The sequence below is a fragment of the Haliotis asinina genome, chromosome 7, assembly GCF_037392515.1.
Source record: "Haliotis asinina isolate JCU_RB_2024 chromosome 7, JCU_Hal_asi_v2, whole genome shotgun sequence".
NCBI lineage: Eukaryota > Metazoa > Mollusca > Gastropoda > Lepetellida > Haliotidae > Haliotis > Haliotis asinina.
This window is the reverse complement of record NC_090286.1, coordinates 5,502,864-5,647,042: the sequence shown is the minus strand read 5'-3', so window position 1 is coordinate 5,647,042 and position 144,179 is coordinate 5,502,864. Positions and strand designations below refer to the sequence as shown.

General features: G+C 40.4%; 5 protein-coding genes across 6 annotated transcripts; 2 read left to right on the top strand and 3 right to left on the bottom strand.

Moving 5' to 3' along the window:
- Nucleotides 1-1,646: 1,646 nt before the first annotated feature.
- Nucleotides 1,647-26,600, bottom strand: LOC137291343 (inositol hexakisphosphate kinase 1-like). Its single transcript, XM_067822650.1, has 6 exons — nt 26,542-26,600; nt 8,218-8,465; nt 6,549-6,726; nt 4,636-4,829; nt 4,091-4,266; nt 1,647-3,269 (listed from the first exon to the last, which is right to left on the bottom strand). Exons 2-6 carry the CDS (start codon nt 8,408-8,410, stop codon nt 2,784-2,786), a joined length of 1,227 nt encoding a protein of 408 aa, XP_067678751.1. The 5' UTR covers nt 8,411-8,465; nt 26,542-26,600; the 3' UTR covers nt 1,647-2,783.
- Nucleotides 26,601-56,328: 29,728 nt separating this feature from the next.
- Nucleotides 56,329-65,593, bottom strand: LOC137291344 (minor histocompatibility antigen H13-like). 2 transcript variants are annotated; one of them, XM_067822652.1, is made up of 11 exons: nt 65,362-65,593; nt 64,466-64,564; nt 64,060-64,142; nt 63,400-63,488; nt 62,943-63,028; nt 62,487-62,612; nt 61,923-61,980; nt 61,052-61,172; nt 60,709-60,811; nt 59,784-59,869; nt 56,329-58,969 (listed from the first exon to the last, which is right to left on the bottom strand). In XM_067822652.1, exons 1-11 carry the CDS (start codon nt 65,548-65,550, stop codon nt 58,885-58,887), a joined length of 1,125 nt encoding a protein of 374 aa, XP_067678753.1. In that variant the 5' UTR covers nt 65,551-65,593; the 3' UTR covers nt 56,329-58,884. The 2 variants fall into 2 exon arrangements, with proteins under 2 accessions (XP_067678753.1, XP_067678752.1); XM_067822651.1 differs by having other exon boundaries at nt 64,466-64,576; nt 65,362-65,566.
- A 173-nt stretch (nt 65,594-65,766) lies between these two features.
- Nucleotides 65,767-114,734, top strand: LOC137291339 (uncharacterized). Its single transcript, XM_067822646.1, has 32 exons — nt 65,767-66,155; nt 66,770-66,860; nt 67,439-67,606; nt 69,298-69,410; nt 69,843-69,986; nt 71,355-71,558; nt 72,092-72,209; nt 73,416-73,552; nt 75,404-76,198; nt 91,186-91,231; nt 91,420-91,475; nt 92,130-92,259; nt 92,737-92,845; nt 93,513-93,621; nt 94,264-94,437; nt 94,810-94,938; nt 95,798-95,961; nt 96,543-96,708; nt 97,544-97,613; nt 98,318-98,521; nt 100,457-100,572; nt 101,301-101,378; nt 102,171-102,239; nt 108,133-108,255; nt 108,565-108,706; nt 111,151-111,264; nt 112,327-112,409; nt 112,808-112,875; nt 113,100-113,163; nt 113,520-113,619; nt 114,053-114,111; nt 114,290-114,734. Exons 1-32 carry the CDS (start codon nt 65,814-65,816, stop codon nt 114,317-114,319), a joined length of 4,515 nt encoding a protein of 1,504 aa, XP_067678747.1. The 5' UTR covers nt 65,767-65,813; the 3' UTR covers nt 114,320-114,734.
- A 919-nt stretch (nt 114,735-115,653) lies between these two features.
- Nucleotides 115,654-130,827, bottom strand: LOC137291340 (microcephalin-like). Its single transcript, XM_067822647.1, has 13 exons — nt 130,718-130,827; nt 129,954-130,101; nt 127,053-127,257; nt 126,015-126,108; nt 125,332-125,505; nt 124,392-124,509; nt 123,805-123,870; nt 122,121-123,201; nt 120,541-120,703; nt 119,798-119,875; nt 119,276-119,416; nt 118,873-118,960; nt 115,654-117,287 (listed from the first exon to the last, which is right to left on the bottom strand). The coding sequence occupies exons 1-13, from the start codon at nt 130,724-130,726 to the stop codon at nt 117,202-117,204; spliced, it is 2,451 nt and encodes an 816-aa protein (XP_067678748.1). The 5' UTR covers nt 130,727-130,827; the 3' UTR covers nt 115,654-117,201.
- A 3,711-nt stretch (nt 130,828-134,538) lies between these two features.
- LOC137290475 (forkhead box protein E3-like) lies at nt 134,539-138,198 on the top strand. Its single transcript, XM_067821429.1, has 3 exons — nt 134,539-135,219; nt 135,881-136,206; nt 136,966-138,198. The coding sequence occupies exons 1-3, from the start codon at nt 134,763-134,765 to the stop codon at nt 137,611-137,613; spliced, it is 1,431 nt and encodes a 476-aa protein (XP_067677530.1). The 5' UTR covers nt 134,539-134,762; the 3' UTR covers nt 137,614-138,198.
- Nucleotides 138,199-144,179: the final 5,981 nt, after the last annotated feature.

Genomic DNA, 144,179 nt, shown 5'->3' with positions numbered 1-144,179 from the left:
AATAAATACAGATATAACTGACTGGAAATTCAGGGATGGTGCCGTTATGCTGGGTTTCTGATGCAGTTTTCACAACAAACAACCAATTCCTTCACAGTTAGTTAACACTGACATATCTCTCAGCGTCAGATGAAATAATCATTTACACACAACCTAATAACCCAATACCACAATTCAGCAGGATAAGGATCCGACCATTTGATATTCTGGGATGGTTTTAAACAAAATATGTCTTACACAGGCTTATGTTTTTGGGGAAAATTTAAATGTCATCTAGACATGACTATGTCCGGAAAGTATATGTTGTGAAATAATTGTTTTCATTCAGGAAACAAAAAAATTGCCTGAAATATATACAATGTTTCCTACAAATATTGCAGGCAGTGTTCAGAATATTGAATGGTTGGTCCCAGACTTGTTACATATGATTTATGATGTACTAGATCCCTCAGACTTTATTGCTATACTTGATTTACAAACACTATCTCTATAACCTATCTTCTATTCAAGCTAAAAATCACAATACATGAAACAACATACAACAATGTGTTTGATAACAATAACAAATTCTCACTAAGTAAACAAGCCCGAGGAACCTTTGTCGCTATTTCCTAAATGCAACTATTGGAGTGTATGTCTCATTTTTGTCACATCAATATTTCGAGCTCCATGTCATTTCCAGTGTATCTGAAACCCTCTGTAAAGCTGAGAAAGGTTTGTGAACTTTTTAACAGGTCAATGGACAGAATGTGCAAAAAGCATGCAGATTAGCAGCATGACCAGTACGCATACATACATGTAAGTCTACATTCAATTTTGGACATCAGAAAGGGAGATAATTCAGGATCGCATAAAGGGTAATAATTCTTGAAATAAAAAGGGAGATAACTCAAAAAAGATTCAAGCTATTAAAGGTAAAAAATTGAGGACATGATAAATTGGGGTTAATTCTCAATAAGGGAGAATATCAATAGGAAGAGATATCAACAGGGGAGATAACTAACAGCATTATGATTCAGTAGCATACATTTCGTTATTCTTGAAATGCCCGAGCTAAATTCCTTTTTACTTCTGACGTGGATACATCATAATACTATACAATTTTAACATCTTTCAACTTCCAATCAGATGTAATAAAATTTATTCCTCAAAATAACCTCTGTCAACGTTTGCAAAGTCCCATATCATGACATAATATCATGCATATAACGCACGTAACATGGTGATGACTGTGGTATGGTCATTATGGCATTGTAACAGGCATATACTAGTAACTGTGACATCTGACATGCCGTGGGGTCTATAGGAAAGGCTATCACTGAAGTTGTTCTCCCAAACAGATCTTGAGGCAAAGCATGGCATTAAAACAAAGTCTGACTTGACATGCACACAGTTGTGTGTACTCTCTCGCACTGTTCACTGGACTGCTAAATGTGTGTAATATACTACCAGTGATAATACCATGTTTGTGGTCAAATCACAGCAGACAACTGCAACATGCTGATTGGCCTCTACATTCCAACACAGTGACAATTTCTGTGACACGTCACGTGACACTTTCTCTGACAGAACAGGGAAATCACCTGTAAAACCTGGAATACACTGCACTGTCCAAAACTGGTAATATTAATACTAGGATGAGTGAGTGACTGAGTGACAGAGTTTTATTTTACACCACATTTAGTTGTATAACATCAATATCATGACAGGGACACCAGAAATCACACATTGTATCCAAGTTGGGAACTGAACTCAGGCATTCAGCTAACACTTAAACCACTATGCTATTCCACTGCCCCCTAATAGTATGAGGTTCCAGAGGCGGACATGAGAATAAGAAATATGTGACATAAATGTGTGAAATACATCACATATTGCCAAGCAACCAAACATACTAAAATACTCTATTCCCTGACAGGATGTCTACAGTAAGAAATACATCAGTCATCCACTTCATGAAGTAAAAGTCAACAATAGTTACAACCTTGATATCAGAATTTCTTATTGACATAAATGAGATATGAATTTTAAATGACAATGATCAGAACTGTTTTCTTTACGCTATTACTCGCTATACCAGACAGTGTGGTCAGTGTGTCCAATATTGACAGGCTACACAGTACTTAACTAAACCCTCAACTTCAAATTCAGACACAAAACATTAATGCATGCAAACCATGTCAATGCTGATCAACAATAAATATGAGATGGCATTTTGAATACTCCAATATTCACTACATTTTATTTTGTCACGTCAAAACCTGACCATTCAAATATAATGTAACTAAAGCCTGAATTAAAACTTTGGATGCTAAAACTAAAGTGTATAACCATGTCAATGCTGAAAAACATATACTACTCAAAAAATGTTAAGGACACTGTTATTGTTTCATGTCTGAGTAGTATACATGAAAAATGTCTTTGTTAAACCAAAATTTAAGACTAAAGCCTCAACGTAAAACTTGGAGCCATATGAACAAAAGTTGGTATCTAGGTGGAACATGTCTGAAAATGAGTGATCGTGCAACACTTATGGAATGTGATTCAACCACGACGGCTGTCTGTCTTCAACACATCGATGATGACACATTGGAAGGGGAGGGACATGTCTCCTCCTAGGCAGCTAAAATAAGGCAACATGCTTCCATCCTCCAGGATGAAGTATTATGACACAGTTCATTATGAACACATAGCACAAGTTCCTGACCAGGAATTATTTGTACACATCACAGACGTCAACAGAGCGTCAATGAGGGGATGGCATGAAACTGAATGTTATAAGGCTAGGACGAGTCTTCATTACCATACTCCTCTTGGATGTCTTTCAAGAACCGAATCAGATTCTTCAGGCCAAACAAATAGCCTGAATCAGGGCCTTTGTGCACCACTTCGTCATCCCAGAATCCTTTGCGAGTTGCGTGTGCAAAATCAATCATTTTGATTTCAATGACTGGATGGTTGCTTTCATGCCAGGTTGGGGAGTCACCATTGGCATTCTCCTCGGAGGAATCCTGTGATATTGTCTCCTCGTCCTCTTCTCCTCCATACATGATGAGGAGAGAGCTAGAGTAGAATCGGAATGTCTGCTGTTTCAGTAGCTGCGAGTACAGTTTTTCTAGCCGCTGGACGATGGGCTCGATGACACAGGTTCGCAATGTGTGTCCATTATGAAGGAACTGATATAATGTGTCCTTGAATGTGTCCACCATCAGTGTGCGACCAAAAAACTTGTCACGGGTAACATAGATGCCTGTTGTCTGCTGGTACACCTGCAGGTACAAGGTAAATGGACTCAACACACTGTTGTTATTATTGTTATTATCATTATTACAATCTATTTATAGAGCCTGGAGTTTCAGCTTGGCTGTTCCCAAGCGCTTTGTTTTTCCCTCGATCACTGGACGTCAATCTCAGGAGCACACTGTATTATGAATCTTAACATTGTTGCAAGTGCTTGGAAGATCAAGTTAATGTGGCTTTCCTATCCTTAGAAGTGTTTCCAGGAAGGTTTACATCATATTGACCAAAAGTAAGTGAGTGAGTGAGTGAGTTTAGTTTTATGCCACACTCAGCAATATTCAAGCAATATGGCAGAGGTCTGTAATTAATCAAGCCTGGACCAGACAATCCAGTGATCAACAGCATGAGCATCTGGGTAGGGACAGAGAAACTACTAAACAGGAAGTAAATGAATCAAATATGGCGCTTTGGTATCGCTTTGAAACCAATCACAAGACAGAAACATAATTGAGTCTGTCAGGGATCCAACCAATGATCATGGGTTTTGTCACGCCCAAGGGACACAACTCTGCATAGTAAATTCCAGCAACTTCTGCAATTGGGCCACCTCACAAAACATGATCACAGTAATCCATTGCTTAAAAGAACAATTAGTGATAGGGTAATAACATTTCAAACCTACAAAAGCTCTCCTATCTATTCAGCCCAAAAGGGTGAAATAGCTGTATTTTGGGGATTTATGCAAGCTTTTGGGGATTTATTCAAGCTTCAATACAAGCTGAACATGCTGCTTACTGAGCATGGGTCTACTATGCTAGAGCACAATGGTGCAAGAGTTATTTCCCCTGACCTGCATTCCGCACATTCGTAGTCCAAGTGACACGGATGTAGTTGCTGCACATTTTTTGACCTGAGTTTCCCTCTTTTCTGCCGTGGCATCATCCCCATGCTGCCGTGGACCCATTTTCAGATCCAAGATACAAGGGTACTTGAAATGTGCTGCTACATTTTCCAACAGGATAAATTCTTATCAAGTTAAGAAAATTCTAAAATGACTTCAGTGTATACTGGATAGTGACTGGTTAATCAGTCATCCAGAGGTACATAATCACATTATAAACCTCTGATTTTCCAACAAAGTATTTATTTTAAATCGTAATAATGCAAATATGATAGAATGGAGGTAAACATATTGTGTTTTTTCATCAAATTTAGTGTTCCCATAATTACGTTAAATACCTTTGTTTATCTCTTGAAAATTAATTTAATAATTAGTTGAACTTAATACTATCAATGGTCTGTATTTCAAGAAGAAACACAGACAGAGACTGTAATTACATCAAATCAAACTGGTTCATGACTTTACATCAGTATCAATATTGTCACGAAGGATACTGGAGTGGTCCGGTCCATGTCGGTCCTGCCTCATGCGAGCCAGCTGCTCCTTGTGGCACTTCAGGCTCCAGGGATTCAGAGCTGCTTTATTGTTGCGAGCCTTGCTGCCACTGCCCACGTCAGGTGTGACGTACGTCTTATCTGTCTTGGTGCTGACTTCTATACTCCCACTTCGCAGCAGTTTCATGCTACTCCTGCAACAGTTGATCAACTCAGCTACATTACAAGGAACAGAGCCTGAAAAAATCTAAACTGTTGGCCTGACTCTGAACACTGATCCAGTGCTATAACGAAGGAAAACAGGTGATGCATGTCTTAAAAATGTATTCTTGGGTGAAGCCTGAGACTATCAGATTCTGCCATGGGAGGCAACTACACAGCAGAAGCACTTTCAACATCAAAAATCACAAATGCTAAGACAAGAAAATTGAGTTTCCCTTACCCTGACTTGCTTGCTCAACCTCAGATAAATTTAGTGAACTCTTTTGATGCAATATCATCATAACAATATTTCCAGATCCAAGTGAAAGAGTTATGCAAATTAACTAGTCAAGTTTGTTACGGAATAATTCGTGTAAACTAGTTAAAATACTTTGATTGTGGCCAGTAAAAGTAAGCGTTCATGGACCACACAAACCAGGCATATTGCAAGTTGCGATCCCCACCATCAGGCGAGATGACAAGCCAGGTCACAGGTCTGCCATCCAATACACAGCTGTCAGTGTAACCAACCAATCCTTAGTCACCTACAACAAGCAGCGGGTACAAAGAAAGAGCCCCACATGTAACAGGGCAATGTCCTGTTTCTTTATTTTTTAAACCCTTGACAATATTCCAGTACTACAGATGCCAACTGTAAATAATCAAGCCTGGGACAGACATCCAGTACTACAGATGCCAACTGTAAATAATCAAGCCTGGGACAGACATTCCAGTACTACAGATGCCAACTGTAAATAATCAAGCCTGGGACAGACATTCCAGTACTACAGATGCCAACTGTAAATAATCGAGCCTGGGACAGACATCCAGTAATTTATATTGAGAGCAACAATTCACACTGTTGGGGTACTCTGACAAGCAGACCACATGGTGTGAAGAGCCAAATCCAGGGAGTTTTCCTCTTATGACCAGTACCATTTGCAGGGAACAATTTCAAGAACACCCACTGGTGCTTGCCAACCTGAGCGAAGGGACCTAAGTTGTCTGCAATTGTGCATTGCAATGGGTGAAGCGTACAGCCTGTTTTAGCAGTTACAAGCGGAATTAATTTGGACTAGCCTACATCTGCTCTACCTATTACAAACCAAATGGGATTGCTCATCTTGTAAATGCATTCTCTGCTCAGGTCCAACATATCCTTGTTTGCCAGTACATATATTGTATTCTACCATGGACTTTTACCTTATCTCATTTGGTTCAACAAATTACTGGCGCCATCAGTGGCCTTGTAGTCTAAGTTGCCACTATTCACTGTGCACTGGATTAACAAAAAAAAATTAGGGTTTAAACCTAGTTCCCCCATATCTGTCCCTTGGTTTGTCTGCACCATAGCCGTTTTCACCAAAGACTCCATTACACTGGGTTTTACTCAAACATCAAGCAGGATTTTACTGCATAACTTTCACAATTGCTTCTCCCTCACTCTTTATTCAATTTTCGGTGTTATGAGTAGAAGTAAGCAAGTCGGTTTTTCTGGACAACAACACATCACTGCATGTGATGTAGTCGCACATGTTTTTCCACACTGATCACAAACAGACAGAAAAATCAGGAACCTGGTACTGATCCCACCATCACCCATTCCTGACAAGTCAAAGGGGCATAACTCTGCATAGCTTATTGCACTGCCTAAGAAAAATGTGACAACCAGCATGATAGAACCGGAAGACAGATGAAGGGAGATAACTCACTTAGATTGTTCCAGTCGGTTGGAGAGGGGTATTGACACGGCAGCTCCTGAGGACTCTGAGTCACTTTCACTGGATGTTGGAGAACATGAGTTGCAGTGATTTTGGTTCTTCGGTAATGGGTAACCAATCAGCTTGATGTATCCATCGCTGTCCTCGTGGATCTTCACCTCAATCATACCTGCAGCAAACACGATTAGGTCCCGGTTGTCAACGCGGTGGGTAGACAGATATATGATTACCATTCAGGAATCAGACAGATAGGTGGGTAGATTGGTGGTGCCTGGGTGGATGGATGGAGAGAAGGATGAATGCGATGGAGAAGTGGGTAGATGTTTGGTGCCTGGGTAGGTTGATTGAAAGAAGGATGGACGAAGACAGGATGAATCAGTGGGTAGAAATATGGATGGTAGGTAGATGGATGGTTGATGGATGGAACGTGGATAGTTGGTTGATGGAATGTGGAAAGTGGATGAACAGATGGAATGTAGATGATGGGCAAATGGATGGTTGATGGAATGTGGATGTCTGGTTGATAGAATGTGGATGGGCAGTTGATGGATAGAATGTTAATGGATGGTGGGTGGGTGGATGGATGGAATGTTAATGGATGGTGGGTGGATGGGTGGGTGGATGGATGGAATGTTAATGGATGGTGGGTGGATGAATGGAATGTTAATGGGTGGTGGGTGGATGGAATGTTAGTAGATGGATGGTGGAATGATAGAATGGAATAGAAATGGATAGTTCATTAACAAAAGAGACCTGGAATCTGCTCTGCAATACAATCCCTGCAGATATTAACACTATTGATTACAGAACCGCAAACCAACAGCATTCCTGACAATGGTATTAATCACGTTAATAGCACCATTAATGAAATCCAATAAGCGCTATTCATAGGGAGTGGCTTTCTTCATGAAGAAGGTAATTAACTACAAAGCAACACCCAAGCAGGAGTATTCTGGGCAACTTGCCTCAGTCTTCTGAACATGTGCAAGACACAGCAGCAAGTTGTCAATATGTAAGCATTCTAATACTCTACTGATGAAACGTCTTTCACCAAAACGTAAAAAGTTTCCATTTCTGACATCCGACACGTCAGAGTACCTTGACGATGAATACAAAATAACTGACTAATGTCAATAAAACAATACAACAATTTATATGCAAAAAGAAATACCTAGGTGTTGCTCGAGATAGTAAGAGCCAAAGCTGGCAGGGACCATGTACGTAAAATAAGGTTCTTCTCTCCATTTTACCCATACTTAACCTTCAATTGTTTTACACACCCAGATATTGGGAGTGAACTGATTTCAAAATCTTATTTTTCAACATACATCAACACAGAAGGATTTTACATCATGCAATATAAATATGTTTAGACTAAAGCAGTGACTGAGCGAGTGATTAGGGTTCAACACTGCCAACAGTATTCCATTTATAACATGGCATGAGAACATATGCAGGAGGACACGCATCCTGGACGTTAAACATTTTGGGAAACTCATAAGCATGGGCAAGGTGCTCGCACACATACAAACTGGGAGTTGAACCCATGACTGTTGGTTTCTAATGAGCCCAAGGGACAGAACTCTTGAGAGCAAATTACAAGAACCATGTGACAACCCTCTGCCTATCACACTTCCACCTGCTGTAAGTCCCTACTCACCTCTATACTGGGGTGTAAACTCCTTCAGCTCCTCAGGGAGTGTTTCATAGAACAATTGTTCCCGCGGAATGAGAGGCTTGCATAGTGTGTCCTCATTGTACCGTAACATAGAGTGATGGCCGCCGACCTGATGGTCAAACGGCTCTAGCTGTACCGGCCTCATCGTGTTGCTCTCCATCAAGTGTTCTGGCATACTGGCCCGCACACTGCCACATTAACACAACTGCTGGGAGCGCTCCTCACTGTACCTGAAACAAACATCCACATAGTTAAACCTTTGCATATTTACAGTCTCTTCTTAACAGGGTGCTACATCTTCAGAATACTGGATACCTACCACCACATTGTTTAGTGTCACGTTACCCTAACCCCAACGCTACCCTACACCTTACCTAACCAACACATTACTCTAACCTTAACCGAAACCTTACTTTAACAAAGCCTACACCGTACACTAACCTTTACCGTAAACCTACACTTTACTCTAAATTAAGCATGACCATAATGCAAAAACCCAAACCCAAACCCAAACCCAAACCTAAACCCTACACCTAAACCTACACCTAACCATAACCCAAAGTAAACTTGCTTGCTTTCAAAGATGGCCGAAAGTATCCAGTATTCTGCAGTATTAGCAACAAGGCCAGCAAACCATTCATTTCTGTGTCTAAATCAAGCGTGCATGTGAAGGAATACCTACTGAAAGTCCCGAGATTCCAATCCAATTGCAGCAGGTCAAAAATCACAGCATAACCCCCTCCCAACTATTTGAACACTGCATGTCAAAAGAACATTTCATCCGATTCTAAGATATCAACACATACACAGCATGAATATGGTACTGGCTGGCCACAAGTCACAACCAAGGTGAATCTGTGTGAAACCGATCTGTGCCAGACCAGCATCACACCCTTGGGTTGTTGAAGCTCTGAGGCACAAGGAATACAAATTACAAAAATTATCACCTAATCATGCTTACAGACACTGGAATGTTTGGGATCAATGTCATGTGGTCATACTGAGCATGACCTGCTATCAGGTCCTCTCAGGTTATCAGAGTGAGTGAGTGAGTTTAGTTTACGCCGCACTCAGCAATATTACAGCTATATGGCGGCGGTCTGTAAATAATCGAGTCTGGACCAGACAATCCAGTGATCAACAACATGAGCATCGATCTGCGCAATTGGGAACCGATGACATGTGTCAACCAAGTCAGCGAGTCTGACCACCCGATCCCGTTAGTCGCCTCTTACGACAAGCTGAGTCGCCTTTTATGGCAAGCATGGGTTGCTGAAGGCCTATTTTACCCCGGGACCTTCACGGGTAAGGTTATCAGAGAGATGAACTGTATCAGAATACACAAGAAGAAGTAACAGACAAGTCAGACATTACATGCCAACAATGGCCAGGTTTCATCTGATACAGCAAGTTCAGAAGAAACAGTCTTCATGGTAACAGGTACATGTCCATGGCAACAGGTACATGTTCATGGCAACAGGTACATGTCCTGTCCACACTCTGATACTCAGTCAGTATTCCTACTTCATACATGAACAAGATGCAGAGAAACTTTCCCGAAATTGTTTGTGTTTGTCTTTTCTTTTTTCATTAAAATAAGAAGACAGGGGTATTTTGGAAAACTGAAAACATTTGACAAGTTCCTGAGGAAACCTTACCAGTCATTAATGTGATACCTAAAAATATTTTATTCATATTCATCGTAAATGTTAATTTACACTTTCAGTTGCAGGTGTAGGAATTTCCTTATATGAAAGAGGAATCACATGAACCTGAAACTGCAGGGTAATCTCTCGTAGTATCACTCTACTAATTGAGGACATATGATATAGAGATAATACATTTTCAGACAGTAAATAAGCACAAAAATGCTTCTAGAAAACGTAGCAAACATCTTTTGAAAACAAAGTCATAGGTTCCTTGAGTGTCCAAGGGAAGAAACTCTTCATAACCAGCTACACAGCTAAAAGTCTTAATGTAGCAGCGACAGACACCAGAAATGGGCTTCCATTGGTCTTTCCATTGCTGAATAATGTGGAAGAAATAAGGATAGTTGTTTGCTTGGAACAGAAGCCACCATAACAGATCATTGAGGCATACTGACTACAGCAAAATAGGAATGGTTAGGTTGAAGGGCACGCTCCAACAGTTAGCTAACCATGCTATTGACTGAAACATCCATTGTGTGTGTGTGTGAGTGTGAGTGATGGGGAGGCTGCCTCTGTGTGTGTGTACAGGGTGGGTGAGAGAAGGGTATTGATAATCCTCATGCACAATTTACACAGGTGTGATCTCCCACTGATAAAACACTGCACAAGATTACAGCTTTCTAAACAGTTTCCACTATAGTTGGAGACATATTTCAAACACAAGCTAATAAACGTCACCACTTCAAGTTTATTATGTTTATCCCATGTATACAAGGTCGATGCACAAGTAAGTATATAATGCTTTCCATTTCAATACTCATGTTTACATCCTGCTACTGTTAGCTCCAGCAAACCAATCTGCACTACTTACTCTTGTAACTTCCCAGTCTGTTCTACTGTGAGTGTGACACAGCAAGTTATTTCTCCTGCTGGCTCTACTAAGTGCAGCAAAGGAAAAACAACAAAATCACATCCCGATACATACAAAATCAAAGATGGCTCCCAGGCACAATACTGAAATTTCAATTACGTTGCTTAGAACATGTTTACACCTCCTTTGTATATTCATCAAGTTTATTGTCACAACATGCACATGTGTTTGAGGGGTTTGTTGTTTAACATGCACATTCCATTTTGTGCAGTAAATGGGAAAAAATCAAATTCTCAAACTGAATTAACTTCCATAAAGATGCCTTAAACATTATATATCCAGCTAAAAGCAACAGACATCCACAAATGTTTCAGAAGAGAAGTAAAAATATATAATCATGATAATTCTGGAATATGGTCTTTTAGGCCTGTCTAGCTAAAACTGTCAGAGATATAATGAGTTTAGTTTTACCCCTCACACAGCAATATTCCAGCTATATGGTGGTGGTCTGTAAATAATCAAGTCTGGACAAGACAATCTAATGGTCAACAGCATGTGCATTGATCTGTGCAACTGGGAACTGAAGACATCTGTCAACCATGTAAGCAAGTCTGGCCATCTGATCCCATTAGTCACCTCTTACAACAAGCATAGTCGCCTTTTTTGGCAAGCATGGGTTGCTGAAGAACTTTTCTACCATGGATCTTCATGGGTCATCAGAGCTATAAATATCTGAGATAGGACAGGCGTGATATGATACTGACAGGTAAACCAACAGCAAACATCCAGCTTGTCACATATGTTGACATCTACCAATCAACAGCTGGTCTCAAATCAGGACAAAACCTATTATTGTTGGCCAGGAACAACTCTAACAAGCCAGAAACACAACAATGAAAAAAATTATTTTTTTCACCTGTGCATGACAATCGTTTTCATGTTTTGCCTTGTATGTTTGATCATTGTGATGGCTTGAGTTTGATTTATTAATTTCTTGCCACACTGATCATAATGATCATGGCAACTGTATCCAAAGCAGGGTAAAAAAACTGTCTGGTGCACACTGAGATAAGGAAACAGCAGTATCCTCGCTGTGACTTGTTCAGATCACAAGGCAAAATGTTATAATATATAATCTGTAAATGTCTCCATCACTACACAATATAGGGCCTTCTTCTATTCTGGTGTGTTTCCTATTCTCGCAGTAAACACATTTTCTGCCGAGATCCCCGATTCGTGATACTTCATTGACCGGGAACTAGGAAGTGTCCCAAGTCTTTGAATTATCATAATTTTGCAATGTAACGAATATTCGTGAGGTTTTACCCACATGGAAAAATCGTAACTTTTCCCAGCCCTTTCCGACAGGATTCTTCTTCCATACACTTCATGACGTTACTTCCTCGTTATACCGCGAGAATGGGAGATGCCTCAAAAAGTCAATGGCGGACGAGCATGTGCTTCATCGAGCTCAAGAACAATAATACACCTGATGGATCAAGTAGTTGATAGATGCAGATGTTAGAGGGGGAATCTCTTTGTTTAAAAACAAGACGCATACATAGAGAGGAACTGTTTGTATTATTTTTTCAGGTGATATCCGTAAGTAATATACCCAACACTAGGAACATGTTCTCTATTAGATCATGATGATGGAAAAATATATATTACATGATTTTTCACACAGTTTAAGTAAACTTAGTATCAGTACTTTTTGTTACACTCCTCAACTGAGTCTAACAAAACCTAGTAGGAGGTCTCACTTGTTTTCGTATCAGTCATTAACATTTTCTGTAACTTAAACCACAAAACTGTGCACAGGATTTAATGATTATTCAGGTTGTTACAATAGGGCTGCAACAATTCAGCTTGATTCATCGAAAATCGAATTTGAAGCCTCAGTTTAGATTTTTCATAACCATTATCACTGTTTTGATTCAACGTGTAAATACCTATTTAAAATATTTCCACACAGCCAGAACATTTTTATTCCAACTCCAGCAGTTTTGAACGCTGAAATAGGGTGAATCATGATTGGTTGACGTTAGACTAATTATAAAATGAAAATCATTGTTAGTAGACATCACAAACTTGACAATAGATATCACAATAAAAAACTAACAGTTAAAAGAAATCTGATGTTTTTACTTGTATGAAGAATCATATTAAAAATTATCAAATTGAGGGTCCAATATCAAAAAACAACTTGAACCGAATCAAATCTGGGTGAACTATAGAAGCCTTAGTCTATGAATTAACTGATCTTTCCACGCCAAGCCTAAAGCCTAAATAAAGTGTTGGGTGTTTCTTTAGTTTTAACTCTGAAGTGAGAAGTTCACTTCTATACACTGCGCAGGAGTTGTAGCCCCTCAAACCACAGGATGGCATAATAATTATTACTGCAATGAGGACTGACACTTTTACAAAACAGGCCTTTAAATGGTGTATTATGGACAGATACTAAAAAGTATTTACCTCCATATGTTCCGCAGCCAATTTTGGTCCGAAACTAGCTGTAAATGTCTTTTTAAGTTCACAAAGGAAATGTTCCATTTTCCATTTTATGAAATAACTAATAACTAGTTTTACTGCTGTATTTACCTAACAGCGGAAACAATGAGGGGTAATAGTTTTCGATACTCATACTCGATATTCATAAAACTGTACTGACTGCTTTTTCATAAAATACCTTCATATTTACAACAGTTTGTCCAAAACATTTCTGCCAAACCAATGCTAAATAAATACCTGCGTCTAAGAGGTGGTCCATCTGCTGAATACTTGAGAGATATATTTCAGAAACAGAAAACACCTCCCATGGAGAGATGGTGTGAGCCCGCCAGGAGCCAGGAAACATTTTTGAGAACTGCCACTGCCACACAGATAATCTTACTATAAATGTACATATGTCAAAAAGACAGGATATTTCATCCTCCAAATATACATCTGATGCTATCGAACTTGTGTTGTTAAATTGACTTCGTATTGTTGATACATGAATACATAAAGCTACGATGTAATTTCATTGAAAGGAGATCATGATGAAGACACCAACATCAGCTTCTATCATTATCTCAAACTGGCTTCAGATCAAGATAAACTTTGTACTTAGTTCACACGTGGTTATCTGTCTGATCAGTATGTTGGGTTTACTACGCTGGTGAAAGCCCACAATCACAGCTGTGAAACCACTACCATTATTCAGGAGTGATATATGGATTGATATCTACTAGCAGTGGCAATTGGACAGTCTCAATATGCCAGCTCAGCAAATCAAAGTCAAAATCAAACACTATTCCTTTTCACTGGGGTTCAATTATCCCATCCCTCAACACCTAGGACAAGTCCGTTTTCATTTCAGGCAATCAATAATTGTATCTTACTTGTGTGGGGGCTACTAGATAATTTCCACTTATGGTTTCAAACTGCAAATAAACTCGAATTAAATTTCATATCTGACTTAAATTATAGCTATTAAATTTAAAATGATAATAAAGTATAGTTATCTTTTTTAGCTATTTATCACTTCTCAATAAACAGTCCACTAAACATTAACATCAAATACCATGTTGACTTATTCTATCATAATTAAATCATGATCATGTCATAATATCAGGCTAAGAGGAAAATTAGTCAGGACAAGTTACATTCTTTATGTCAGTTGCCCTGTAACAAGTGGCATTTAAGAAAAAATTGAACCCCTGTTTTACAATGAAGAAATATTACCCCTCATTCCAATACTTGACTGTATAGCAGTAATGGCTTCACAAGCTATGGATACAAACACATGTCAACTGTGAACTTGAAAACAATGACTTGAAACACTATCCCATGTATTTTAAATGATGTAATCAGTTGTCTTTCAGCTACAGTTGGTGCAATGATGGTACTTACTACTGATTCTAGCACATCTACATATCCCCCATGTTCCTATCAGCATCAGACTGCATGTGACACAGAGGCACTGCACTTGCTGTTTCATCCCAAACACTGTATTCACAGATGATGATGGTGAAGATTCACAGATGAGACACTGATGATAGACACATGTACACAGATGATACAGACACCACATCGACATGCTACAGACATGCTACAGACATGAGGCAGAGTTGACATACATACATGATATATAACCCTCTTGAAGATTTGAGTAAGAATTGGTCTTCAGCCATGTCAGCCTCTATCTACAATAAACAGCATGGTGAATGAATGAGTGAGGGTATTCAGTTCTATTCCGCATATACGTATAAGAACAGTCCAGCAAATCCCTGCAAGGGACAATAGGTATATATATGTACATCATACATTGTACCCATCTGTAGAGTCAAAACTGGGTCTTCGGCATGACAACATGACACTGCTATCCTACCACGACACAATACAACAACGTTCTATATACATCTGTATACAGTCATCATATCATCTCTAGGCTGACCCTGAATCATGAGTCACGACACGAGAACAAGACCACAATCACTCTAATGGTTCACCTGATCCTCCAATACGTCAACTGTATTCACCTAACATCTGATACTCTGTACTTCGCACAAAATATAGACATTGAACAGTTTCCACTCAATGGCATCAACCATGAATGAACAGTGTCCTTGTACAATGTACAGCAGACACCTGATGTGCATGATGTAGATATGGTAAGTACACATACATGCAAGTGCAATTCTCAAAAAGAACCTCTGCGATACACCGGTAGTTTTACTGTTCTTTGTCAACGGGCTTTTAATATCTAATTTTACTGTTCTACAATACACTAATTAATTGTTCTCTTCATGATATGGTTGAAATATTGCCGAAATGACAATAAATATTAACTCACTCAGTTACTCAAAGAGAAGATCTGTTCTCCAAACAAACACCCTTGTTTGTACTCAACTCAGACGTATCAGTTGCTTGACATCTGTGACAAGCACACTACACCACGGACACAGCAACACATTAATGTTACAATGCTACATATTGACATCAATAATAAAGTATAAACAGTAGCTCACAACGCGGGATATTCTGACAGTGACAGTCATCATTGTGTTCTGATTTTTCATTGTTGGTATGCCTGTCATTGATTTAACACCATACTTACAGCTGCCTGTAGTTTAGATACGGTAAAGAACATTCTGGATCATACAATCAAGTGATTAATATATAAACAAGCAGCAATGGTACAATGACATACAATAAGAATATCAACATGCCTCACAAGATCCAAATTGTTGCCTCTTACTGCATGAAAAGGTTACCATGGTTACCCAGAAACCTCACTGGATGACAAGCTACTCACTCAGCCAGAGCTCTTTTCCATCCAAGAATCACTGAGGGTGGACAAGTATAGGTTACCATGGTTAATGGGAACTTATTCTACCCAAGAACCCTCACAGAGAGATAAGCTACTCACTCAGGTAGAGATCCAAGTTCTTGATCTACATCACAATAGCATTATATAGTGACTTGTCGGTCAACTCAGGTCATTGTTACTTCTTTAGTTGCTCTTATTTATATTATGACATTTACAACCTTGGCCATGTCGGTCGTCACATCAACTGTCGACGTCAATGGCATTGTCTGCTTACCTGTCTATTGTTTTCTATTGTTGTCTCTTTATAAAGATTATCACCTGAGTGTTTTGGGATGGTTAATATCCTGCATTAGGAATAAACATTGTATTTAGCAAGCCTCGCTAAATGCAATGTTTATTCCTAATACAGGATATTAACCATCCAGAAACACACTCATAAGATAACCTATATTTATTCTATATGCGATGTGGTCTGCAATGATGATATTGTCACTGATCGAAATGTCTGCAGTGAACCAAGTGTCTGAAATGATCAAACAGTCCGCAATTCCAAACTGTCTGCAGTGATTAAAGGGTCTGCAATGATTAAATAGTTTGCAATGCCCAAATTGTCCACCATGATCAAACAGTCTGCAATGAACAAATAGTCTGCAATAATCTGATGGTCCAAAACAATTTCCTGATCTCCAAATGATACAGCCGTCTGCTATGATCAAATAATCTACAACTTGTTACAAACCCAACAATACAATTAATCCAAGAAACACTTACAGCATCATAATCATGTGTGCTCAGAATAATTTAGGTTTCCCTAATGAAGTTACATGGACGCTCAGAGTGTCACACGAAAAAGAGATGTAAGACATGTCTTGCACACATGCTACACAGCTGCTGCCTGTACACAGGACCTGTATGTTGTACTTTATATGTGGGATATAGATCTCCCTAGTCGTCACACTAAATACATTCTGTAAATCGATAGGCAGCAGAATAACTCCAGATGAAGCTAAATAGTCAGTGATCGCATTGCATTACTCTAGAGGCAGTTCCAATTGAAGAAGACCTGTTCAGGTGTGAAGTGGTATAGACTAGTCTGTTATTCCTGTGATCCTTTAGCATCGACAACAGTCATGCACGTGACTTCTCATTACCTACACTATGTGTCTGTGGAATAATAGACACTATTAGCCAAGTTAAACACAGTTACAAGACTTCGGATACGGACAAATGGCAGGAGTCACAGGTGGTTACATACAAATAGAAACATAAATTGTAAAGCACATTTTCCTCAACATGCTCAGTGACAGAGTTCATCCTCAATCAATTTGTTAACATACCAAGTGTCTAACTGTCTAACACTGGGCCAATCATATTGCAACATTATCATGTGTACTAGAGTGTGTCATTACAGGCCTAGTCATATTTATGGCGCTACCTTAAAGTTTTATACATCTTAATCAGATGTTGATTATCAGATTATATTGCATATGACAAACAAAATTAACATCTATGTCATTGAGACCTTATGATCAGCAGAATGGATATCACTCTTAAGTAGAGGAGACCTTATGAGCAACAGATGGGAAATTCCCTGTAGTTATGGAGACCTTTATAATGATCAACAGGAAAGTCACCTGTAGTCATGCAAAACTTTATAATTAACAAAAGGGAAAACCATGTGTATTTACGGAGACCTTGGGATCAACAGACAGGAAAACCACCTGTTGTCATGCAGACCTCATGATTTGCAAGTGGGAAATCCACCTGTAGTCATGGAGACCCTATGATCCACAGATGAGAAAACCACCTGCAGTCATGGAGACCTCATGATCAACAAGTGGGAAAACCACCTGTAGTCATGGAGACCTTATGAATATATATGATAAACAGATAATAAAACTTTCTGCTGTCATGGAGACCCTGGGATCATAAGTGTGAAAACCACCTGTAGTGGAGACCTTATGATCAACAGATGGGAAAACCTCCTGTAGTCATGGAGACACTATAATCAACAGAAAGAACACCTGGCTACTGTTTTGCTGGATTTGATTTTAAAATTACCATAATGACTGATATCACTGCCTCACCTGTAAATATCAGACCTTACAATAAGCAGCAGATTCATCTTACCCAAGTCAACAGCTCTGGGGCGGCCAAACCAAGCATCAACTGAAATCAATACCGCAGCCCAACAAACACCCACCTGTAGTTGTGAAGACCTTATGATCAAGTGAATAGCCAATGTGGCCCGTGTCAACAACACCATGCTAGGCTGACCATCAACTGAGATCAATACCGCAGCCCACCAGCCCATACAACACCATGACTTGTAACGTCCACTGTTTGAGATGGGCTATAGAATATGTTGTATTGCCTGTAGTGAATAGTTGTCTTTAATGGTTGTTTTGGTGTCAGTAATTTATTCAGACGTAGATTACACCAGAGACACCTAAGTATGTTCATACGTCAGTGAGTGCATCTAAATAGAGTAGTATTTACTCATCCATGTATTGGAGCAGATAAGGGCTTACACCAAACAAATTGCACTTTAAGTAAGACTTCCTGCACCCACCCTCATGCCCTCCCTCACCTCCACCCTCACCAACCCCAAATGTAGGACATGACGCTGACCTTATTCATGAAACTCTAAAGCAAGAACATGTGTGAGGTGAAATGACTGGACCACATATTGAAGATTATCACACATACAACTATCTTGCAGCTGGTGTGTGCAGTAGGGGCGACTATTGACGGGGAAACAACTAACGCGATAGCAACAGCACATTGTAGAGTACTACCAACCAGTACTACCATGGCAATAGTTTTTTTCTCCTTGAAATATCTCATTTGAAGTCATTTCCCAACTGAATGTATAATTTACATGAAACCAAAACAAGCTGTTTCAGTCTCTTAGAGCATGTCCTTTAGTGATGTGGATGAGGCTCCATATAAGTACTCTTATTATTATTATTAAAAATAATTGAAACCTAGGTCAAGTAAACGATTAAACCATCAACTCAATGAAGCTGCAAATCTGCACCTAAACAATACAAAAATACAACAGAAATAAATAAACAAGAAAATAACAGGTAACACGGGGACAACACTATGTCAAAGTCAAATGAACATGGTAATTACTGTATTTTGTGCTGCGTATTTATCAGTGGAAGTCAGTTACTAAGCTGTCAATAGTCACACACAATATCGCAGCATCAATAGTGGTTCTTTCTCCCATCCATAAATTGTTACTGGAGACTCAACAATTGCAATCCATCGACAGTTTGATGCATTATTACAGCCATAGCGTGTAACTGCTTGTACTGACACAGATTTAGGCCAGGTTTAGCGCTATTCCACTGAGACATCATGCAACTCTTAGATATGGATAACATACTCAGACACATACTGACCAATCCTTGATGTATCACTATAACAATAAGCATCAGGAAGGGTAACATCAAGTATCATCTTTTATCCTCTTTTGGTATGACATGGCCCTGAAATCAAACCATCACCATTCCCTTCTACTAAGTTCTAGACTATCTACTAAACCATGGAGGGGCTGCTTATGATTATGAGAACACAGTGACACTGACAGTGTGTGGTCTTACTCTTTGGGCCTGTTTGAAAAGTATTTCTGTTAATTACGGTGTGTCAGCTGGATGCGGGACAGGATGTTGGCATTGATCCCATTAGGGACAGATAATCTGGTCTTTTCTGGAGAGGTTGGGGGCTTGAATACCTGAATACTCAGAGTACAGGGCAGAAACATTACTTGAACTTAGGTTGTGTTATTTATCAACAATAGTTTGATCAATATGCTTGATGTCATAAACGTTTCTCATTAGACATTTCTTCTTTTCTCTCCTTCTTCCTCTACAAATTACGTTCTACACATGTCTGAAACATCATCCCATCTAACAATGATACACCATCAGCCAATGACCCTTTCCTCCAAACTCATATATTCCTTCAGATTGTCATCATCATCAACTCTACCACCAACATCATTTTTATGATGGAACTGACACCAACTGAAAGAAAAGTCAATTAATTTGCTGAATAAACCGATTCCTATCATAGTCAATTATTTCTTTCAGTTGCGAAAATACCGCAACAAATATGGTTATCACAATAAGTGAGCCTTAGTTTAGAAATAGATGCATGTTGTCACTGCGGAACCCACCAGACCAGTGTATCGTCTTCTTACACCCTTGACTACCCCATCTCTCGTGATCACCAACAAAATACATAATACATGTCCTCAGCTTCTCACAAACTAGCCTGACTAATGGTATATGACAAGACTGACTAACACCACACCAAAACATTCTGAACTTCATGAAAATCATTTGAACTTCACACTAAGGTACCAGAACATCTATTACATACACACGATGAACATCTTCAAACTACATTTAACAAAACACGCACCAAATAAAAATTCTTGTCAAACTGCATGTCGGAAATAAACAAAAACCTAAAAGCTTTAAAGAGGATGTCTTGAACATGTTCAAGATTGTGTCTGGAATGATGTTCCCTGACAGAACAAAACAAAAAAGTTAACATGAACATATATAAGTGCTTTACAAATCTTCTGCAACAACACATCTGTTTATCACGTTTATCATGTTTACCTTGTTTACAAAAGCTAAATATATTACACCCATTGCATACTGTACATAGGTCTCTTCCAGTTCTTGTTTCAAAAAGGATTCACTTGTTACATTTTACGTTAAGAAGTTATTTATCCCCATGAGACAGGAAGACAGGATGACAAGTACAATGGCAGCCATACATGTATTATAGGCCTTGGGTGAAATCTTTTAAAAACATTACTGGAGCATGCAAAACATAACTCCACATGACGCTTCTTTGACAAACAAAGCGTTGCTATGGGAAGGTACTCCATATAACTGCATTATTCGACAACATAATCAAACTGTTTAATGTTACTGACACCTGTCAACGCTACAGGCAACTTGCTTCACAAAGGGCGGGAAGCACGACACATCCAAGGTCATTGAATAAAGAGGACCTGTTTCATCAAGTGATCTTAGCGCTAAGATTGCAACTCACTTACTTTACCTAGGCTTGTCATTGCTACGATCATTTATCCAAACAAGGCTCTGGTTATTGAATGACCATACTGATTCATAACGATAATAAAAACTACAAAATTTTAGGTTCACGTGTCACACAACACAACCACTATCATCATCATCATCATCATCATCATCATCATCATCATCACCACCATCACACTCCATTTACATGTTTCCAAAAGCAAACCTATGCAACCAGTCCTACATATAAATACTATGAGAATCAGATGCAGAACACACCCATGGTCAAAAACTGAAGCTGGAATACTTCAACATTAGGCAGTAATAATTTGATAAGCAAGGTCAAAGTTTGCTCTCTGTTCACCAGAAGAACTTAGTGGAAGGGGTGTCAGATAACAGGTATCTTATCAGAGTAAACATCTGATTATAATGATACTGTTGACATTACAAACAACATTATTGTATGGTAGCATACTAACACTACATACATTATGAACTTAATAGCACTCGAGTTAATGAGTCACCTCATTATACAAGTGTAGTCACATGTTGCCAGAGATTCAGAGTTATATACTTGATGGAATATCTTATATATCGTATGAGTGACCCCCTCTCAGGTAGTCACTAGTACACGTTACATCCTCCACTGATATACATTGAGCAAAAGCATAATGAGCAAATTTAGGGATATTTTGTATGAAATCAAGACTTTAGCAGTCACTGTAAGAATAGCCCCAAACCATCTATGATCTGTAACTATTGTTGTTCAGTATATGACCTTTGTTATAAACATAATCACTCTCTCTCGTCTAAATATCCATTTTCTGCAAATTGTCCTTAATCTTAAAATACAGACAACGTTGTTTACTCAGTGCTCACATGATGAAACTGTAAATAGAGCAATGAAACAACATTACAAAGAATAAACTAAGCTGGTATTCTCCACAACATGTCAGAATTCATCCTATTTATGTGTGTGACACAATTATCAAACTGACACATAGAGGCCATGCTGATGTCCTACTGAGTGAGACGATAAACCCGAGATGCTACACATTCAACAAATTTCAAAATTCAACACAAACATCACCACAAATTCCTTTGGTAAAACAAAGGTACTCCAGGTATACACCATGCAGACAAGATTTGAAAGTCACCCATAAGATTACTCATTGTTATAGAGGATTATGATGATGATGATGGCGGTGATGATGATGATGATGATGGTCTCAAAAAGTGATGTTTATTATCAAGACCTTTATTTAGTAAACACCAGCTTTAGGCCTTTTGAAGACTAAGTAAATTCATCAGGGCCATCTCAAGCCCTGTGTACATCTAGTAAACAAACAAAACAATTTTAAGCATGATGAGGTCAAGGCTTCTCAGCAATTGCCATGTCAAGTGTACTCATGTGTCCTGGAGTGTGCACTTTCATAGTATTATGGTTGATTGGTTTGCTGTTCAACGCACTCACCAATATTCTAGCGGTATGGCAGCGGTCTGTAATTTAGTGTAAACATGGTAGTGAGTGAGTGAGTGAGTGAGTTTAGTTTTACGCCGCACTCAGCAATATTACAGCTATATGGCGGCGGTCTGTAAATAATCGAGTCTGGACCAGACAATCCAGTGATCAACAACATGAGCATCGATCTGCGCAATTGGGAACCGATGACATGTGTCAACCAAGTCAGCGAGCCTGACCACCCGATCCCGTTAGTCACCTCTTACGACAAGCTGAGTCGCCTTTTATGGCAAGGATGGGTTGCTGAAGGCCTATTCTACCCCGGGACCTTCACGGGTTGTAAACATGGTAAGGAATCGATTCTGCACCAGTCAATCCAGTGATCAAAAGCACTAGCATCAATCTATGCAGCTGGGATGCGAGGACGTGTCATCCAAGTCAGCAAGGCTGACCATCCGATCCCGTCAGTCACCTCATACCCCCCTCATCATGCTCATACGACAAGCATGATCATGATGAGTTACTGAGGTTGTAATTAAAACCCATTCTAACCTGGACTTTCATAGGTCTGTTAGTGTTAATATCATGACATGAATATATCTTCAGTCTATCTTGTTCTTTCGATCAAACTATTATAATTATTGTTGGCATATTTTTGAGGATTTGTTTTGAAATGAAGTCAAAAGCACACATACAACAAGCAGCTGTGTGAAAGGATGCTACAATGTTACATGGAAATTACCATCACAAGGAAACCTCTATGTCATTGTCTGAGTGCTTCGCGCATGAAGTAATTTCCAAATGAAATCAATTGAGTGTGACATGTCACCTTTAGTTCATGCATGATTCAATTCTGAAAAGCAACAATGTAATAGCTCTATCAGTCACAGTTTTTTGATATATCAATACAAAAAAGCAAGACAATATGTAAAATGCACTAAAAGGTTTGCAGTAGGTCTGTCTGTTTTGATTTCAGTGTGATCCCATTTGTTTACAAGCACCAAAACATTCTAGCCATGTGATAAGTTTACATCTGATGTGTGGTAACTGAAGCAGAAACGCCTCTTGAAGAATGAGGTGAGGGGAAACAAGTACACTCTGGGATCAAGAGCCATTGTTTGCCAGCAATGCTTCAGAACGGTTGACATACACTGTGATACAGGCTCTTTCATGCATCAGAGTAGGACATCGCATGTTCAGAAACACTTATCAACTGTAGATCACCAAGGGAACTCCATGGGCCTTGTTTGTTCAGCATGTCAAGGAATAACATCACAAAACATGCAAAAACATGCATCACGTCCAACAAAGAGCTTATCAGTCCTGCATGTTTAATATTCATGTTTTATATTGTTATTGCTACTCAGAGTCAGCTTTGTAACTATGGTCAGTCAAAAGGTTGTCATCAATCAAAACAGTCTGATTGACAAAGAAACACAGCAGATGTGGAGCATAAAATATAAACAGTTAGCTGGTTCGTGAAAACATCTGGCATGTCAAGACTGGAATCAAGCTGGACTGTCTCTCGTAAATGTGGGCTGAATTCCTGTTCTCCATTATGAGTCCACAGGACACCAAATCGGTATTTCTGATCTGAACAATATACAAAGAATGTAAAAGGAATTTTCGATTTGAACTATATCCACAATATACAAAAATGGAATCTCTCGTCTGAAGCAAAATTTCCTTCAGGATAATAAATTATAAAGTACTATCATATCATGTACACACATATAACACAACACAATCTGGTGATTATCGATACTACTTTGACAATTATGCCGTTAATTATGCAAAACATCAATACTAACGAGTAGTTCAGAGTGTTTGGTTTTGGCATTACATTGTTGCTTCTGGATGATCCCATATACAATCTTCTAGCAGCCTGTAAACAATCACGTCTGGACTAAACAAACCAGGAAGTGATATTCTACAAGATGTCCCAATGTCAGACAGCATTGACTTTAGGCAGAAGAGTTCCACCACATGTTCCACTTTGTGGTTACCATGGTTACTGGGGTACTTCTTAATCTGGTAAAAGTTATTGATGAGACATGACATGGAATTACATGTCACATCGTGGGATCAGTTTGTTTTACACTCCTATTCAAAACTGTTTACAAGTATGGAGAATCTCCAATCAAAGTTTATAGCCACCTGATATTTATCAGAAGTATCACAAATACAAAGTCTCACCCATTGGCTTCTTCACTATGTTACAGTGTGCAATAAGATGAACATATAGAAAACACTCCAAAACAAAGAATTTCAAATTGTTTCTAAAAAGTTAATTATCATATAAAACTGCAAATGTCTCAGCAATTGACAAACTGACCAAACTCATAGTCTTGTTAAATTCTGTTTATTGTTTTAAGAGCAGTTAATTATTCTACTGAGACTGAAGTTAAAGGACGTGTATGGGCTAGTAGGCTTCATATACACAGTCAGGTTCATCAATATCATTTGGCTGTTGTAGAGATTAGGAAACATTCATTTTCGTATTTTCTGTTAACACAGATTGCCAGTCAGACCATTTCAACACAAAACTCGTTGGACAAAGTTTATCAGGATGTATGCAAATTGGCATACATTTGGAGCTAAGGAATATACTGCAGTGTGAAAATGTGTTTTGGAAACCTGGAGCTAGCACAACACTATGTGCTATCAATACACTGACAGACACGCTATTCCTCAGCTGGTGCACCATATAAGCAGAAATCTATAGTAACAGTGTGTAGGTGCACTAGTATATGAACTAGGACTATGCACTGGATCATCAATACTATCAGACTAATACTATACTTAAATCATGGACTGATATCATCCTGAGGTCAATATTTGAGTCTTTTTGTCCCAAGTCTCAGTAAATCATACTAAATGTCACCACTGAAACACTTCTGAACTTATGCTATTATGATTACTGAATTCAAAACTAATTCATGTTACAACTTGTAGAGGTGACTTTTATTCCAATGATAAGCAAATACATAACAAATATTGAGGAAGAAGCTTTGTGGTTTGTGTTTCCGTACTAGATTGAATACAACACATGAAGATGAAAATAACTGTGAAGCCTTTCCAACTTGGCAGTAAAGGGCACTAAGTTCAGAATTCCGGGTAAATCCCTGTTCATGCAAACACATTTTGTAAAAGGAATTTTGACTGCCTACCATTGTCAGTGGTGAAGTTAACATTGAAAGGGAAACTGGACATTAAAAATAAAAGATCACTGGTACCTAGTTTATACTGTCAGTATTCTTTACATGGTAATGTTTGTTTGTTGTTTAATGCCACACCCTGCAATATTTCTATGTACATGACAGTAATATATAAATAACTGAGAGTGGACTTGGCAATCCACTGTTTGACAGTAACAGCAGGAATCAAAACAGTTGAGATACAATGACATGACAACAATGTGAGCAAGCAGGACAACCTGACAAGCAATTGTCCTGAAAACACCTATCCCAAATCTACCTGTGGGTCTTTAAAGGTACATGGATAATGCTTACTCTGTCTTTTACATTAAATGAAATTTGTAATTTTCTACATGGTCCGTAATATGACAAGGGTGCAATGTGTGTCCAATGTGTGAATCTGATTGAAATCAATTGAACAAGGCTAATTTACTGTTTATTCAAAATTGGAATTGTACCTAACTCTACCTGTTGTTACATACTATCCTTGGTAGCAACTTCGATATGAATATTAATGAATTTGCTTTTGATACAGGAAAACCTGCTACACAGGCTGGCTGGGAAATTGTTAGGCCTATATCAATATTCATAAATTCTGACATCGTGCCACATTCCTCATCGTGGACGACTGTTCCCACACCGGTCACATTATTGACACTACAAACGTGATGGAAAATTACGTTATCGTGTTAACATTTGACTACGACTTTTCAGCTAGACTGAAACTTAATCACGGAAAATATTCACCTGAAATGGAGACTCGTTTTTCTGTCCGTCCCTTCCAATATGGCCTCAGCTGATCGACTGTACCAAAGGGAAGTAACTCCGAATTCCCACGCACCTGACAGTTCAAACCGTAATAAAATCCCCAAACTATAAATAGGATTGACACTGCACTCCCTAACTCGCGAGAAGGCTCGAGAAGGGTATGTGCACTTTGGTACAAACGTGTGATTCGGGACGATGTTTATATATAAATTTTTTAACCTCAAGAAATACCGTATTGTGATTATAATAAATCCAACTTATGTCCTGGGTATTTAAACTTGACTTTTAAGCGAGTGGACACCGATAGGGAAATGTCAACGCAATAGTTTACAAAATGACGCAATTAGGTTGGATCTGTATGTTTAGTGAGAATATTACGAAATACTTGAAATACTTGTTTACATACTAATATCTTGTCTGTAATATGAAATTAATAGTTGTTGTTTTAGATTGTTTGTTTTTAGAACTAAATTGTAGAAATTATCCCCTCATGTGTTTTTGACCAGCATTACGATTTGCCAGCAGGCTGGTTGGGTTAGTTCTTCGAGGCACCGAAAGTCACTGGACTGAGTTGCGTTTGTTAGATACGTCAGATCAAACTTATGAGTTTGGGTTCGAATCTTGGTATGTTTCCAGTTTTGACAGGCCCATGCCTGTGTTCGTTGGTTCACCTGACAGGCAAACGCAGAAGGCCAGCGGTACTTCGGGTTGTCCTCCCATATTAAGCTGACCATGACGTGTCAAGACTCATGAAATGTTAGTTTAAGCTGCTTTAAATCCAAATTACTAAACAACTAACGTTTGAAAACAAACAATCTGAAGACGTGAATAACACGTGTTTTGGTTGACATCGATATGTGTAATAATAATCGATATTAGTGTATCAGGAATCAAACCCTGATCTGACACAATCGAACACACCAACAACTGTGCTACTGATTCTTCGGGTATTGATCTAAACGTTGCGTGCAGGGCATCGAAGATACCAACTCCTTATCAGGCAAGAACAAATTCGGGTTCTTCCCATAAACACGTCGAACAAGGAGGGAGATTTATGAGGAAAGATAAAGATATTGAGATAAAATCAATTCCCAAGGCCAAGTAAACAATGCCTTTTACAGACTGCAGTTTAGGTAGGACATATTGGAATTAATTCCTAATTAAACTCAACAATTACTGGTCCCCGAACCTGACCATGCGTCAAACTCGATCATGAAACATGGTTAGACAAGTTCGACCAATCAATTCGAGTTTTTCAGAACGATTTTTCTCGTCTCAATTATCAAAAGGCAAAACAAATTTCGATTTTAATGTCTTCAAGTGCAATATGTTATTCAGAATGTCCTATCTGTATGCACAAACAATCAATTTGTTAATTGATCCCCGCTTCTTTGAGTCACGCGCAGATTGATGGGAATCTTTGAACATAACTGAACATGGAAAATACTAATTACAGTAATCAAGTGTTATCGCTGAAATTACAGAGCTGGAATTCACGACTTTGTTCGTAGAAATATTGAAAGAGATTTCATAAAACGTCATCTTTGTAATTTATATTCATTTTTATATTATAATGTATTTATATAACGTCCAGTTCCAGTTCAGCAACTTTCAGGCCCTTTGTATTTTCCTCAGTCATAGGATGTCAATCTCAACTCCCTGTGGATCATACAACTCTTGCAGCAACTAGGTGCACCGAGTCAATGTGTCTTTCCCATCCTTATAAGGTATCCATAATCCCAGCGCTGTGTCCAGTGTCAGCTGCAAGTGACACCTACAATGGGTGATTGTACATATGTATGTGGCTATGATCTGGTCATCTAGTAACGGATTCGTCAGTTCCTTTGAGAGCTCAGGGTGTACTGTACACTACGTGTTGTAACATCACTGAAAGAGTCTGCGCACAAAGTTGCCTCCAAATTTTTTACACCCAGTCACAGGTGGGCACCTTAAGCTACCTGGATTACTCGCCTGGCGTTTCAGACAGCTCGTCTACCACGCACCCATTGTATAAGATAGAGGCGTACTTTGGGATGACACATGTCAGCTTCTGGTTTATGATTACTACCCTGTAATCTTGTATCAGTCTCGAATTCCATTTGATGGGTTTTTTACTGGTGGTTTTATGTTATATTATAGTTCAGTAATATATGGGCATAGCGTGGAGGATTTAATGCTCTAATCACCGATGACATGGGAGTCACCGACTGGTGCGTGAGAGCGTTTAGACATTACACATACTTACTGTGAAACATAGGATTTACATGTTAATATTTGAAAAACATAACACAGCTGTACATGTGTACAAAAACCTCTTAAGCACTGAATTAGCCAATAACGCACCAACGCAAATTGTGAGTCACTCTGTCACTAATTTACACATTCCTCAAGTGACAAGCACAAGAAAGCTCTCAGCTGATAAAGGTATGAAATTATGAAATGTTGTGTTAATCGATTAAAAAAACAAATTAGACATATTTTGCCATCTTTAGAATATCGGGATACCTGTCTTGAGCCAGTGGATCAACTACGTAAACAAATTAGGGCTAAAACCCATTCTATAATGGTTTAGATTCATAAACTCAGAAAAATGCGTTTACAAGCTCTTTACAATATGAAACTGAAAGGTCAGTAAAGTTGTGTAGTGAAGTAAGAACGATCTTATGTCTCAATGGTTTTAAAGTTATTTCGCAAGTTTTTCCTCCGATATTTACACCTATACACAGTATAATTTATCACATCATTGCTGTCAGAGTATAGGTGTAAGTAAGTATAGGAGGAAAAACTTACCTTTTTGGCCGAGTCGATTGGAAGTTCCAATATACTTTTTCCATATTGCATATCGTAGTGGATTTCTATAAAATGTTGAAACAGTAGCATTATGTAAACGTGATAAACAGTGAATCATAGAAAGGTTTCGTCAAAAGTTAGAATGCCATCTCATATGTTATTTGCGGGGACAGGTTACCTTAAAGGATCAGCCATGCATGAAGCAAAGGTAACAAAATGAGGATGACAATGAGGTTCCCTTACTTCTGATGTGGCCATACTTAGAGTCTGGGAAAGAATATTCCTCATTAAAATATTATTATTAAAACAGTCTAAACGTGTTAAGGCATTGTTTGAAAGAGAAAAATACCTATATCAAACTATTCAAAAATGTAGACCTTCGTCATCTTCATCCTCATTAACCCATGGACTATGAGGGCTCGCGGCTTGCGCAGATAAAGCATTCAGTGTCAGTATGTCGGTCAATGATAAGCACCAACGGTTACAATTTTACAGTCGGTTTTTGTGAAGGTTATGACTGAACATCCTTACCCTTGTCCGGAGATTCGTGAAGAACCCCAATTGTTCACGTCTGTGCATGATGAAGGGTGTCTGCTGCTTTTGTGTCTTCATGTTGAAGAGGGTCCTTTGCTCTTGCCGAAGACACGACACAGACAGGTCTGTGAGAAAGGTCCGATCGGGTTATTTACTGGACGGATTAAGACTGGACATCGGTTGTTGGGCCTCCAGACAAACAGAAGTCTGCATTTATATCATTGGAATTCGATAGTCTATACGGAGCAGTTCATACAAGTCCCGTTTTCCATTTCATAGGATCCAGTTGCGGGTTCAATGCTTTTCTGTCTGACATATAGTTAAGTCTGAAAGCTTTTGTAGAAATGGACCAAGCTTTGGAGTGCCACTGGAATTGTAAGTCATGATGAAAATAGCAGCCTAATTGGAAAGCCAAAGTCTTGAATTCTATCCACATCGATTAGGCTGAAATTCTGAACGTTGGCATCGGTAACTACAGAGGATCGTCAGCGAAGACAGAGACGGCGGCGGGATAGAGTCGGGGGATGAGGACAATGAGCCGGGCGAGCGAGGGGTGGGTGGGATGGGTTGAGGTGTTTGAGCCAGACAGGACATGAGAAATGAATAGTTCCTAGAATGCTCCCCAATCAAGAGATTGGACAAGAGTTTTAAGTCTAAAGAAGGGCACGCTGGAATGGCTGGGATTTGGACGCCACTTTAGGCACGCGTGGAGTATTTGTTCCAAGCTCTTTTTGTTGGTAACTTGTTGGCCTGCGTTATCTCGTCGATGGAACGCCCTGGCATGTTGATGGGTTAGTGTGAGTTGCCATCCATCATCCAATGCACAACGATTTACTACCGCACAGTTGTCAATAACCGTTTAACTGACCGAGACATTTGATTTAGTGCACAAGATGAAGATGCGGACAGGAAGAAAGGGTTAGAAAAGGGTTAGTGAGTGAGTCGGAGTTAAGGGTACTTTGAACGATACTTCAATGACATCAGAGTATTACATCAATGTGGGAGGCAGACCCGGAGTAATGCAGGTCGCAGATGTTTAAAGTTGGTGAAATGCACGAGCATCGGGTGGTCTGGGCAAACCCATACAGCTTTAACAAAATCATGCCAAACTAGGATTCAAACTTATGAGAAATTAATCATGAATATGCAAATTCACAGGCAGGTGTAAAACATTGGGATAGACACACACATGCTCAAAGACACACAAGTACCTATGTGTAGAAACACACGTACACACAGACATTTATGCACACATGCTTATGTGTACACACACGCACACAGACTGTCACACACAAAGGCACAGACATCAATCCGTGCGCGCGCGCACGCACGCACACACATACATACATACTAAACGCATAGAGTACATGTATTTAGGTTGATTGGGGATATGAATGGACGTTTCATCGTATCCTTATGCGTTATCTTGACATCACAAAACTCATCCTTCCTAAACATCCGCTACATTCGTCCTTGTCCTCAACAGCTGTTGAAACCCAGGATGCATCTAACGGTTAATCATGGACCGCCTGACCTCTATAGAGAAGCACGTACTACTTCATTGTCCACTCTATAGTCATCTACAACAAAACCTTTTAACAAAATCTATAGAAACGCATCCTAGTTTTAGTTCTTTAAGCGATAATGAAAAACTGTCTTTCATCCTCTCCTGCCCTGATATCATGTTTGTAACTGCCAGAACCTGCTCTATTTTACTCAAAGAGAGAAGAAATTTTATTTATAATAATTAGTCGTTTATGCTTGATGTAATGACGCATGTTATGCCTCTTTTCTATGTGTGTTTTGCTTTGTATATTGATATTTTAGTAAGTCTCTCATAACCCTTTTGGGTGGCTCGTATATTTTAATCCTGTTTTTTAACATTGTAAAATCTATTGTAATATATGAGGTGAGACTGGAATAAACTATCTGTCTGTCTATAACACTGGTCTCATTATCGCTGCACGCTACGCTGCATCCGTGTGATTATAGTCACATAAACACGGTAAACTTAGCAACATTCTGCGTCACAAAATGCATCCTAAATACTAGGACTGCTTGGTATTACAGGGATATTGCAATACGCTTTTTAAACGAAACGTATTACAATTTATTTATTTATTTATTTATTTATTTATTTATTTATTTATTTATTTATTTATTTATTTAAAACCTGTGTGTTGGGTAAGGAACATATATGAAGCTTTTGTGTTTATCGTTAAGCTTTAGATTAGAATCTACACACTTCCATTCTCAGCCAATGTTTTTCTTCGTTATTCAATGACAACACGACATAATGTAATGATATAAAATATAAGCTGTATTAAAAAAATAAAATAAAACAATAAAACACTGAATATGCAATTTAATGTTGGGGTTGTTGTGATCAGAAACACACACACACACACACACACACACACACACACGCACATAGTGTGAGTGCGTGCGTGCGTGTGTGTGTATTGTTTCGGGATTTATAATGTAGAAAAAAGGATTCACATGTACAAATAGTGTCACTCACTGTTCTCAACATGTCGCAATACGTATCGCAATACGGGTAACCGAATCGCAATATTTTGCAATGATCAAAAGCACACCCATCGTGACAGTCGTCGTGAAGCAGATATTGTCATTCTATTGTAGTTAATCCTCTGGGAATATTACATGTTCAGAATCTTTCGCAATTTGACTTTATCTCTAAAACTCTTCAAAAACCGTAAATCCTTGAAAATAAGTGCACGCCTTGAATAAATGCTGGTAATTGTTAGGGATGAAACCAAAATGTTCAAGGCCTCGCTTTATAAGTGCAATCATGGTGAACGTGACGTTAACCCTATCCCAATTTAATCCTCAAACCTCATCAGAGGTGCTGTGGTTAGAGCGTCCGCCCGGTGAACGGAAGGTCTCGGGTTCGATCCCCGGCGGCGGGGATCGCCAAAAGACGTTACTTGTTGGACCCTGCCCGAAATCTCAAATAGCAATTAATCAACGATAGAAACGAAAAATCATCGATGCATCGATAGTATGTGTGAACATCGATAGTTTAGTAACTGACTTCAACCGATAAATGCGCAGCGCAAAATACTGGATGTTGGGTGCAGACTTGCACAATCAGTGAGAACTCGGTTTCAATTTTCCTGTCAGTTATTCAAGGAAACTGAAACTACTCCAACCTGTTTTTATTTTATATACACTATAAATTCATTTGGGAAATGACTTCAAATGAGGCAATTCAAGAAGACGGGAAAATATTGCAATAGTTGCCGCAATAGATTATCGCTGTGCCAGTAGTATGTTGCAACAGGCTATCGCTGTCGCAATAGTTGTGTAGCCCTCAATAGTCACCTCTAGGATTTAGCCCTGTGTCAATATATGGAGTCAATCCGTATGTGTGGCCGCCACGCATGTCGATACACAGCATTCATGCACTGTACAGGATCATACCAACACAATAATACTTATAGTTAAACAATATACACCGTTTTAAGAAAGCAGGGCCAAGTCCGAGGTTCGGTGCCTGTGTAAGAATGTTCTGGACCTACTTGAAAAGACATCATAACAGGTCAATAGCTGTCAAAGTAGTAAGAATGACTCTCATATCTCTGAAGTCACGGGAGCAGATAACACCATTTCAATGTTCAATAGGCTTTTCCCTACAAGTATTGACAGCTGCCTTTGAAACTACCCGCCACAATCTACGACGGCAGTCAGGTAAAAGCTGTCACTTTGAATAATATATTGTCTTCTCCGCAACAGATAAAAGTCATGTGTGACTGAATCTCGTGTTCAGCACGTAGCATGTGCAATGGTTGGTACGCAGTTAAGTCCCCTTTATACAGGATGGCGACCGTTCTGCCTTAATCGACGCACAACGGTCGCCAAACCTATGTTTCTGTGTAACTGCTATGGTGTCCTTTGAACTTTCCTTTTACAACTTAAAGCTGTCACCTTTTTTGACATTTTAGTGGCGTTCTTTGAGCGTCCCAGGCATCCTCTCTAGATGCCTTCCCTCTGCCGCCCTTCTACGAGGGTTGGCTGAAAAGTTCTAAGCCTCACTGTCAAAAAAAGTTACAAAGTCCACGTTTGTAATTTATTTTTCTACATAGTCCCCTTCCAAGCTCACACACTTTTGCCAGTGATGCTGCAAGGCCCGAATCCCGGTCAGGAAGAAATCTTCTTCAGCTACCCTAAAAAAATCAGTCACAGCGGAAATGACGTCATCATTACTTGCAAAATGGCGACCGGCGAGTTCCTTTTTCATTTTGGGGAACAGGTGGAAGTCAGAAGGAGCCAAATCAGGTGAATAAGGAGAATGGTCAATGAGTTCAAAGCCACAATGGCGGATTGTTGGCATGGCCACCACCGATTTGTGAACAGGCGCATTGTCTTGGTGGAAGAGGACACCTTTAGCGATCATCCCTCGTCGTTTGGCTTTGATTGCTTCTCGCAACTGGTTCAGTAGATCAGCATAGTATCTGCCGTTGATAGTTTGACCTTTTTCAAGATAATCAATGAGCAGAATACCCCTGGAATCCCAAAAGACTGATGTCATCACCTTTCCAGCTGAAGGAACAGACTTGGCTTTCTTCGGAGCTGGTGAATCAGGATGCTTCCACTGTTTTGACTGTAGTTTTGTTTCTGGTTGAAAGTGATGTATCCAGGTCTCATCCATGGTTACAAATCGTGCCACAAAATCATCGGGATCTGCTTCAAAACGACGCAAATTGTCAAGGGACGTCTGGAACCTGACACGTTTCTGTTCTGCTGTCAAAAGCTTTGGCACCCATCTAGCAGAAACTTTAGTCATTCCTAATTCGTTGGTGATAATATGCTCAACCCTCTCATGAGAGATGCCCACTACACTAGCAATATGTAGAGTAGTCAATCGTCGATCATCCATCAACATATCGAGCACTCGCGTGATGTTTTCTGGAGTGGTTGTTGTTGAAGGCCTTCCTGAGCGTGGGTCATCATCAAGGCTTTGTCTGCCACGCTTAAATTCTGCAGCCCACTTCTTTACTGTGGAAAATGAAGGAGCATCATCCCCTAGAGTGGAGACCATGTCAGCATGTATCTGTGTTGGGGACATCCCTTTCTTTTGCAAGTACTTGATGACTGCCCTGTATTCAGTTTTGTCCATATCTGATGATTTCAGAGGGTAGGTTTACCAAAAGAACTGTAGTTGAGATAAAACTATTAATACGTTTGTAGTTCTTCTGTCTATGATTCACTAAATGATTGTCCTCATTGGTGGCAAACACCTGTCTCTACCTGGTGGGGAAAAACCACTCAGGCTGAGAACTTTTCAACCATCATGTATGCAAGTAAGGGCGTCCGTTCAGCATTGCCTCTGTCTTCTCGCCGACCGTTGTGCCTTCCTTGTGCATTACTTGGCGTTCGCTCTGCGTTCTCTGGCGACTTTCGGCAACCGGCATACTCTAGGTATAAACAAGTAAGTACCTGGCTACGACAGTTTTTCATTAGTTTCAAACGAGCAGTCTAAGTGATATCATCGCATAACGACTTCAGTGAGTGAGTGAGTGAGTTAATATTTAACGTCACATCGGCACTATTTCAGCCATATCGTGACGAGAACATTCAGCAATAAAAACGACTATTGTGTCCATTATAAAACCTGTCAACGAAGGACAGTAAAACAACTAGGATATCACAATTAGCATTAAAACTAGTGTGGAAAGGTAAAACTGATATCATTATATGGACAATACAGTATAAAAACAGGCTATAGATCGCCAACACATAACGACTTCAGCAATCATGAACAATAAACTGCGTTTGTAAATAGCTCGTTTGCAAAGCATTTTTCTTTTTAACCAGTCATTGCCATCATAAATAGAAGTAAAAATAGACGTAGAAGAAGAAGATCTTGAATTGTGTGTGTTCACCCATTTTTGATGCAACACAGACGGCTGCAATTCGGGGACAACAACCAACTAATGCAAGAGCTGAGTCTAGATGGTGAAGGGTTATTCTGCAATTAGCTGAGCATGGAGTCAGCCCTTTTTGCCGAACTCGTACGAGGCGTCCTTTTGACGCCCGTTGTACCTTCACTCTGCGACCTCGGCGATGGCTCTGCCTTCGCTCTGCGTCCTGCGATCAGTCAGCCATGACGCTGACCGCTCTGCGTTTGTTTTGAGCAGGTTCAATACAGTCGCCACTGTATGTGGTGTACGTAGAGTTCTTGGACCTGGTTCTGCCTTCTTTCTGTCTTCATGGCCCTGGCTCTGCGGCCCTGGCTCTGCCTTCTTTCTGCCTTCATGGCCCTGGTTCTGCCTTCTTTCTGCCTTCATGGCCCTGGCTCTGCCTTCTTTCTGTCTTCATGGCCCTGGCTCTGCCTTCTTTCTGTTTGTATGGCCCTGGCTCTGACTTCTTTCTGTCTTCATGGCCCTGGCTCTGCCTTTTTTCTGTCTTCATGGCCCTGGCTCTGCCTTCTTTCTACCTTCATGGCCCTGGCTCTGCCTTCTTTCTACCTTCATGGCCCTGGCCCTGCCTTCTTTCTGTCTTCATGGCCCTGGCTCTGACTTTTTTCTGTCTTCATGGCCCTGGCTCTGCCTTCTTTCTGTCTTCATGGCACTGGCTCTGACTTCTTTCTGCCTTCATGGCCCTGGCTCTGCCTTCTTTCTGCCTCCATGGCCCTGGCTCTGCCTTCTTTCTGTCTTCATGGCCCTGGCCCTGGCCCTGGCCCTGGCTCTGCCTTCTTTCTGCCTTCATGGCCCTGGCTCTGCCTTCTTTCTGCCTTCATGGCCCTGGCTCTGCCTTCTTTCTGTTTGCATGGCCCTGGCTCTGCCTTCTTTCTGTCTTCATGGCACTGGCTCTGACTTCTTTCTGCCTTCATGGCCCTGGCTCTGCCTTCTTTCTGCCTTCATGGCCCTGGCTCTGCCTTCTTTCTGTCTTCATGGCCCTGGCCCTGGCCCTGGCCCTGGCTCTGCCTTCCTTCTGCCTTCATGGCCCTGGCTCTGCCTTCTTTCTGCCTTCATGGCCCTGGCTCTGCCTTCTTTCTGTTTGCATGGCCCTGGCTCTGCCTTCTTTCTGTCTTCATGGCCCTGGCTCTGACTTTATTCTGTCTTCATGGCCCTGGCCCTGGCCTTGGCTCCGCCTTCTTTCTGCCTTCATGGCCCTGGCCTTGGCTCCGCCTTCTTTCTGCCTTCATGGCCCTGGCTCTGCCTTCTTTCTGTCTTTATGGCCCTGGCTCTGCGTTCGTCGTGCCTCCTTTTGAGCGTACAGGTGCGTTCTGAAATTTGGTAGAACGCAGAGGGAAGGCCGTCCTGTGTAAAAGGGGCTTTACTAGAGCAACGGCGGGGTCATTGACTTGTATTCCTTGCCACCTTGAGAATTTCCGTTTGGGGCTGACATTGATAGATAAAAGACGTCGATAGATACAGTCGTGATATGAGTCAGTTCGGTATAGCGAGGCGTTAACAGAATTCCAGTTAATACAACCAAGCGTAAGCTGAATTTGTTTAGTTTGTTGTTAAACACCGTAACCGTGAAGGTCCCCAATTACGCAGATCGATGCTCATGTTGTTGGTCACTGGATTGTCTGGTCCAGACTAGAATATTTACAGAACGCCGCCATATAGCTGGAATATAGCTGAGTGCGGCGTAAAACTAAACTCACTCACTCACATAAAAGCCGTACTGAGCGATATTCCAGCTGCACGGAGGCAGTCTGTAAATAATTCAATCTGGATCAGACAATCTAGTGTTCAACAGCATGAGCATCGATCTACGCAATTGAGATACGATTACATGTGTCAACCAAGTCAGCGACCCTAACCACCCGATCAACATTTCGACAATGTAAGTATGGTTTACTGAAGGCCAGTCTTTGTCCGAATCTTCATGGATTCTATGTTTGGAGGAATCTGCATTCTATCAATTTTACACTAAGTGGCTATATACAAATTGTTTTGAGATCTAAATGGCAAAGACAACAATCATACAATGTCTGTATGAGTTTAGTATGAGCAATTTGCTGCGATATTGAAATCAACAGTCTCTCTTTCGCGAGTGAATATGATCTTAGACCACTATTAGCAATATTTAATATCACAACTTGGGGATACAGACACGGGTCATCGTATTGTGTCCATATGGGATTCGAACCAGGTTTTCGGCGTGACGAGCGAGAACTGAAACCACTGGTCCACCCCACTGCCTCTGATTTACATAACAGCATCAGTCGACCACTTCATTAGTAACAACGCGAAATATTAGCAAATTTAATTTTAAACAATTACTAACCTTGATCAGCATCTTGAGGCGGTTTCTGTACAAAAAGTCTGCGCCTGTGCTGCTCTACTGGATATTTGCTTACATTCCGTTGCTTATAAACACCATCAAACCCATAAACAACAGCTGACGTAAGGATTGAGAGAGATGCAGGCACTATCACGTGCACGGTAACCTGCTGACACGGTGAGCTAGGCCTGTACAGTTGTAAATACCTTCGTTGGGGCAGACTCAATAACATTGAGACCTTCAATGAGGTCGTTGGCATATCTGGCTTGTAAAATAACTGAATTTTTTTATCGTAGTCATTGTTCAATCAGGAATGTCACATTCTTGTAACAACGTACTTAAAGGTATGTGACATTCCGTCCCTACTGCAACAGGGAAAATAAAAATAAAAACATATATACCATTAATGATAGAATAGATTAAAACTGTCAATGTTCCCCGAACTGATGTCAAGAAACAGAATCATAAGAGTACTGTCAAATTTCAGCGACTACTGAGGTAAAAAAATATATACAAAAATATATACGACTTATGATGAAAGCGTTTTAACTATCAGTGTTCACGTAAAAGGATATATTATATATAGCGGTTTATGAAACTACAAGAATACAGAGCTTCCTCGTTTGCATGAGATTTCTTTCAGGACTATTCGATCCGGGTGTACATAGATAAGCATGATCACAATTACAGGACATAGACTCGTGGGAACACCAAGCAGTAGTACATGTCACCAACAACGTTGTACCGCTGTAAGTGACAACTCATTGGAATGGATGGTCTTCTTTGTGTTTTGCGCTGATGATACGTCATCATTCACAGGATTGTCTGCTCCAGATTAGTATTTACAGACCACCGCAATATCGTTAGAATATTGCGAAGTGTGGCGTTAAACAACAATGTTACAATTATATATCGTAATCAGTGGTGAATATTTGATAAATGGTAACATCATTCATACGAAAACAGTAACGATTAATTAAAATAACACGAAGTGTATTCCTATATGAAATAGGACAAGTCCACTTTCACTGAATAACAGCTGAGCGTTTATTTAAGCGTATAAATAGTACACAATTCTATCCGCGTTTGTCGAAACGTAAACTGTTTTGCTGTCCTTAGTGCTATTGGATAGATAACACGAAGACGTATAGACAAAATACATTACTATATAGGTATTACTCACATCACCCGAATTAAAAAAAAAGTATAAATGGCAAACTACCTTGATCTAGACCGAGTGTTCGTACCTTCGACACAGCCCTTGTAATAACTCCGCTGCCAAACACAGCTGATGTTGAAATGAATATCAGATACCACGTGACCTGATTATTTATATGTCCGCCGCGTGCAAGTCGCTTACCGCAACACAGTAGTCGGGGTGTAACGCAAAACGCTAGTCGCATTAAGGGGCTCTGGTTTTTGACATGCGAAGGCACACTGACACAGTTTGGTAAATACAGGTTGTAGTGTAACTGTAATCACGCGGAATTTATTATCACTGATAAAGTTGTCATCATGACTGGCTATTGCTCAGTGAGTCAGATGTTCTTGTAGGTTTTTGTATGGTTACATTTTTTAAAATTAGAAACGTTAATTTGGGAAGATCGTTAGGTCAGTATAATCTAGGTTCATTCGGTGTACTGGAGTAGTATGATTGACAAAATGTTAGTCTGGAAATGATATCTTGAAGTTTCGGTGACTTGAGTCTATTTGCAGTTCAACGAATGATTGGTGGCAATAATGAATGAATTTTATGGAACCAATGGATGGTGTGGAAGCAGTTGATGGATAGGTGAAATCAGAGGGTGGATGTAGCGGGTGGATGGTGGTGGAAGCAGATGATGAATGGTGTGGAAGCAGATGATGAATGGTGTGGAGGTAGATGATGAATGGTGTGGAAGCAGATGATGAATGGTGTGGAAGCAGATGATGAATGGTGTGGAGGTAGATGATGAATGGTGTGGAAGCAGATGATGAATGGTGTGGAAGCAGATGATGAATGGTGTGGAGGTAGATGATGAATGGTGTTGAAGCAGATGATGAATGGTGTGGAGGTAGATGATGAATGGTGTGGAGGTAGATGATGAATGGTGTTGAAGCAGATGATGAATGGTGTGGAGGTAGATGATGAATGGTGTGGAGGTAGATGATGAATGGTGTGGAAGCAGATGATGAATGGTGTGGAGGTAGATGATGAATGGTGTTGAAGCAGATGATGAATGGTGTGGAGGTAGATGATGAATGGTGTGGAAGCAGATGATGAATGGTGTGGAGGCAGATGATGAATGGTGTGGAGGTAGATGATGAATGGTGTGGAGGTAGATGATGAATGGTGTGGAGGTAGATGATGAATGGTGTGGAAGCAGATGATGAATGGTGTGGAAGCAGATGATGAATGGTGTGGAGGTAGATGATGAATGGTGTGGAAGCAGTGGGTGGGATGTTGTGGAAACTGTGGGTGAATGATGGTGGAAGCAGCTGAAGAATGACACGGAAGCTGTTCGTACTATCAGCAAGAGAGTGTACTTGTCTGGGGCGGAAGGAAGGGCGTGGCAGCATGGGTTGAGTAACTAATGATCTGATGACTTCACATTATTGGTCATCCGGGTGTTCCGCGTACTTATCTTATCACGGAGATAGGTGCAGGCAGACAGAGAGGGCAGGGGGTGACGGTAGCAGGAGATGAGACAGTGAACTTGCACAAAGATGACCCTGTGTACATACAGAAAATGTGTTGAAAACACGTTAAAATATCCGCACTACCATATTTTAACAACGGAACACATTAAGTCGTGTTTTTGTTGAGTGTCATAACTTGTTCATAACATATGCTCTTCCGGAATCGGCGTAATTAGGAAAGGAAGCACGCAACAGACGATGCAGAGATTTGAGAATATATTTCCGGACATGAGAACCAAGCCGTGTGAAACGTGATACATTGCGTGTGACACACTGCCCTAATTACCTCGTAGCCAGCATCTTTAAGTGGGACTCGCGAACTGTTATTCTCAACATGATCTGAAAAGTCAGGGATAATATTTTTCACATTTTAGTCTCATTTCCAAATAATACTCCACGCCTTCCTGTTGATATACTATCGTTCAATTAAATAGGACTGTATGTAGACTAACGACTATAGTCTCAGACATGAATATATATTTACAGACAAAAATGCTCATAGTGAAAAAATACAATATGCTCATAGTAAAAAAATACAATATAATGAAGACTTTCTTCATTTTCATCTGTGGTAATCTACACTTGTCTCATTTAGACAGAGGTTTATTCAGTTTTCCAGACCATATTATACCTATATAGCCCAGCTGTCATATATTTTTACATTGCACAATATACATGCATATATTACTGTCTAATTTCAAAAATCATTTTCAGGACTATTGAAACGGAATTTATTAAATTTATATTTCTTGAATTTACCTGGTTTTTCATTTGTTGTTTATTTTTGTACACAGTTGAGATCACAGGGTGGTATCTGGTCCTAAGTATTAAACTGGCAATGTTTCCAAATGAGAAGAACATGAATCTCATCCTCGACATAGGCTTCAATACATAAATTGCCACATTTTCTAGACTTGCTAGGGCTTTCTTGGACATATTTGGCTACAGGGCCTGTACGACAGACTATAGACTGTGTGCCACTTAGCATGTTAACACAAATTCCAGTCATCTGGAGCTGGTAACAGTGACGTGGCTTGCGTGCTACTTACCTTTGTACTCAAAATGACGTACTACAAATTCCAGCCATCTGGCGGTGGCACTCATGGTTGTAACAGTAGTAAAAAGAGGCAGGTCACATTGTGTCAGGAAACGTGATAGCTACAATTAAGTATATAAAAATATATCCGCGTTCTACCGGAAGAACGAAGAAGCCGAGTGTGTCATCACCCATAGACACGGTGACGGTGGTATAGCATAGTGGTTACAGCGTTAGCTTCGCTCGTCACACCGACCCGAGTTCGATTCCCCACCGTGATGTTGCTACAATATTGTTAAGCGAGGCGTAAAACATTATTCGCAAACCCATTTGACGCCTGACGCGGTGGCTGTGAAGTAGCCTAGTGGTTAAAGAGTACACTTGTCACACCGGAGACGCGAGTTCGATTCTCCAACATGAAAAACAACCCGCTTTGGTATTGCTTGAATATTGCTAAACGCGGCGTAAAACATTACTCGCCCGCCCATTCACTCACATCGTTAAAATCTTCGTGTGCAAGTGTATCAAAGTGATTGTATATTTCTCAGTGACATATTTGCTTGGACTAACATACTAGCACGAGGTATATTAAATCTATGGTTGCACAGCAGATTTTAAGCTATTTTGCCTATTTTTATATACTGAAATAGTTTTACATGATAAATACATGATCACAGATAAATGTTCTTAATTCCTGTCATGATCGTATAAGGTTTCGAGATAAAGAGTCAGGATAAACAGCTTATTACATGAGCAAGTGTCTCATGCGACATTTACGAAACGAGTGTGAAATTTTGTATTGCCCGAACAAGAGTGAAGCTATATGCAGTATTTTGCACGAGTCTCCTATAAAGTCATATACGCTTACTCGAGTATAATAATTTCTTTGTTATTCATTTTATTCCTGTACATTTGTGCAGTACAACTCGTTAATTGTGACGGAACTCTTGATTGACGTCACATTATATTGTTTAATGGCACAGATGACGAAATACAGAGACAATGCTTGCTAGGCAAAAGTGTTATGTACGTACATGATACATACGACGCCGATTACGTTTCACCATATGGGTAGTAGAGGGTATTATATGAGTGCCCATGTCATACTGCGCCCATGTCATACTGCGCCCATGTCATACTGCGCCCATGTCATACTGTGCACGTGCCCATGTCATACTGTGTCCATGTCAAACTGTGCCCATGTCATACTGTGCCCATGTCATACTGTGCCCATGGCGATAGAGACACTCATGTAATACATGTATTTTATTTACTACCGAAGTCGTCAAATTGAGGAACATAAACACAAATGAACATAGACTGGCTAGCCGCCGTCGCCGCATGTACAAAGCAGAGTCATAGAAGAAACGTGACGTCACAGATAGAGGATACTAAACGACCTTCCGTGTAATACCACGTTATTAAATGAGTTAATGATACTAAATCTGTTTTGAGTTTAATAAAATGATATTTCATATATCATATATCATATGATATAAGCGAGTTTATATATCATATATCATATGATATAAGCGAGTTCTGTATTCTGCTTATTACTCTCCTGCATAAATAGATAGAAACTGCCAACAGTGTCATGACTATCAGCTTTCCGCGAATCAAGCAAGGTCTAATACCATTGTGACAGATGTATTAGAAGTGTGACGCCATACGTCTAGTGGTATTACGCTAGTGTAATATTGACGTAAAACATTACACTGCGAGAAATAACATTTATGACGTCACGTCACCATATCAAAGTTTGAGTTTGCTCTAGGGTATCGTATGAAAACTATGAACCCCGATATTTTCGCTCGCGTTGGTAATAAAGACTTATACTGATCTACAGCTCGAGAAATACAAATCCTGCCTCCACGAAACAGTGAAACTTAAAAAAACACCTATCTTGTATGTATTATATACTGTTGTCAGGTCAGGTGTACTCAGTATTGTCTTATTGCAAAACCTGGATTGTAAAGTGGGATTAAGCGTACTTGTTAACATGGAGAATGGAACTTTGTTAACATGTAATCGATTTCGTTAACACTGAAATCGTACTTGATAAAACAAAAATCGGTCAACATGGAGATCGGTCCTGTCAACATGAGATCGGACCTGTTAACATGAGATCGGACCTGTTAACATGGATATAGGGTCTGTCAACAAGAGATCGGGCCAGTTAAGGTGAAGATTGAACCGGTTGGTAAAGAGAGTACACCCAACTCACTTACTCACTCACTCACTCACTCACTCACTCACTCTCCCACTCACTCACTCACCAACTCAAATACCCACTAACTCACTAACTCAATAACTTACTCTCTCACTCACTCACTCACTCACTTACTCACTCACATACCCTCTCAAACTTCTGTGATCTGCATCAGGCCCTTTGATTCACTACTGCCTGGGTATGCACAGTGGTTTCTATCACGGGAGACTGGTGATCAAGCTCGATTATTTACATACGTCGTGATGTCTGGGACGCTGTTGACTTAGCCATCGTCAACACCAGCTTTGTCATCACCAGCTTTGTCAACACCAGCTTTGTCAATCACTTGGTTCGTCTGACGAGAAGAAATCTGTCCTAAGCACAAACCTAAGCGCGTCCTTTGCCCCGTAACTTTGACGCCCCCGGAATCTAATGTTTAGGATATTAACACCTTAGGGGCTTTCATTTAACAGAATGTTTTTAGGGTTCAGAAATGCCAGAGACTTTATTTAAACATGTTTATATTTGATTATAAGCTAAGTTTACGTATTATTTAGAATTTGTTAGCTCGTTTCGGGCGTTTGGTGTCAGGTTTATTGTATTCACGGCCTCCGGCCCATATGCATAGACTTACATACATATACATAAGTATAATTATACATAATACAATAAAAATTGTGAAATTAGTTGGACAACGTATCATTTCTCAAGACAACAGCGTGTTTTACAAATAGAGAAAGGTTACGGATAACAGTTTCATTTCTGGATGTGAGACTCGAGACGAAGGCTGTTGTTGGGTACCTTGATAGATAAGTACCTGAAGTGAGTGAGTGAGTTTAGTTTTACGTCGCACTTAGCAATATTCCAGCTATATGGCGACAGTACCTGAAATATATCATCTTCCTAGATCATCATATGGACATACAAATATAAAATGGATTTCATCATCAAAAGATGAAGTACATACTGGACAAGTTATCCTATTTCTTTCCACAGACAATCTCCTTATTAATAATTAAATGTAATAGACCTATTCGTAGTTGAACAACTGTGCGTCTAATATTCTTGATGTTAATACAGATAAATATATCTATTGGATAGGGCTCTTAAAGGACCTCTGTAGATCATACCTTGAACTATTTTCGAGAGTCGAATGCCATTCTTAATAGAACGTATTAGCTGACCGTTCTTGGAAACGTTTCGTTACCTACTACCTGACTTAATCATACAAATAGAAGATTTGTAATATGTGAAGCCCAAGATGTCTTGCCCATGTTATTGAGATGAACAAGCATATCATAAGCTATTTTAGGTATTTGTTGTTCGTGCATTTCCAAAATCTTAAGCCAATACCAAAACATCTGATTTGTGAATTTATGTAAACTGAATAACTCTCACATTTCCCCATAAAGCATACAATTTGGCTTTCCTTGTCCAATATTTAGCTAGGAAATGAAGTTCCTCAAGACACTCTTGGCGCTGGAACCCCCAAACTTCTGACACATAAACCATACTCGAAAGAATCAAACAGTTTGACAAATATGTTTTGAGTGAGGATACCTATACTCTGAGAAACAGACTTAACATTTATGAAAGCCTTCTTTGCATGTGATTGCAAATCAAGGACACTTTTTTTAAAGTTCATCGTGTGAGAAAACATAAGGCCAAGGTAAGTAAAGTGATTAGCGATAGTCAGTAACTTGCCATTGAGAAACCATATCTCTTTTGAAGCAACGGGGCCTCCTCTTCTGAAGATTACAATTTTTGTTTTCTCAGAATTAACAGAGAGTTTCCAATCGTTTGTGTAACGTTCTAAGATACCAAGATGGTTTTGTAAGCCAGTAGTATCGGACACCAAGATCACATCATCAGCAAGGAGTAGGATGAGAATTTCAAGCGTATCAGAAAACACTTGAATACCGTGTTTACCGGAGATAGTGATATCATAATAATTATAGTTTACTTATAAAGAAAGAAAACAACAACTGACTTAAAATACAACCCTGTCGCAACCCAGTGGGACACTCAAAGAAGTCGTTTACATCATCACCGTAACGTACACAAGATTTCAGGTTTGAATACATCAACGTTAAAATAATATACATTTTTACATGTAAACCAGATTTTCAGTAACAATACCACAATTTGGAACGATCTACAGAGTCAAAAGCGTTCTGGAAATCAACGAAAGCAACATATATTTGTGTTTACTTAGTGAAGGACATTTTTGGATGATAGCATATAATGTGAAAATATTATCTGCAGTTATTCTTTTCTAAAACCGGCTTGGCATTCTGGAACCGAGCTTCTCATATTTGACCAATTTGAAATTCTCTTTTTTAATATGGTTGTAAATATCTTGCCTAAAATACTCATTAAAGACATACCTTTATAGTTATCCGAGGTGTCTATAGTTCCTTTGTTATGTAATGGAACAATAATTCATCGAGACCAGTTATCTGAAAATACACCTCTGTCAAATATCGAATTGAAACATTTCCTCTGGAAGGGCATTAACTAGACCTGAGAACATATCATTTCAATCACAACGTTGTCAGGTCCTGCTGCCTTACCACTCTTTAGATGATTAATTTATTAGATGAATACTGTCATATTCCATATTAAGATTGAGCATCATCAAAAATAACGTTATTGTTCTGAAGAACAAAATCATTTGAGAGTACACTCTTAAAATGATTCAACCACGCAGGTTTAGAAATATTCGTTTTGAGATTAGTTCGATTTCTAAAGGAACTGATTTGTTTCCAAAATTTAGTGGGATTATGGGCACACCCACTAGGTCTTCGTAGATTTTGATTACGCGGCTTACCTTTATGTATTCTACAGGAAGTTATGTATCTATTTCTCATTTTGCAAAACTATTTTCTGTTACTCTCATTGCGTCTATATACCGAAAACTTCTCAATGCTTTGCGAGCAACTCGTCTAGCAGTCTTGCGATCTAATGTTTGCTGACTGCTTTCTTTGTTTGACTTAAATGTTTTCTTCATATATTCTGGAAATACAAAATCATCTAAAGGACCATTCAGATCAAAATCAAGTTTTGACAGATGTTCCTCACAAGAATTGATATTACTCTGTAAATTATCTAAATAAGTTTTACAAAAAGACTCCATCCAGATATATCTTTCTTTGGGATGGACATCTTGACAACCGGCACTCATATTTATCATAACTGGTAACTGGCGAGTCAGTTCCAACGGGAAATGATCAGAGTCCACCCTTTCACCAATATTTAACATATGTATAAGTGGGGGGAAATCAATACAAGACAAATGTTTTGGGCAACAACTTCTTCATTTATTTTTCACAACGTTTCTGGGCTAGTTCTTGCCCTTTCGCCATTGTCAAGAACTAGCTCAGAAACGTTGTGAGAAATGAATCAGAAATAAATTATGTATCTGTAAAATTTGTCTTGTATTATGGGTGATTAAATTAGAGATGAGATTAGGCAACGTGGAGATTGCACCTGATAACGATCTGGTGAGATTTCTTAATTCGGAGATTCAACCTCTCAATCTAGAGGAAACATGAAGACTGCGCCTAGTAACACGAGGTGAGGTTAGGTAGCATGAACCTCTTAACATCGAGGTAATGAATGCAGCTCTTAAATTAGAGGTGAGGTTAGGTAACATGGACATTGAACCTCTTAACATCGAGGTAATGAAAGCAGCTCTTAAATTAGAGGTGAGGTTAGGTAACATGGACATTGAACCACTTAAGAGGTTAGGTTATAGGTGAGATTCTTATAAATTTGAAAATTAAGCCTTTGATATGGACCTAGTTCCATGTATACTAGTAGGTAACACGGAGATTGCACCTGATAACGAGGTGAGGTTTCTTAACTCGGAGACTGAACCTCTCAACCTTGATGTAACATTGAGATTGCATCTAATAACAGAGAGGTAACTTGGTGATTGAACCTCTAAAGAGAAAGGTGAGATTGTGTAACATAGAGACTGCTGATAACAATGAGGTGAGATTAGGTAACTCGGAGACTGAACCTCTTACATTAGAGGTGTGATTTATTAACCCGGAGACTGTTTCTGTAAATACAGACTCGAGACGTGTTAACATGTAGTTTATACTTTGTTAAACGTGCAGTGAGACTTGTTAACACGGAGACAGTACGTGCTGATATTACGACCCTTATCTGTTAACAAGGAGATGGAAGTCGTCAACATGAAGAAGGCTAATTCAAACACTGACGCCACTGTTTACCAAATCAACTACGCGTTCCAACTACTCCACTCCGGTCAACAACATCGTCGACAAAGATAACACACGTGCGACATAGTGATAACGTATCTATCTCTGATCATAGCTGTTGCGCCTAGTAAATACAGCAAGTCAACAAACACGTCAGTCATCGATGGATACCCGTGGCACGAGTCTTGCTGATAACAGGACGAACTAATTACTCCGTTTGCCTGTCGTGTGTCTGACAGTGATTACTGACAACGTCAGCCGATCACACACGAGAGTGATTGACAAAACAGTTATCATGTAGTTATATCACAATGGCGGTATACTGGAATATACGATAAATGTTAAATGTTATATCGCAATGGCGGTATACTGGAATCGACAATAAAGGTTAAATGTTATATTACAATGGCGGTATACTGGAATATACGATAAATGTTAAATGTTATATCACAATGGCGGTATACTGGAATATACGATAAATGTTAAATGTTATATTACAATGGTGGTATACTGGAATATACGATAAATGTTAAATGTTATATCACAATGGCGGTATACTGGAATCGACGATAAAGGTTAAATGTTATATGACAATGGCGGTATACTGGAATCGACGAAAAAGGTTAACTGTTATATGACAATGGCGGTATACTGGAATATACGATAGAAGTTAAACGTTAAATCATAGGGGTGATGTACATTCATATATGGTATGTTCTATAATTAGACAGTTATATAACAGGTTTGGAATAGTAGTATGCACGATAGAGGTATTTCCTGGGGGTAGTGGATCGTTATGTACGATAGAAATAGTGTTACGTGGTGTAGTATACTGGTTCTAGATGGTTCTACGGGTACTTACATATTGAAGATGTATACATTTGTGTTCATTACGTCGTTCTAAAATAATTCATCACATACACTGAAACTACTCACTATTCTTACATGGCATCAAACTGAGTGTCTCATTTGTGAAACTATTCGCCAATTTTTTACATGACATCAAACTGAATGTCTCGTTTGTGAAACTATTCACCAGTTTTTACAGTACATCAAACTGAAAGCTTCATTTGTGAAACTATTCATAGATTCTTACATGACATCAAAGTGAATGTTTTATTTGTGAAACTATTCACCAGTTTTTACAGTACATCAAACTGAAAGCTTCGTTTGTGAAACTATTCATAGATTCTTACATGACATCAAAGTGAATGTTTTATTTGTGAAACTATTCACCAGTTCCTACATGACATGAAACCTAGTTAATGTCTCATTTATGAAACTATTCAGTAGTTCTAACATGACATCAAACCGAATTTCATGTATGCTAATGTATGATAGGTTCAATGCAGGCATGATCAAGGCCAATACAAGCAGCAAACGTTGCCTTACCTCATGTTGAATAGTTCCCTGGACACTAAAACAAATTAACCAAATGTATTATGGCGAAATTTCTTTAATTGCTATATGTAAGCACGTGATCTCTGACGTCATCCCATGTAACGTACACCAGCAAATTACTATTAGCACGTGCATCATTATAATGTATCAGGTTTAGGAATGTAAATAAGCTGATAGTGCATTGCACTAATCAATACGATCTCGCCTTATTCTCGGAAAACACGATAAATGAGAAGCTTGTTACATCAATCTGCGTCTGGGCTGAGGTTCACGGCCTACCAGCCCCTAACGTGTGTACGCGTCATTTAGCGAGAAGACTCGGATCGAGTGACCTGGATACTAAGAAATACGTTTATTCGAGGATTCAGAGAAGTAAATACAACAGGCCATAAAAGTAACACCCAGAGTTCATCTGAATTAATAATCAATTCCTGGTTTTAGGCGTGGTGCTTAATCATAGTAGCATTAATGGTATTCCAGATATCTTGGCAAGATTGTTAGTGCATGGATTGCGACATGCTGATGGCGATGGAAAACGCCCACTTCTAACGTACAAACGTCTCCAAAGCTGTATCCGATACTAATGGCAATGGAAATACATGTTTCTCGTAAATTAGAACTTTGCCCTCATGGTCGTGTTTAGAGAGCAACATCCCAAACACCACGGTACGCTGTAAGTGTGGCATGGCTGCTGACAAGGCGGACACACCATCGTCTTCCGCAAGTGGATTATGTAAGATGGTAACGTGACGTCATATGGGTGAAAAGACTGTAATTGCCATATGATCTAAGTATCAAAGGAGTCATGATAGTGGGTGGTGGTGGTGGGGGGGGGGGGGGGGTGTCATTTTGGTTCCCCAAGATCTGTATTTTAAGAATGTGACAAAACGTTTCGAAATTGGTAAGAAAGCTAACCAGCGGGAATGAGTACTAGAAAATATGTAACTGAGTTCGGTTTTGGAGACGTATCTTAATATATGAACATGACTATTCCCTTCCCCGTGTTCGTCCTTCGCAACTGACAAATTGCACATTTTTAGTGAGTGTATACTCCTCGGGAGTAGAATCCGTAATAACGTAAGTACGTAAATCTACGGTGCTTGTTGTCACCCTGTCTACAAGGAATGGGCGACTCTGAGCCCACTGTGTCTCTACGTTGAAGTGCATGTTATCGCAGTAGTATAGGGTTATAGAGTGTCCTGATCACAAACGCACGTGCAAGCACGCACTCATTTGAAACGCAACCTTAACCCTCTTTCATCTCGCCCCTTCTGTCGTTTTTAAAGTAGATGTTTGGGACAAGCACTAACATGAAGACATTTTTTTATTGATGAAGCAGTGCTCTGCCGTATCAGTTCGTGCTGGCGATATTCTCATAACCTGCCAGCTGCGCTATCTGCTTTTACAGGAACGGACCAGCGTTATCAATGTTCTCGATGCACGACAACTGGTCTTCACTATGATGAAATCCTCGGATTCGTCATTTGCGGATTTTGAAATTGTGTGCAAATGCTGATTGCTGATATGTATCTTTTTTCCGTTAAACGTCTCTTGAAGATGGAATCTGGCATCTGATACATTAGTTTCTGTTAGTCATCTTCGTCGAAAAGACTCTACAGGGCGACTTGACACCACGTGTTCAGAATGAATATTCAGTGGTGGTGTAATACTAACCGAAGTTTCGAATATTACCGCGTTGAAAGGTAGTATATGAAATTATACACATCTGTTGAGGAGAATAATGAGTGGGGACGTGTTAAATAAACAAAGTCCGTCACACGACCCATCAAAATTAGAGCTTGTGACCAAAACGGAAACACCAAAAAGATCACGACAACAAATTCATTGTGATTGATGTCATTAAAACATACATCCGATCTGTCCCACTCTTCAGTAAGAGCATTGTCTAGTTCGTGTAGCTTTGGGAGAACACGGTGTCGTAATAGGGCGATCTGTAGCTCTTCCACGGTTGTTGTTGGATTTCAGACATGTTGAAAACTGTAAACAGTACTAAAATGGTCGCACGGTATCGTTTGATTTCATCAGCATATGTCTTACGTGCACATCCAGAATCTCATCCTTATAGCGGACTTCTGTCATCATAGCCAGCCACTGGAGATGGAGCTATGTTCTTGCTCAACTGATCCCACCCAAAAATCATGAATGAGCTCCATTCATTGGTGTCATGTTCAGATTCATCGGAATCCTGACACTTTTCTCATGTACAAACCCGCCGAGTCTACTCTTGTCCAGGACAGAGAAGGCGTGGATTTTATTCGGAGGATTTCATTTTGTAGTATGACACGTACAGCAGCTGATGCTGAAATATTCTTCAATATTGGTGAGTCTCAAATATGCCTTTTCACTTATTTATGGGACAATCGGAGTGGCGAGATGCTTTTTTGTGTTTATAGCGAAGTGAAGTATGTGAACAGTAAACCTTTTCTCCAATGGAACTAGATAGTAAAGTAGTATTTAGGTGTGTTGTTACGTATATTGCAGAGTGAGGGCAATACACACGATGTAGAGCAAGGCGTTGTGGCTGACTCCAGCCAAATTATTCCGAAATCTTAAAATGAAAAAAAAATTACTTCCCAGGCGGGGATTTGAACCCCGGCCGTGGCGGTGAGAACGCTAAATCCTAACCACTAGACCACGTGGTACACTAATGGTGCTTCGGGACATAAGATTGACATGTCTGTTCGAAAATCAGGCTATCTGTGAAGCGCTAGATTACAGTGATATGACTTATCCCTCCGGGTACCCATTCACTGCTGGGTGAACAGAGGCACTTTATGATGAAGCACACTTGCCTAAATTGAAACAACACGTTCTTGGTTGTGAAGTCCAAGTAGAGTCAAGCTGCCAAATATGGCCACCCATCCAAGGACTGTCCGCGACCAATCCAGGTAGCTAATTATACTCACACAATCGACCTGGCCCACAACTGTCTTTTCACCGACACGTGTTATACAAGCATTCTCGAGTATTATTGATCGAAAGATGGTTTTTACATCCGTGGTCTCACCGCACAGCCCAGTAGTCAACCAACCGTGTTAACACACTGAACCCTCGACGAAGTGATCTCTCTGTTAAACACCACTCAATATCTGTTGACATAGGGAATATAGCTGAAAGACCCGGATGTAGTTTCTTTGTTGTAAATAATTTCTTCATTCTAACAGAGACACTGCAATAAAAATGCATTATGGTCCCTGAATTCAATTACCTGGGTTTTGTGACAGCAATAAAGATTCTTGAATGTGCACAGACGTCTGGAACCAGGTAATATAAGGTTCGAAGGGAACAGGTTTTATAGATGTAATCCTGAAAGGGAGCCTGGATCGGGGCGGGGGAGGATTCGAAATCACGCATTCTCTTTATGCTAATTCGGCGTATGTCGGCGTCAGTGCAGAGCGAGTTTGACACTAACAGAATTCCACAACTGTATGTGCGTGAAATCTCTCGCGTGAGTGGATCATAAAGCGCTCATAAAATATACATAGTGACGTCAAGGATTGCGACATGCTGTTTAGTTTTGATTATTCGTCGCTACTAAATAATAAGTTACTGTCTCCTCACAGGTTGTTCAACTGACAACGCACTGTAGATAAGGAACTACAAATAGGAATTTAATCACGATAAGGCTCTGGTGACAATAAGTCCCCACTATCCCATTTTGTCTTGAAAAACGGGTGACGAGTAATGAATGTTTACGACAGATGTACCCATGTGCGGAATCGAACCCGGGTTTTCAGCACGACGTGTCGCTTTAGTATTATCACTGGAGGGTGGGATCAATGTACTTACTCACCTGACGGTACTCGGGCACTCCACAGATAACTATCGTACGTTGTTTGTTAATCTGGTTGAGGAAGTTTCCATAAATAAAACACAAGTGCCACACATTCACACAGGTTTGGTAAAACTTTCAAACAAAAACAGCCATACAAACTGAAACTTTCCTGGTCATGAAATGTTTCCATATGAATAAATCATTAAACAAAGCAAATTTATTTCGGACACATATCTGAAACCCCGGAACTTGCATATTTCAGTTTCAGATTACATAATTATGTCTGTCCTCTGTTGGCCGTTTTCTACCCCCAAAAAATCATCTCACTATAAAACCGGCATGAATTCACGCATCACCAATTCATAGAAGTTAACGGATGACAAATTGGATAAATATTTATGGGCAACACTATATTAATGGAATAGCAGCATAAATACTAATTTCAACTGAGCGGAATGATGTATCATGTTGCCATTCACAAGACTGATTGGTCAGTCCAGTCTTGATTATTGACAGACCGCCTTCACATATTTCGAATGCTGCCGTTTTTTTCTTCGGGATGCTTGCTCGTATCAGTGTCTGAACCCCTTGCAGGGTCTGACTGGGCCATCCCGACGAGCCACGGTGAGTAGCCTCCCTTTGACCTGGGTGCATTTGGACCACATACCACAGGTTGGTTTTGGGTAACAGTATCAGATGATCTGGTCTGGGTTTGGTGCTGAGGTTTCGCAGTTCTTCCTACTCCGTCAGACCCGTGAAGGTCCCGGGGTAGAATAGGCCTTCAGCAACCCATGCTTGCCATAAAAGGCGACTATGCTTGTCGTAAGAGGCGACTAACGGGATCGAGTGGTCAGGCTCGCTGACTTGGTTGACACATGTCATCGGTTCCCAATTGCGCAGATCGATGTTCATGATGTTGATCACTGGATTGTCTGGTCCAGACTCGATTATTTACAGACCGCCGCCATATAGATGGAATATTGCTGAGTGCGGCGTAAAACTAAACTCACTCACTCCTACTCCGTCTCTTGTTCTTTAAACCGTCCCTGCGAGAGTCTTCAGTGAAGGCGAACACATGTTTTCTGTCACTATCCTGACAATTAGCCGACATGTGTTGGCTCCAGCGAGGATTCACCACCAACCAGGTTTTAACCATGTATTCGATGGGTCACTACTGCGCAAGTGTGTCACTCACAGTTTTGTTTGTAAAATCTCCCATGGGAGAGGATCATAAAGCGCTCATAAAATATCAACCACCATCCAGGTTTTCACATGGATCCGCCTGGGGACAGGCGGCCGACATCTTGCACCCCAGCCAACATCAAGCTTTTTTCTCTCTTAGCGTCGGAAGTTCTAGTGTTGTAGTAATCTCCCCTCCAGTCACTTCCAAATATTTTCATGACCACGTTAAAACATTTTCTTCAGATTAAAAATACAAATAGATTACACACTGACGATGTGTTCAGTAAGAGTACCAACAAGAGAGGCGATTTATATTATTGCCGTAAGGAATCGTTCATTACTAATTTTCGAGGGGTGATGATTGTACATGCTTTCGATTAAATCATCATTAGCACCCTCATCCCCTGAAGATCGATGCTCTTGACTGGATCTCTGGATTTTCTGGTCCTGACTCTATATAAGTATAATCACAGACCGAAGTCAGAAAGCTGGAATATTGCTGTGGGTGGCGTTAAGCAAGACACAGATAAAATGTTGATCTGGATACCTGGACTGGGGTGATGCCACGTGATCGCCACTTAGTAAAGATCATCATAAATTAATCCCACATTTGGACAAAAGGCTTCACCATTAACTGATTTCCCATGTGAGAGACGCTCAGGTAAGTAACTCAATATGTCTGTAGTGCGTAGGCGAAGATCAAAGACTACTTATCAATATATAATAATAATAATAATAATAATAATAATAATAATAATAGTGGGTATTTGGAACTGCGCCTGTCTCCGTGCATTCGATGCTAGCTCAAGGCGCTACAAAGAAAGGTGAAATGTATATTTAACATATATATATTACGTTACTAATAGTTAGAATTAAAAAAGGAAGAAAGATCTAAGAGAAGGCTATGGAGAAGTAATGGGTTTTCAGAAGGGACTTGAAAGAGTTCAGTGATTCGGCACATTTGATGTCAGCAGACAGTGAATTCCAAATGATATGATGACTTTATCCTTGCAAAATAGGTTTTTATATATTCGGCACATACGAGGCGAGGGAAAATACATATCATATATTCAGAAAAATTGCTTTAGGCACAGTACATAATTTATGGCTAGGGGGACGAAGATGATTATAATGGAGTTGCGTGTACAATGGGAATGATCTCCTCACCCCTAAAATGTATGTACAAAGGAAGTGAACCTGCTCCCAGTTTGACAAGCTTTAAATATTATTGATTAAATCAATATTGATGAAATAAAGGATCACTTGCTACATTGTCAAAAAACTTGTTACATGAGTTATACCATTTTTAGCCTTACTGAGCCAGTTAATATTTAACGTCAATACTTAATAACGTCACATGGGCAATATCTCAGCCTTATCGTTACGAGAACATTTAATACTGAAATGAAATTTAGCCTTACTAATCATGGCTGCACCCAACCATAACAATACCCATTAGGTCTGCATTTTGGAAGGATACCAGGAAATCTGATTTTTGAAGTAAACTGGGCCCTGTCTTGCAAAGTGGTGTCAAGGGAGCCCATAACCAGTTTAGTATCAAAAGTAGCGCCTCACGAGGCTTACATGCCATATATTAAAGTGACCTGCACCAGTCAAATGTCTGCCAACACAAACCGAAACGCATGCATAAGTTACAGATAAGTTTTATTTCAGAAATAATGTTATAATTTGAAATCTTGCCCTTCATTTTTGGATAATACAACAGTTTCCTTAACCTAATTAAATCATCAACATGTTTTCAACAAAGAAATATACACTGTTGCTGTATTTCCCAAACATAATTCAAAGACAAAAAGCTATTCGTAATCAGATATAAGTGTAAACAAAACATATGCAATAAATGACGAGAATCCAAGACAACACAAAGTTGCAGAAACAACAAAGACCCTCAATCAAGTAACATGTCCACAAAGCAAAATAAATACATATCAGAATGTCTAAAATACCATCTATCCTTTCATTCAAACTCTGCTGAGAGGTGGTCAACTAAATGTGGAAACTCCCTGTCAACCCTTCATGAGCTTGTATACACTATCTTCCTCATTCACTAAAATATATCATTATATGGCTGTCCTGCAATGTGACTGGGTTTTTTTCAGTCCCCTATGAAACAGGCCACTCTATGAAATGAATTTTGTGCAGTTCCTATCACTGCCTGATATACAAGTGATGTGCAAAGGTTCTAATGCAATAATGGAGTTGAGACCACAGGACTCTTTGGTGGGAGATTACACTTTCATATCACAGTGAAAATCCAGCCCATGAAGTAATGACAATGGGGGAAAAGCATTCCAATAAGAATGCAAATGCCATGGTAACAATGGGTTCATGTAAGTATCATTCTTGGTAACATGTCCGTATTTATTACAGATATGATATGCTTTCATGTCTGAGTGAATTATATTTGAATGCAATATCAGCAATACATCACTGACTCTTTTAAAACATAAACCTTAGATCAAGAAACAGTGGAGCCATGATGATAACTTATATTAAAGGGAAGTAACTCAGCAATTGTACATAAAGACACCCCCTAATAAATCAAATGATTTTTGTTCTTTTTAGTCTGCATTTGACCGTACCTTTGTGGAAATGTTATTCAGCTGGCAATGAGAATCAACTGACCCAAATATGACCAAATACTTCCAAATTATTTTATCAAATTTATCATTTGAAGACCATGAACAATATCAGTTTGTACCAAAATGAAAGGGTTGAAGAGCAGGAACTCAAGACCTTTTTTGGCTTCAGAATAAGTGATTTGTCAATAACATATGGCACTCATAAAGCTAAGCATGAAAAAAAGAAATCCCATTCTACCAAGTCACAGATGAAGTCCTGGAAATACATAGACTACAGTGCCCAAATAAGCTTAGGGTATCAAATACTATTTGGTTTAAAGGCACATGTTAATGTTTATCAGGAAAAGATGTAACCAGTATGCTTAAATTAATGCAACATAAATTCCATATATGACAAGTGGTGGAGCACACGAAAAAATCCAAGGATATACAGGTTATTGTAATTCAAAGGGAGCATTTTATCACCTACCTTCCTAGTAACTGGTTGGAGCAGGAAGAGGATGTTCATTCTCTACATACTCTACATTCCGTTTGTACTACACATATCATAGTCTTACCGTACAGTCTGTACCACATACATCAGTCCTTTGATACATATGATACAATCCGTACCACACATGCATCTGTGACTTGTATCCTTCAGCTGTATCATAAGGAAGCAATGACACCAAAACGTAACATATAATTCAATCCAAGATTCACATCCTTAAAACTAGGCACAGGTAAATAATCAGCTATATTTAATCCAGAATCATTCAATATCCCACCTCCAAACTATTTACATAAAAATTGAATAAATCAGTGTCTCTTTTTTATATGCATGAGAAACCCTTTTACCAGAAATACAAAGTTTACACAAAATCTTTTTTACCAATTTTTTCAGTGTGTCATCATTATGAATATATCTTAAAGATCCTTTCATGTCTCTCTATTCTACAGTGATCTCATGTTCATTGTCAGGCCTTGCTAGACCATACTACCTTCCTTTCATGAACTCCAAACACGCACAGTGACATGATAAACAAAACAATAAGATAAAGATAATCACTGACAGAAAACAAAATATCAATACAATTCCTGTAAAACTATGAATTCATATTTCTTCAGCTGAAGAAATGGAGGCTAAGCCATTGGAAGCTACTTTTCAGTGTGTCAACATAAAGCTTTGCAATACAGTCCTTTTTCATTATCACAACAGAAATCAGATGTTATGCTCCTGAAATATCCGATATTGTCAGAGTTACAAAACATAATTGCAGATTATGGCTATGACAAATGATCCAGGACACATCTTATTCCAGTAAAAGAACAAATGAAGCTTCATTTAAAACTTAACCAAGAGCACCGAGGAGTTTATCACACACCATCCACATCATCACCAAATAAATGCTTCACAGCAGTCAGTCCTATCAACATCCAACACTCCTAGCTGAAGCCAACAGCTCCTGAAGTAGTTTTTTTATTTAAGACACAAAATAAACAATAGCAGAAATATACCGAGGTTTGCTAAGAATGGCCCCTCTTGACAGCATCTTTCTATGACCAGAGTTGTCCATGAATGAGGATCAGGCAGTTTGATTTTGGCTTTCACCCTTGTCCTATCACTTGTCCTTCTTTACTTCTGCCTTTTTCTCTTCTTTCTTCTCTCCTTCAGATTCCTCCTTCTGGTCGGAGTGATCTTCATAACTGTGTGGAAAGTAGAACAGACAAGTCTCAAATAGCAGCAATACTATGCAAAAATATAAAAAAATACCAACGTTTTGATAGACACATTTACACAGTTTGTAAAACCACCCCTTTCAAGTGACTTTACCTAGTGCCCTGCCTTTCAAGTGACTTTACCCAGAGCCCTGCCCCTTTCAAGTGGCCTAGAACCCAGTGACTCACCACTTTTCATGTGACTTTACCAAGTGACCCGCCTCTTTCAAATGACCTTAACCACAGCATCACTCCATTGAAGTGACTACCCACAGCATCATCCCTTTGAAGTGACTTTACCCAATGCCCCACCCGTTTCAAGAGACTTTACCTAGAGTCCCACCCCATCAAGTGACCTTACCCACAGCATCACCCCACTGAAGTAACTAAACACAGCATCATCCCTTTGAAGTGACTTTACCTAAAGCCCTACCCCTTCAAATGACTTTACCAAGTGTCCAGCCTCTTTCAAGTGACCTTTCCCACAGCATCACCCCATTGAAGTGACTACTCACAGCATTATCCTTTGATGTTACTTTACATAGTGCCCTACCCCTTCAAATGACTTTACCCTGTGCCCCACCCCTTTGAAGTGACTCATAACCCAGTGTCCCACCCCTTTCAACTGACTGTACTAAGAGCATCATCCCACTGAATTGACTTAACCGAGTGCCTCACCCCTTTAAGTGACAATCCACAACCCTGATTCCATCAAGATGTCAAAGTGACTTCACCCCGTGCCCAACACCTTTCAAGTAATGCTATCCCATCCAGACTCATCCAACACGTCCCACAGACTGACCTGAACAGCTCCTTGAGTTCTCCTCTTACTATAGCTACAAGTATGGGCACTCCCACGCAGGCTGGCACCAGGTATAGCAGGGCTGGCTGCAATAAAACACACCATATACTTATTAAGGGGACACTTGTCTCCGGCACCACCTGTTTAACCCAGTTGTATTAAACATCAAAGACAAATACGATGGTTCACGAGGGATGTCTCAAATCACACACAAGGCATACAATTCTTAAAGAAAACACAAGAGAAAGAATACATTTGCGAAATGAAACATTTTTACCTCAGATACTAATACCATAGTGAAACCCTAAAGCAGCATGGGTTTGGTGCTGACATACTTAGATTTTAGAAGCATAATCATGGCAATCTGGGACCCAGTGCAACAATCACAGGTTTACTTCTTTGAAAGGTATTTTAGAAGTTGTATAGATGAAGGAAAACCAAGTTCTGTGGATAGTCAACATCTTTACTGCAAGGGATGCGACGTTTTGGAGTAGGTACTGACGCCGTTATCAAGAAAGATGTGACATTTTGGTGCAGATACTAACGCCGGTATCAAGTAAGATAACGGTGTTAGTACCTACACTGAAATGTTGCATCCATTGCAATAAAGAACTTGACAATCCATAGAACTTGGTTTTCCTCAATCACAGGTTTGTCATATACACAAGGGACATAACTCTTCAATGTACACTGAGGGTCCTAGATTGATGACTGATTCTTGTTAACACCACACTCAGCTATATTCCAGCTGTAAGATGCAGTCTGTAAATAAACAGGTCCGGACCAGACAATCCAGTGATTATGGGTCCTGTAAGAAAGGGACTTTTATACTGTTTCTTGACTCTTATACCTTTTCTTTGAGAATTATACTGAGTCGTAATACTGAATATTCACATTTGTTGCATATTGGTGAAAGGTAGATTACCTGAGCATGTTTGAAGAAGTGCATGACTACAATGGTGGTGAAAAGACCAAGGCAGTAGGCAACAAAGCCAGCATAGAAGTAGACCTTAGAGTTCTTCTTTAGGCTGAAAATATCAATTAACAATATAAGGAAAAAGTGTCATTTGTGAAAATTGTGACGTCTTATGCTGTTTCATACAAGGCAGTGTGTAAATAAGCAGCAAACTAGGCAGAGCTAAGCTTAATTAATTATATTATCCTCAGCAAAATGGTTAACTATGCATCTTGTCTACAGGACATCAGATTGTTTACAAAACGTGTCAAACTGTCTCAAGAAGGTAACAGAAAATGCCCATCAAACGTACCTGACATCAAAACGTAATAGAAGAGCTATGTATATCCCTGGGATGACAATGTCCCCTAGGCCCAGCATGGCAAAGTTGTTGGCAGCCAGGCCCCTCTCTAATAGATCCTGGGGGAACACCACTGGAACACAGTACAGTCTTAGACTGAGTAGTGTTAAACAACGTCTTATAACACTGGGATATAAGCATGATAAGGATGTAAGCTCGACCAGACATAAAACAGAATGCAGCACTCATATCACTGTGGGTTCAGGGTTGTCTGGCTTGCGGTTTAACATCACACACAGAAATATTCCAGCTATATGGCTGGGGTCTAAAAAATTTAGGCTGGACCTGACAATCTAGTGATCAATGCAATTGGGACATGGTGACATGACAACCAAGTCATCAAATCCCATTAGTTGCCTCTTATGACAAGCATGGGTTACTGATGACCCATTCTTCACTGGCTTCAACACATGGGGCAAGTACCACTTTGCTCCTTAGATTTACATAATAATGCATCATATTCCTGCTATATCGTGGAATTGTGTAAACATAGTAGCACTAGCAGCATCACTAATGAGCCAATGACTGGTGGCACATGGTGACCATCGAAATCAAATTAATTGCCTCCCATACCTGTCTCTGGTATAAGGAATGTACACTGAATGGAAACCCAACAGAACGCTTGAAGAACGAACACAACTTGAATTTGATAGCAAATATCCTTTTTTCTATACTCCCTATATGTCTTTCAATCTCATGCTGAAGGAGTGAAAACTGATTATTTCCATGACTGTTATACAAATTTCATCCAGCACTGTCATGTTTGCAAAATGTTACTCACAAAAGACAAAGTATTTTTCATGAGGTTATGTGGCTAACTTACATTTGATTGGAGCTTCAAATGACTTGGCAACTGTGACCATAACATTGGTTCCAAACACCTGGAAAACAGCATTGAAACAAACTTCACACATTATAGAAAACAAGTATAAACAAAAAGCACATAAACAGAAAAGACACACTACTTTTACATGCCATGCATGTCTTCAAGCTCGTAACTTTCCCCTTACAAAAAGTAACAATCAGTGAGTGAGTGAGAGAGTTTAGTTTTACGCCGCACTCAGCAATATTCCAGCTATATGGCGGCGGTCTGTAAATAATCGAGTCTGGACCAGACAATCCAGTGATCAACAACATGAGCATCGATCTGCGCAATTGGGAACCGATGACACGCGTCAACCAAGTCAGCGAGTCTGACCACCCGATCCCGTTAGTCGCCTCTTACGACAAGCTGAGTCGCCTTTTATGGCAAGCATGGGTTGCTGAAGGCCTATTCTACCCCGGGACCTTCACGGGTCAGTAACAATCAGTTGTATAATAATAAGCAACAGGCATCCTACAGGTTGGGGTTCAAAGGACCGAGGGTATATAATGGCATGTGACTCACCCAGAATATATCATACAGAAACAGTCCTCCTAGAAGAATGCAGCCGGTGCTAATTCTGTTCAGGGACAGAAGTTCCACACCGTTCACAGCAAAGGCAAGTCCAAACAGGTTGTTGGCCAACCAATGCTGAAAAAGTATTTATAGTTTGAACTAATCTAAAGTTTGATTGGCATGCAGCATTCTTCTTTTTCACACACACTAATATTCATACTTAGTTGCAAAAGTTTGATGAAGACTATGAATCTATGACAATGCTTTCCCCCCAAAATGGATTAATGACGGATATCAAGATTTCAAATTTGTTCTTTTGATTGGACTGTGACTAACTTTTATCTCAAAAGGCCTGAAAACATTACAACTTTGATAAAACCTTACATGAAAAGAAACTGGAAATGTCATATTACCATCTGAATCTGTGTCAAAACTTCGAAAATGTAATAATATTTATAAACCAACCTTTTTGGCAAGGTACCAGACACCAACAGCACTACACAATCCTAGACATACTAGATCCTTTCTGTCAAATTCATAGTTCATAATTTCTGAAATGATAAACATTTATAACTTAAAATAGCAAAGTACCATCAATTATTCAGAATCGGTGCATGTAAAGAATATTCAAAGGCTCCTTTTGTCTTTAATTATGGCCACATTGCATTTATTGGCAGTTCATATCTTCCAGTCCTGACACGGTAATGGTCTCCTGAACTCCTACACTCCTAGAACCTCAGAGGCAAATTAATGACTATTTTAATTCCTGTGGACTAAGTGGTACTGGTAATAAGTTCAAAAAGATTTGAAAGGTCAATAAACCGTCTACTAAACATGAAAACATCAAAACGGCTAAGTCTCGGACAAGAAACATGTCTTCACTTGTAAACATCACTGTCCTTGATTGTTGCCATGTTCTTACCTTCTTTCTTGTCTCCCTTCCCTTGAGTGAATGTGAGGTGATAGTCAAGATTTGGGAAGGAAGGTGGGATAAATTTAGAAACCACAGGGCTGAAAATAAAAGCATGATAGAATGTTTCTGTTGCTAGTAAAAAATCTGAAACTAGAGATTCATCTTTACGACATCTTTATGACTCAAACCCATTTGTTATAAGGTAACACTTTAACAATTCATCTTCCCCACAGTAAGCTAAGTGAATGAGACTGGTTGTAAGTTTAGGCAATAATACAATAAGAAGGTTTCACCATAGTACCCATCTCAGAAATCCCACCCAGACCTGCTGTGTCACATTAGACTCACAAGCAAACGCTTCAATCAAAAAGTTACGCCACTGACATGATTGAGAGATTACTAAAACCATATGTCTGTTTAAATGCAACTTGTGATCAGAGACAAGTTGAAAATGAAAGGAAAAGTAATCTGCTCTAAAAATGAATTTGATGGTATTTCATGGAAGAACTGGGCCTATCTCTCAGTTATGTTCATGGTTTGAACTCTTACAAGTTACATTAACAACAAATTGATTCAACATGCATAACTCTTCAAAGATATTGCTTATATCCTGAAAATCTTGCATTGTAAATTATTCATGTCCATTCTGATTTTGTCTATTATGATTACCTTGCAATATGGGCCAAAGCCAGAACGCCAAGGAAAAAGAAATACACAGCTAGAAGTAAGTTTATGTACTCTTTGGAGAATAACTGAAAATAGAAAAGAAAATTCACTTGTCAAAATGAACATGTTAATGTCATCAAGTCTTGAAAGAGAACAAGGTGTATCTAATATTAATACCATGACTAGCAATCAAGAACATACTTTGGTACATCATATACCTGGCATTCATACCGTCCAACACTATTTGGACCTGTGTTTGCAAGATGAAATCAACAGCAAATCTATGAAAATTACCCACATAACCTGTTCACATTGTTAAACAATGAAAATTATTAATGAAGGGAAAAAAATCAATCCTGACATAAATAAGGTAAACAGAAAAAATGACAGATTTTAGCACTATGAATACCTGGAATACAATGTAGATTCCAAGCAGAGTGCAGCTTGCGATGATGGGAAACATTGCAGCATCTTTACTGGACATAGTATCTGGCTTCTCACCAGATTCCTGAAATGAAATCTGTGAAAATGGTCATCTGATAACAATACTGATACTTGTTTGAGTGGCATTTTAGAAGTTGAGGTGTACAAATAGGACAAATTGTTATGGATAACAACTTCTTTATTGAGTGATTGCAATGTTTCGATACACGGTACAAGAATCTGTATCGAAACGTCGCAATCACTCAATAAAGAAATTGTTATCCATAACAATTTGTCCTATTAATACTGATACTGTATTCCAGTTGAACCTGTGTAACATATGGTTTCAGCAAAACTTCATATCAGCTTTTAAAATGAACACAATCACAACAATCTGAACATAAATATGCTGGAGACCAACAATATATACTAGTGCATAAATAGTAAAACACCTCTTCATATAAGTAAGTGTTCATCCCCAACTGTTTAGTAAGATTAAGAAAACAAATCATATCTTGTTTTTGCTATGAGCATGGAGACTCACATATGGTAAGTTTTGTTATGGCTTACCATGCCTATTCTGCGGGAACACAAAGTGAAGGATAAGTGAACTGATGTACGTTAAAGTACTTCAAACAATTCTGAACTTACTCTGGATAATTTGAACAGTTAATCATTAGCCCAATTCCTTTCCAGATGTCAAACATATGAAACATATGGATTCTCACAAAATATAAATAAAGTTTTACAAAGCAAAACCAGTATTACACGAAAATACTTGCCATACATCAACATAAAAGCTGACTGTGGTTTACAACACGTTAAGAATCAGTAAGAAAGACGTTCATCTTAGACTTGAGAATCCTTAAAGCATGGACATACCTTTTGCTCCTTATGGTGTTTCACTGAACGGAAGGCACCGATGAAAATCGGGAAAATAGCCATTAAAAATAGGCTGGTGTATGCAACGGCCATACCCTCTGGTGTTGCCGGGATTTTGGCAGTTGCATTTGCAAGTGTATCATTATTTGTCTCATTGAGAACCGGCTGTACTGTCACGCTTTCGGCCATGTTGATTCTACGTCTGCAATCACCGTCATCATCTCGTTAGCACGAGATTTCACGAGACATACGGGTTTACCCATTTAATCACTAAAACATTTGTGGTCCATATCATGGTGCCTAAAAATATACTATATTTAGTTTATGTGTGTTATACTACTTATAAAAGCTATTATTTAAAAATATTCCACAACAACTTTATCCCACAATGCATCACCATTGTTTACGGATGTCACGCTTGTAACTGCAGCTGATAGGTCTCATCAGTGATCATGTCATGTATCTTCATGCTCTCTAACTTCACAAAGGTGTTGCTGTTTGCAACAGTTGTTTCAGGTGGCATGAATCGTGGACATGTAACTGTCACAGAGTACAGCCATGATCAACCTACGCAAACTACATTTGAAAGAACCAGAAGAGAACGTGTCTTCGGGACACGCCCACTTTTAACAGACGACGTTTTACCAAACGATGAAGACATGGGCATTCTTCACGTATCGAAGAAATTCTTTCATTCCAATGGCGATATAAGTGAAAAAATGAACATTGTACACGAGTACAAAAAGCTTGTTATTCACAATATTGAATGGAAAGAAGAGAAAAACAAAGGCACAGTATGTTTATACCTACTGCAGTTATCTATGTTGTCATCATCATCGTCATCATCAGGAGAGTTGTTAAGTCTTTACAGACAACCTGACATGAAGTAGTGCTTGTTTTTCGTCGCATATGCTGACATTTAGAATTTAGTCTCTTGAAATGTCAATGTAGTCTTGAGTATTGAATCATGGAGTTCTTGTAATTAAGATAAACATCATGTGTTTCCAGATTTGTGGTTGGTATTAATGGTAATGAGAATTTCATCATGCCACTTTGATGACCCCACAAATCGTTTTGCCTTGTGAAATATTTTTTGTCATGTTTCATCAAATTTGATACATGGTATCCATGAAAAGTCTTAAACAAATTAAAAGTCAGAAGAACATATCCAGGCTTAGATCTTCAGTATTAATGTTAACAAGCAATCACATTGCCCAATGATCTCCCATTTATTTTACAAGAATGTACAATGTCATGTGGTGAGGTATATGCGGACTAGCAGTATAATCCTGTTTGTACTCTTTTAACTTTTCAGATCACACATGCAAATGGATCATGATAAACTTGAATTATGTACTTTTCATTTCATAATACTGTATAAGCATTAGCGTCTTGTATCTATTTTAAGAAAACCAGCAAACATTATATGGAGAATGATGCAGTTCTTGATGAAATATGGAGTATGTACACTAAAGGCCGTCACCACAATATCTCAAAAGGTGAGTTTTACAGTTTATTGCAGTACAGGTCTTGCCAGCAAGTCTTTGAGTCAACAGCATACCTTTTAATGCAAATATCAGTAAAAAGGGTACTAAACAATATCTTAATCATACAATACTTTAGACTAGTGGTTGAAGTTTCGGACTATTCTCATATACAATTGCTATAAAACAAATATGGAAATCCATGGATTTCCTGTATAAATTACACAGAATTGAAATTATGTTAAAAAACAGTTTATATGCAAATGTGGAAATGAAACATGGAGTGGGAGTGTAAAACTGCACAAAAAGTATGCAGATATTACATCCTTATGCAATGAATAAATCTGTACTGATTCAAGACCAGTGTTTTGGCTACATTAAGCTGACACACTCTGATAATACTGAAATACTATTCAGAATAGTATTGAATGTAATTCACTCACTTTGTGAATCTCATCAGATACCAGATTCATACTATCTTTACTCAAATCATTTTTTTAATATTCACAAAACCTGTTTTTAGGAATATACATGAATAAACAGTACCATTTTTAAACTTTGGATGACAAAGAATATGAGGTCTCAATCTTCAGATGAGATGATTTCTGAGGCGGATAAATCAATGGTTTACTGGGACATCATAAAGAGGGAGGTCCTCCCTGGCAGTGTTCTTGAAATCGGTGGATGCCAGATGGCACTGAAGGCTGCCAGACAAAACAAGAAAACAACTGCCATTACTCTTCTTATCAAGCATGATGGTTGTAAGTAGATTGTATCTAACCAGTTTAAAAAAGTTTAATTCATCTCAGAATATGTGTATATGATGACAATTTGATATATGATATTTTGATGGCTCTAACAAAAAGTAAAAGAGTTATCACATACAGTTTTTATATGTATATATGAAGACTGCTGCTTGATCTGGTGGAGAGTCTTCCTGGAGAGGTGGAGGTCAGTGGGTCAGTCTCACTCCAAAAGATGGTACTTGTTGTTACCTAGCCTGCAACTTGACATTAAGTGAGTGAGTGAAACTCCTATAAATCCCATGAGGCCCACAGGGTTGATAACTGAAAAATGTTGGTGGCCCTCTTAGCATGTAACCAGCCCTGTGTTAAAAATATGATGTGATCTGTGGAAGTTACAGTTTGGTTGATCATGAACTGTACAGATATCGCCTAGCTACCACGTTTGTAAATTATTTTCAAAATATTTCCTGTAGTCAATGACATGGTCAAATATATTCCCTTAGAAAATGTACTGGCCCAGGGTATGAAATGAAGTTGTAAGCCTAGCATTTAACTCAGAAGCAGCAGGTCACTGGGCAGACGTTATTTCATACACTACACTTGACAGTGAGTGAGTGAGTGAGTGAGTGAGTGAGTGAGTGAGTGAGTGAGTGAGTGAGTGAGTGAGTGAGTGAGTGAGTGAGTGAGTGAGTGAGTGAGTGAGTGAGTGAGTGAGTGAGTGAGTGAGTGAGTGAGTGAGTGAGTGAGTGAGTGAGTGTTTAACACCGCTTTCAGCAATATTCCAGCCATATCATGGCAGGGGTACACCAGAAATGGACTTCACTCATTATACTAATGTGGGGAATTTAACCCAGTTCTTCAACGTGAAGAGCGAACACTTTAACCATTAGGCAACTCCACCTCCCCACTTAATGATGTGAAACAAAGAATAGATCAAGTCAGTATACTGTGTAAGGTATCTGTGTTATTCTGTATTGAGTTAGCAGTACATGACTGACTGACAGAAGACAGAAATTCTATAAGCAGGCTCATGGGATGGAAAATGTTAGATAAGTGCAAAAATCTTGAACACAATTGTAATCTACATAAAACCTTTGTACAGCTTCATACAGTGCCTGTTTCGTATCAGTAGAGTGGTGTAACCTCTTTAAACTGGACCCTGGCAATCTGGAAAGACATTTCTTATGTGTGTACAAAGTGAAGATACTCCATACAACAGTTTGTTAGTCTGGAAGTTTGTTAATAATTTCACTGTTTTGGGGCCTTTAACATCTATAGAAAGATATTAACAACGTGCATTGCATTTGTGCAGCAGTAACTTGTCAAGTCAAGTAGATCACTGCATCATGATTTTTTCTCCAGTGCTTGAAATTAAGGTGGGACAATGAGTCCTGAGTAACTCTTTGAGTGGCATTTAGAGTTAAGATAAGGTCGAACTCAGGAGAAACAGCATTTCAATACAGATTCTTGTACCTGATATGCTTGACAACAGTACAAGAAAGTGTATGGAATCATTGCATCCCCTGAAGAAAGAAGTTGTTCATCCATAACGTTGTCCTCAATAATCCTAATGTTTTGTTGAGGCAGTGAATCCAGGTACCATCTTAATTTTTGACATTTGACTTTGGGGTCATGGCATGTGCCTCTTGACTTTAATGTTCAGTTTTAAACATCGATAACCAGAAATTTTTATGTGTGGACTTCAGTTTCCGGTGTTAGTTGCTCTGGTTCCAACAAAGATCTCCAGAACCTGTATGAAGCAGCTTCTACTCTGTCCATGACACAAGCTTACATACAGGACCTATACTCTGACTACAAGGTAGGAGGCAGCAGACAAATCTAACATAAGCAAGTCCCGTCTTGTTGAAACATGAAAAGCTAAAATGATTTCCCATGAAATGTAAATATGCATGTTTCCAAACATAGATTTTCATAGCAAAGGTACGGATAAACTGCCAGATGCACAGTTAGTCACAATGGCCTAAACAAATGGGTCCAACATATTTTGGGGAGACCATGGGTCCCTTACGTTTGCTGCTGTGATATTTGAATCTGGAAAACCGAGGCATTAATGTGTACATTTTGTACTTGAAATATGACAAAGATCTCCTGACTTTCATTCTTATTTTTGAACACTCATAACTGCCATTGGCTTTGCACAAGGTATAAATGTCATTTCCTTGCACCTGCTGTTCCTTTATGCTTGGCTGTATTATTCCGATAGGTGCCCCTCAGTTTCTGTTTGTTTCAGATTTTGTTCAGTAACATAGTTTTGACAAACTTCACCACTCTCAGCTACAGCCTACTGCCTCATGAATATGTAGGGCTGTTGGCGACAATATTCTCATTGGCCAAGAAAATCTTCATTCCTGCTGTGTCACTTTCAAAGTCACAGGTATGTGCTGGTAGCTGAACATTAGGTTGTGCTAATCATTTCACTTCAAAACCATAATTGGTGTTTAGACCTTTTTGGTTGGTTTGCAGGTTTTATGACAATTTAACAAAATGTAGAAAAAAGTGGTAATCTGAGCACCTCTCCTCAGACTGTCACATCAAGTGAATTTCTGACCAGTCAATCTGTGCCATTTGGTTTTTATGCTAGAAAACCCATACAGAATATGTATATTGCTTTGATACTATCTCACTCAGAAAAGACAAAGTACATATACATTAATGATATCAACAACTGTAAGGACCTGTACTAAGATATCAACAACTGTGAGGACCTGTACTAAGATATCAACAACTGTAAGGACCTGTACTAAGATATCAACAACTGTGAGGACCTGTACTAAGATATCAACAACTGTAAGGACCTGTACTAAGATATCAACAACTATACAATTGCATTGCCTTCATCATATATATTCAGAACAGGTAGGTTACCTTCATTTTCAGGTACAGAAATAAGATATTCTGGACCGAATGCCTTGAACATTTATTCTATAATTAAGAAGCCTTCTGGCTGGTTATAACGTTTAGTAGATGTCACTTTCTGTAGATGAAATCTTCACACAGGGAGCTATCATATTGGAATTAAAGGTCTACGCTCCATTGTTCAAAACAACCTTATCTCTTAAGGTCAACCTTATATCTAAGATTACACCCTTAGACCTTTACTAAGTTTAGCCTCCAGTTGCACGAAACAACCTTAACTAAGGTTAACCTTAAGTTAAGATTGAGAACTAAGGTTGGTCCAACGCAGCCTCTCTAAGGTTGGGAGGGGAATATGGCAGTTGGTTTTATTTTATACAGTGAGACTGAGGGAAGTTCAAGGAAGCAGAGCATGTATGGAGACAGAACGCGTCAACTGGACATGCTGGATTCACGTGGTAACTAGGGACGCTTCCATTAGTCCTGCGCTGAAGAGTTCAGCCTTAGTTAAGGTTACGGCTAAGGTTGAAGTCCGAGTTAAGTTTGCCCTAAGGTTGTTTTGTGCAACAGACGTATCTTTTTCTTAAGGTGATCGTAACTCTAATCTTAATGTGTAATTTAGATCATAGCTAAGTTTGTTTTGAACTATGGAACACTTCTTTGTTGAAGTTTGTGAGTTATGATCATGTTATACTAACATCAGTCAGTGGAACATGTTTCCATTCATTTACTTTTTCCACTTAATATCCTAAACAATGTCATGCCAGTTACTTACTTATCAATTTTTCTTTCTATTCAGTTAGGATAACAAAAATTTGAAAGATGTGTGTCTGTTATTGTGAATATGTCTTCCTTGCTGTTGAACTGGACCGTTCCTGCCTGTTTACAGGAGACATATTTCTCGAGCCACTGGGGGACGCCAGGAGGTCTGTTCAAAGAAGCATGTGACAGAGGGGACCTGCTGTGCCAGGTGGACACTGGATGGGGCTACGATGTGTGGTCAACAGACAGAGTGGTTTATCGGGTTACAGTCACCAGGGGTCGAAGGTCAATGCCAAGACACATCTGCATGAAACTGTCCCCCAGTAGAATGGTGGGTATCTGAGAAAAAATAATTGTTGGTGTCATAGATGGAAGTTTTCATGGAACTGAGTGGTTGATAAAGAATTTTGAATGCATATTGACAGGTCCGGACCTCTCGTTCCATTAATCGCCTCTTAGGGCATGTATGGGTTACTGACGACCAATGTTTTAAGCTGGATATCCCCACGGGTTGCAACGATTCAGAACTTACTCTGTATAGGGGACATTCATAATTTATGGTTTCATTGATTTTGTACATGGCATGCTGGGGAGGGGGTGTGATGGGGGGTGGGTGGGGGATTTGTCTCCCACTTACATTGTTCATAAGTTTCAGGAGGGGTATTTCAAATTGTACATGCTACTCCATAAAAATCATCATTATGCCATCCTAACCATAAATTATGAACGGTCCCTAAAAGCATATCGTTTGGTTTTCTGTGTACTATTTCTGTGTTTTCCCGTTTTATTTTTCTGTATGACATTGCAATAGTCCTGCCTCTGTTGTACATGATTCTCTAATTGTTCTGTCGGATTGGTTTGTAGTGTTACACATCTTACAATGCAACAAGCCCTTACACAACTCTCGTGTTTGGTGATGGCACAAACATTACGTCACCTCTGCATGCAAGTGAGGTTCATCTCAAGTATCTGTTGAGGATTGGTGAGACTGAAACATGAATATTTAATTCCCTCACACCTAACCCCTGCCTTAACATGCTATTGTCCCTCTTAATGTTTAATTTTATACAATTCAAGATTAAAGTGAGACTCCCTCACTCTCTTCACCACTTACTCACTCATGGACCATAGATAAGGTGTTACAAACGACTGGAGCACTGACATACCATGATGAAAGTTTCTATATTTTGTGTGTACTAATGACTGTATGCACACAACCAGTTGCAGGTACAGGTATGAGTTGTTCATGGTCCACCAAACGTATTTCAATGATTATGTTTCCACCCCCTCCATTGCACATATATTGCATTTGCATTATCGTAATGACAAGTTTAATTTTGAATTTGTGAACATATATATATTTTAGGCTTAAACATGTATTATCATGTATTAAAAAAATACATTTTTTATGTTTTAGTGTTTTGTTTGACTACGAATATAACATTTCCATGTAATCTTTGTTCATATTAATATTTCCTTTCTTCATTCCTCATTTTTTATGTACAGAGTGCATGCTGAAAATGGTTTATAAAACTTTATTGTGTTAGAAAGGTGTAAATATAATATTTACATTTCCTAAGGATTGGTCGTGACATGTGAAAATGTACGGGTGCATGTATAAGGAAGTGTTAACTCAACCACAATGATTTCATCTGATTGAGGTTTTATATCAGCTACCTTTACTCTGCACAGTTACTGATATTCATTACACTCTTGATTAAAAATCAGCTCTGATTCCCCAAACCTCTTACCCTGTTTGCACATAGGCCAAACGGATTGGATAGTCAGAGTGGAAATTTTCAAATGAAAGCTTTAATATGTAAAAAGACTTCAAAATATATTCATTTATCCTAAAATGATGCACACAGGAAATGCAGAATAAATCACTATAACCAGATTGATTCTGAGCCTTGCGTATAAATTGAATTTTTTATGTAATATTTCATGATATTTTTTAAAATATGTTTAATAACAAACAGAAGAGGGAATCATGAAGAAGAATAGGTAAAGGGAGATAACTCTGGAGTTTAACCATAGCTCAAAACTGTTTTGCATGTCAGTGATATTTATTCTGTCGTCACTCGTATCTTAACATGTGTCGTTTGATGTGCTTGTTTTTTTAGATTAATCATAATTCATAACATTCTCTGAACAAGTTGCATTGTATCTTACTCCCTTTGTCATTCAGGCTTAACAGAAGCTACACGAGACATACTGTTCATGAGGTTGCTACATATGCCATACCAAGGACAAAGGGCAGACGACATGGTTGTCTCAGGGGATAGATTGACATCAAAGAAATTATCAGAGAGGAAAAAGCAGAGGGTAAATGAGTTAGTTTGAGGAATGATTTGAACTTGTGATTGTCTCCATAGGACCTCTGAGGACAGGCCAGGCTATGTGATTGTCTCCATAGGACCTCTGAGGACAGGCCAGGCTATGTGATTGTCTCCATAGGACCTCTGAGGACAGGCCAGGCTATGTGATTGTCTCCATAGGACCTCTGAGGACAGGCCAGGCTATGTGATTGTCTCCATAGGACCTCTGAGGACAGGCCAGGCCATTATGTTTCCTGGCACCTGTGATTATCTCTATGAGACCTCTGAGGACAACCCAAATCAGGATAGCTCCTGGCACCTGTGATTTTCTTCATAGGACCTCTGAGGACACCCCAGATCAGGATAGTTCCTGTGATTGTTTCCATGAGACCTCTGAGCAAAACCCAAATCAGGATAGTTCCTGGCACCTGTGATTATCTCCATGAGACTTCTGAGGACAACCCAAATCAGGATAGTTCCTGGCACCCGTGGTTGTCTCCATGAGACCTCTGAAGACAGCCCAGGCCAGGATAGTTCCTGGCACCTGTGATTGTCTCCATAGGGCCTCTGAGGACAACCCAAATCAGCATAGTTCATGGCACCCGTGATTGTCTCCATAGGATCTTTGAGGTCAACCCAAATCAGGATAGTTCCTGGCACCCGTGATTGTCTCCATGAGACCTCTGAAGACAGCCCAGGCCAGGATAGTTCCTGGCACCTGTGATTGTCTCCATAGGGCCTCTGAGGACAACCCAAATCAGCATAGTTCATGGCACCCGTGATTGTCTCCATAGGACCTCTGAAGACAACCCAAATCAGGATAGTTCCTGTGATTGTCTCCATGAGACCTCTGAAGACAGCCCAGGCCAGGATAGTTCCTGGCACCTGTGATTGTCTCCATAGGGCCTCTGAGGACAACCCAAATCAGCATAGTTCCTGGCACCTGTGATTGTCTCCATAGGATCTCTGAGGACAACCCAAATCAGCATAGTTCCTGGCACCTGTGATTGTCTCCATAGGGCCTCTGAGGACAACCCAAATCAGCATAGTTCCTGGCACCTGTGACTGTCTCCATAGGACCTCTGAAGACAACCCAAATCAGCATAGTTCCTGGCACCTGTGATTGTCTCTATAGGATCTCTGAGGACAACCCAAATCAGCATAGTTCCTGGCACCTGTGATTGTCTCCATAGGATCTCTGAGGACAACCCAAATCAGCATAGTTCCTGGCACCTGTGATTGTCTCCATAGGATCTCTGAGGACAACCCAGGTCCTGGCACCTGTGATTGTCTCCATAGGATCTCTGAGGACAACCCAGGTCCTGGCACCTGTGATTGTCTCCATAGGATCTCTGAGGACAACCCAGGTCCTGGCACCTGTGATTATCTCCACAGGAACTATGAACAAGCATCTTATTTAACCCTGAGCTTGAAAATCCTGTGCTTGAAAACCATTTTCTAAATACAAAACATGCAAGATTTTGTTGCTGCTGTTCATAAAATGGTGCATATTGTACATAAAAACAATTCTACCAAAATATCTTTCAGTATCATGCTAAGTTCATTTTTGTTGTTGTTAGTTTTGCTATTAGTAGTATACCAAACTGAAAGTTTAAAAAGGAAAATATCAAAATATTGTAATTTTTTGACCATGTGAACTTTAGTCTACAGATTGAGTGACTTCTTTGAGTAGCTTTGAGTAGTTTAGTAACAACTTTTGTATTTTGTGAGTGTGGCAATTTGATACCGATTATTGTATCATTGTCAAGCAAGACAACAATGTAAGAACCTGTATCGAAAGACCACGCCGGCCAAGATTGGGTGACCGTGACCTCCTTTAAATGATTGTATTTTCCAGGTCATGACAACTTCTTCAGCCTCAGGAAAAGTAAAGTCATTTCCCAAAACCGAAAGGACAGTTTTAACATCGAGGCGGGGTCATGAATCACACTCGGCCAACATGCCAGTGATGTTTGACAGAGAAAACAGAAAGCCTTGGGTGCCGTTAGTACAGCAGGGTTTGGAGTGGGACAGAGAGAGTAGTGACACAGGCCGCCACCAGGGGGAGCTGAGAGATAGCAGCCAGTCAATGGACAGAGAAGTAAAGGAACCAGAGGATTCTGGAGGAAAACAAAATGGTGATAACAGTCCTGATAGAAAGGACCTGACAGATGAAGAAAAGCAGATTCATAAAGGACTGGATTATTTGCAAAGCAGAAATTCTGTGTCCCACCATACTACTGTGAAGGAAACAGTGTCTAGTATGGTCTTCACTGGCAAGAAGAATGAAGCTGCTCTGAATGATTCAGGAAAACAGTTTTCAACATCTGAGTCTAAGAAATTTTATAACATGCCAACAAAAGTTATTCAACAACAAAAACAGCCTGTTCAAAGATCATCAATTCCCAAATCAAGGCCTGAATCTGTGCCAAATAGTAATGCAAAAGTGCAAAATGAATCTTATTTAAAACAATACCCAAGCTTTGTTAGAGATAGAATTGAGAAGAAAGTTCCAGTAGACTCACAGAAACATGCTCAACCAGACAACCTCAAAACAGTACAGTCACTTGACACTGGAAAGCTTTTAAATGTGTTGAAAAGTGGGGGCAGAGAACTCAACAACCCTATCAGAAGTGACCAACTTCCACATCAGGTATGTGAAATGATATTACGTATATGTAGGTGACCACATCATATATATTGAATGAATTGCAAGGTGTATGTAATCATGTGTCACCATAGCAGAACTTAAGTATGTAGTGATATGTCACTACATCAAATATATATCACGAAACATCACCAGTAGTAGTATAGGGAATGACAGTCCGAAAACACTTTTCAAAACCCCCTCTAAAAAGCCTCATTTACTAAATGAGGCTTTGGTGGGACCCTTAGCTCTTGCTATTATTGCCCCTACTACAAAGCTACGCCATCACGTTTACCGTGACTTGGCAGGCGGTAACACTGTGCCGTACGGTACGATCAATAATTCTTCTCTTACAAACCCCCTACCCGGCCCACCCCTCAAGTAGTACAAGTTAGGTTCGTCGGCTTTCATATCCACTTTATCTATGTTGTAAGTTTTGACCGACCATATAGGATCGGTGGCTCGCTTACGGCTATCACCCTCGTGTTCCCCAGGCTGGTATAGATACCTCACTAGGGCCCTATCTGGTATCTGTTTCTCCTTCCCACGCAATGGAGCGGCCGACTCTGCAACTATTGATTTTAGTTTGATAGCGTCTGCCGGTTTCTTACCGGTGAGACGGGTGACTTCATGGTTGATTGCCGACACCACCTTGGGTAACCTCGTGACCCATTCAGTCGATCGTTTTCCAGGGGTGGTCATCTCCCTAGCATACTGATAGCCGAACAAGCGCTCAGCCAAAGTCCTATTAAATCTCTCAACTATGGCTTGGCTGCGATGGGCTCCGGCCGTGCCACGCCTGACCTTTGTATCGTGTTTGGCTAGCAGTTGTGACACGGCACCCATGAACTCCCGTCCGGGGTCAACTTGCAGCTCTGTTGGCCACGTCAGCGGGCTGCGTTTGTATATACGTTCAAATCCTCTGGCTACCTGGGCCGAATCTTTCGTGGTCAAGGGTTCGGCTTCCTTGTAACGACTGGCTACGTCCACTACGGTTAAGGCATACTTGTACCTCTTATCGTGGGGTAGGAACAGTAGGTCTGCCTGGTGAATGCTATTAGGTATGTTAATACCGAACCTCCTTCTAGGTACGTAGCGTGGTGCAGGCAAATAGATCTGCCACAGGGCTTGTTTTTCAAGCCACGCTTTGGCTTCCTCCGGGGGTACTCGCGCTAGTTTAGCTAGCTTATCTACTGCGCTAGCTCCTTTCCAGTACCCACGCGGGCTGTAGTAAATAGACTCAAATTTTTTCATGTCCATACGCGTATGTGTTTATCCCATCAATAGCTATCCAACGTTTCGTGTCCATAGGCGATAGGGACGTCTTGTTTATAGTCAGTCCGTATATCTTGTGCCCATCACTTCTAAGTGTGTTCATTTTATGTCTAAAGGTACGGGTCTTGAACAGGGCTTCCTTGAATCTGGCGTGTTTGATGTGTTGTTTCACCACATACTTCTTAACCCCCTTAGCCTTCCGGATCTCGCTATTGTCGGCTTTCAGTATGGAGTACATCTTAGGCCTCAAACCTATGTACTCGGCTATAGGCGTGCCAGCACACTCGTCCTTCATCTTACCTAGGACCTTTTTATTTACCGTACTGTGCATGGCATGGGTCTTAGGGTAGTCGCTGGTGTCGTATAAATCGATGTGTTTTTTCATGTCCTCGTACACGTCCTCGGTTCGAATCTCCATCAGCAGGGAATCCGTGTCAGTGTACAGCACTTCGCACCTGTCGCCGTATTGTTTCTTGAGCTCGTTGTAGTAAAAGTCGTACATCAGGTGTTTGGATAAATCTAGGATGCTCATCCCCACGTAAACAGGTCGGTTGAATTTTATGTGGCTTTTCTTCATGTGTAGGGCAGCCAGGTCGTCTGTGAATATCTTGCTACGGTTGAATGCCGGACTGGCTATCAATTTCCTGAGCTTGTCTTCCTCACTAGATCTAACCAGCTTCACGGTCACGCGTTTCCTCAGGTTCTCCATAGTCTTACCAAACACCGAGTTGTTCATGAGCTTGTAGAGATTTTTCTCGAAATCACTGGTGGCTTTTTTTCGTAGGTCTGTGTTCATTCTGATGTAGGGCTCCATCCATGGGCTCTGGTCAAACATGAGCACCCTGTGTATTTTGGCCAGCCTCATACCCAACGACAGGTACAGCTGTAGGTTGCGATAGTGAACGATGTACTTGGTCTTATTCATTAAGTTAGGCACGAGTTTTTCAACGTCTGTCACACGACCACCTGACAAGTTATGTTGGTACTCAGACATCCAGTCTGGGTTAACCCTCATACGTTCGGGTGCAAGGGGATAGCTGTTGTGCGATGCGTGTAATGCCTTGGGATACTCTAAGTCAACCTCGAGGATATAACCTTTGTTCGAATCTGGTGCAACCTCCATAACATCAACGTGGGGTACCCATTCGAATCCCCCTGTAGGTAGATACTGGCTCATGGCCCAGCCGTACAGGTTGTTTGCGTCGAGGTATAGAATGTGATTGGTTGGTTTGTTAGGATCGTAACCTTTCACGTATTGATTATTTGCTTTAGCGTATCGTTTGGATGCCATGGAAATCCCACCTCGCAAGCCTTTCTCAATGAATAGGTGCATGTCGTAATCTGTGAGCAATTCCAAATTAACTCCGGTCTTTCTAAGCAAGGCGTCCCACGACAGACCTGGGCTGGTGTAATACCATGCGGGGTCGAGTTTATACTGCTTGAAACACGTCCGCCTAAACGTCTCAAACACGTCGGCTAACAGCAGTACATCTGTCCTCAAGTACAGGTCGTGATAATCACCCAGGTTCTTACAACCCAGTTTATTCCATACGTTAGTCGCGTGCGAGTAATCATCTCGTGAGACGGACGCCTCATTCAGCTTGCTATAAAAGCAGTCAATAGGGGGTAGTCTGGTCTTGGTGAACTTGACCCAACTATCCATGTACTCATAGGGGTACACACCCTTCCTCATAAGCAGGGGTCTAGTCTCGGCGTCTGTGTATCGATCGGTGATAGGGAAGGTATTGTTAGCCTTGACCAGACTGTCGAGTGACGACAGGAGGAATTGAAACGAGTCAATGAACCTAAGTCCGTTTAAGCTGAAGGAGATGTATCTCTCCATGTTGTTGGGGATGCACGATATATTACCATCGATTTTCGCGATGGCCTGCATGATCAAGTGTGAGTCGTACCCTCTCAAGTTGTGAAAGACAACGGGGATGTTTATTGTCTTAGGGTTGATTTTAAGCTTGAGGTTGCACGCGTTGTGAGCGGCGCCTCTATACTTACCAGTTATGTGACAGTGATCTCTCACCGAATCACCGTTAAGCGGTGAGTCACACACGTGACACTTAGTGCTACTAGCGTGAGCTAGCCTGTCGGCTCGGGTCATACGCATGGGAGCGATTCTATACAATGCATTCCTAATAATTTTTTCTTCCTCCTGCAAGCACTTTAGAAACCTTTCAGCCGCGTCAGGACCCCTATACACTACCGGAGCTTTCGTTTCCCCGTCACAACGGACGACAATGTATCCAAACGAACAGGCCTTATGTTCCTGGGTTTTGTGGGTGAAGCTACCCCCACTAGGGGAATCCCCACCCACAACTAAGGCTTCGAAGTCGGCGTATATGATATAAGGCACAGACATTTGGTTCTTGTGGTTACTGAATTTTAGGATATTTTCACCTTCCTTAGGCATGTCGACTCGTATGGCCGTCTGCCCCACACCTTGGCAATCATCCCGGTGGGATTCTAATAAATCAGCTCGACTGAAACCGTGTAGGCATCGTACACAAAAGTGTTTTTCCCCATCGTGTTTCGACTGGTCGTGCAACAACCGGCTGAGATGTTTTATCCACGTGTAGTGATACTTTTCACCTTTTTGAATCATGAATAAATTAATAACTTGACAATCCTTCACCGGGCTGACCCTGTGTACTATTGTTGTGTTACCTTCGTGTCCAAAGACATTTATAGCCAGATTATTCTGTTTTTCTACTTTAGTGATCTGGGATATTGGGGTGGGTTCATCTATACCATCCCAGTTGAGCCCATCGTCCTGTGGATAATTAGAAGGCCTGTTCGGATTAGTGGCAGCTGGAAATAAGGCTGACCTGATAGATAACCTCAGGCAATCGTTTCCTCTATTCTTAACGTTTACTATGGCTTGTTTGTTCTTATAGTAGGGAGGCAAGGCTAGGTATGACCCACCTCTGAACGGCACGTAGTTAGCTATATCTAGATAGACGTTATCGATTTTATCTACAGCCCACCCGGACCCCATGTGCGTGTAGCGTTCTAGGTATTCTCGTATCTGCTGAAAACTATTATCGATTGATGCGTCAATGGTCTCTGCATATGTGACGACCTCTTGTTTACCTCGGAAGTAAGGTTGAACATACTCAGTGGTACTCCCAACCTCCTTATCGAGCGACATTTTCACTGTGATCTGAAACTTGATACTTCCTAGGTTATTTAGTTCCTGGTTGACCTTATCAGCTATCAGAGGCTTGATATCTGTAATGTCTATGTTTCTATCAACGTGCATACGCCAACCTCTCAAATAATTGCCTACGGCGTGCTCAGTGCGCATGAACTGTAGGTCAATAGCTCTATTCTGTCGTAATAATTCTACAAGCTGTGGTTTTCTCATACGAGAATACCCGCCTAAACCCAAATCGTGTGCCTCGGCTTTCAGTTGTTTTACAGTTGGACGTGCTACTAGGGCATGTGATAACAATGTGGTTAACCCGGCTTTCCCCAGTTTTGAATAACCCGTGTATCCAAGCTGTTTCGCTTGAGCTTTTAACTGTTTTACCGTAGGAGGGACTTCTAAACCTAGTAATCTCAACAATGCTGGCTTCCGCATTCTAGAATACCCGATAACACCTCTCTGCTTTGCGGCCAGCTTGAGCTCGCGCACAGTAGCCATAGTGTTTACACCTAAGAGAATCAATGTCTAATTGGTCGGCAGTAAAGGGGAGGTAACTCTTAAAAAATATTTTCTGGTGGCCGGGTACAATTCTAGACATTCTGTCAAATCGTCCCACGTACCTGGTAAAATATATAGTGTGGCTGTTTCAATCCAGTACTCGCCTTGGGTATAGTATTCCTTGTATTCACTTATACTTGAAAAACGTTCTATATGGTATTGAGACGCGATATCCCGCTCCCATTCGAAGGGGTGAGTATACTTAACACCCTCTTTAATCCATACCACGTCCACTATTATCTTAAATCTGAAGCTGCCCCATAAGGCCAGTTCATATTTGAATATGTTTTCCACAGACATAGCTATACGTAGGTGTGTATAATCTCTAATTGGAGTCTATCTTGAGCAGTCGCCTACGTTCTTTTATGTAGCCTTTTTTATTCTCGTATATGAGTTGATGTCTGACTACGTTCGCTCCGTGAGCTTTACATAGACAGTAGTGTCCTTTAACCCCGATACCACACACAGAACACGTGTAGTTAGGACTTCCCATATGGAAACAACAGAACCCCTGATTCCTGCATTTCCTACCACAGGCCTCGGTCTTCCCCATAAGTATATATTCACATCGGTATGGAGCGGGTCTCATGTTTACTTATATAGGTATTTTAGTTTAATTGCTTCGCAACCAACGCAGTAGCTGCTATACCCAACACTATGAAGCCCAGTTCACGATTCATTTGTCCCTTGGATGGTGTGTAGTACTGAGCGAGTGTGGGTTTATTGAGCGGTTCCAATTGTTTACCAGTTAGTAAATAGTATTCTTTCATTGCTTCATCGACATCGTAGAATGTTTTAATGGCATGGTTTTCACGCTTGAGCTGTTCATTAATAAAATCGATCCTCTGGAGGCGTTTTTTAGCGTACTCGGCCTGTGCTCTTTGTAAGTTCTCAGTAGCGAGATCGTGCCGCTTCCTTTCTTCCTGTATTTCAGCCGCGTGATCATCTCGTAGTTTCGAGAAGAGGTAATTACTCCCGGAAAATGCCAGGGCATTCACTAACGCCCCACCGACCATCATAGCTATCGTGGCCATCCCTATATTTATTTCATTATATTATCAGGTATTATTCCTTGTTTTACTAGGATGTCTTTTGTGGCCATCGCCATACCAAGGTTCATTATGAGCATACCCATATCCTGCAGGTTGAAATCTAGCTTGATAGTTGGTTGTTTAAGCACCATTTTAGTCAACCGAGCGTACCCTACTGCTAGACTGGCTACCACTGTGGCGTGGTATGCGTCGTTGACGAACGTTTTCCCCTCAGACATTATGTATATGATATAAAATATTAAAATTATAACATGATATGCGGGTCTACCATGGGGGATACCCCCATACCCCCACTGTTGTGGGTGGGGGGCTCACTGTTGGGTGGTGGCTCACTGTGGGAGGTGTATAACCATGTTATAACCACGGCAGCAGTTACGCCTACAGCCAACAACAGTCGGGTTGGGTTGGTCACTTTATGTTGGTTACACCACCGTTTTTTACCGGCAGCTACTCTCTTAGGATTCTTCTGTCTGGTTACTGTTGGGGGTATCACCTCGGGACTCACTGGTTCCGTCACCTCGGGACTCACTGGGGTCTCCTCCTGTGCAGCATCCATCTATACTATTATTATTATTCTTTCTCTCAAATTGACAATGTTTTGCCGTGATAATCGCCGCCGTCACTGGAGCCAACAACATACCATATTTGTGGTACAGCCCGCAGCTGATAGAGCTCACGGCGTGTTCGATAAAAGGGTCTTTCTCGAGGTCTTCCCACAGGTAAAGTCGGCGCTCTGGTGGAATGGGAAGGAAGTGTGATACAATACCGGTGTATATCTGGGTCATAGCCGATCCTATTGTCTTTGTCATTTCTGCTCCGAGCCGGGACTCGTATCTAGCGTACAGCTTATCGATTTCTTCGGCTGACATTTTGTGAATTTTATCCGGGGTGTAGTCTCCAAAGTAATGTTTGGCTTTGCCACCAACAGCCAACGCCACCAGTTTCTCTCGCTTGGGGGAATCCCCAGTTGGGGAACCCTCCACAGACAATTGTTCGAGTAATTCCTCACACTCCATCTTATAATATAACAAGTAAGATTTAGTTTTAACTATATAATACCCGATACAAACAAAACACAGAGAAATGAAGGTTAAGTTGCACAAGACAAATACTTCAAATATCATAGCTATGCTTAGCATTTGCTTAGCTTTGCTTAGCTTTGCTTAGCTTTGCTTAGCTTTAGTATACTATATATGCTACTGGTTGGTCGGTCTTTAGAACGAGCTTAGCGTGTTTAGTTTCAGCGAGCTGTTTCTTCACCCGTTCCCGTTCTAATTTACTCATCACATCGTTCTCTCTCAAACACTCCTCGAACGAATCCCTGTCCTTGCAGTGAAATAAGGCCACCCATCGCGTCTGCTCCCTGAGGTCTTTCAACACCGAGTTGAACTTCTGCGTTAGCACCCAGACGCTGTGATTTGCATGACGGCCGGAGAAGGCCAGGTACGATAGCATGTCTCTCTTTTTTGTTATCTCGCGATTAGCGCTGCAGTCGTCCAGTATGAACAGCGTCGGTTCCCCTTTAAATTTCTCGTGAAGAGCTTTCAACCAGTCCTGCAGGCGTGTTCCAGGGTCGATTTTGTGTACGTCCGGGTCCGTCATCACCCAAGGTCGCGCGTACGTTTTATTCATGCTCAGAGTAGGGCACATGATAACGATGTTATCGAACACATCCTTGTAGTAACCCTCCAACATATCCAACACGAAAACGGTCTTCCCACAGCCAGTCTGCCCGCATATGATAGCGCAGTGTGGGTCAGTGGGGAGGTGGGGCAGTTTATTGTTGGGGGGTGTGTGGGGGTCTCCCCCATCAGTAGATGGCTTGCACAAATCTCCCATTGTCTATATTAAGTTGCGCGTCCATAATAACGTACAGATATAATTTCAACTTACCAGCGGTTTGAGCCTTCTTATTAATCTGGATGGTTATCCCTTCGCTGCCGTTATCTATACGGCGCCCGCTACCGTGCAGTTTATCATCATCCGTGGATCGCATGTCCAACCATAAGGCGTACTTGGTGGTCAGGTATTCACCGATCTGCACGGAGCCGAGGTCCAGGTCCTTTGTTATGTAATCCCCCACTGGTAGCTTTTTTATCTCATCCCACTGCTGGTGTGGTCTCATACCATGACTGAACAGCTGGTTGGGCACGCCCTCGATGGTCACTTCCACCTTTTCAATCTCGGGGTTGAAAAACTTCTCGCTGTCCCTCCGGAATGGATCGTAATCCTCCACGGGGACGACCAGGATACCTTTCATCGATCGCGCCGGCACGTTCAGGTTGATATTCCACACAGTGTCGCTCTTATCTCGCACGACTGATCTATGCCTCAGTACGCGATCGTACAGGATAGCCATCTTCCCAGAGTACTGGCTTCGAACCTGCCTGGCCAGCTCCGGGCTAGTGACCATGTCGAACTCCAGAGAGATGTTGTCTATGGAATAACTGGCCTCATCACCGTTCGGCGTACGCACTACTTTGCTATAATCGTTAAACGTGAGCTCGTATTCTAGCCTATCACCCAGTGCGGCCTGGTAAAACGGCGCGTGTCCCGTGAGCAACTCGAAGTCAAGCGGCACGCAGAATCGATTCCCGTATGCTAGAGCGATGGCCTTTTCACCGTCCGATAGCTTGTCTTGTTGGTCTGTCGTGAAAACATACCCTATGCGCGCCCGGGTTGATTTGCTGATGCCCTGGTACACATCATTGACTCGATCTCTCTCGCTTTTCCAGAGATCCTTGTAGCAGTGAAACACGTCGCTGTCGTCGATGCTCAGCACCTCGTTACCGCTGATCTTGACGGTCGTTTTCTTGATGATAGCTCGACCCACGTTCCGCACTAGCTCGCGTTTGTCGTTGTCGGAGGTCAACGTGATATTGAACGCCAGTCGAACAGTGCCTGGTACAATGAGGTCATTCTCACCAAGGTTTGGAAATCTAACCAGCAGAGTTTGATTCTGGTCTATCTTGCTGGGATTGTTGGTGATGGTCACCGACTGTCGCACGGCTCTGGCACCTAATGGCTCTCTCAATTTTCTGAAAGGATCTAATTTTCTACCGTACATTGTTATATAAAAGAAATATATTTTTAATACTAATGGATGAAGACATACCTATGGATGATATGTGGGACGATAGTGCCCAGGCATTCAATGATGACCAGGAGACCTCATTCTCGCAAGGTGACGAGCTCCTTAAAGACGCCGTCGACGATTATTACAACGCAGTTGAAAATAAATCCAAACTCAAGCCGTTAGGAAGGAACTATTCCGATTTTACCCTCAGCAATGGCACGCTGCGTTTGAAGGCTCACCCGGATATCGATCTCATGCATCAACACACGAGAAAACCGCTTGCCTTATCAACATTGGCCGGTAAACATGGAAGTAAGTTTGTCCAAGATGAACTAGGCTTCAAAGATTACGGTGGCGCGCGGCCTAAGATTCCTCCGAAGTTAGTTCAAGGTCTGGAAAGTATCAGGGACGCCACATCAGATCAAAACATGACTTATGATATTAAAAAGGTGTTGGCCGACTACGAGAACAAACCATTCCCGGGGCTCGAATTTACCGTTCGGGAACTGCGGGGGTTGGACTTGTTGATGCAAACCATTCGTGGTCAGCTCTGGAAAAGCACAGCCAAAATAAGTGAGATAGACGACCACATCGCCTATGAAAAGAAAAAACTAAGTGAAACTGAGGACGAGTCTATGAAAGCCACCATTGAGGAACGAATACGTAATTTGGAAGATGAAAGGCAGACCTGGTTGGAGACAGCGTCCGGCTATAAAGAAAAGCTTAGATCCCAGGTCAACCGTATACGGGACACCATCAATCAAGTCCTCCACCGAGACACCACGTTAGCAGACAGGATTCGGATATTGTTCCGGGAGCAAGGGATCACCATCGCCAGTATTCTGACTGCATTGGGTTTCATCATATCAACCCTGGTGGTGTCACTGACAGGGGGTACCCCTGTGGGTCCTGCAGGCGGAGGGGGAACTCCCAGCGGTGGTGGGGGTGTTAAAGACTGGATTAAAAAACTCGGGGAAGGCCTAGCTAAACTGGCTGGTAAAGCCGCCGAAGCCCTTCCCGGCATCCTGGGTAGCATCGTCTCGTGGTTGTTGAGCGCTCTGTCTAAAACTGCCATGTGGCTCAGTCAAAACCTGTGGGCAGCCATCGTCGCCGTGGCGGGTCTGGTGTACGTAGCGGCTAAGAAATCTTTAACCAAATAAGTCCCAAAGTTACCCCACCAACCACCAGGGCCGTTTTACTATCAATATGCTGCTGAGCCTGAATATGAGAGTGTGTGGGGGGTACCCCCACATGAACTTTAGGCTCCGGGGGCGACGCAACTATACCCTTTTCACGTGGTGGGATGTGTGGGATATAGGTGGTGTTAATATCGGGGTTGATACCCAACTTTTGATCCTTCGTGGCTATGACTATTTCGTTGTTATAACCCACCACTTTTTTTACTCTCAGTTGCATATCACTCGGAGCCATGTACAACCCCACGCCGAACACGTAGTCGACTTTCGACCTTGCGTATTCTAACACGTTTTGGTAGCGTTCGATAGCCCGCGGGAGATCAACTGGAGAATTGATAGCATCCTCAACGTTGGAAACGAATTGTGTCTGAGCGTCGTAAGCAGTTCCCTTACCGATGATGTTGGAACGCGTCATCGACTGCGCACCCAACAGCGCCCACACGTACGTTCGAATCGAGTCGTTCAACCTGACTACCCCTGCACGAGTGAATCCTTTCGACGTGTCCAGCATGAACATTTTCCACCCGTCTGCGTTTGACTGATCCTGCTCCACTTTTTGTATTATAAAAGCAACATCACCTTTAAAGTCCATACGATCATCCCTCCATTCATTACTCGACAAAGCCAAGTCCTGCCGAAGTATACCTCGTCTCACTAAATCATCACTGGCATCTTTCACTGGTTGTGGTCCATATTTAGCAGGTTTAGGAACAAGCTCCTTTAATACATGGAAAAAATTTTCCGTACTACCAATTTTTCGTTTCATAAAGTTTGTTAGTAAATATTTATTAAATGCTTTTGCCGCGAACCCATCACTGTAAGGAACACCCAACCCGTGGTTCTGCCCCGGCAAACGCCAATCCGTCTTCGGGTTTATTTCAAATTCATTGCAAATACGTTCGTAGGCCCGTCTATCGTACGGGTTGTTTGTTGCGTCCCACGCTTTGTCCTGTGGGAGGGGGGCGCTGATCTCTTTAAGGATACGTCTGACCTGGTAGTACACGTGGAACTTGAACACAGATTGACTCAGCGGTCCACGCCGAGTGTCGGTTAATGTCACACCACACCCCGTTGTAGCGCACCACACGGCAAAGTTGAATTGATTCTGCCAGAACTGCATAGGGTTGTTGAACCAAGCGTGGACTGCCTTGACGTTAGTCACCGAAAGCTTATACTTATCAGGCATATCTATAAACTTGGCATTGAAAGACAACCCAGGAGCAACCACAATCTTCATGGTGGAGAAATCTACGTCCAGTTTAGGGTACAACACACCAGGGGAATACATTTTAAAACTATTATATAATAAATATATATGTAATATGTACATAACACTTCCAGGAATAACGAGCGGTGAGGCCGTTCAGCTGACGCACGCGATCGATAACACGTCAGGTCAACTCGAAGTCGCACTCTGTGATATCACCTACCTACCGCAATGGACTAACATTAATATCAGCAACAATAAGCTGTTCGTCAGTGGAACTCGCAGTCAAATAACTGACGGCTACTACAGCGTGTGCTCTCTAAACGACGAGGTCTTCAAACCCCTGGGAGCCGAACTCAAGATGAACGACTCGAACGGTACAGTGGTGTTAATCAACAACGGAAGAACCTCCTTGAGGCTCGGCCGACCATTAGCGAGGATACTCGGTATGTCTCCTGACGAGATAAAACCAACAACAACCGTCACAGGCACGAAGTTACCCGAACTAGTACCGTACCGAGAGCTATACATTCATCTCGGTCAGGTGAGCACAACGTATAACATTCAAGGAGGCCACCCTTCTACTATACTGAGAGCAGTGCCGGTGAAAACTGAGAAATTCAACGACGGTAGAACCGAGTCATTTTCACCACGGCAGTATAAGAGATTAACCCAGGGCAACATACCTGAGCTGACAATATCGGTGTTAGATATAAATCATAATCCTGTAAATATAGGATACCTCAGCTTAACGCTTCACGTAACATGACCAGCGCACAAGGGCCCGGAGTGAAAAAATGCGTCAATATCGGGATCTCCGACCTCGGAGACACACGCGGTTTCGACGCTCCCGGAGTAGATGGTAAATCGTACGCCTTGCAACTGAAAAACAACATTTACAAACGCGTTGAAATCCCCTCCGGTGGAGCCCTAAGTGATATGATAGATACCACAGGAGCAACAGCCAACACTAAGTACGCCCTCGTCAACACCGGTGATGACAACTGGAGAATATACCCATCATTCGGAGGTAAACTGTTCGATTTAGACGATGTTGAGAGCACTACCGTCGTCAAAAACAAACCATATATGCTCGTCTTCACCGAAGATGACAAGTGGGTGTTGTTACCCGATAACAAATGGTTTCTCAATATTAGACTCGTCTCCCCTTACGTGTTCACGGATAACAAAGACAACCACCTAAACAAAGTCGTAAACAATGGAACCCTGCTCGTGGCTTACGTCCCAACTCAGAGACGTAGCATAGTCGTCAGCCCAGTCAACACTATAGCAGCCCACATGCTATCGAGTAAACCAGCCATACAAAACGTGAAATTGCAGTTGGTGTCTGAATTCGAAGGCGTGGTCAAGATACTAGAGAGTCTACCTGCAAACTCAACACTGTTCATCAAAGTCTACCTAGGGGAACCATCGGGGAATGATGTCGAGATCGTGAAGGGGATCAAACTCGGGTGGGTGAAACGACACCAGTATCAAGTTTGCAACGTTTACGTGCGGGTGGGTGTCGACTCCAAGACCAGTCTGCAGGGGGTCAACGTGATCGTGGAAAATAAGATATCACTAATCAATATCTTCCTGCCTGACAACATACACTTCATGGGTATTAAGTTAACCCCTGAATTATTATCAGAAAACCAGTTGGAAATTATATCATAATAGTATAATAATGACTAGTCATCATCCCAACACTACACTTAACGACCTGGGAGATACGGAGGGATTCGATCAGCCTGGTGAGGAAGATGAATTATACATCCTGCACTTCAAAGACAACGTGTACAGACGGGTGCCGTTACCAGATTTAAAAGAGCCCAAATGGCTGATCAACTTAACATTCACCTCACCTTATATCACATTAAATAATGGGGTTGTCTCTAAGATTAAGAACAACGGTATCTGGGCAGGGGATTTCATTCCGGAGAGGGAATTAGTACACAGACAATCTGCTGGTTACAACAAAAAAGGGTTATTTGCTTATCCAAACAATAAATTAACATTTAGCAGTAATCTTGATAGAATATCCCCCCCTTTCACCCTCATCATAGAAGTCTTCTTTACGACTTTATTCGATGGAGACCCCCCAATAGTACACCAAATTTTACCCGGGGTGTCAATACGCTGGTCTTACACATACCAATATTGTCGTATTGTTATACAACGGGATACCCCCACTGGTTCTATAAAACGTTTAATAAGCTCCCCTGGGGTTTCTATTACAACAGGAAATTCTATTAGCCTCTCACCTATTGCCCTGACTAGTAGTCTAGAACTTGTAGACTTCAAGTACATTGATAGAATATTAACTGAACCCCAATTAAAATATCTTTCAAAATATACATTATAGGATGGGCCTGTACCCAGTTGTAGAGGAAGTAGCGAAGACATTGGAAACCGTAGATGGGTTCCGCTTGAGGCAGTTATGTGATATGAAACGCCAACTAGAACAAGACCGTGACACGCGGAAAGCACTATGTAAAAAGTACAATAGAGCTTTCAATATCGTGGATGGGGCTGACACTACCCTTATGGCAACCAGCATGGGACTAGGGGCGGCAGGCGTTGGGTTGTTAACCACCATCGTGGCTGCACCTATAGTGCTAGGTATTGAAATAACGGCTGGGGTGACAGGGTTGGTAGGGTTGGCGCTTAAGTTAGTATCACGCAGACTTAATCGTAAGGTATTGAAACACGACGAGATCAGGGTTCTGGCCGAAGCAAAGCTGAACACAGTGAGTGAGCGAATTTCCACGGCACTCTCTGACAGTAAGATCTCAGAAGAGGAGTTTAGTTCAATCCTCTCTGAACTCAAAAAATATAACGGAATGAAACAAGATATTCGATCCAAGTCTCGTAAGTCTGCTATCAGCGAGGATGAGAAAAAAAAGTACATAGCACAGGGAATACAAAAAGCCCAGCAAGCCTTTATTATGAACACCAAAGAGATCGTAGGCGGTTCACGTTAAACTGTTTCATCGATATAAACATAACATAGCCTTAAGCGAGCCACCGATCCTATATGGTCAGTCAAAACTTACAACATAAATAAAGTGGATATGAAAGCCGACGAACCTAACTTGTACTACTTGAGGGGTGGGCCGGGTAGGGGGTTTGTAAGAGAAGAATTATTGATCGTACCGTACGGCACAGTGTTACCGCCTGCCAAGTCACGGTAAACGTGATGGCGTAGCTTTGTAGTAGGGGCAATAATAGCAAGAGCTAATGGTCCCACCAAAGCCTCATTTAGTAAATGAGGCTTTTTAGAGGGGGTTTTGAAAAGTGTTTTCGGACTGTCATTCCCTATACTACTCCAGTTTAGATATATGAAATAATATATTTCCACATCGAGTATATGTAGGGATAGATTCCCATATCGAGTATGTATGTGCATGTAATGATGCATAGTGATCAGTCTATCACCTAAGAAATAACAGATCTCCATATGTATTTCCAGAGGAAGCTACTCAGCTATTCTCCAGACTCGAGCTACAGCATCCGAGGTAACGGCCATAACATGCTTGCTGTTTGTGTCCCTTGTACACCTCTTCTTACAGGCTAGAGTGTGGAATTTATCGACTTCTTGCAAATTGTTGTAATTGTAAATTATTCTGACATAAATTTCTCCCATTAAAAAGAGTAAAATTGCCCACCCATTTTTTGTATACAAATGTAATTTCTCCCCCTCCAGATACCTACCTACAATACACTCGTCCGAGGTCGTCACCAGCTGCAGTCACACCTGGGGTAATCAGATGTCATGGAGGAATCTATGCCTTAATTAATTTCAATATATTTCTGTAATATAATGAGTATAATCACTGATTCAGTATCACATCTTACCATTTCAAAGAAATTTATGTGAGTTAATAACAGACTCCTTTGTGCTGTATTCTGTAGCTTTTGAATTTCATTTTATGCTTAAGATTTATTGTTTAATGACATTGTTTAATGTTGAATACACCATTTTTCAAGTGGATGGTGAATACATAACTCTGTTTTATGGATAATGTTTTCTTAGATTTTGTACTGAGAAAACGTGTTGAATTACGATCTTTATATACTTGCTGATGCACAAGATCGTGTAACAATAGGACAGAGATTGTGATTCACAAGAAAGAAACAAATGAAGCACAAGAAAGGTGAGAGCAGTGAGGTAGCGCAATGGTTCATCCTGTCCAAGACTGGGGTTTGATTCCCCACATGTGTGTTCTTTCATTTAGTGAGTGTGACATTTTGATACAGATTCTTGAACTGAAGTTTAAAGCAATCATTCCTGTATCTCTATCAAAACATAGCACTCCCGAAATAAAAGAAGTTGTTATCCGTAAGGTTCACTTTTGTAGATTGTTGACTGCTGATGCATTTCAGTTTTTAATGGATTCTGTTTTATTAATATAGCAACCAAAATGGAACTTTAGTGTTCCCAAGGTAACAGAGGAGATGTTGTATGACAGTCAGTGGAAGGCCATGAAGTCATACATATCTGATGTTGGCAGCCTTGATATCAACTTCAGTGTCTTCATATATGGTGAGCAGGGACTGGCACTAAAAACAGAACTGGAATTACCCACAACCTTAAGACAATCATGTGTCGCTGTTTGTTGGATCCCCCAACATTAACATATTATAATGTGGAAAATCTGCTATTTATATAATGAAACAATGAATGACTTGACTTGCAGTCAATAAATGGTTTAGTGGGCCTGAATAGAGGCATTATCACTCTAGGACTTCAAATGTAGTCAAGGTTACGTTTTTAGGTCTGTAAGAGCATGTATTGACCTCATGTAATAAATATAATGGTTGATTATCAAGGCAATTGTTTGCCACAGTAAAAGTGAAATATTCAGCCATGTATCAAGTTTTACCTCTGACTGACACTGATGAACAGAGACAAAACTGGTTTCATATGAATTTCTATTTATGTGCTGTTTCACAAAATATTGTTTTTAACAATCAGCTATTTGAAACTGAAATGCTTATTTTAATTGTTGGATTGTTTTAGGTAGGAAGCCTCAGAGTCTGACTGGTGGGAAGGTAGCCATGTTGTATCCAAACAGCCGGGTGGTGACTGTCATACCTTCATCGCATGCCATGCTAGTTGAATCTCACAGGTGACCAGGCTAAGGTTATTTGTTTGTTCGCTGTTCAGTGCAGCACTCAACAACATTCCAGCTATATAAAAATTATCAACTCCAGAGCAGACAATGCTGTGACTGATATTGTGAACAATGATCCATGATGAACATAGAGAATTTTCTGGGTTTCATCTTTTTATTTTTCTTTGAATTCTTCATAAAAAGAACAGGAAATCCAGACAAATCAATGTTCATCAAGTATCATCTTCTGAAATGCCAATCAAGTGTTGAATGATCAATGGTGTTTGTTTGTGATAATCATCAACCTTGTCACAAACCCTGACCACCTCTTCAGTTTGAACTTGACCAAGACAGGTAGGTAGATAGGGACTTCTTCTCAACCAAAATCTCCAGACGGGGAACACATACAGAATAAAGGCTTATTCCTATGGTCAAGGAAATGATCTGATAAACACAGAGGCTGGAAAAGTCCCATTTAATCAGTAACTACCAAAATTACTCTCTTTTGTGGCACAAGTGAACTTTTTTTGATGGATGGATTTTATTAACTTCATGGATGTTTAGTTTATGTTTGCATTTAAATTCATCATTAAAATTAGGTATATTATGACATACATTGTATGTGTTTGTATTCAGATGAAAGGAATGAAACAGTTGTCAATTATTATTTGTTGCTTTTCAGAAAATTCATCAACTCTCTACCTCATGAAAACAGTCTTGTTTTCTGCCAAGACTTATTACCTGACCTTGTCAATGACATGTACACAAAGCCGGAAATGTTCAAATTCCAGGTTAGTTCCATCAAAGATAATGGAATTGTGTCTGTCTGTCTCTTAAGTCATAATGTACTTAAATTTTGAGTAATTATACTTCAAGAATATAAGATTTGTGGTATGAAGTGCCATGTGTTGTAAACACACCCTGACCAACATCTGGACAAAGTAAACAATTTTCATAAGTGTGATTACTACACCTAAAATCAAAAGATAAACATATAAATTTTTCTTCCCATGCATATAAGACACATTTTCTGCTGGAACGTAAGTAATCTTTATAATTGTCCTTATTATACCCAAAAGATACACATATCAATTTGTCTCTCCATATGTATAGTACATGGGGGTTTTTTTTCAGAAAGTACAGCTCTGTAGAAGGGTTAATGTTACACATTCAGACAGAGAGATATATTCTACTGTATGTTTCTGGTACATTACTCCTTGCATGTTAATGCATGTATTTGACAGTTGTTTTCACTCAGGGTTGGCAGGCTGTGAGTTCTTATTGTGATGATGAACAAACAACATGAAATGTTTGTCTTTTAATATTTACATGTTGAGTCAATGTTACATGAAGAACACTAAATATTAACACTTTATTGGCCTTGTCAGTAGGTGATGCATTCATATATCACCTCAGTGTTTCTTTCTGTACAGGTGCTGGGACTGGATGTCTTCCATCACATGTTATCACTGGGTGATATGTACCTATATTACCTGGGTCAGATTCTCACAATGGCAGAGACAACATTCCTAGAGATTCCTCATTTTGACCAGCTCACCTTTGCCCAAGCTATCTTCACTGACAGCGCATCAGCAGTTCCAGCCCAGGTTAGTGTTTATGGATGTCAACTTCTTTGTTATGAACATAACAACATTTTGGAGTATATCGTTATTCCTTCATCAGGTGAGTGATCTCTATAAAAACTCTTCCTTGTACAGTTCTGAGTAATAATTTATGAAACCAGGGATAGGTAATTATGTTTGTCAAATACATCTGAGAAAGGGAGGGAGGATTAAACTGACGTGTGTTAAGGTTAAAATGTTGTTATGTTTGGAATCAACCCAGAGCCCTGGAACAACAAGGCAAATGCTTCAACCACTGTGCTATAAAGCTGTTTCATTACTGTAAGTAAAAAGTTACTGTGTGTTAGATGCAAAGCTGAGGATGAGCGTATCAAGTCTATATTTTCTGCTTCCTAGGGGATGATAGTGGATGCACTGGCCCTTGTAGGGGCCGAGACAGAAAGCCTAGAGACCCTTAGGGTTTTTGTGCAGGAGGAGATCCACAGTCTCATCGTGAGGATCAAACTCCGGTCCATGCAGAGGAAGGTAGGTAGCCCTACACCAGTGGTTCAATTAGGACTGGAGATCCCCCCCACAGCAGTGACTCAGTGAGTGAGTTTAGTTTTACTCCGCACTCAACAATATTCCAGGTACATGTATATGGTGGTGGTCTGTAAATAATCTGGTTTTGGTTCAGTGAGCGACTAGGGATTCTCCTACAGCAGTGTCTCAGCAAGGGACTGGGGGATTCCCCTACAGCATTGGTTCAGCGAGTGACAGGGAATTCCCCTACAGCTGTGGCCCAGTCAGTGATCTGGGTATTCCCCTACAGCAGAATCCTCAATATCTCAAGGGTATATGTTCTGATAAGTCTCCACTGGATGCATCTACCTTCTTGCTGGCTTTTTATCCTATCAGGTGTCTATGCTAGGAAGTTGAGTGTACCAATCACAACTCCTTTCCCTACTTAGCTTATCTATCCAATTAAACTTGGCAACACAGTTGATGCAGAGGTACTGTGAAGGGGTAGAAGGAGTTCTTTCATATATTTTAAAGATTCCTACCTGTCAGTTTGTCTGTATGATTTCCCCCAAATATGAGTCGCACTGCGAACAAACCTTTTGCTCACACTATCAAGCTCGGTTGTAACAGCAACTTAGTTGATTGGCTACTGTGAGATATTGATGATGCTACAGCAGTGGTTCTGTGAGGGACTGGGGATTCCCCTTCAGCAGTGGCTCATTGAGACATCTGAGATTCTCTTACAGGCATCCTAACAGACCTGAAGCAACTGATGCCAACTGTAAGAAGTGATGTAATTTATGGTTTGGTCAAATGTGACATGGTTGTGTATCATTGTTTCCCAACTGAGATCATTTACTCCAGAACAAGTTGTGTTTTTCAGGTGCAGATCGGCTGTGACAAGACTCCTGGTACCTTCACCCTACTCCCAGATGGCGCTGTGTCTCTCCAGATGGAAACTGTCGATACTTTCTACACAGTCTCACGTAACAAAGTGTCTGTTGGTTTGGACCTACTGATAAAACTTGAACCTCAGCCTCAGGAAAGGTGACATTTTTATCTCTCCTGTGAACTTGTGTTATGGTTCTTCAATTTCTGTCAATCTGTTGATTTACTAACGCTTAACTTAAAACTCTTGACAAGTACTTTACAAACCATTCAGGTCCATGCCTACAACTGGCTGTTTAATCATTCAAATGCTTCAGTTTTAATCTGATTCTTTTCTTTTGCTCACACTGGGCATGATTGCCTCATATTTGGAGGATGTTCAATAATCCATACTGAAATATACTTAGAACTTTTCAACTGAAGCTCATTGTACAATATGCGAAGGATTTTGTTGGGTTTTGGTTTATTTGAGTTTACATCACTGTACTGCCGTAAGTACTTATGACATCTAGGTGTATATTGTAAGACCTACCAGGGACAAAGCCATAATCAGACAAAACAATGAAAATAAATGGATCCGTGTTTGGGTGTTCAACCACAATTTTCAGCCATGTTTTATATTTTCACCTAGGCAATGGGTTAACAAACAATAATAAACTGAAAAAGTGTTGCATTTTCCTATTTCCAAAAATATTGGATTTATAATCAGTCATTGAGTCATTGTAATGTTCATTTGACAGGGCCATGCTGTTCCAGAAGTACTTGAAGCTCCCCATCTACCCCGACATGTGCCCCGCCCACTTGGTGTGGGGTGGCCATCAGCTGCTGTACCAGCCAGTCACAGAGGATGTCAAACCAATGCTGCTCCACACACAAGGGGGAACCCGGGAGTCTGACATCACACAGGTACTACAATTCATCTCTTTCACAGACCCCAGAAAACAACTTTTAGTGTGCCATCTATTACTTGTCCCATTCCCTAGCAGCTAAACTCATTTTCAAGATGTAAATGTAAATGTAAATGTAAATGTAAATGTAAATGTAAATGTAAATGTAAATGTAAATGTAAATGTAAATCCTTTATGCATCAAACATTTTGAGAGGAATATGTTAGTCAGTGGTGGGAGGGAGAATATGCAAGGGAGACAACTCTGTCATGATTAACTAAATATTAATAACTTAGTTGACATTAGGTCCATTTATTATAACCTCAAGTCTAGTACCACATCTCAGGTTAGCACTGTTTGTTAACTGTAGGGTTGGAGATAAGACAGTCTCTTGGTTTTGTTGAATATTTAAGATTTTGTGTTAGCATCCGATTCGTTGGTGTGGACGTTGAGTATGAGTATGTAATATTTGTTCTAAAAGATTCTGTTAGTTAGTGTACAGACATACACTCCTCATATAGTCATAGAAATAGTTTGTCTTTTTTTTCTTAATTACTCATTGTATTTGCTTCTGCCCTGTTGGTGAATAGTAGTCTCCATCGTTGTATGACTAAGCCAAGAAGAGATACATAGTTTAATCCAATTTAAGTTAGATCTTCATACCTGTGTTTCTCACTGCAGACAAGGAAACCATCTCTTTACCTTATGAAATACATCATATACCAAGCCATACAGTTTTTGATGCCTCATGTGAATCTGTGGATAGTTAATGTAGACATCTATCAATATTTAGTTTGTAGGACTGCATGATTGTGGGCAGACAGATGAAACAATGACCATTTCTTTATCTTCAGGGCACAACAGCTTTGCTGGTCCAGGAGATGGAGAGAGGGTCCTTCTCCTTCCTGGATTACAACAGTATAGGTGAGTGGGTGAGTGAGTGAGTGAGGAGGCAATGTTGATAAGATATTTTCAGGGTTTAACATCCAGTTTACAAAAACATTTACAATATCATTTACACAAAAGCCTTTTGCTCTTGATTCAATGCCTATGTCAATCCATATTACATGAGAAGGTGGCATTTGATCCCTGAGAAACTGTAGCATGGATTCTAGAGCCAATGACATTTCAGCTTTCTAAGACAAATTTTGATTGTATGTGTACTACCCATCAAATGTTTAGACTCACTAACGTAAATGTGGACACTTTTTTCAGTCAACTGTTCAAAACTAGATTTTGCGAAATATTCCATGCTATTTAAAAGTACTGTTTACACATGAATTGATTTACATAACAATTCATAACACTGAAAAGATTATTTGTCAGGAGTTCAATAAATAGAAAACATATTTCTTAGCAAAACTTTACACCAAAACACAACAGTTTATGTGCACGATATTTGCACATACTTTTCCCACATATTGCTTGCTAATGCTTTATGTGAGTGTAAACTTTTCATGGGTAGTATATTTCTATAATTTTAATTTTGACCCAAAATCCCAGAGAATACAGATCTTGACATTTTGATAGCACATTAGCAAACATATGTCATGGCCATATCTGTTGGGAACAGCTTAGTTATGTTCTTATCGAGTATCTATACATTATTTTGCATATCATTGTGCCAGACAATATTGGAGTTCAGCTGGCACCACTGTACCCCAACAGCACGTTCGTGAGCCTGGTGACAGCATCCGATTTGGTTGACACCATCCTCCACGAACTACAGGAGAGGAACATCACCAACCTGGTGCTGAATGTCATGCCCCTGGACACCACCCTCGTGACAAAACTCATGAAGTGTCCAGACTTCCTCCGATACCAGTACCTAGGTGAGCCATGTTGTGTTGTGATCCCTCACCTTCATGGAGTCTTATACTCTCGTATCTAGCAACAACTGTTGATGTGCTAGTAGGTGGTCCTGTCCATGGTCGCATTCCACTAACTGATCTTAGCCTATGCCTGTTGTAAACAAAAAAATCCCAGTCTTAATGTGACGTTACCACTAACCAGTCTTACCCAAGTCCATTGTATAGTTAAGATCCAAAGTCTAAGGTGCTTATTACCAACTTAGGATCATTAAAATCAGTTGTGGGGAAACAAAATTGTATCAGACGAGGAAGAGTGTATACTACACTAAATGTATCAGAACGGTACACAAAATATACAACATAATAGTGAAATAATAGTTAAAGTGTAATCAGAAGGATAGGGCGATTGTGTTTACTATTGTTCAACTGACTTTCATCTCAAAGAAATTGCCTAATATGTACAACAGTGTTGACGTATGACATCACTACCAATGACTGATTTTCACAAAATGGCGCCTTTGCTGACAAAGGTAAACAGGAAGAAGCATGAACTTTTCCCTTGATTCAAGGATCATTTGTACTTAAATATAAGATGTAAGTTATCAGAATGAATCTGACTATCTGTTATTGTTATATGTTTTCATCGTTTCATTGTTAGTAAGAGACAAAGCCAGAAATGATTGCCATTGTTGTTCTGTAAGATTTTGCGTCTGTCATGGGGTCACACTGCACAGAAACTTCTTTTGAATTATCAAATCATATGTGTCTATTTAAAATTTCCTATATGCTATTTCCATTTGCATGTTCTAAAGGTATTGAGCCATACAAAACAATGAATAGCTTGCTGGATGTTGGAAAATTTCTGTAAATGCTGCACAGTGTAAAATCAGAATGTTTCTTTGTTTACATTTGAAATAAGCACAGTCTTTCAAACACTGCGTTCATTTTCAGACTGAATATCTTTTGTTTTATTTTGTCCAGACAGTTGGTATTGGTAACAAACACCACTTGTAATTTGGTTTTAAAATTATGGGGAATTCAGTGATTCATTTGTCACATTTGACCATGAAATATACTTGATGTAATAGGTGTCTCAGTTTTGGCCTTTGTGAAAATACTATCCAATATGGAGGAAAGCGCACTTTAGTATCTGTTTAAGTGTATTTTCACAAACATCCCACCCGATTGATCATAAGTAGTTTCACGAAAAACCGATATCAGTGATCATTAATATACAGTACACCTTCCATCGTCTGCTAGACCATGCAAAGGGATATAAGTCATGCCTCACATTTTTCCATCCCTCACGCGAAAGAGACTTGATGTTAGCTAGGATCAGATCATAAGATCGGGACCGGCTTTGATCAGCCTAAAATTGGTTAGTGGAACAGGTGTAACTTTTAGGTAAGACGATTGTAATATTGGCATAATTAGCTAAGATAGGCTAGTGGAGCAGGACCCTGACCACAAATCAGTTGTTGAAGTAAAGCAACATTGGTTGTGGACAGTGTTTGGATGGGTGACCATGTTTGGCAGCTTGACTTCTGAGAGTTTCTAGGACTTCAGTCCTGTCGAGGCACATGTGATACATGTGGTTTCACCTTAGGCAAGAAATCACCTCTGTTCACTCAGCAGTGAATGGGTACCCGATGGGATAAGTCATAGGACTATTAACCTTTTGGCATCTAACAGACAGCTTGGTTTATACTGGGTAATGCTGTATCAACGCTTTGAGCAAGTTTGTGGAAACAGGCACTTCATAAATAGCCATTGCTTTTATTTTCTTATGATCAAATACCTCCCTAGGTGAAGAACAGTCCTGTCAGTTTTGTTGGGTTTTGTTTTGTTTGGTATGGAATGGACCAGTGCATGTAGACCCATCTATCTTTCCCTGACATTAGACCCCAAGACTGACTGTATGCTCCAAGTTTTGTCATTTGTATATTTTAATGGCAGGTTATGATGAGATCCTTGGGCTGATGAAGAGGGTGATGCGGTCCAACTTTGATCTCCTGATTGGGCAGGTGATAGCCACAGGTGTGACATCCTTCATACAGGTGCCATCAGACAAGGTAATACCGGTATAGGTGTCAGATTTATTCTGTACTGTTTAATTGTTACTCTAAGGCCCTAAGTTCCCTCCCCTACAATTTATATGTGTGAAGTCATGCCAGTTATAGCTGTAGTAGTGTAAGACAGTACTCTCTCTCTCACACATTGTGTCTCCAGTGCAAAGGAGGTATGTATCCTCTTCCACTGTCTTGAAATTGTTTTACAATTTTGAAGCTGACATTTGAAATATATATATTTCCTTCCGGTTTAGTTAGCATGAACATATCCCATAGGATATTTTGGCTAGCGCAAGGAGGAATCCATTTTGGAACCAGGGCCCTTATTCTGGAAACGTTTGTAGCCCTAAGAATTCTTAACTCTGGTCGTAGCCAATGTGTTAAGAATTGGCTTATGAACTTTGTAGGGCTATGAACGTTTCGAGAATAGCTAGCCAGTTTCTGTAGTTACACTACATCACATCACTGTCACACAACACAATCTAGCAGTAATTAAATTCCTTGTAAGAATGTTGCCCAAACAGTACACCTTTTTTTTGTTAACTGACTAATGGTTCTATTACATTTGCTAGTATGTTTTATTGATTATGTTCATGTAATAAAATGGTGTATAGCTTACAGTGAAATCATTCAAGGTCCTAATATTCCAGTATGTTGGTAATGAAATAGGTTCACTCAAAGACAAAGTGGACTTTAAAGAGCAAAAATTATCTAGTTGTACTTTGTTGCAGATTCTGTCCCTGGCAACAGCGACATTTTACCCAGAGGAAATCCTGCAGCAAGATCAACAGCACAGTAACAATCTTTCTGTGCGTTATATTTAAGCAGAACTTGCTGTTATCAGATGTTATATCCATGAAGGTCTGGGTTATAAATGGTCATCGATGAATCATATTGCTGAATGTGGTGTTAAACAACAGAAAAGTCAAAACCAAAAATAGTAGATGTTGAAATATTATGGTATTTGTTGTTACCCTGCCTGGTGCTTATCATTGAAATGATATCAGGGATTATTAAGCACAGAGTCAATACTCAGTGGGGTGTTCATGTTAAACTGTACTCTTTTCAGAACAACAACATTATAAAAGTGGCATTGAGTCAGTGAATCTGTAAACCAAGGAATAACACAAACCAATGCTTTGATCAAACACTGTTTTTTATGTGGTTTACAGATATGCCAATATCCAACTGATATCCAAGTCACTATGTCAGGATCGTGAATTCAAGGCCACTCCTAAGTCATTATTTAATTATTTAATAAATGAAAATAATAAATATCACTGCACCTTGCCTTGGGTTTTACTGACTCTTGAATCAATTTTACCTCTGGATCAAGGAATGACATATTACTATTCAACCATGTTGGTGAACATTACGTCTTTTTCCTAAACATGTTGTACTGGTATGTACGATGGGTCTGATACCTAAGGAAGATTTCTGAAACAAATAACTATGAATATACCAAGTGAGCAACAGAACAATTATGTCACAATATGAAGAGATACTAACCTGGTGCTGTTTTGTTTATTTGATGATCCATAATAAACAATGTAATGACCAAGCATGCTTTTTTGTAGCTTTTGGTCTTTGTTTTGTTTCAGCACCTGTTTCAAGCAGACAGACATCCAGTAACACAGTTCAGCAATGTGGAGAACCGGTTTCTGTTCAAGGTGAGCATGCAGTATGGCTTGGTGAAGGTAGTGTGGTTTTTGGAGGGTGTTGGGGGAAAGGGTTGGTTCGATGGTTAGGGGTGAGGAGGGATGCTGGAGAGGGCTTGTCTTGTGGTTGAGGGGTGGAGTGTGGAGACGGGCAGTGTGGTGGTTGGGAGTTGGGAAGAGAGGGTGGGGGATTTGTGGCTTGGAAAGGGGATAGTTTGGCTGGGATGGTGGGACGTCAGGGAGAGTGGAGTGAGGGAAGTGTGCTGGAAGAGAGGTGGTATGTTGTGGATGGTGGTACTAGAGCATGAATTGGGAGGGTAGTCTAGCACTGGTTGGGCAGAGTATGGTTTGGAGGGAGAGCATGTAGGTGGTAAAGTGGAGAGGGAAAGAGGGGTTAGTGGAAGTGGGGGTGTGAGGTAGGTGTGGGTTCGGCGGGAAGATCAAGAGTGGTTTAGGATTACACATTGCTCAGTCTGCTGTAGAAAAACCCAGTGTTTGTCAAGGATATAATACAATTATTTATATTTTATAGATCTAATATTATTTCATTTAGTATCCTACAGTGTGTAGGTATCTGTAATCTCAAGCAAGTGTATGTACTGAGTGGAGCAGGATTAAATCTACTGATGTACTGACAAGACATTTATTTCAGCTGACATGTTGTGCTGGTTCCAGGCACTGAGTTTAACTAAATATCCTATTTTATCATGTCTAGACAGAAACATCCTGATACACTTTTCCCAAACTGTGTGTTTGAGCTTTGCCAGCTTGCAAAAGCCACATGATACCTACCTGAGGAGTTTTCATTAGGAATATGCATTATTACTACCAGCATAACATTGTCTGTAAAGTCAACCCTCTGTAAAAACCTTCAGAATTGAGGATAATTTATATCTCCCATCCCTAAATTGAGCGATCCTACAGGAAGGACATCACCAGATCATAAACAATTCCAGTGTTTGCAATAAAAACATGTTGTTTCATGTTGTTGTCTTTATACAATGCTTGTTTACAAAGAACTGCAGGACACAGCACCATTTTGTGTGTTTATACAAAAGTAGTGACAGTAGAAATATTTGTTCTCTGTTTACATGCAGAAATAAGTTATATGAGGAGACTCAGTTTACTTCCAGTAATTTATATAATTCTCAGATATCCAAGTTATAATTTACTAGGCCTAGGTTCAGATGACTTTGAGAATGGTCATTTAACAGTCGCAGATATCTGATATTTCCTCGTAGCTATTACTTCCTCACAATGCTCACCCCAACAAAACAAGACATCCCCAATCTGCAGCTTCACCCTCTCGCACAAAAACAACCCCCTCAAGACAACCCTCAGCCCCCAAACAAAAGACTACACCCTGTTCACTACCCTCACTCCCAAACACAAGGCTCCCCCTTACCCACCTCACCCCCTAACTCAAGACTACACCCTCTTCACTACCCTCAGCCCCCAAACACATGACTACCCCTTGCTCACTCATGACTGACACCCAAAACACAAAATTACCCATCAACAACTTCACCCTCTAGCACAAATCAATCCCCTCAACACAATCATCATGACTACACCCTGTTCACTACCCTCACTCCTAACATGACTACCCCTTACCCACCCTCCTCACTCCCTAAAACAAGACTACCCCTTACCCACCCACCTCACCCCAAACACAAGACAAAACCCTTACCCACCCACCTCACCCCCAAACACAAGACTACCCCCTACCTACCCACCTCACCCCCAAACACAAGACTACCCCTTACCCACCCACCTCACATCCCCCCACCTCACCCCCAAACACATGACTACCCCTTACCCACCCACCTCACCCCCCCCAAAACAAGACTACCCCTTACCCACCCACCTCGCTCCCAAACACATGACTACCCCCCCCCCCCAAAACAAGACTACCGTCTCCACACAAACCCCCACCCCCAAACACGAGACTACCTCTCACCCACCTCTAACCCAAACACAATACAACCACTTCCCCACCACCTTCAGCCCCTCCCAATCAACCTGACCCACAAGCACCAGCCCACCACCTTTCCCCACCCCTCCCTATCACCCACACCACATTACTTTGTGTAAATACATAAGCCCATGAAGCAGAAATAACACATTTTCAATATGTCTGAGTACCCAAACAACTATGTAAGTATATATATATATACTTATATATATATATATATTTAAACATTTTAAACAAATAGGTATATAAAATCATTAACAGTTTACAAGTACTAAATATGGCAGCTGAGATAGTCACATTTGTCTGATGTATCAAACCTGATTTGTTTATTTCACAGTGGTAATCCTTCAGTTCCAGCTTTCCTCATGTCAACAATGCTAACACAAAGAACAAACATTCATGTCAAAGCAGGCCTTGTCTCAGTCAAAATCATTCTGATCAAATGAGATCCTGTATTGCAACCTTCCACCCCTCAATCACACATAGACTCTACCAATATTGGTAGAGTCCACTTGAGAACAAGTCCCAGACACGTCTGCTATTGAATATTTCCAATACCAATCAGTGATTGATCTTTGATGACCTATCAATATTGGTGATCAGTCAACTGAGGCATGTTAGGACCACGACCAGGCAGAACGTACGTCAGAGTGAGGCAGCCTCACTCTGGCTCACAGATCATGTTGAAGCTCTGCAAGAACTTGTTTCAGACTGGCTCTGCAGAAACCTGCTCCAAGATGATCAATATTGGTTGATTTGTTATTGATTTTGTTCAATACCAAATTCCCAGGCTTTGGCAACTTGTTTGGACAAAGTTGCTGGACAAGTTCTGTCTGCTGGTAGGAGAGGAACAGGTGCTTGTTGAGAGAGAGGTTGGGACTTGCAGAACAGGTTTATGAGTGGTGTCAGTTAGTTGTGCTGACTAAGTGTTGTGGGAAACACGTCGGGTGTATATCATAGTTATGTTTGTTACACAAGGAATGTGTCATTCCTGTTCATTGCAAGTAAAAAAAAGTGACAAAATTGCGTTTGATACTTTGGGTTATTACAACAGTCGTCATGATACTGATGATAATAAAAAATTTAATGATTAAAAATTTTAATCAAAAGGAATAGAGATGTTGATAACATACCCATAATTTCAATAATATTTAATAATAACAGCAATGACAACAATAATAATGATGATGACAGGTGTGATAGTTTTGAAAATCTAATATTTTAATGTTGTACATTCCATATATGCACACTATATTTCACTGTAATTGTTGTCCTCCCCTTTCGACATTTAAATAACCTCTTTATAGCTATCCTGTATGGGCTGACCTGTAATACACAAGCTGCACACTGAAGCTAGTGGTACAGTCCTTTGTTGTGGGATGTTTACCTGGTAACCCCTGACAACCAGGTGCACTGGCTGATTCAGGAATGCCAGATAATGAACTCACCCTTCCATGACAGTGCTGTAGGAACTTGTCCACAATGGACTAGTCCTCAATAGTTATTGCACTGCCTCAAGTAGCTGGCTTTGTGAAATATGACCCAGCTCATTCAGCTGAAGGGAACATAAAATTTAACTCGGTTGTGTTTTTGAGCCATGGCTTATTTGTTTTGGGTTAAGTAACCACCATTAAATGAAACACTGAAAACAAATAGGGTTAGTCTGAGTCAACGCTCATCATGCACCACTTGTGTGTTTATAACACTGCTTCAAATACTCCACTTACCCCTCGGTAATACAAACCAATGATAGCGATTTGAAACTATGGTAGAAAAACTTATATCCTAAGTTGGATAAATCAGACACTTAAATTTTCAATTGGCAAGGTAAGATTATGAGGATTCGCAATCTAAAATTCTCTTTATTTGGTTTACTTTTTGGTTTAAAGTGAAATTCATCGGTACCTTTTCACTGCAAACAGACAAAAATAACATGAATTAAAAAACACTGAAATGTGAGTGAGTAAGTTTGGTTTTACACCGCACTCAGCAATATTCCCGCTGTAGGGCGGTTTTCTGTAAGTAATCAAGTCTGGACCAGACAGTCTTGTGATCAACAGCATTAGTCTTTTGTTATGACAAGCTTTAGTAGCTGAAGAACAGTTCTTACCTGGATCTTTATGGGTCATGTCATGAAGGTATGGAAGCCGATTTATCCACTGTAGCTATTATAGGAAGAATGGGTTACTGATGATGAGTTCCAACCTGGACCTTCAGAGTGAGTGAGTGAGTGAGTGTGAGTGAGTGAGTGAGTGAGTGAGTGAGTGAGTGAGTGAGTGAGTGAGTGAGTGAGTGAGTGAGTGAGTATTGTGAGAAACAGACAATAGAGGGAGTGAGTGGTTGGCTTTTGAGTGGGAGTTGTGTAGGTTAGTGAGTGACTGGGTGTATGTAGATTGAAACACATCAATAAAATGGAAACCATGGAGGTGATTTCAATGACAGTTAATGGAAGTTAATGAAACTTTGTGCAGACTGAACAAAGACTGATAAAGTATTAGAAAATAATAATGAATGCATAAATACATGAATGGAAATAGTTGGGTTGATGAATAAAATGAAATCTTATATATCCAATTACATAAAAGACCTGTGAAGATCAGGGGTATAGACCTTCAACAACCCATGCTTGCCACAGAAGGTGACTATCCTTGTCATAAGAGGCATCACATGTCATTGGTTCCCAACTGCGGAGATCGATGCTCATGCTGTTGATCACTGGATTGCCCAGTCAAGACTTGATTATTTACAGACTGCCAAAATATAGCTGGCATATTTCTGAGCAAAACTGATGCTACCCGAAAGTAACCTTTAGTGTTACCAACAACAGTTGATGGATTTCATAGCAAAAGACATAAGGGTGTCCATTATCTGTCTTCAGGGAAGTTAGGTCTGTCCCCTGTGTGTATGAAGGGGTGATGCAGTAATCAGCGTGTCTGTCCAGACTTTAATCCTAGAGTTATTCTAAATTTGTTCCAACACTGTCACTAAACAAAAGTCAAAACATCAAACTGTTTTGGTGAGTGAGTTCATGTCACATGGACTTATGCCATGTAGCTACCTCACTAGGTACAGAGATTGACTGACAACTGTATGATATTTTGCTGATCTCACGTGTATGAACATATATTTCATGAGCCCCTCCATATGATATTAACAAGTCACTAGTATAGAGAAAACAAATTTAAAAAGATATTAAAACATGATTGCTAACATAACAAATCGCACCCCTCCCTAACCATCTGATCTTTGATCTGATGCACAAATTGTCATGGAAGAATGTATATTAGTTTTAGAGGTGTCATCCTGTTAATTGTTTATATATCATGTTGACTTTTATGTCAATTAATCAATCAGTCATCAAGGAAACAGAATGTGGCCAATGCAAAGAATTAAAATTTCCATCTGGAGATGTGTACAACTATTCTGCTGTGTATATCTGTGGTGAAAGCAAGTGCTAGAATTATAAGAAAAACAATTTCTGTCTGCCGATGTTTACAAATATCCTGCTGTGTAAATCTGTGGTGAAAGCAAGTGCTAGAATATGAAGAAAAACAATTTCTGTCTGCCGATGTTTACAAATATCCTGCTGTGTAAATCTGTGGTGAAAGCCAGTGCTAGAATTATAAGAAAAACAATTTCTGTCTGCCGATGTTTACAAATATCCTGCTGTGTAAATCTGTGGTGAAAGCAAGTGCTAGAATATGAAGAAAAACAATTTCTGTCTGCCGATGTTTACAAATATCCTGCTGTGTAAATCTGTGGTGAAAGCCAGTGCTAGAATTATAAGAAAAACAATTTCTGTCTGCCGATGTTTACAAATATCCTGCTGCGTATATCAGTGATGAAAGCAAGTAGTGGATCATACATTCCAGTATGTATTCACATGTTGTTACACTTGGTCCCCAGTGAGTGTAATTTCTTGCTTTACAGAGTGCCAAGGCTGATGTTGATATCGAGGTAGCTGCCAACGTCCTCTCACCACAGGCTCTTTCTGATGGAGCTCAGTTGCCATGGAAACTGGTTAGAGTTGACGTCAAGCAACTGAAGTTAGAGGTGAGAATTCAGTAGTGTGCACATGCTGGTGGTACATTTATCATGATGGAACAATAATAAGAAGTAGCAGTAAGAGTTCTGTCCCTTATCTGTATTCAGACACAGATTGTGCAGAGTTATGTCCCTTATCTGAAACTGAACACAGACTGTGTAGGGTTGTGTCCCTTATCTGTTATCAAATACAGCTTGTGCAGAGTTATGTCCCTTATCTGAAATTGAACATAGACTGTGCAGTGTTGTGTCCCTTATCTGTAGGGAAGCACAGACTGTAATCAACAGGTGACAGAGGAATGGCTTTATTTGCTGCAGGTTGATCACCACTTTGACTACAACCTGGATGGCCACACCCGGAAGTACACTCTGCACTGTATCAGCAACAACAGCTCCAGCTACACCGTCTACCTTGTCCGCAACACAGATGGCTTCAAAATACCATATGGCACTGTCAATGGTTTGTATTTGCCAGTGTTAAGTGTAGGATAAAGCATAACGCAGAGGTTATGGTTTGAAAAGTAAGACTTGAGACCGGAGGGTGGGGAGCAAGTAAGATTGAGAGCTCATAGAGGTCTTACTTCTCTCCACCCGATGGTCAAGGGCTTACTTTCCCAACCATATCTAAGGAGGAGTGCTTTACTATACATATAAACCATGAGTGATGGATATTTAGATGATTGAGTGAGTGAGTGTAGTTTTATGCTGCACTCAGCAATATTCCAGCTATATTGCGGCAGTCAACAACATGAACATCGATCTGTGCAGTGGGAAACTGATGACATGTGTCAACCAAGTCAGCGAGCCTGACCACCCGATCCCGTTAGTCTCCTCTTACGACAAGCAGAGTTACCTTTTGTAGCAAGCATGGGTTGCTGAAGGCCTATTCTACCTCGAGACCTTAGGTGAGTGAGTGAGTGAGTTTAGTTTTACGCCGCACTCAGCAATATTACAGCTATATGGCGGCGGTCTGTAAATAATCGAGTCTGGACCAGACAATCCAGTGATCAACAACATGAGCATCGATCTGCGCAATTGGGAACCGATGACATGTGTCAACCAAGTCAGTGAGCCTGACCACCCGATCCCGTTAGTCGCCTCTTACGACAAGCTGAGTCGCCTTTTATGGCAAGCATGGGTTGCTGAAGGCCTATTCTACCCCGGGACCTTCACGGGTCACCTCGAGACCTTAACGGGTCAATTAGATGATCATGTAGACTAGCTACTAGTCTCTGAAATGAACATATTTTACTGAAAAAACGTTCATAGTAAGAAAGAAATAATATAATGAAATGAAGCCCAGAGACTTTCTTCATTTTCAGAAGCTAAGGAAATCTAGACTTGCCACATTTTCTAGACTTGCATGGGCTTTTTTGGATGTATACACTTCAGGGTCTGTACGACAGACTAATGGTCATACAATGAAGCTACATAACAGTAACTGAAGCGCTAGTAAAATCAGTTTCGTGACAGAAGACCTAACTATAAATAGATAATTTAACCCCTGCGTTGTTGTCGTCCCTGTGGCCATGAGGTAGAGTTTCCACTTTGTAATCTACAAAGGGTGGATCCAGTCCTGCTAGGGAAACATTTGGACATTGAAACTGCACTCTGAATATTTTTCAGTTGATTTCAAACACTCACATGTCATCTGAACTTAAATCTTGATGTTAATGTAGAGTGAGGAAACAGAGCTGGATAGAGGTATTACGTACTAAAAGTGAACCCAGCATTTAGGTCTTATTTGCAAAAAGTAAAACCGGGACATAGGTCTTACATATAGAAAGTGAAACCTTGTAACAAACAAAAACCTCAGATGCAGTTATTCTGTGAAAAGAAGCAATGTCTAATGTTTAGTGGCAATCACCCTGTTAATTTGTGCTCAAAATCAATAATATATGATGTATGAATCACAGGTTTTCATGTTTGTAGCCATGTAGAGACATAAGATCTTAGTGAAGGTCATTTAGGACCAGATTTCTTAATTTAGTGGTATATGAACTATTTAGGTGTATTTCTGGTCATTATAGATATTTTACTTGCCTTTGTTATAGCTTATGAATAATTTGGAGCAGGTCTTAAAATGATTTCCTTTAGAAATATCCCCAGCTGTAGCTGCTATCAGCATACTGCCCTCGGAATTGTTGACCTTATTGTTGGCTCAGTTATGATGGGGAAGAATTTCTGCAGTTTAGGCCACACCAATTTTATTTCTTGTTTTACGGATCTACTGCCATATTTTTTCAAGAATAAGAAAGAAAAAAATTATTTTCCCTGCTAAAAAATTGAAATCATAATGTTTCTATTGGCTAAAATGTAAACTCACAAGAAATACTTGTTGGGTTGTTTTTTTACCCGTATTCCCTTCATAAATTGCCAAACATAAAATACTTGGAGTATTAGAAGAATTATTGCTTTGATTGGAAGTTTTATTTTTATTTATTTTTTTTACGCCTGCCTTTACGTTTTCAGAAGACAAAAATCTGTAAAACAAGAAATAAAATTGGTCTGGCCTTAATAAAAAAAACAAACAGTAATCATTTTGATGAGACACTTGACAATGGGCAGATGATCTAACAATTTTTGCTGTTCCAAATTTAAGTATAATGTTTTTCAGCCGACTCATAAAACTCTGAAAATTGGTATCCTTTTCTCCTAACTTGAACAAACAAAACTGACAGTGGTTTGATTGATAAATGAGGAAATAGACAATGCCATAACAAACAGTAATTATTAGATGAATCACTGTCAGTATTCTACTTTCAATTTGACATTTATTTGGATGCTTCCATCGTGAATGCATATTATAGATCTTCGACTACTTTTGATCTGACCTTGTCCCAGCCTACACTGAAGTAAATATGTGACACAGCCCTCCATTGTTCTTGATCTGTTGAATTTCAGCTGTGTCTCTCATTGCCCTGTTGAGGATGGGTCTCGTCTCTCCCATCAAAGAGAGGTTTTACTCGGAGTTTCTCCAGCTGCCTCTATTTGAAGACATGGCACCATGGAATATTGGTAAGACCAAGACACAGATGGCTGGTGCCACGATCTATTCAATCAGGAAGGAAACCTTCCAGCATTTTGTTTGTAGTCAAGAAGAGATGAAATCAGATTGTTCCATGTATATAGTGATCTGCACAAGTATGTGTTTGCCTCTGCTTGTCTCAACTTTTTAAGCACCATAAGAAATGGCCAACATCTTCTTCTAACCCTCAATATCAAGGTCTTCTGAAAGAGGTAGTTGGCATTTTATTTGCCCAACAGATTGCCCATGAAGGAAAAAGGTACCTGCCAAATATGGGTTCTTGATGAATAAGTTCCTGTTCTGTCCAAAATCAGCGAGGTGAAAGGAATTGTTGCTTTATAATACTCAAGCTTTTTCATTCTTGTTACAGACCATTCATAATTCATTGATCAGGAGGTTGGGATTGGATGAATTTTTTTTGTCACCCATTTTATTCTGGGGAGGTAGTGGGGTCAGCAGTTTTGTACATATAAATATAAAAAAATATGCTGAAACATGAAGGCAAGGGATGAGGTGGTGGGGTCATTGATTCTGTTTGTGACATGCAGTGGGGGGTCACTTACTTCGTACATAAATTTTACATTCACATTGAACACCAGCCATAAATTATGAATGGTCCCTTAGCTAATTCTTGTACGCACAACTGGCTAAAAGACTCACCGATGTGTCATAAATACATTTGATTTTGGCATTTGCTTTGTAAGAGTGAGTGAGTTTAGTTTTACGCCGCACTCAGCAATATTCCAGCTATATGGCGGCGGTCTGTAAATAATCGAGTCTGGACCAGACAATCCAGTGATCAGCAACATGAGCATCGATCTGCGCAATTGGGAACCGATGACATGTGCCAACCAAGTCAGCGAGCCTGACCACCCGATCCCGTTAGTCGCCTCTTACGACAAGCTGAGTCGCCTTTTATGGCAAGCATGGGTTGCTGAAGGCCTATTCTACCCCAGGACCTTCACGGGGTGCTTTGTAAGAAAACTTATTGTCTCAATTAGTTGAAGTTCTGAAGTATTTTTCAACTTACTTCATGTTTGACTGTATTGCAGTGTTCAGGGCAGGGAGGCTGGAATACATTGACTATGACAGCCGGGATCTCACCTTCAACAAGATGTCCTCAACAGCATACCAGGTGAGAGGTCAACACCTGGTGCAGGCAATACTTGACCTGTCAAAGTTACTACCTTTAGGAGGCATTCCCAGGCTGTGGACCTTAGTTGGACTTCAAACAAGTTTACATTTGTATACATGTGAGACAAACAAATAGAGTTTGCAAGCTGATTGTTTCACTCGCTCTTCATTTCTGTTTGAGATAATATAATAAATGAGGTATTTACATATTTTATAATGTATTATTAATTTATTATCATGATGGTACATCGGGTATTTACATGTCTTGGCATGATTTATGTTTTAAAATGATCATAGTGGAGACATCACAAAATATTGTGTTTACTAGGGGGTGGAGGGCGTTACCATGAGAAGCCCATTCTTCATTGACGTCCCCAACATGTCTCGATGAACTTTCAGGTGATGGCAATGTTGATGAACTTCAAGAGGACAGTGGACGACTTTGGACATTGCAAGTCAGATGCAAAGTAAAGAAAGTTTTGACCAATGATAAAACTTATCTTTAGTCACTGTGGCATGATTTTATGACACCTCAGTCAGCAAATATCTCAAATAAATAATATGGAGCAGTTATGGGTTCACTGGGATTTTACAACACTTCATTCATTTAGGCAAAACTTGTGTTTCCTTGTGCCTCATCAGGTACATGTGATTTGTTTCTCTCATCTACTCCCCCCAAACCATGTTTCAGGACTCCCTATGGCTTTAACCTAGTTTCCAGGTGTGTTGGAAGTGATTTCCAAGGACCTTGCACTGTGAGTAGCTTTTACCCTACATAGAAATGCATGTGTAATTGACTTTGAGAATCTTCATCTGCGTAAAAAGAGTGAAGGGATAGTCCTGATTGTAAACAAAACCATGGACCAGCTTGAACTGTATCTAAATGAAAATTTGTTTCCAGTTTTTTGAAGTTATGGATATTTGGATCAGTGACAGTCAGCCTATTCCAGCTGTCTGAAACTAAACAAACCTTGGCATGGTAAACCTGTGCCTCTGGTAGGATCATTCGTCCAAGCTATGGAAAAATGATCTGTTATCTCGGAACTTGAAAGGTGGTGGTCAGCTGAGGAATATGTATAGCAAGAATTATTTCAACCCTGCTTGTTGTCAGGACACCAAGTACCCAGTACCATGTGGTGACCATACCTGTAGGGCAACTTTCATAGACTGTCTGCTGGCTCTCCAAGACCTGGAGCAGGGACGCAGCACAGGTGAGTGGTTGAGTGAGTATAGGGTAACTTTCATAGACTGTCTGCTGGCTCTCCAAGACCTGGAGCAGGGACGCAGCACAGGTGAGTGGTTGAGTGAGTATAGGGTAACTTTCATAGACTGTCTGCTGGCTCTCCAAGACTAGGAGCTGTGGCGCAGCACAGGTGAGTGGTGGAGTAAGTGTAGGGCATCAATCATAGACCGTCTGCCGGAGAGGAAGGGTACAACACAAGAGGATGAGTGGGTGTAAAAGTAGTATTTCAACTCTGTTATGAGTACAGGAATAAGAATTTGATGTTGAATATCACCAGCATAGCTACACTATACAGAGAAATCAGATGACATGTTTTTAGTTGACAATACAAAACCATGTAAGGTGGTTGTCATTCATGGTATTGGAACTTTTCATAACGTGAATTGTTTTTCATTTTTTAGGTCTCAAACAGGAAACTGTGAAAAGACTCAAAAAACAGGACACCGCATCAATGCATTGGGCAAGTTCACATCATTAATGTTTCATCACCATTCCCACGTCTAATGAAGTTTATGATTGTATTCAGTTGCAAGCAACAAAATGTTTGACATGATTTGATAAATACTATATTATTTCACTTACCATCTGCTCACATTTTGTGATACTCAGAAATGAAAAACCCATATCTTTTGTTGCAGAGGTTTAATGAGAATGGTCCATACACATAGAAAGAACAATCATCCGGACACATCCAACCCATGACAAGACACACAAACAACAGCTATTAGGAGGTTTAGGGAGTATTTCTGCAGTATCATGGCTGATATGAGCAGTTATAGGATTCAAACATTGCATGTGGGGTGCAGTGAAAAGGCTACTTATTTTGCTCAGAAGTTAAATTTTGGGAAAGTTCTGTTTTCAACCCCTAAACTCACTTTAGGCAATGGCTGTCTCTCACTGTGGCAATTGATGGTAAGTTGAATATGGGCATTGGAGAGACCATTCTGAAAAAAGCACCTGAATTTGGTTTTTAGACACTTTTGCTGATGGAAATCAGTATTGAATAGAATGCTCAAGTTTATGTTATTATCTAACATGGTGTACATATAGCTTTATTTATTATGACAGATAAACTGATAAACTGATGTATGAATATAGTGTGTTATTACTGGGTGGATATTAACTTGTGCATAATAGCAGCGTTCAAAATACCTGCCTGCCCAACTGCCAAGGACAAGTCATTTTCCAGACGGACTGCCAGATTCTCAAATTCACCTACCCAACAGTCGGGTTAAAATTTAGACATGGATATGAAGGCTGCCAAGTTTTACAGCTAACCAGGCCTGCCGCCTGGCTAAAAAGTTTGGGAGTTTCAAACTCTGATATTGATAATAGTTGACCTTGTAGAGACTGATCTTTTTTGACCAAGTGGGTCAGTGTCATGTTATCCTTAGCGACGTCGAATCTCATGGTGGTGTTTGTTTCTCTTAGTTTGTTGTTCTGTACTGCAGTGGATCACGTGGTCTGACTGAGAGAGGTGGCAGTTTGAGGTGAGTAAAGATTTGGGTTACAAGTAATCTTCAGCCACGTATGACTGTCATAAGAGTAGACAAACAGGATCGGGACTCGCTAACTTGGTTGATTCCAGTCTTAGTAGCCAAAGGTAGATCTATGCACTGGAGTGTTTGATGCAGAAGATATATGACCTGATACTCCATCTTGACATGATTTGCTTCTTGTGGGAAAACGACTGAAAACATTTAAACAATGAGTCCGCAGAAGATGGAATTCTCATGTGTGAGTCACCTTCACAGGATTCGGAACACAATGTTGAAAGGATCATATGAATCATGGAGTAGGATAGAGTGAGTGAGGTTTAATACCACCCTGAATAGCATTTCAGGGTACACATGTAATATACAACATCGATGAAACTCAATGGAAAAACTGTCCTCAATGTGCAGCTGTAGATGTATGAGTCATTAAACAACAATCATTCTGTATGGATGGACAAATCTTTATGATACTACACATCCATCTCATTGAAGCTGATAAGGCAAGATTATTCTCCTGACGATTATGCTTTATTAATGTTTCATAAATGTACTTGTATCATACCAAAAGGGTATTACAAATACACGTCATCATCATGATGATTTCAGTAATAACAACACTTAGGACTAAGATACAAATATCACTAGCAAGTGAACATCTGAAATCAAAATACCAAGCTGGTCACATGAACAGTTTGTATTTGTTTCCTCAAAGTACTTTGTACAAAAGTATTTGTAAGAATTCCTGATGTCAAACAAGGTTAACACATTTAGAAAAATTTCATGGCATACATCATAGTTACAGATTATTTACTAGGCTACCAAGTAAATGCAATATCACAATACTTCAGGCATCAGATCATCACATAGCCAGTTGTGTTCAATATGAAATGCCGCCATATGGCTGGAATACTGCTGAGTGTGGCGTAAAACTAAACTCACTCACTCACTCACTCAATATGAAATGGATCCACAACGCAAATAGTCACACTGTAAAATGAGAAAACACACACAAAAAAGGTTCCCGGGATTATATACAATAAAGGATCACCCCAGTCAAAAAGTAGTTTAAAATTGTTTGTAAATATTGGCTAAGGTCTATAAATGAAATATTTTGTTGTTGCAATTTGTGGCTTTTACAAAATACAAACAATTCATTCCAACAATGATACAAATTGACAATGGATGCAAATAGTCAAAGGTACTGCTGAAGCCAATTCATTTATGGCCATGCAAAATAACATGCATGTTACATTTGACAGTCCATTTAATCTTTCCCTTCCCACTTGATACATTTGTTGTTCAATGAGAATGAGAGAAAGTCAGTTACTAAATAGATAGACCAATAGAGTGTATCTAAACACCTCCAGCAAGCAAGCACAACGTCTGGGTTGTATGCAGAAAGACACGCTTAGCAACATAATACTTCCCAGGATGAAAGTAAAGCACATTCATCAGTAAATATTTTACAATTAATTTCGTTAGGTAACTGAGAAAAAAACTCGAATTCATTTTAGAAATGGCATACCTACTGAAAAGAACATGTTGCACCATCCACAGGGTTTTGTATTGTTCAAAACTGGCATCATGGTAAAACTGTCACTGAGGTGGGTTAGCAATACATAAAAGGAAAGGGGTGTACAGTCCAATATGCTGAGGCCCAGTCAGTGACAGCATACACCTTCATACTAGATTCTTGGCATTGCAAGCCGCGGAGTCACTATCACAACCATATATACAGAGGGCCACAATATTTCTTAAGTTGACATATCAAATACTGACAGAATCAATTTGTTAGTGGTAATATTTTACATCACAAAAATACAGATATGACCACCAAGGTACTTAAAACTGGGCAAAATTGGCAGTAATTTGGTTATATTGGGGCTAAACACAACCAGGTCATGCCAGGTTAGAAAAATCCCTGTATAAGTCTTTTCATCTCCAGGCACAGTAATATCAGGTGAATAATGAACTCTCTATGTGATTTTAAAATTGTCCAGTTGTTCCCTGTTCAGGGATGTAGTTGAGTACTTCATGAGGTAGTTGTCGTGTGTCTAGAACTCCGGGCTGCTCTCTCGCTTGCTGGTGGGAGTCAGGATGTACTGGTCATAAGGCAGCAGCTTCTGTTCCATCACACAATCTGGGGCAAATGATGGATTTCTCTCTTATATTTAAAGGTTTCACTTTCAAAGTTATAAAACACATGGATATGGTGCCCACAAGCCTACATCCTCGACATCTCCAGGGCATGACGTTCCGAGAAGTCTCCACTATACCCTGGACGCATCTACGGCGCTGCCCGATAAATTTATTACCTCCCTTTACTGGCTCCGCCTTCTCACAGTAGCCAATCAGCTAGTCCGCCGTTATAACCGAGCTTGCACGTGTCAACAAAGGTAGCGGTTTGCTCGCAGTGCGACTCAGATTTTAGGGAAATCATACAAACAAATTGACAGGTTTAAAACTTTAAAACAACATATGCAAGAACGCCTTCTACCTCTTCCAGAGAACCTCTGCATGGTTTCTATTGCCAAGTATAATCGGTTAGATAATTCAAAAAACGAAAGTGAGTTGCGATTGGTTCGCTCAACTTCCCAGGGTAGACACCTGATTGGATCAAAATACAATAAAAGGAGGTAATAAATTTATGTGGCAGAGCCGTAGATGCGTCCAGGGTATAGTGGAGACTTGGAGTGGAGACTATACCCTGGAGATGTCGAGGATGACAAGCCTAGAGTGAGTGAGTTATTATTTAGCATCAGATCGACAATATTTCAGCCATATCACGACGAGAACAATCTAATTTATATCAATATCAAAATAAATAAAGTTAAAACAAAAAAAACCACAAACCTAGAGCCATCTTAGTGGTGAACCAGGAATCCAATTCACTATCATACAGCTCTACACAGGAATTGTCGAGCCTTGTACAACTGAGCCACCAATGGTAAAAGCATCAAAAGACTTTGGATATTAAATAAGTTAAAGCTTGAAAAACATTATATATATATATTAATGTGTCATATTGTAGTGTAGGTCATTTAAATCTAGCAGGTCAATGCCTTTTTCCTCGTTCTGACTTCAATGATATATACTGAGAGATCATTTAAAAGCACAAGTGTTCCTTTCATGTGATCCCTTATTTCTTTTGCTCAGTATATTTTCTGCATTAATGACTTTAGTGCCAAATAGAGTTATCCTTCCTTCAGTGTGCCTGCCATGTTTCCCAGTCTAAGTAAACTTATCATCAGTACTTTTCGTTACACTCCACTACTGAGTCTAACAAAACCTTATGGGAGGTCGCGTCAGGTACCCTTTGAGGTTGACCATTCAGAACACAGCTTACCAAATCACGAAAGTGGAGATTTGCACATACCTTTTGAACTTTTTATCTCGAAATGGTTCATACCCGAACGATTCCGAATGCTATTTGGCGTACGCTAAGTGAGTGAGTGAGTACGGCTTTATGCCACTTTTAGCAATGTTCAAGCAATATCATGGCCGGGGACAAAAGAATTCACATATTGTACCCTTGTGGGGAATTGAACCCTGGCCTTCAGCATGACAAGCATATCCTACCCTTCGTGTCTCTGCTTGTCATTTTTCTTTTGCAGTTTGAACACAAAATCTGGTTTGAAAACAGAAAGATGGCAACCTGGACCATTCTTTAAATCCAGAATTGAGAAAAAAACTTGATTGTTTTGTGCATGTCAAAATCATCTCACCGAGTATCCACACAGGCTTGATGCTCTTCCTTCCAGTATAGGGCTCAGGACCAATGTACACACTGCACCTGGACACAGAATTAGTCACCTGCAACAGGAAACACTGAAATATTGAGGACATTGTGCTCCATGGGCACCTCAGAACTTCAACAGATCTCAGACAGAGCAGTCCCCCTACAAAGGGTGAGGAGGTCAGAGCACCTAGGGGGCACATATTTACCATAGCAAGTCACCTACATACTTGTCCCCCACACAGGGTGAGGAGGTTAACAAGAGAGCCTTTAGGGGGCATATGTTTACTGTAGACAGTCACCTACATACCTGTCCCCCACACAGAGAGAGAGGAGGTTGACAAGAGAGCCTTTAGGGGGCACATGTTTACTGTAGACAGTCACCTACATACCTGTCCCCCACACAGGGTGAGGAGGTTGACCAGAGAACCCCTAGGGGGCACACATTTACTGCTGACAAATATCTGTCCACAGCTACTGAATAAAGCTTGTCTGTATTCGTCTCCCTGGGACTGACGTTCCTGCCTGGCCACCTGGATTGAGTGAAGGTTGAAAAATGAAAGAGTAGGAGATTCAGTCAGTGGGCAAACTGGGTTTACATCATTAAGAAAAGGAAGCACTCATCATCCCAATACAAAGGAAGCTGACTAACCCGGCACTCACTGGGATTGAAGAAATAATCTGGTTTAGACAATGTGCTGGATTGTAGAGCTAATGATAGATGTACAAGCCATGGATGGGACTGAGATTTTATGCCAGTGTAGAGAACTTCACAGATTGGATAGATGCCGGTTTTGACAGCTTCTTCCATTGTACTTCCACATTGCATGGTGCTAAGAGTAATCATTAAAACTTGCAGTGTATATGATTCAGAAACACAAGGGGAGCTATCTTGCACTCCTGCAGCTACAAACCTTGGCCTGAGGGAACTTGGAGCAGCATTCATACGGTTCCTCATCCAGCCAGTGACCCGCCTCCACCGACTTGAATACCTGCAACAAACTACACACTGTAGACTCTGGCAGACTGCTGCCCTAGCTACATGTGGCTGACTATTTTAATCTCACAAATCCAGGTGTTTATAGCAGTGAGTGAGTTCAGCCTAATATTCCAGCAACATCATGGTGGGGACACCAGAAAATAGGCTTCACACACTGTACCCATGTCCGGAAATAAAGCCAATGATTAAGCCACTGGGCTACCACTCTGTCCCAGGTGTGTTTCGGAGGAAATGTCATGTAGCTCACCTGCCTGCTATTGTTGCATTTGTTGATTTCTGCCATTATTCCAGTCTCGAGTAAGTGGATAAGTTTGGTATAATGCCAGTTTAAACAGTATTTCAGTTTTTAGTGACAACTTTATTATGTTATGATGTGGCCTTTCAGGTTAGATTCTTATACTCTCATACTGATCGTATGAGCCAACCCTCAAAATGACAATTAAACAGACACATGCATAGAATGATGCTGATAAACCAGGAATTATATCAGGTGAATCTAGATTCGAACCCATTATCTCAAGTCTGGCAAGCCTTTGAGATGCACAGCCACTGTAGTAATTTAGACTTCTTATTCTTGTGATTTATGTCTAGACTGCCTGCAGTGTACACGTGATAAAGGTCCAGGGATGGGAAGTTTATTACACCTGATCTACCCACCCATTCTTTGTGGAGAAGCCAGCAGCCCCGAGCAATGGCTGCTAGAAGGTTGAGAGTGCGCCTAGCTTCCCCGTACACGACATGGGTGGTTGTCTCACAGACATCGTCCTGCATGAGGAAACCCCCGAGGTTCTTTATAACAGAGATGATTGTCTCCTGTTCACTGAAACAGACATAGTGTAGCAGTGTTTCAGAACGTGAAGTCTGACGTTCAAAGTTGGCTCCTGTAGCATTTGAACCAGGGACCCTAGTTATCACAGTCATAACTTTAAAAGCCCCTAGAGTTCATGCTATGTTTAATTTCAAAACTTCCTTTCAATGTTTGATCCTAACATTGGTTCTTGAAAAACCCTCAAAAACCTCACTCATCAATATCCTGTCATTTTCTAAAAGTAAAGCATGGGCTATACAAACCAGTGATTGATGAACAATGAATAATTAACGACTTTTATGCTGTCAGGTCCAGAACATAACCACTTCACAGCGTTTTCACTAATTTCAGTGTTATAGTAGTTTCATGAGGGCAATACCATAATGTCAAAACATCGATATTCATCTAGTACAAGGCAACAACATCTGAAGCTTACTTATCACCCAAACCAAGTCTTTGAAGGGCATTTAGAACTGGAATACATAAGAATGAAGATTTTATGGATATCAACTTCTTTATATGAGAACACAATGTTTCGGAGTTAATGCTTACTCCTTCATCAGGTGAATGTTCTCATATAAAGAAGTTGATATCCATAAAATCTTCATTCTTATCACCCAAACCATCCATACATGCATACTCTCTGCTGCCACCATGTACATAGCTATACACCTAGGCATACTGAAACATATTCACAAGACGACGCGCACGCACGCACGCACGCACGCACGCACGCACGCACGCACGCACGCACGCACGCACGCACGCACGCACGCACGCTCTGATCAAGTTCCACAACTACTGCATGTAAACACTAATAAGTTTTATTCAAAAATGAAACCCGATCATCATGTTTATTATCTCAACTACATAGCAAGGGTACTCGCAAGTTAACGTGAATTGTCAAAAGTCCATTAACATTTAATTTCAAATGTGCATAAAAATATACCATAGCTGACTCCTTAAAACATGTAACAGGGCAAATAGAAGAAATGGTGACCTTGTAACTGTCGAAGATGAAATCAACTTCATGCAGTAACAGAAGACGGATAGAAACAACATGCAACGAAGTAGATGATCTCACTAAGCCACACTTTTGAAAAGTCTATATTTTGAGGTTAAATACAAAACACTGTAAGCAGTTACGTTCCCAGTGGTGTCATTTTGTTTACTCTTGGCTCACGTTGACATAATGCTCCATCAAAACAATTCTCTTCCTGAACATATTTGCCTACTTGTCCTTGATCCATTCTTCAACTCAGCAAATTTTACAAAACGTTGTAAATCACGACATCAGACTGTCATGGCAGATGATTAATGTCACCCATAATTCAGTTACTGATAGTGCAGTCACCGTGGAAATGTTTAGCATATGCATTTAGATAAGTGATTAGGCCATTCTATGAGAGCTAGGTGTAGATGTACTCACTGTGTGTGTAAACTGGTCATGACTATGGAAGGACGATTTCGACCAAACAGGGAGGATGTAGGCAGGCAGGTTGATTTGTCATTAGCAAAGGAATTTGCTCTCCTGAGTTTTATCTGTGTGGGCTTTGGTCTGTCGCATACACCTGACGTATCATTCATACTTGTCTCTGTAGCTTCATCGTCTCCATTTTCACTGGAAGACTGACACAGTGAAGAACGACCTCGTCTTGGTTTTCTTTCATATTTTGGTTTCTGTGTTCTGCGTTTGTCATTTTCATAAATACTGCTGAGCACTGAGTTGGCGTTTCCCTTGCCAAGCCGTGGTTTACACACAGAGAACTCATCTATGCTAGGTCGAGGAGCAGCTAATCCTGTCATGACTGCCGTGCTATCAAATATGGCGGACATAGATGCTCCCAACATCCTTGATTTGTCAGACTCACCGAGTGTGGATAAGGTGTGGTCAGTTCTTGAGGTGTCTGAGTTACACATATCACTTGTAGCAGCACTAGACACACGTCCCCTCACTGACCTTCGCCTCTGAACCTCTGTCCCTGCCTTATATGTATCCCCATTACATCGTGTTTTCTTTTTTGTCTGTCTGTCAGTATCTGTTGTGTCACTTTGCTCTTCCACTTTCCGCTTCCGTCCCCTGTGTGATGGTCCTGACCCAGGTGCCTCCATTGTTCTCCTCCTGCCTCTCTTCACAGGGCCTGATCCTGGCTCTTCCAGTGATATCCCTTTTTCCCCCTTCACTGGGCCTGACCCTGGCTCTTCCAGTGACCTCCCCCTATCCACCTTGACATGTCCTGACCCAGCCTCCTCCACTGACACCCTCCCCTGGGATCCTTCAGTCAGTTGTTTCTTCCGACCCTGGACCCCACAATTCAGGGCAGGGGAGACTAGACTTGGCCTCTCTACAGTGGAGCAGTGTGTTGGTTCCATCAGAAATGAAGATGGTCTGACTGGTTCTGTAAGTAATTTCTTCTTCCTCTGACCCTTCAGGCTAGCATCCCTGGGGACATTAGATGCTGGAGCAGCAGGGAGTGGATCTTCCTCTTCCACCCCTTGACATTCTCCTGCTGGGAAGGAAAGTCAGTATGTGTTAATGTGTGTCCTGTCAAACGTGCTACAAAAGTCATATAAACATCTCTGCAACACCATATAACTATACAAATCAGGCATTGTCATCACTGGTAACACATATGATTCATTATCAAGCAAACTGAAAACTTGAACAAAATCTGGTCGAGAAATAGTTTGACTGAGAGCATGATCCAATCAACCATGTCAAAGTGACCAGAAGCATTGGTACTGATCCATGCCTGTTGGGAATGATGACCTGCAATCAACCATTTATGTCACAGTGACCAAAAGCATTAGCACTGATCCATGCTCGTAGGGTATAATGACCTGTAATCAATCACATCACAGTGACCAAAAGCATTGGCACTGATCCATGCTAGTAGGGCACAAAGACCTGTAATCAACCACGTCACAGTGACCAAAAGCATTGGCACTGATCCATGCCAGTATGGTACAGAAAAGAACCAGGAAACAGACATGACGGGCATTAAAGACAAGTATGGGTTATGGATACATATTTCATGTCATCCCCACATGGTTTTCAAGTAGCTGTTGAGGTGACTAATGAAAGTACCACAGAGCTGTGTGGAAAGACTCACTGAAGAGTTTTCTGATGAGCGGCTCTGTGTCATCAGTTGGTCTAGCCAAAGGAGAGAAGGTCGTTCCTGCAACACAAAAAAATTCATACAAATTCGCTCTAAAACATATTTATATTCTACCCCCAAAATAACAAAGGAAGATGGATTCAATAGTCTAACTATCTATGACATGGAAGTAAAGATGATATGAAGTCTATATTTCTATATTTCTATATTTCTATCTATATTTCTAACCCATGGACCAAGAAGTGCTGAACAATTTTAGAGACAGCTGCAGTTGATTGTGTAGCAAAGAATGTTGGGTAATGTTGTCGTCTCCAATGAACTTGCATGACAGTTTTATTTTGATCCTGATCTTCAGCTCATAAAATCAGTTTGATATCTGACAGTTTGTTTGTCTGTGTCCTGTTAAATGCTGCACACATCTATTTTTTACATTTTGTTGAATTACAAAAAAGAGTATAGCGTTTTCTTACAAAAAGAAACAACCCACTTATCATTAGAATGAGCGCAGAAGTATAAAAAATTCATAACCAAATATAATTAAAACGTTGCTTACAACAACTACACATGCATGCAGTTTTTACCATTTAGTTTGGCCAGTTTCAACTGCTTGAGTTTTTCCCTCATGCTGGGGGGAGTGTCTGGGATGGTGAGAGACACGGGTGTGGTCCACCTACTGTCACTGGCCTGGTAGCTAGGAGACTGAAAATCATACAACACATGAACAAACAATCAAGTCAGGACCCAACAGTGTGAAACTGCTACACAATTATCTCGTTTCAAAGTAAACTGAATAAATTACTTTTTTAATATAAGGCCAAACAGTCTTAAACCATGCTTATTTTTACCAACATTATATATATGCAGTCTGTTCAACTGACATAACGCTAACATAAACATATGAAAAATACACAAAACTGACACTGATAAACGTGACATCTATTGCTTATAGTGAGGTGAGGTGAGGTGAGGCGAGGCGAGGCGAGGCGAGGCGAGGCGAGGCGAGGCGAGGCGAGGCGAGGTTTGATGTTGCACTTAAGATTATTTCATTCATATGATGACATGCACGCTTGTGCCTAGACTTAAGTTGGTTTTATAGTGCTAGCTCACTGAGATACCGTGCTGCAGTTAAGCATGAATACTCCACTCAGACACACTCAGATACTGACTCCCAGCCAATCAGTCCTTGCCGTACCCACTAATGTAGAGCACCAGGCAGGGATCAACAAGTACCGTAAATTTTCACGTCTTTTGGTATGATGCAACCAGGGATGGCACCAACGATCTTCCACTCTCCAGGCAGACACTCTAACCACTACACCATGGAGGTAGTCTGCTCTTAATGACTTCATAAGATTAGGTTACATGACTAAGTGTCTTGAACGTAACATTGTAAACCAAAAGTCACTGTGCTCTGTAATCTGATTGGTTGAAAAACATGATCAAACGGTATTGGATTCCCGGAAACTGCAAGACTATTCCCAACCTATGTCTGTAGATAAGGATGTCTCTGGTACTGCTCACCACAGATCGAGGTTGTGTTTCCTGTACAAGAATGGCCGGAGGCGTGAACTCAGGCGTTTCCTCCATGATCTGAAATCGCTGCATTGTGGCCACCCGCTTCCGCCTCTTCTGACAGCGCTCGGCACTGCTGACAACATCCTCATTGAAGTCAGACGGCTGCATAGACTTCATTTTCTGAATTGGAAACCATCTCATAATATATGGCATGTGTGAAAATATGGTTCATTCCTCCTCATATCACAAGGTGTGTTTGTCACTGTTTGTGTGTTTGTTTATTGTTTAAAAGAACTCTCTGCACTTTTCTAGTTACATGATGGCAGTCTCTCAACAATCAAGCCTAAACTAGACAACAGAGTCTGGGTCTACTGTAACGTAACCATGGCAACAGTATTGTACTTTACCTACCTTCCAGTGGCCTTTTGGGAATTCCAAGTCTAATTAACGAGTATCTTATCCAGATCTAAAGACTTTTTTTATGAGCAGACGGAAGTGTGACCATAATGCATTGTATCTATTCAAAAATAGGCAGCATGAAGTAATGAGTTGCTTGTCAGTTCATGGTGACTTGACAGTATGAAACACTGCTATTTAGACCCTGTAGAAACAGAGGAAGATGTACTGGCCCTATGCACTCAACCTTTATCAACAATGTTTGAGTGTACCGTAAAACAACATTCACTGACCTTGAAGCGAGGAAACTGGACTGGGGTGGAGGAGCTCTCAGGCACAATGGCCGGAAACAGCTTCTCAGATACATGTTCATCCTTCTTCCTGCAACTGGAGTGAGTGAGTGAGTTTAAGTTTTACGCCACACCTAGCAACATTCCAGCTATATGGCGGCGGTCTGTGAATAATCAAGGCTGGACCAGTGATCAACAGCGTGAGTATCGATCTGTACAATTGGGAACCACTGACATGAGTCAACCAAGTCAGCAAGTCTGACCCCCCCGATCCCGTTAATCGCCTGTTATGACATGCACGGTCACCTTTCATGGGTTGCTGAAGATCTATTCTACTCCAGACTTTCACTTTCACAAGTATCCTGCAACTGGGACAGCAACACACACAACATGAACATGCACTTCATGAATACAAAAGCATGATAAATTATGCATCACAATTAATTATGGAATTTACAGTGTTTCAAACTGTTCCTTCATGAAAAGGTACACATAGACTCACACACATGGCACATCACATAGACTGTTCTAGCAACAACTGGCTGACAACAAATTCATTGACATTAATGTCTGGGCCTCCCATGTGTCCGTAACTCCCATACTTTGATATAGGCTTATGGTAGATTCCTTTGTGGAACTGGGTACTGGAATATATCTGCTGGAACAAACCCTTACAGCAGATAGTGAAATTAATTGCCTTCTCTTTAAGTAGGTGATTGAATATGGTTTTACACCACTTTTAGCAATACATATTCCAGCAATATCACCAAACAGGACACCAGAAAGGAGTTCCAATTTGGGAATCGAACCCAGGCCTTCAGCATGATGAGCATATGAAAATGGTCTGCATACATGTCTCATCATTTATGAACACATACACTGTTTCACTGGAATGGAGGTCAAGCTCAGAGACCCAGGTGATGGTGCTAAAGTTTGGGATTGCATCCTGACAGCTTTCATTGTTGCTCATGATATCAATCACTTTTATGGTCAAGATTTGGTAAATGCAATCATTAAGCTGGAAAACAACAACAAACTAACCTGTCGACCCAGAGAACCGACACAAGGTGGATGTTCTTCTTGATGGCCTTGTCTCTAGTCCTCTTCAAACCCTCTTTGAAAATAACATGGGTGACATCATCGGTGAACTTGGAAACCACAACGGCCCCCAACTGGCGAAGGGCAGCCGAGATGGCATGACTTCGGTTATCATTACATGTCCGCACCTCTACGTAGGCAGTGACACCTGGTGGCATGACAAAAAACACATGACCCTTAAAAAGTAAAAGTGGAAATACAAATGTTTATCTGCTAATATTTGTTTCATTATTTTTTCTCATAATTTTGACAAAATCTGTACAACCGTTTGCAAAGAATCTTACCTAATTTATGGTATAAATTTAAGTAAAACAAGAAAATACCAGACAATGAACATGACGAAGATTACAACTTTTTGCTTTCATAAAGTTGTGATTAACTCCAAAACTTCTTCAATGTTGGAAAACAGAAAGCTCTCCAGCACTGTCTATTGGAAACCTATCCATGCCAACCAATATCTTCACTTTAGCTCCAACCACTCTCTGTAGGTTAAAAAAGGGATCATTTCTCCACCCTCATCCGAAGATCCCATCCTCGATATCTCCAGGGTATACATTCTGAAAAGTCTCCACTATACCCTGGATGCATCTACGGCTCAGCCCGATAAATTTATTACCTCCCTTGGTTGGCTTTTTATCCAATCAGGTGTCTACGCTGGGAAGTTGAGCGAACCAATCACAACTCACTTTCGCTTTTTAAATTATCTAACCGATTAAACTTGGCAAACAAACCATGCAGAGGTTCTCTGAAAGAGGGGTTCTTGCATGTATATATATATATATAAAGTTTCGGACTTATAAATTTGTCTGTGTGATTTCCCCAAACTGTGAGTCGCACGGGGAGCAAACCTTCGCAGTTGCGACTGCTACCTTTGTTGACACTGGCAAGCTTGGTTATAACGGTGGTCTAGCTGATTGGCTACTGTGAGAATGCGGAGCCAGTAAAGGGAGGTAATAAAATTATCGGGGCGATCGGTACATGCGTCCAGGGTATAGTGGAGACTTATCGGAACGTATACCCTGGAGATATCGAGGATGCCGAAGAGCCAAGAGCATCGGTTTCTACGGTTCTAAACCAATAAGACAGTTCCTCATCTGTTATGACTAGTATCCCCAGAAGTTAGTAAATCTCTAACAGATGTCAATGAATTCAAATCTGCCTTAAGTCCCAGAGCTATTCATTCATTTCGATCCAAACTTAAGTACAAGAGTTTGCCAAATCCTCCATTGTCGCTTAAGGTTAGGATGTAGCGATCTCAATGCCAACAAATACAACATACATATATGAGAGAGAGCAGATTGTCAGTGTCACCACCCTACTGAAGATGCACGTCATTATTCCTTTGTATGCCCCACATTTGATGCTTTAAGAGTAAATAAATTTTATTATAATAATATATCAATGGCTTTTCATTAGAAACAATCTTATGTGGAATGTCCTCCTTGAATCCACAATCCACAATTAAAACCAGTCCATCAATCTTTAATTGAAACTAGGCGATTTTTGCTGAGCAAACCATATACAACAACCTACAATTATAAGACGCCTTAGTGCTATGAATACCGACTGGAAACAACATAAATGTATAAAACCATCATGATTTTAATTTTCTGACTACATGTTAAAACATCAATTTTCAGTATATCATCTGTTTCTTATCATGATAATGTTCCATATATATATGTACATTGGAGCAGTCTTCTCATAAGTTCTCTTGAGCTTGTTGACCAATCCAGTTCATGAAAATTCTGTTGTTGCTTTTTAACGAAATAAATATGTTTCAACCAAGTTAATCAATGTCATCAAAACCACCTTCAAACCAAGAGATAAAGAACCATGTCTGCAATCAGGACCAATTGTAAAAAGTATCTACCTGATCCTTTGTGAATGAGGAAATTTCAATATCGATTACAACCCGCCCCTCCCACTACAAATGAAAGAATACAAAACAGCAGCCCGACTATGACTCCAAATCTGCTATAGTTGACCACATCCAAGCCAAACAAGACCATGCAACTGTCAAACTGGCTTCTTGTCTGTGTAAAGGATGTACATTCTCTTTAGATGTGTTTCAAGATTGATTGTTACAAGGAATCATAGCTCAGTGTTCACTGACAGTGTTTTCACTGCTAATGAAAATCATCTGAAATACAGTGAAAATGTGCTGTGAAACTAACAAGAGCAGCCAGTGGAAAGGAAGCCTATATCCCTGTTTGTCTAAATGTACAATTGATTTGATTTCTATGGTATCACTTTCTACATTTAATACATATTTTCCCAAAAACACATAGAAAGACAAGATATCCCTGCTAATATGATAATAATAGACATTCATAAAGACTTTTTGGACCTTTTCATATATTGACACTACCATGATTAGGCCGGGTTCCAGATAATTTTTCAACATGAGGGGTACCTACAAATTTTTTTTCAAAATAAAAGTACTGGGAAAAGTTGGAGTACTTAATGGAATTTAATGGCGTGTAAGTAATCTTGTGTTTCATTTCATATATGCACCACAACATTGCTACTCTTGTGCAAACAGGTCAAAGAACAATAAAGCGATACATTTCAGATACATATGTCCACAAATGATTTTCAGACTGTACACCATTGCTGTGGTGCATATCAGCTACGCTTTTGATTTCTTTCCTACCGTATCATGCATATTTTTTATCCGTACATACGCTGATATGGCCTTATCTGGAGCCCTGATATAGGGTTAGGACAAGGATTCCTTGGTGTTCATGATAATTTTGAAAACTCAGTACAATAGTTCAGCAAACAGTTGGACAAAATGTGCTGACAAAATAGTGATACATAGTGTTTAGACAGAGGTCCTACCTCTGAGAATGTGTGTTGCTGGTGCAGACGGGGTAGATTCATCACTCAGCTCTGAGTCAAAAGTGCAGTCGGTTTCACCCTCCCTCACATTCTCTATTGTAGCAATACTGTTTACATCAGAGTTGCTTTCACTCAGGATAGATGAACGCTGGAACAGACAATGCATAATCGTATAACAGTCTGCAATTCTATAATTCAGGACTTGAGTCTTTTTTGGAGTAGGTTGTACAGTTGATAGTAGCTACAACTATTTTATCCAACAGGCTGGCTCTGAAAGGGCCTTCACACGCTGGGCTAGAGTACATATGAAAGAATATAAATACAACATCACTCTTCATTGCAGTGCAGCGATGTCAACAGGTTTTAGACGTCATAGAACTGTAAGTCATGTAAATGACGAAGTCAGGGCATTGTACTGAATCTACTGCGAGGAGATATCATTCACACAACTTACCCCACTTTTCCTGTGTACATTTCAGCAATTGTACATTTGCTGTTTAATTTGGCTTTGGTCCCTTTGCAAGAACCAGCGGAGGGCCAGTCTTAAAGTGCATGCAGTTGAACATATATCGGTGATTCATCCATATGGTCATTTATGCGGCTAAGAATGACTATGTGTGTGACCTTATGTAAACTGTAGCCAAGAGGCTTTCATTCAGTCTCATCATCATTGATCCACCGATCTTGATCTTTACAAAATAATGTTCGCAAATCGATAAAAACGCAATCTTAACATGAGGATGATACAGTAATTTAACAAGTACCCGAGTCATTGTCACAGCTCCAGGAAATTATCATTTTAGGTCACACTGGAGTTCTGTTACTCTTCAGCATGTTTGTTGACTTCAAATATGGCGCTGAAATACGAACATATAATTAGAGTAATCTCCCTTGAGTGTATAAGGCCAACCGCTAAAATGTTGCAGGGATATGAGGGACGGCAATATCTTTAAAAGGGCTTTGCTGACATTGTGAAATTAAGATGTGGCATAAACATGTGACATAACTACAGTTTTAAAAACACGTCTGAGAGTAATGACATCGATATTTTAAACTTGTTATTTTTTTTCATTGACGTGTCCGGCAGGCAAACGAAGATAAGTTTCATTTTGACAATTTTACAATTTCCACTCATTCGTTACTTACAACAATTGTCGTAATATTTGACAAGAGAGGGTATAGAAATTTGGTCTCTGGGTTTGTTTAGAAACCATGTTTAGCTTAAACAGGGAGACTATATACAGATTATACAGATTATCCCAGATTAACAACATTCCATTTCCAAATATCTGGACAACAGTCATAACGTTTGTTCACATCCTTCCACTACATTTAAAACCGATATATTTTTCAGACCAACACACCGTACAGAATTTATACTAAGCATCTTTTGTTTATGGAATTATTCAGCTAAACTAAGATAGCAAGACATAATTTGTACGAAGCGCAATCATTGTATATAAACCTGTAACACCTATGTAGAGAATAGTGAAATAATAAGGCACAGATTCCATAATCTTCACATTTTTACAATGCGTGAGGTTAATGAGAATTATTTAACAGTACTTGTAAAAGTTATAATATATACATAAAAGTCAAGTATGATTAAGAGATATTATTATTAATATTATATTATCAAAAGATAATACAGAGTGCCTTCGTTGTAAAATTCGCTGTTTCCTGTCAGCGGTTTCTACGGGAAAGTTCATAACGAGACAATGAGACTACAATTACCTAGTACATTGACGAAAAAGCTAAATACTAGACAAAGTCATAATAAAACTATCGCACCTGTGCTCACTAAGGTTGCTACAACACAGCTGAAGTTGTTATGGTTTGTTTCACTTTGAAATTAATTGTATTTCCATCGGGAAAGGCCTTCATTAATGATGTCATCGACTTTTTATGTTAATATTCTCTGTGTTGTAGGGTGGACAAATATTCCACAATTTGACATCATTTTCGTGTGTTTCTTCGAAAACAGTTGCATTAATTAATGTGCAAGCGAATCCTATAATATAACAGTAGCGCGTATCGTGTATACGACACAGATATCAAAAGATTCACTCAGCGGGTCGAATAGCGCCAGGCTGGCGCCATGAACACTTAAAAAACTGAATTTGTAAAATGAGGATTAAGACACCTATACAAAAAAATTAAAACTCGCTGTTTTGGTTTGAGCGATTAGTCTTTGATACAAAGACTGATAGGAGAAGATTAAGCCTTAAAACCCTATCTAAAGTCAATTAGAGCTCCCGACCCGCGTGGAAACATATATATTAGCATAAGGACAATGGCCGTCTCGTGTGGAGCTATTGTTTTTACCTGCTTCGATGGCACCTTGGGAACGACTTTGACACCTGTGAGGCTTGATCTTAGGGTCACGACAAAATTGATCCCCTTGAGTAATCGTTTATTGTTGTGATCGGTGTTTGCGGACAGGTAAATGGATGTTAGAACAGATTAAGTACATACAAAGTAGCCACCACGTAGACTTCAAAGGGGCCGACAGTACAACCGCCTTGTTTCATTTACTGAAGAATATAATGAACTTCGTGGCGTGCTTATGTTTCAGGTGTAAGATCACGTTTTTATATTTTCTTTGATTTGAAACCAAAATGAGGAATGGCATTCTTCATGAAAAGGAATTTTCAAAATAGAAATGAAAATCGGAATGTTAGCATAATACACTCCGCGGAGTAAACATTATATAGAAATATTATTTTCAACGAAAGCATGACTTTCTTTAAGTGGCATGTAAAAGCTGGTGTGATGAAGAGAAAAACTTTTTAGGGACAGAAAACTTCTTTATTGCAATGGATGAGGCGTTTCCATTTGTTGACAGTGGTGTTAGGATCTGCACAGAAACGTCTGATCTATTGCACTCCTTATCTATAAAAAAAGTGTTCCTCTGAATTCATGACATAGTTATTACCACGTTCAAGTTCTGTTATATATATGTAGTGTATGGCACCATGAAAGTCCACTATATCATCGCTACTTTTGTTGAATTCTGAAGTTTACAGCAACGCAACAGTTACGGTCATCAGACAAGTTTCTACAGACCTACAAAAAGCTATCTGCAAAAATGTAAACGTTTCGAAAACTGAGAGTGAAATAAACACAGACAGTTGTCCTATCAATTTAGATAAATCACCTGTTTTGTGCAAACACTCTTTTTTGAAAAATGTGTTATATCGGCCCAATTGTTCATTTCCAATTGTTCATTCATTGCCCTCTCCGACTGGTGCGGCGTCTTTCAAACGCTTCGAGTAGTTTGTCTTTTAATCTGCGAGTTGTGACTGTCACACATTTAGGTCTGTCATAACTTATACCACGGCGACTAAGAGCAATAAGTCGAACCAGGAGCAGTCTTCATACCTCTCCATTTGTGTTTCCTCACAACACAAAAGCAAATTAACCCGTCTTGCATTTACGCAGACAATTATTGCAATAATGTGGGTCGCAACATTACTTTGTGATTCTACGGTGCGATTTTTGAGTTGGATGTGATTCTATCTGCGGCCGAAAATAACGGACATTATTTCTGTAACGAGCCCACACATCGCACAGTTTTACATAGGACCTAAATATAATATGAGAAGAAGTGTTGTCGTCATCATCATCATCATCATCATCATCATCATCATCATCATCCAAACTGTCTAGCAAAAGAACTATACACTCATATTTGGCGGTCAAACATGTAACAAAATAAAATGGTTATTTGATGATGATATACCTGATAGACGTATCCTCGCTGTGTCTTTAACAGATTGAAGTGTTTCTCAATCTGTTCACCCAATGCATGTTTTAAGCATTTATTGTCAAACTCATTTTAAGTGTATACCTTTCTGTCCGTTTATACGATCTCTTTTGACCTATCATTGACGGTCACGGTCTTCGGTGGCGTGTTGTTGTTTTTTTCAAGAGGGGATAGGTATTGAGAAACGATACTTATAGTACGAGGCCACAGTCGCTTTGAACAATGAGAAAAAATGGAGAAAAGTTGACTAACGGGTCGTGTAATTATTCTAAAAAGTTATTTCGCTTCAACTCTTTAAATCGTTTGATATATAACATACTAATCTTTGTCGAGAATGATGACAATTTTTTTATATACGACTTCTTTTATTCTGTGAGAGGCGACATTTCAACAACATAGATTCAAATGTCGTTTTCAAGCAAGCGGAATCTATCTCGAGACCTCACCTTATCCAAAATAACAGAAGTTGTATATCCATAAAATATGTCATTGCTCTTCATCAACTCAACTTCAAAAATGCCTGTCAAAGTAGTATTCTTTCTCAGTTGTGTTGTGATGGTTAGATATCGTATTATATTATTTATACAAATAATTATGTGTGCATGATCTGGGATATTTACCATTGCTGAAACTATGTATTATTAATCAGCGAAAGCAAAATATGACGCACATGTGACCTGTTTAATCTTAAGGGCGTGTTGACTTAGAGGTAAAACTCCAAATTGGCACTTTCAATTAATCCGCACGGGGAATACATGTTTGTAACATATTGCACAATCATCCATGACGAAATCCTCTCGTTGTGATTGGCTAACATACAACCGTGACCTGTCAGTGGGGTCACCGTCACGTGCTTGCACGTGAGGAGCAAAAGCGGCGTGTTCAATGGGTGGGTGTGGCTTAATAGCAGCCAGCGACAGAAGCCAGGTTGTTGCATTGTTCTGCGTTGACATATAGGGCTCATGGTCAAGGATAGGGGAATCAAAAGTGAGAGTTAACTTGAGCAGCCACTGTCAGCCTGTCTCACTGTATATTAACCCACCATGCAGAATCAACAACCACTTGAAAACCGTACAAACCTGCAACACCTTCAGACGACGAGTAAACTAGACATGGCAGACTACAGCGCAGAAGTCAACATGCCGATGTACTTCGGCGGTGAACACCTGGATCAGTTTCGCGGGATACATTTTCCCCAACAAGTTGGCAAGGCGCTTGATTTTAAACAAATTGGATATTACACATCGGCAGATTTGTACAACGTAGGTGGTAGCAACGCTACCTCCATCGACTCCAACCTCGTCATTGATGAGGAGTCGAGAGACTCGAAGCCGGATCTCAACGCCCTTCCCAGTGAAGACAGTGACGATCTCCTTGCAAGCTCTAACAGCCCATCAGCAAGCACAAGTGAGGCGGACACGGAGAATTCCCCACCTATAGCAGACGACACCACGCCTGCCCCAAAGAACTCCAGAAAACGCAAACGACCAATTCCTAAAGGTAAACAACACTCCCAGCATAGATAAACTGAGTGTTATTTTACGCCGCAGTCAACGACATTCCAGCAACATCAAGACATCATAGCCCAGTGTTTCATTAAGACGAATTTAGTGGTTGATACTGCGAGCAAAGTCGCGATTATAATACCGTCAACGTTTGCAAACTTGGCACTTGGTATTGCATACATTACGCTGTTGCAAGCACTTTCACCTTTCACCAAGCACGGGAGTTCAGTCCATTGGATAAAGAAACTTTAAGAACTAATGTTTCTAAAGTTTGATTTTGATCATTATGACGTTTGGGAATTGTTTATTATTAATATATGGAAACATAGTTGCTTTGTGTGGCAAGTCTTCATTTGTTTGGGGCGGTGGGAGTAGCCTAGTGTTTACTGCGTTTGTCGTCACGCCGAAGACCCGGTTCTATTGCCTACGTGGCTACAGTTGTGATGCCCATTTCATGAACCCCCGCCCCCTAAAGTGATATAGCTGGAATATTGCTAAAAGCGACGTAAAACTAAACTCACTAAATTTATTCGGTCATACCTGATGTACCCCGACATGTATTGCTGAAATGTTGCTAAAGCGGCGTTGAACTCACTCACACACTCACTTAATTTCTTCGTTCATGTCAATACTCAACCTTTATCTGTTTTCTCCAGGCAAGCCGCCATACAGTTACATTGCTTTGATCAGCATGGCTATCGCCAACTCGGACGATCGTCGCCTGACGTTGCATGAGATCTACGGCTTCATCGAGGAGCGGTTCCCCTACTATCGCGATCACGCCAACACAAAGGGCTGGAAGGGCTCCATCAGACACAACCTCGCCCTCAACGACTGCTTCATGAAGCTGCCCCGACAGCCTGGCCAGAAGGGCCACCAGTGGGCCATCGACCCCAACTACGAGGACATGTTCGACCACGGCAGCTTCCTACGACGCCGCTACCGCTACAAAGACGGAGTCAGACGTAAAGGCAGAAAACAGGTGCGTTGCATTCTATATACACGTATATGGGATTTGTACCTTCTCATGTGGGAATCGGGGTGGTGGGGTAGCCAAGTGGTTGAAGCGTTCGCTCGTCATGTCGAAGGCGAAGGTTCAATTCCTCACATGGATACAATGTGTGGAGTCCAATTTCTGATGTAGCCCACCCTGATATTGCTTGAGAGGCATATTTTAGAAGTTGGAAAACGATACAAGAACCTGTATCGAAACGTCGTGTTCCAGTATTAAAGAAGTTGTCATCCATATACAGTTATCCTATACACCCTGATATTGCTGGAATATTGCTTATAGCGGCGTAAAACCATATTCAGTCATTTTCATTTGGCAGGCAAAACACCTCGACATACACTGATCGTCTATTCTTACGCACTATCATAAATGGGTGATACTTATGATGCGATCGCATAGATACCTCTACTGTTGTCAAGCCAAATTTATACCTAAATCAAAACGTCATCATTAAATAAAGACGATTTACATGGAGGATCATTTTACTGTAACAAATGTTATGCTGTTTTTAAATGTTGGCGATATTAACATGGAAAATGTAATTTCCACCCCAAACCCACCCCGATTAGCTGCAAAATTGCTGACTTTGCGTTAAGCTCGCTCACTCACTGAATCTCATCCCGTAAGAATCTGTGTCTTGTAATGTATAAAAAATTGTGGTGTGTTTTCATTCATTCTCTTGTTCCTATTTCATTGTCTTTACTAAATGTCATCATCCTGTTTTGTCAGGACCTGGCCCCAAACGCAGTTGTCATGCCCCCAGCGACACCCTACGGCTTCGCAGACCCAGCCCAGTGTGTAAACGCCAGCACCCCAAACTGGAGCGTTCCAAGAGGCCACATGACCACAACCCCACCCTCATCAACAACATCTACACCATCTCCTCTGTCCAACTCAGGTGTTACCTCTCAGGAGAATGTACCTGGTGCAATATGGAACCCTTATCTCGCCGCTAACCGGCACCAGTCCTCACCCCCGGAGAACCTTTACGAAGCTAAATCTCCCGATCTCTCATCCCCCTACCCAGCATCGTGCTCAATATCCAGCTGCACCCCCTCCCCCGAGCCTTCACAGGGTCAGGCATCATCAAGTCCCTCGTCCTCACCCCCTGAGGCTCATCAAGCTCTACCCTTCTACCAGACACAAGGCATGGGAGTGCCGATGTGGAACAACCCAGCGTATGCGGCCTTGGGACAGACGCCGCCTGGCATCGCCAACTACATGGACGCCTACAACGTGAACGCCTACAGCATGTTGAACAGCGCCTACTCCTACATGCCTTATATGGTCCCTGGTGCTAACCCTCAGTCCCGGTATTCCCAGCTTTCTCATAGTGCTACTGATTCAACCAGTCAAGACTGGGTCTCATCGTCATAGTGCTAAATGTGACATTGTTGTACAAATTAACGTATGCTTACTCTGTATATCTGGCTATCATACGTGATACGTGAAGTATGTACTGTTTACATCACGCCTCCTGTTATGTGAAACGTGTCCGGTTATGTGAAGCGTGTTCTGTCGATATGTGAACCGTATTGGTTTTATAGCAACAACTTGAAGCCTACTGGTCTAAGATTGGTCTAAGATTGGTCTAATCCTGTTATTGTATTTTATCAGTGTTTTTTTTTTAAAGTTGTTTGCTGTTTCGAGGGTGTCACAAGATACGATTTTAAACTATTTCAATGACCAGTATTTATTGTAATGTGTGCTTAGTGATGAATCTCAAGAAAATGCCCGGATTGACCCCTCTCCGACGATACTATTGGTATTTGCGTACCACTAAAAGCTTCTTTTGCTATTTTGGATTTACAACCGAAATCCTTCTCATGAATGCGGACGTGGATGACTTGCTTTTAAGCATTTATTGTGTTTTAAAACATAATTTTAAAACCCGAGGCATAATGTTAGAACCGGCATTTCTGTATATATGTTGCCTATTATTAAAATTACATGAATTGAAAATTTTGAGCTTTGATATTTTGTTACGTCGGAATATGATCAAGTTGACAATGGTTTTAGAATATATACCGCAGCGTCGCGTCATACTATAATAACAAGTTGTCATCTATAAAGTATATCTTACTTATGCTTCATCAACTTCTAAACTGTCGGGTCGGTGGGGTAGCCCAGTGGGTAAAGCGTTCGCTCGTCACCCGGGTTCGATTCCTCACATGGTTACAACATGTGAAGCCCATATCTGGTGTCCCCCACCGTGACATTGCTAGAATATTGCTAAGAGCAGCGTGTAACTGAAGTCTCTCATTCACTCAAAACTGTCATTCAAACTGGCCAAGAGTATTTCGAGATTAAACAAAATTGCAATTTGAATGTAGACTGAAACACAATTTGTGGGTAGCCTGGTGGTTTGCTCTTCACGCCGATGGTTCGATTTCCCACATAGATACAATGTATGAACCCCCATTTCAAGGTGCTCCCAGCTGGAATATTGCTAAAAGCGGGGAAAAGCCACTTTCACTCACTGAAACAATTGTCGACGTCATCGGATCCCATGACAGATAGCTTATTGGACCATGGCACTATGCAGATCACTGCATCTTAAAGCCTAAAACCACAATTCACGTTCGCTTTACACATTTGTGTTCATAAATGGAGTCGGTTCATCAATAAAAAGCGCATGAATCGCGCGGCAGTTGAAGGTGCCATACTGCAGAGTTACATCCCCTTCGAACGCACGGCTTCGAATCCCAGTTCGCCTGGAATAAAAACCCTATGTGTGTCAGCAACATACCCATGGTCTTGGTGCTATCGAAGTGCTAAACATATGAGATCATAATCACCAAGCCCACTACACGTCAATGGATATTTCAAAGGCTACTTAAAATTATGATCCGCTTAAAATCCAGGCAATATTTCAGCTATATGAAGGCAAAAAATGACCTGGTGATAAATAACATGAACATCGATCTACGATAATGATATGTGATGACGTGCCGACCAAGTCAGCGAGCCCGACCACTCCATCCTAGTAGTCGCCTCTTACGACAAGCATGACATGAAGACCAATTCTAGCCCGGACCTTTCCAGGTGGTATGCTATGTAGATATAAAGGAAGAGAAATAATCATGGGATTAGATCTTAGGCTGACCCGTGAAGGTCCAGGGTAACACAGGCCTTCAGCAACCCTTGCCATGAAAGGTGACAATGCTTGTCGTAAAAGCCGACTAACGGGATCGAGTGGTCAGGCTCGCTGACTTGGTTGACACATGTCATCGGTTCCCAGTTGCGCACATCGATGCTCAGTCTGTTGATCACTGGATTGTTTGGTCCGCCACTATATAGCTGGAATACTGCTGAGTGTGGCGTAAAACTGAACTCACTCACTCACTCATTCACTCTTAGGTCTGTACGTCACCATATTGGCGTTGGAATACGAGAATCACGACAGTGAAGATTGATAAGTCTCATTCTACACGTGTCTATAATAGACTCAGTTGCATCATCGCTAAACATTCCGAAATGTTTGTTTGTTACTCTTTAAAATAAAAACACTAAAATTAGACCAAGAAAACTGTCTCGAACGAAAGTATTTTTCAGGATAAATAATTATAATAACACCGAAGAAACTTTAGGGATAACAACTCCTTATTATGGTGAGAGCGACGTTTCGATACAGATTCTTGTACTTTTGTTAAGTTAGACTGATATATGGAGAGAAGGAGATGTATATTTATATATTGAAGGAAAAATATAGGATAGCATCTAATAAATATACATACAATGAGGAAGTATGACAGACGGTTGCGAGAGCTCGTCGGTGACATACTCAACAGAGCCTTTCTTTATCTAAAATGAAAAAATAATGAATCAAGTCTGTTACGTTTGTCGTGCTTAAAACCTGAAATGTTTTGCGATCCCCATTTTCTTCAATACATTCTGAAGGTGACAAAGCAAGCAACATAACTGGTTGAGCAGTAGGCTGTTGAAGCCAGTGAGTACACAGGAAGTCGTGGAAGCCATGTACAGACATACACTGGAGGAGCAGGTAAAACAGAGATGTTTATGCAATAGATTGGGGTTGGTGATGGAGGGTATACCCCTAGTTTGCCAGCAGCCAGCAGGTGATTATCTGGGATTAGAGGACACACATCAATGAGCGTGCAGGGCAAGTTGTTCTCTGTGTAATATGGTCCGGCATTATTAGGCTACCCAATAAAATTGACACTGTGGTTTCATTCATTCATTCATTCATTCATTCATTCATTCATTCATTCATTCATTCATTCATTCATTCATTCATTCATTCATTCATTCATTTCAACATACATATCATCAATAACAAGAACAATCTCAACTCATCAACATGGATTTGCTCATAGATAGCATCACCCCATGCAGATGAATTAGGTTGAGTTGAAGCAGGTGGAGATGAGGCTGATGATGACGTCAGTAGCGGCTGGTGTTGTGCGGCTGTTCAAACTTGTTTGAGTGACATTCTAAAATACCTCCCAAACAAAGTGACTATACCAAGTAATTTCTCTGACACACAATGAAGAATTGCAGTATTGAAACTGTCTTTAAAGTGCTTGAAACCAGAATTTGAAAAAAAACAGTCTGTTGCGTGACTGAATGTGGCCTCTCATGGACAGCGTATAATTTTCCTATCAGTAAATTACAATATCATCATAACGTTATTAATGAATTCAAAATCCACCATGTCTGATGATATCATGGAGAAGCTATAACATTGGTGAAGTGAATGAATGAGTTGAGTTTTACGCCGCTTTTAGCAATATTCCAGCAATATCACGCCGGGGAACTCTAGAAATGGGTCTCCCTTATTGTACCCATGTGGGGAATCGAACTTCGTTGTGACTAGCGAATGCTTTAACCACAAGGCTACCGTACCGCCCACATCGGTGATGTGAACATTAACCACCTACCAGACAAAGATGAGTGTGGAGGAGTATCTTAGATTGCCTGATACCCAGCATGTTAAACATCACTGTTAAACCACTAGTTACGAAGGTGGATAGTCCCAATCTACACGGCAGTGCTGTTGGTGGTGAACATTGAATTTATTCCCCAAAACAAAGATACACATTTCGAAATAAGACCAAAAAACATAGGAGCTAATGAGAATCCCGATTTTGTGATTTTGTTCAATCATGAAAAATCAACTCAAATGAAAATAAAAATCAATGTGTCATGGAAAGGAAATTCAGTACAGAACGCACATTCACGTTGTGACAATGATATGCAGATATGCAGGGACCATGAGTTGAAAAGGTCAAACGTCGATCAACATTTTGACCTACGTTTCTCGACTAACTGGAAGTGAGCATAAAGCCGAGGCTGAATACAACATAATATCGCCATACGGCGTGACTTAACATCCATAATCTACGCCGTACGCCGTGACTTAACATCCATAATCTACGCCATACGGCGTGACTTAACATCCATAATCTACGCCATACGGCGTGACTTAACATCCATAATCTACGCCATACGCCGTGACTTAACATCCATAATCTACGCCATGCGCCGTGACTTAACATCCATAATCTACGCCATACGACGTGACTTAACATCCATAATCTACGCCATACGGCGTGACTTAACATCCATAATCTACGTCATACGGCGTGACTTAACATCCATAATCTATGCAGAATCAATCACGAGCATGTGCATAAATCACTCTGTCTGCAATGCAATCTTTACGTTAAGTATGACGAGGTCCTGGTATTTGTAAGAAGTATAATGACCTGAGATTGAAATGGGATCGTCTCGGATGTCCTGAACCGTCGTGTAATTGACATTCGTAAATCTTGCTTTTCTTATGTGTTCTAAACGCCCTTCAAAGATTCGACAGTAAATGGCTCTTTTCACAAACACACCTAGGCAACTTTCTTTTAACCGCCTTCAACACGTTTCTTACCAAACTATTCTCAGAAAGACTAGGCTGCTCCAGACCCACTACAACATGACCATAATGAATGCATCAAAACGCAGTTTGCACTGGGGGCAAATGATTCACTTTCCTGAAACAACGGAGACAACGTATATCGCGCACTGTAATGGTGGCAAAGGCAATTGATAAGGCGTATTCCATGCTGCAATACCATAACTGTATTTCAGTGCCGTAGAAACAGCACTACAGTGAGACAACAACTCGGGCAAATCTCGTCAGCTGAACTCCTCCTACCACCTGGCAAGCTCTCTAACCCATCTCCTTAAACACTGGACAACATAACAGAAACATGAAATCAGAGAATACTGAAATCAACGCTAACACATTAAAATCCAAATCATATTCGCCAGTCAGATCCACATTAACCCAAGACACGCCATAGGCTCGGTTAGATCTGGACAGGTATATCAAAATTCACAAGAACGATAACTCCATTTCTGTTTGATTCCAATGGTACTTGACATAACCGAAGCCCTTGTATATTGAACTGCCGTATTTACTTTTTTTCACTTTTATTTATTTAGTTGTTTTAAGTTATTAAACGTCTAAAAGAATTACAACTAAATGGAGGGTGAAAATATTTGTTTATCACACATTCTAAAGTAATCATTCCCAGCCGTTCACTTTATATTTGGAGTGTCTAATTAGGGCTTAAGAATAGAAAATGGGATTTGTTTCATTAAATATGCGAATACAAACAAAAACAGCAATATTAAATCCCCAAACAGATACTCAAAATGACTTTAAAGTGTTTCTCAACTAAATATCCATGTAACCTTGTTGCCAAACCCCTGGTGAAATTTTAAAATGAATATGCTGAAAAATATATGAATGACCCACAAAGGTCAGACTAAATGATCCCCAGAGGTGAGATATAAGTGTAATGTTGTATATATAGAGAGATGGTCAGAAATACACTCAAATGAACGAGGAGCACGTGCATAAGTGCCGACAAAGTTATTGATTTATAAACCCGTGCTGTGCCGTCTTCATTCGTTCTCGCACACCTGGCTGTCCCTTTCTTTGCTCCCTCCCATGTTACATATGTTGAAGTGTGTCAATATTTTAATGATATTCTGTTGTAATTCTGTTGCATCTGTCCACTTTTGAGTCTATCTGACCAACGACTGAGGCCAGTCATCTCACACTCTGATATTTATGCTTATGAAAACGTAGATACTGACGATCCGAAGTATACTTGTCCACCAGGAATAGACAAAACCACGGAAACAGTTTGGTATGGAAGCCTTACCACTCTAGAGACAGGGAAGTCGACCATCACGACCTTTCAGTTTTAGGGACAAAGCCGGATTGAATCAAATCTTCTTTCACCTTTTCAGCTACAGGTAAAATTTATCTTTATCAGAACAGGAAGCAGATAACATATTGACCAAACATGGATAACAACATCCATTTATGAAACACTCCTCCACTAGTCTACTGAAAATAAATAATCTCGTTTTTTAAACCTGCCCCCTTTTAGTCTGTACATATCGGGCTCCTGAGCCTATACTTTGTCAATGAACTGGTTTCACCTTCTCACTGCCCAGTCAGTAATGTTTCCTTGTTACTTTCAGTATACACACACACTCGCACACATCTGTTAACGTCTACTCGGGATGAGTAAGTATGGCTTTATGTCGCTTTTATGCCGCTTTTAGTTTAGCAATATTTCAGCGATATCAAGGAGGGGGGTATCCCAAATGGGCTTGTCAGATCGTATCCATGTGGGGGATTGAATCTGGCGCTTTAAGCATGTATTATGCATGACAATATCTGCTTTATAAATTTTTATTACCATTATTATCTTCGGCATGTCGAGTGAACGCTTGAACCACTAGGCTACATCACCGCTCCTTTCGACATGGAACTATACCGCTAAGTGCATGTTGTTGTTTTTTTATATTAAGAGGAACATATATTATCATCTTTTTGCTTTAGTAGTGGCGAGGTATGTAACTTTTGATATATATTTCAACAAAATGTCTCACAAACACATCAACAGAGA

Excerpts from the sequence above, each read along its gene's own strand:
- LOC137291343 (XM_067822650.1), bottom strand. The coding sequence starts at position 8,410 with ATGCCAGAACACTTGATGGAGAGCAACACGATGAGGCCGGTACAGCTA. Across the intron at positions 4,267-4,635 it reads ACATGGACCGGACCACTCCA|AATTTATCCTGTTGGAAAAT; the intron begins GTATCCTTCGTG and ends TAACTTGATAAG. Across the intron at positions 3,270-4,090 it reads TACGAATGTGCGGAATGCAG|GTGTACCAGCAGACAACAGG; the intron begins GTCAGGGGAAAT and ends TTGTACCTGCAG.
- LOC137291344 (XM_067822651.1), bottom strand. The coding sequence starts at position 65,550 with ATGGCCGAAAGCGTGACAGTACAGCCGGTTCTCAATGAGACAAATAAT. Across the intron at positions 63,029-63,399 it reads GAAGGGAGACAAGAAAGAAG|AAATTATGAACTATGAATTT; the intron begins GTAAGAACATGG and ends TTATCATTTCAG. Across the intron at positions 58,970-59,783 it reads GAACTCAAGGAGCTGTTCAG|TTATGAAGATCACTCCGACC; the intron begins GTCAGTCTGTGG and ends CTTTCCACACAG.
- LOC137291339 (XM_067822646.1), top strand. The coding sequence starts at position 65,814 with ATGTCATGTATCTTCATGCTCTCTAACTTCACAAAGGTGTTGCTGTTT. Across the intron at positions 101,379-102,170 it reads AGCACAGTAACAATCTTTCT|CACCTGTTTCAAGCAGACAG; the intron begins GTGCGTTATATT and ends GTTTTGTTTCAG. Across the intron at positions 112,876-113,099 it reads CATTGCAAGTCAGATGCAAA|GACTCCCTATGGCTTTAACC; the intron begins GTAAAGAAAGTT and ends ACCATGTTTCAG.
- LOC137291340 (XM_067822647.1), bottom strand. Across the intron at positions 118,961-119,275 it reads TCACCCTGTGTGGGGGACAG|GTGACTAATTCTGTGTCCAG; the intron begins GTATGTAGGTGA and ends TTCCTGTTGCAG. Across the intron at positions 117,288-118,872 it reads CAAGCCTGTGTGGATACTCG|ATTGTGTGATGGAACAGAAG; the intron begins GTGAGATGATTT and ends CATTTGCCCCAG.
- LOC137290475 (XM_067821429.1), top strand. The coding sequence starts at position 134,763 with ATGCAGAATCAACAACCACTTGAAAACCGTACAAACCTGCAACACCTT. Across the intron at positions 135,220-135,880 it reads CAAACGACCAATTCCTAAAG|GCAAGCCGCCATACAGTTAC; the intron begins GTAAACAACACT and ends TGTTTTCTCCAG. Across the intron at positions 136,207-136,965 it reads GACGTAAAGGCAGAAAACAG|GACCTGGCCCCAAACGCAGT; the intron begins GTGCGTTGCATT and ends CTGTTTTGTCAG.